Below are 144,179 nucleotides of genomic sequence, written 5' to 3' on the forward strand. Positions count from 1 at the left end.
ATGTACTCTGCATAGAAGTTAAAAAAACAGGGTGACAGTAGACAGCATTGACACACCTCTTTCACAATTTTGAACCAGTTTGTTGTTCCATGTCCGGTTATAACTATTGCTTCTTGACCTGCATACGGTTTTTTCAGGAGGCAGGTAAGGTGTTCTGGTAATCACATAACAGGCTTACTTGATCATTAACTGAGTTGGTTAGATTGGGTTAGGATATGCTGCTTAACAAACAGCCCACAAATCCCTGTGTCTTAAAGGAGCAAAAGCTTATTTCTCTGGGGAATATGCTTTCAGTTCAGTTCAGTTCAGTCACTCAGTCGTGTCCGACTCTTTGTGACCCCATGAATTGCAACACGCCAGGCCTCCCTGTCCATCACCAACTCCCGAAGTTTACTCAAACTCATGTCCATCCAGTTGGTAATGCCATCCAGCTATCTCATCCTTTGTCGTCCCCTTCTCCTCCTGCCCCTAATCCCTCCCATCATCAGAGTCTTTTCCAATGAGTCAACTCTTCGCATGAGGTGGCCAAAGTATTGGAGTTTCAGCTTCAGCATCAGTCCTTCCAGTGAACACCCAGGACTGATCTCCTTTAGGATGGACTGGTTGGAGTATGCTTTAGACCTGGGTAATTATCCAAAATAGCTGACCTGTATATGATAGCTCAGCTTTGTAACTTCATATCAAAATATGCTTTCACACCACTGTGACAGGGAAAAAGAGGGGTGGAGAATTGTGTCCCAGCTTATAATAACTTGGAAGTAATAACTTCTGTTCTGTTCATGTATCTTGGCCAAAACAAATTACATGGCCACTTCTAAACTGGAAAGGTAAGTACCATACTAATGCATGCCCAGAAAGAGAAAAACTAAAAATAATGGGGAACAATACTAGTGTCTGGAGTGCTAGTCTTCAGCTCTCTAGCTATCAGTAAAATCTTCAGACTAAATCAGAGCTCAATAAAGCAAGGGAAATAAACAGGACTGAGCATTATGTAGCAACTCACATTCCATTTTGAAGACCAAAATGCTACCTAGGAATTAAAAGTCCTCCTAGGAAGACTTGGTTCTCTGTGTCTATAGCATATTGCTAAAATAATACTTAACCATATTTCCCTAATCTATTACTTCCCTCTGTATGACTATTGCGAGAGAAAATATCTTTTGAAGCTTAGTGCATAAGACAATAGCTGATGTATAGAAGCTAATAAAATAATGAAAGGCAGGTGGAGATGGGTTGGAGGAAAAGAGGAAGAAAGACAGGAAGAAAGATAATAAGAAAGAAAGAATTTGCCCTATTCTGCAATGATAAAATTTTCATTGGCATGCTACCATGTCTTTGGATATCCACCACATTGCAATATTTTTCCTGGCCCTGGAAACACAGCATATGGGATCTTAGTTACCTAGGGATTGAACCTGTGCCCCCTGCAGTGAAAGCACAGAGTCTTAACCACTGGACCATAAGAGAAGTCCCCACATTACAATGTTCAAAGCCCTCCAAAATACTGTTAGAGTATATGACAGAGGCTGTTGATTGGATACTAATATCTTTTCTCTTCTTCTTCATATAGTAACAGACATTTTAATGTTAAAAGAGCTTATGCTAAAGGCTTTGTTTCTTAGTCTCTCTTGCAGTTCAGTGTGGTTCAGTAATTAAAGTCTTGTTAATGAGAGGGGTGAGGAAATTATATAAGCACCTTCTTGGTCATACTTTTTTAAATGAAATTTGGTACCCCCCACTGTCCCTCTCTCCTTTCTGCTGATATTGCTAGAAGAGCCATTTAAACTACAAAGTGGAAGTTGCATGTTAAAGATGGTGGACAAGAGACAAAGAACCTAGATCCCCAAAACTTCAGCAACAAAATCAGCCACACATTACTTAAGCAAGGAGAGTTACTCAGTGAGAAATTCACTTCTATGTTATACACAGCTGCTATTTAGCCTTTACCTCAGCAGTCAGCTAATCCTGCATCTGTACCAATATAATTTAACATGTTTAAAACACACACACACACATGCACACACACAATCATTTTTTATTCTGTTGCTAAGGCATTAACAATGCAATAGTGATATACCACGCACAGGCAAGTTTAAGTGAGGCTGCTAAAATATAGATAAATATTTCACAGGGTTCAGTTGAATAGAGAAATCAGCATTTATTTCATCTTTAAACCCACAGAAACTATGCAGAAGGGTTTGTTAATTAAACCAGAGCCTCAGAGATAAGCATTTTAAAACTTTTGTGAAACACATTTAAAATTGGAGTTATCTGATTGTAAGTATTCAAAATTAATTCCAAATGCAAATTAATATAATGCTGTGATTTTCTTTCTTTCTTTTTTTTTTTTCTAAATCAACCTCTCCTCTGTGAAACTAAATCAGTCCTATGGGAGCATTTCAATCACTGATGTGGCCACATAGACCTTTAAGAGGTATTGTATTGTTCAAAATTTTGCCCTTTCAGTAGCAGCTGTAAGGTTTCATTGAGAGCATTGCCACATTAATAGTCCCACGTGTGTCAAAATTTGCATGAAATAAGCAGTCATCAGTGATTATGATTTGCTAGGAAAAGATTTTTAAACCCTTCTCAAAGCCATTGACAGATGTAAGCTTCCTGATTTTAGAATGTAATTTACTCAAGTGCTGGGCAGCAACATACAGAAAACACTGTGTAACTTAAAAACCAGCTCACCCAGGCCTACTAAAGAGAAGGCTTCCTAAGAGAACAAAAGCAAAAAAAGAAAAAGATCCAGCATTCTTATTCAACAAGTGAAAAGGATAAACTTCTGTGTATACATAAATATATCTCACCTACAGGTTTGAGTACTTTATTCAATAAATAAGAAGTCCCAGAGGGCAGCCTATAAAACCTAAATCATAAAATATACCTGCCTTGTAACATCACCTACAAAATATTCCATATTTATCAGAAGCAACCTGTCCAAACAGTATTCATTTTCTGATAAACATGAGTTCATGGAGAGAAATGACTTTGAAAGGCTAAGACCTAAATCTGTTACTTTTCTTCAGCAGGATTGCGGATGTCTTTGGGGACTGCTAAGCAGTGTTTGCTTTCATGGTTAAAAACATCCAAGTAATACTTTCAGATTATGTGTCAGGAGTTAAAGCAGGATAATCAGATAGTATATAAAACTTTTTTTTAACAGGGGGAGATGGTTAAATGAAAAGGAAAAATAGACCCAGAAGTTTCAGAGTGGAATATTGAGAGGGCTAGTTAACACAGTATATTTTTGGTGCTGATTTATCATGCTTTGAGATTGACAAAATCTTAATTTTTTTATTCCTCTACCACATCACCTGGAAAGTAAAAATAATATATAGAGAATGAATACTCCTAATTGCATTATTGAGAGGATTAGAAAATAATAATAATTTTTAGGTTTTCTATAAATGTAAAAATGTTTTAAAAGGTGAGAAAAGAGGAATAACGTTTCTGGTACCTATTATAACTTATTTGCATGATTTTTACCTGGAAGCAAACTTCATAGCAAATTTAAATTAGGGGATATTTTTAATAAAGCCTGTTCAGTAACCAACATGCTTTGACCCCAATCTTTCACTTGTCTAATATCCATCACTGAAAACTGCTCGTATAAAACATATTCTGACACAGAAACCCGTGTTTACCTTGTAGACGGTCAAAGGCAACTGAAAGGTTTTATAGTAGCAAAATAGCTTCTTTCTTCTGTTTATATTAAACTGAAGTGTGAGAGAGCATATCATGCATAGAGCTAAAGAAAGGTAGAACAAAACTTTAGCAGGATCTCAATCTGGTCTGTACCAACAAAGGCACTGAATTTTTTGGTCTTATTTCATAGTTATGGTGAAGGTTGCAATGATTCACAGATATCAGTGTGGTAGTCAGAATAATAGCCTTCCAAAGATTTCTAAATCTTAAACCTTGAAACTTATGACTATGTTACCTTACATGGAAACAGAGACTTTGAGGTAATTTGTTATAGAAGCAAAATGAAACTGATACAGTCTACAAGAGAAAAGAGGGGAATTTTCATTTGCTTTTTTCTTAAGGAAAAAAGATGATTTACTCTACCAAGGGCCAATAATCATACAAAATGTGCATGTTTTATAGACAATGCCTGGTCCTCTCCTACTGCCCTAATATTCGTAGGCTTTACTCTGACATGATGGACCATGCAGGAGGTTCAGAGTTTGCCTGATGCATTCCATATCATCTCCAAACCAGCCTCCATGGCTGTGTTCAGAGAGCAAGTAAGATCCTACTACTTCTCTCTTTATAATTACTTGGTATCACCTCTATAGCATTCAGGGTGGAATGCACATGGCTTAGCTTATTACATAAGATCCCTCCTGAAAATCCTCCCTAGCTTCTTCTACTCCCCCCGCTCCAGCTCTTAACACACACACAGACACACACATTCTTCTTTGCCCTCACTTTGTGTGAGTATGTGTGTGTTATCTCTGACACAGAATATAGAATTAATTACTTGTGGAGTTATTTTCCTTTCTTGGATTTATTTTGTTATCTAGTTTACTTCTGATTCTTCAAACTTAAGGTAAGGATCATTTTCTTAAAGAAGCTTCCTTTCCTGATATTACTATTATAATGTGAATCCCCATTTTTCTCTCCCTACTGAACATTATCATTATTTATAAGATTTATCAATTGAGGCTGTGACAATGCATAATGCTTTTCTTTCCCACTAGACAATCAACCCTTTAATAACCATGATGGAGTCTTTTTTCAATTTTGTATTGGGCATCCCACATAGAGTTAATATTCTAGGTGGTCAACAAATATTGAAAACAACAAATAAATATGCTTGTGATGATGGGGAGGGCATTTCTCTTTGAGAGCAGTAATTATTCCTGCATTTTTTTTTTTAGAACAATAATGGTCACAACAACCACCCTTAAACCTCTCCTTCAAGCCTCCCTGTGATAAAAAGCCCACTTTCCAAGACAGTTTTCCAGGGAAAAACGTACATTATGGCAACCCTTCAAATATTTTGTGTCTGTACATCAACAACAGCACCTTTTCAGTACTAGTATCATTCATTCACTTATTTACAGGAAAGTAACACAAAACTCTTAGAAAGAGCCCATCAAAAATACAAATGATCACATTTATTGCTGCAAATGCTAATGACTGAAAAATACAGAGCAATGACAAATGATTAGAATAGATTGATGCTAATTGGGAAACAATGCTGAGAGAGATTAGGTGTCAGGGAATCATTATAAATATGCTGAACTAGTTTCACGAAAAAAGTGGAAAAATTTTAGGAGTTGTATAATCATATGTTCTCGAGTTGCAAGGATCCTGCAAACATATTAGCCACATTTATAAAGAAGTAGAAATTTTTTTGGAGAAAGTTACGATGCATAAATTTACAGTGAATGATTGGATCTGGCTAGAGTGGACAACATGAATAGAGAACCTGAAATAAATGGGTCAATTTCTTGCTTATTATTATACATTAAAAACTGACCTTGAACATTGGGGTGCACGTGTCTCTTTCAGATCTGGTTTCCTCAGTGTGTATGCCCAGAAGTGGGATTGCTGGGTCATATGGCAGTTCTATTTCCAGTCTTTTAAGAAATCTCCACACTGTTTTCCATAGTGGCTGTACTAGTTTGCATTCCCACCAACAGTGTAAGAGGGTTCCCTTTTCTCCACACCCTCTCCAGAACAGACTTTTGGACTCTGTGGGAGAAGGCGAGGGTGGGATGTTTCGAGAGAACAGCATGTATATTATCTATGGTGAAACAGATCACCAGCCCAGGTGGGATGCATGAGATAAGTGCTCGGGCCTGGTGCACTGGGAAGACCCAGAGGAATCGGGTGGAGAGGGAGGTGGGAGGGGGGAATTGGGATGGGGAATACGTGTAACTCTATGGCTGATTCATGTCAATGTATGACAAAACCCACTGAAATGTTGTGAAGTAATTAGCCTCCAACTAATAAAAATAAATGAAAAAAAAAGTATAAAAAAAAACCTGACCTTTACTTTGTGACTTTATTTTGTCCTATATAATAATAAAATAATTTTTTCATTTACTAGTAAAAGATCAATTTGTCTTTTTCTCAAAAGGCTGCAAACCAGTTCAGTAATACCATACAATACTTCCATAGGGTATCAATCCCACATTCTTTATGTTAAAAATAAATGTCCTCTTTCTTGTTTACATAAATAGACTATGGAAAGTAGTATAATTAAAATCCTAGTTTTACTCTTATGGGTAATTGCAACTTCTCTTTTTGGAGGCTGCAATTCTCTTTATCCAAATGTATATTCATTCCATTTCAAATTTGTTTCCATACAAAGGAGACCAGGAAAATTCCCTTAATGTCTACAATGGGATAATTCCCATCAACCTGAAAACATGGTGAACTATCTCCCCTCTGAATAAAAATTCACCCCCAATCCCCATCCTCCTCCAGTTCCCTACCATACTTACCTATTCTACAGAAAGCAAAAGTTCTCAGAAAAGTATTCTGATTGGTTCTACTTTCTTTTTATACTCACTCCCCCATTCAGTTCCATTCAGTTGCTCAGTCATGTCCAACTCTTTGCTATCCCATGGACTACAGCACACCAGGCCTCCCTGTCCATCACCAACCCCTGGAGCCTACTCAAACTCACGTCCATTGAGTTGGTGATGCCATGCAACCATCTCATCTCCTGTAATCCCCTTCTCCTCCCATTCTCCCATTAAGTCAGCTCATTTGGATTTCCATTTCAATGACTCTACTGAAGCTTGAATCTTATCATTCAGCTGGAAACAACTTCCATCTTGCTTAATCCAATGTTCATGTATTAAGTTCTATCCAGTAAAATTGCCTTCCTTTTAACAACACTTTCCTTGGCATCTAGAAGATCACAGACTTCTGGTTTTCTTCCAACTGCATTCATTGGCAGCTCTTTCTGAGTCTTAGTTGCTAACTTGTTTTCATCTTCCCAACCTCAAAATCTTGGAATAATATAACAGGCTGTCTTTGGCTCTTTTCTTTCATTATGAGCACTCACATTTTATATGGTCTTCTCTGTTCCCACGGCTTTAAATCCTGTCTCTACCTCTAATTCTGACTTCCTTTTGAGTTCCAAAGTCATAACCACTGTCTGCATTTCTATTTGGATGGCAATACTAATAAATCCCTACAATACGCTAGAAACTATTCCTAGATTTTTATATGGATAACTAATTTAATTCTCACAATAACCTTAGGCACAAGTCTTCTTATTATAATTACATTTGGTAGAATATATAAATAAGACACAAACATGTTAAGGCACTTATCTAGCTAGTAAGTAGTAGAGCAGTAAAATTCTAGAGTCTCAGTATTAAACATCACTCATAGGAGTCTCACATTTAATATGTTCAAAATTGAACAATTGAATTTTTTCTTGACTGCTCCCCTCTTGTCCTGTCCATCTTTTTAAAAAGATTCTAGTTGCTCGTCTTTGATTCAACTTTTTCTCTCACATCAACATTCAATCCAACAATCAAGACTAGTTCATTCAATTTTATAAAAATTCCCATATTGACAATTTAAAATCACCTACTCAGAAACCACTCTGTTTTAAGCCATCAGAATCACTTTCTCAGACAATGTTTTCCCCCATCTTAACTTATCTCATTTTTTGTTTGTTTTTAGTGTTGTTTTTATTTATTTGCATCTTCTGCAAGTTCCTTTTTCAAAATACTCTACTTCGGAAAATATAGTTATTTTAATGTGTGTTGACTCAAAATTCATATACAGGGAACTTCCCTGGTGGTCTAGTGGTTAGGATTCTATGTTTCAATTGCAAGGGGTACGGGTTTGATCCCTGTCCAGGGAACTCAGATCCTGCATGCCACAGAGTACAGCCAAAAAAAGAAAAAAGAAATTCACCTACAGTGAAATGCATAGGTTTTATATGCACAGTTGATAAATTTCACTTATTTCATACACAATACACAAATGAGTACATCTAGGTAATAAACATTGGAGTCAAATTAATACATTATCTGTCACCCTAGAAGTTCCCTTTTTTCCCCTTCCTGATAATCTCCACCACTCAGAGGTAACAATTGTTCTGATTTCCATCATCTAATTTATTCATCCTTTAATTTCATATAAAAGAAGTCATACAGTATGTACTTTCTTTTTAACTGAATTAACATATCACAATTTGTTCCTCTTATGCTGATGGATATTAGAGCTGTTTCTAATTTGGGGCTATTGTGATTACAACTGCTATAAATATTCTTGCATAAGTCTTTTTGTGGCTTATATGCTTTCATTAGTCTTGCATAAATATTTAAACTGGAATTTCTAGGTCATGGGGCATGTGTATATTTAACTATGTAAAGAACTGCCAAACTCATCTCTTTATTCTATTCCTCCTTCCTTTTATTTTCTACCTACAGTCAGACTATCATAGAATCACATGGAACAGATCATAGGATTCCTTTGATCAGAAACTCCAATAGCTTAGTAGACAATTTCATAGCCTACAAAGGACTATTAGTCTAGATGCTGTTTAACTGGCTGAGTTTCTTTTTTTTTTTTTCCAGCTGTATTAGCTTTCTTGATGTTCCTCAAACTTACTTTTCACATTGGTATTGACTGTCTTTCTACTTGTTGTTCCTTCAACTGGAAAGCTAATATGATTAGTCCATGGTAGAGGAGGCATTCTGTTATAGACTTATGTTCCCTAAGAAAATACAGTTGGTAAAACTTAATTAATTCATTTGTTGGCTCATTTATTTATTCAACAAAGAATTAAAACCTACTATCTGCCAGGAATTATGAGATTTATGTAAGAGCAACAAAGAAAAAGTAGAGACTTGCTTTCAAAGACTATACTTCTATGAGCAACAATTATTTGCAATTCATCTTTACATAACACAATTCTTCAACCATAGGTGGTGATTTTTTCTGAATAACCAATAGACATTGATCTTGTACTTCTTGTTCAATGTGGGGAAAATATTAGAACCAGATTCAAGTTAATACTAGATAACAACTTTAAATTTCAGAGATCCGGTGGCAACCATGAAAATGGAAAGGATGTGAATGTATTCCTGTAGACTAGTGAGGAGAAGTCCACTTACAGCTAACAATCAAAACTACAGGTTGAACATGTTCAGGCTTTCCTTTTTTAATAAAGGAAATCCACATTTTATTTGCATCTGACTTTAACATGTGCATAAACACTCAGCACCTTGTCCCCAATCTGGTGGATAGATGGCAGGTTCAGGGAAGGAGGAAGTAATCAGAATAAGGACACCAATTTCAACGGACGGTCCTGTTACTCTGAGCAAGGAGCATCCCTGTGGACTGGGACAGGCATTGCCCTCCCTTCCCTCCAGGCCATCTGTCAACCTACAAGCTTCCCCTTTTTGACAGTAGCCCCACTTCCCCATGGACTGGCCACAGGTACAAGATCCATCCTCTGTTTTTCAGTGTTTTAGATGCTTTTCATGCTTTTCCTAGTCCTAAAATTCTATTCTGAGGGAAAGAGAACACCAACTGTCATTACTTGACTTTCTCAAGCCTATTCCTAACTCACGTGGTAAATACAGACTCCCAAGAACTGGGAACTCCAGCCCCCCAGATTCCTCGCAGCAGGCTGGATCTTAAGGCAGGACGGTAAGCTTGAGTGCTGATCTGCATAAGGCAGGGCTGCTGGTGCCACTCTGGCAGGATGTGGTGAGACTCAGAACTCCTGGGCACGCCTGAAAGAAGGAGAGAAAGCCTCAAGAACCAAGGACATAGGAAAAGCACCGGTACGTAGAGGATAGTAGGTTATTTATTATAGTATCTTCTTTATATTCAATGACTTCACTCCATCTCTCAATATACACACATAAAAGTTTGTGGCTATAATTTTCATGTCATAGAGGCATTTTTATTATTGTTCTTTTTTGCAGAAAAAGATGACTGTGGTAAAGAATAACTGCATAGTAGAATATTTTGATTTCAGCAAATGCTATGTTATCTATATGATAGCTTATAATCTTCCACATTTAGCCTATGAATTTATTAAACAGCATCCTTCTTGCTGGAAGAAACAATCAACCCAGGATTCACTTTCCCCAGAATTTCTTCAAAGCCCTTGAATTCAGCACTTCTTTCTCATCTCACTCACATATATCTATATCTACATTTCTGTCTGTATTTACATCTATGTTGGGTGAAAAGAAATAGCATATGGGAGACATGGTAAAATGTGAGATCAGATGATAACAAAGAATGGTTCATAATGGGAAATATAAAGAGATAATTTTTTTATTTGCAAAAAAGACATTTAGACTTCTAAAACATTGATCCCCTGCAGCTGCTGCTGCTAAGTCGCTTCAGTCGTGTCCGACTCTGTGCAACCCCATAGATGGCAGCCCACCAGGCTCCCCCGTCCCTGGGATTCTCCAGGCAAGAACACTGACATGGGTTGCCATTTCCTTCTCCAATGCATGAAAGTGAAAAGTGAAAGTGAAGTCGCTCAGTCGTGTCCGACTCTTAGCGACCCTACGAACTGAAGCCTGTCAGGTTCCTCCCTCCATGGGATTTTCCAGGCAAAAGGGGACTGGGTGGGGTGCCATTGCCTTCTCCAATTGATCCCCTGGGCATATAAGGAATTCATATAATCTTTAAAACTAACCTGCAAGTTAGTTGTTATTACATTAATTTCAAAGATGAGGAAGATATAGACATGAAGCCCAGCTATCTATTAATAAATAAATTAAATAACTTACTTTTCTGTATAAAGTCTAATTGAGAGGGAAAAATGTTGGAATTTAGGAAACAATATTTTAAATAAAAGTCTTATTTATCCTTTAAGGAATATACAGAGAACATATTACGAAGTTAAAGTATCACAGTAACATTTCAAATATAATCAACACTTTTGATGTCTCAGGACTAAGAAATAAAAGCATCATATACCCAAAATCAGCTGAATTAACTAAAGTTATGAGATCCCAGATTATGAGCTAGCAATTTCCCAGGTGAAAATATGGATGAGATTCACGCACACACATGATGTTACATTCTAGTCAATAAAACATGTTTTTGCTGAATTGGTAGCTATCTACGTGTAAGTGCTCTGATCTTATCACTGTTGAAAGTGGTTAAGATGCTTTGATAATTAGAAAATCTAAGATGATGATTATCTATTTTTGTCTGTAACACCGTTAGATCTTTATTGACCAGCTATGGTTTACTACAGAACATTCATCTGACATATACTCAAGAGTACAACATTTGTACTATAAGCATTTTTTAACTTGTATACCATTTAGAAGTAGTGGGTTCAAAAGCTTAGTAAAACTTTGCAGAATATTGCACTAAATCAACTATGATATAAACACATGTATAGCTGAGACTTAATTATCAAGAAAAGGATAAATTTTTTGAATCCTTGGAAGATTAAAGCATGGCATAATTTTTATTTTATGACAGTTAAGGCAATTTCCTAAGAATTCCTTTTTTCCTAAATCAGTGTCCTCGTCTTACACAAAAGAATTAAAAAACCTCAAAGCATGTCATCTTTTTAGTTAACTATTCTTTTCAAAGAACGTACTTTGGGAACTTGAAAGGAGGAGGACTTGTATGGAATTGGAGGAGGTTGTGAATCAAAAAAGTATAGCCCTGTATGATAAAATTATCAATAATAACCAGGTGAGCCAAGATCAATAATATATGTATCACTTAAAATCTCTTCCCCAGATGCATCTCAAGCATTCTCCAAAGAAGAAGATTGTGCTTTGTTTTATTTTATTATTATGTTGTTTATTTTAATCAATGATGGATCATTTTCTGGTCTTAAGGTTGCAGTTATTTGTTGCAAAATTCCTTTTGGAGAATCAACATTTCACAGACTTTTGATTTGTAAATGTGTATTTCTATCATCACAGCAAAATATTCCCAGGTACCTTCTCTGGGTGTGCAGAAACTCTTGTGAGCCTGGTTTAGTTGTGATGAACAAGCAGAAGGCAGCCCCTTCACAAATTTTGCAATAGGAGCCACCAGCCTAATGCTGCTGGCTTTAAGTTAATGTTTTCAAGAAATAAACTCTCATATTTACAGAGTAAAGTGTTCTATATTACTTTGCCTAAGGAAGGGTGCAATCTTCAATTTGTTGGATATACTAACATTGCTTAAAAAGACACTTGCTCCTTGCAAGAAAAACTATGATCAATCTAGACAGCACATTAAAAAGCAGAGACTAAAACTCCTAGAGGAGAACATAGGCAAAACACTCCGACATAAATCACAGCAAGATCCTCTATGACCCACCTCCCAGAATATTGGAAATAAAAGCAAAACTAAACAAATGGGACCTAATGAAACTTAAAAGCTTTGCACTACAAAAGAAACTATAAGTAAGGTGAAAAGACAGCCGTCAGATTGGGAGAAAAAATAATAGCAAATGAAGAAACAGACAAAGGATTTAATCTCAAAAATATACAAGCAACTCCTGAAGCTCAATTCCAAAAAATAAACGCCCAATCAAAAAAATTGGGCCAAAGCAAAACTAAAACAGACATTTCTCCAAAGAAGACATACAGATGGCTAACAAACACATGAAAAGGATGCTCAACATCACTCATTATTAGAGAAATGGCAAATCAAAACCACAATGAGGGTACCATTACACACCAGTTTCAGGATGGCTGCTATCCAAAAGTCTACAAGCAATAAATGCTGGAGAGGGTTGTGGAGAAAGGGAACCCTCTTACACTGTTGGTGGAATGCCAAACTAGTAAGCCACTATGGAAAAACAGTCGCGTTGGAGATTGCTTAAAAAAACTGGAAATAGAACTGCCATTATGACCCAGGCAATCCCACTTCTGGGCATACACACTGGAGAAACCAGACTGACAGAAGAACGTGCACCCCAATGTCATCGCCAGCACTGTTTATAATAGCCAGGACATTTGGAAAGGCCCATCAAGCAGCTGAATGGATAAGGAAGCTGCGGTACATATACACCATGGAATATTACTCAGCCATTAAAAAGAATTCATTTGAACCAGTCCTAATGAGATGGATGAAGCTGGAGCCCCTTATACAGAGTGAAGTAAGCCAGAAAGATAAAGAACATTACAGCATACTAACACATATATATGGAAGTTAGAAAGGTGGTAACGATAACCCTATATGCAAAACAGAAAAAGAGACACAGAAATACAGAACAGACTTTAACTTCTGTGGGAGAATGTGAGGTGGGGATATTCAAAAGAAACAGCGTGTATACTATCTATGGTGAAACAGCATCACCAGACCAGGTGATGCATGAGACAAGTGCTCGGGCCTGGTGCACTGGGAAGACTCAGAGGAATCGGGTGGAGAGGGAGGTGGGAGGGGGGATCGGGATGGGGAATACGTATAAATCTATGGCTGATTCATATCAATGTATGACAAAACCCACTGAAATGTTGTGAAGTAATTAGCCTCCAACTAATAAAACAAAAAAAAAAAAAGCAGAGACATTACTTTGCCAAAAAAAGGTCAATTGAGTCCAAGCTATGGTCTGTCCAGTAGTCATGTATGGATGTGAGAGTTGGACCATAAAGAAAGCTGAGTGCCAAAGAATTAATGCTCTTGAACCATGGTGTTGGAGAAGACTCTTGAGAATCCCTTAGACTGCAAGGAGATCAACCAGTCCATCCTAAAGGAAATCAGTCCTGAATATTCACTGGAAGGACTGAGGCTAAAGCTGAAACTCCAATAGTTTGGCCACCTGATGCCAAGAACTGACTCATTGGAAAAGACCCTGATTCTGGGAATGATTGAAGGTGGGAGGAGAAGGGGAGGGCAGAGGATGAGATGGCTGGATGGCATCACCAACTGTATGGACATGAGTTTAAGCAAACTCCAGGAGTTGGTGATGGACAGGGAGGCCAGGCGTGCTGTCCATGGTGTTGCAAAGAGTCAGACATGGCTGAGCAACTGAACTACTACTACAAACATGTAGTACTATTACTACTCCCATTGCAATATATGACAGTTAAAAGAAACCAAGTCACAAACTTGTTTTCTGTAACAGGAATATTCTTTTTGTCATGAACAGCCAACTGAAATGTGATTTATAATCAGGAGACTTCCATGTAAAAAATATTGACAGTTTTTAAGCCTTTTGCTCAATATGTATAGATTATTCACAGGAACTTATACACCAGGGAATTTAAATCTCCAACCCCCAGCCCCCACCTCAAAAGATAATTGAAAAATAAAGTATATTAGAATAACATGGAAACTTAAACTCATTTAGTAGAATAGCTTCCACAAACTGAATCCCTCAATTTATTGATACAAGCAGGATAAGTTCATGTTGAAAGTAACCAAGGATAATCAAAAAAGGATCAAGAATAAGTGAGGCAAAAAGAATACTCTTTTTGCTTCCCAGCTGGCGGGATTCAAAGGGAAGAAAGGCGCAATATTGTAATGATAGAGAAAGAAGAAGGAGAAGCCAAATCATTCAGGAAGAATTGCCATATGGCTGGAGCTGAGAACAAATGTGGGCGTGACTTACACATGATAGTCATGCAGGAGGGGGTGCTATCAATAACTGCAATCACTACAACCGAGATCTGTGGATTCCATGCTAATTTTTTCCACTTTTGAGCATATTATTTCAAGAAGTATTTATTACTGTCTTAGAATAGAGTTTAATGATAGTCAAAAGAAGTTATTTATATATAAACAATCAAAGTTGGCATCGTAGACTTTTATATTCTATACAGCCAAGTACACATTTTTAACAGCTGTATTTTACCATTTTTGAATCAATCCATACTTTTAAAATAACAGAAATATTCTAAAAATATTGATACAAAAGTTGATTCACTTTGACAATACATGCAAATTCAAATATAAACAATGACTCTATAATGAACTATATCAATTAACTTTAAAATGAGTTGATCTTATTTGAATCAGTTACCTGGAATTTGAAATCCAAACCTTGGTAACTCATAGAGATATTTTGATTGCAGTTTCTCTGATGAAATATCTTATTTTATACATGGTTATACACGTATATTGGAGGAGGAAATGGCAACCCACTCCAGTATTTCTGCCTGGAGAATCCCACGGACTGAGAAGCCTGGCGGGCTACAGTCTATGGGGTCGCAAAGAATCAGATATGACTGAAGCAACTTAGCATACATGTATATGTTTAAAACTGTTTTTTCCCCCCAAAGTGAAAGAGCAGTGATACAAGGAAATGAGTTTCTAACTTAATAAAACTTATAAAATTTCTCATTTTTCTTTTTAAAATAATTGTAGAACTTTTTAAAGAGTATTTTTGTTTGCAAAGGGTACTATTACATATATATATATGTGTGTGTGTATATATAAATAGATATAGTAAAACATTGTTTTTGTTGCTTTTAAGGGTGATTATTATTTTTTTTTAAATCATGATGAAAATGTTAGTTTTAATTTTTTGGGAAAGATCCCAAACAGAATGAATACTTTCTTTGTCAGTTTATTTGTGGAGGCTGAGGTTAGATAAACTTTCGAGTTTCCAGTCTTCTCTAATAGAATTTTTTTTCCTTTATTTTTATTAGTTGAAGGCTAATTACTTTACAATATTGTAGTGGTTTTTGCCATACATTGACATGAATCAGCCATGGATTTACATGTGTTCCCCATCCTGATCCCCCCTCGCACCTCCCTCCCCACCCCATCCCTCTGGGTCATCCCAGTGCACCAGCCCCGAGCACTTGTCTCATGCATCCAACCTGGACTGGTGATCTGTTTCACCATAGATAATATACATGTTTCGATGATGTTCTCTCAGATCATCCCACCCTTGCCTTCTCCCATAGAGTCCAAAAGTCTGTTCTATACATCTGTGTCTCTTTTTCTGTCTTGCATATAGGGTTATTGCTACCGTTTTGATTCATTTTCCCTAAAAAAAGTGTTGCCAAGGAAGAAAGAATACATCTTTTATAGTGTAATGCATCAAAAGGAAATGACTGCTTGATAACAATAACAATGCTTGCAGTATTGGCTAACATTTGATGAGTACTTATTATGTGCCAGGTACTTTTCTAAACATGCTTTATGAAAAACTCATTTAGCCCTCACAAAAATCCTATGAGATGGGTGCTATTATGATGATGATATTACCTATGAGGAAACTGAGGCATAAAGATGTTAAGTGAATTTGACAAAGTGAAATGGCTAGTAACCTTCAAAACCTGGAATCCAACACCCATGCTCTTAAGTACCGACAACCTGCTTTCTCCATGGTAGTATCAGAAATTTGGTGAGTAAATAACACTAGCATAGTCTTTACAGTGTGAACATAGCTATAGTCTATATTAAAATAAACATACTTAGTACTTATCATGCATTCAGTTTTTAAAATAACTTTTCCTTCAACACAATTGTGACTCAGTTTTAGAAAATAAAAAGAAATATAAAAGGGGGTAAATTTACAGCTCCAGCTACCAATTTCCAATGTTCTTAAAGACAGCAAGTAGGCAAGAGGGCTGCATCCCTCTACATGAATGCGTGGGTTTGGAAAATCTTTGTGTTATTTGGGGAAATAATGTAAACCAAGAAAAACATAGCCAAGTCGACTGGGCAAAGTATGTCTTCTTTATTGGTGTTGCACACAGAAGCTGATTTTCACCCCAAAATTGTGTCTCTTTGGAAAATCCTCCAAAAAGCCACTGAACTTCTGCCAATAAATATCCCTTAACACTCTGGAATAAACAAGAGCAGCTGGCACGACTCTGCGTGAGCTGTCACCTTTACTCTGCCTGTTCATAGACTTTCTGGAAAAGAAGGTGATGCTTCCATCTGGTCACAGCAGCAAAGAAAGCAGAAAGCGCTGAAGCACTTCCACTGAAAATTTGAGATTACATCCTGCAAGAATTTGTAAACTGAGGGGGAAAAATAGAGGATTGGCTTCTTCTTGTAATGAATAGCTCCCAGTGTAATACCTAGATACGGTGCTGGAGGAATAAAGAAGGTCACTACAAATTTGCTCATTTTTATATAGGTTTAACTTAGACAAGTTCACAAGATTTTAACCATTTGTGATTTTCTTGTTCACAGTAACACGGAGAATTTTGAAATATTCCAAGGTCTGTCAGGTAAACAGAAGTTTTATTGGTTTTTGTTTGGGTGACTGAAACTTCAGGAGTTCTTTCTAAAGCAAAATGCATTGAGATAAGTTATAAATAAATAAAATGAATAAATTGCATATACGTAGATCATTAACTACACAAGGAGAAAAAGGGAAGGTTGGTAGAGAATAAGATTGAGGTTATTAGAGAATAAAAAGATTTAATCTTAATATTGAACTATACTTTGGGAGGAGGGTGTTTAAGAGGTATATCTGAGATTTGAGATCACTAGTGAGAGTTTCTGAGAATGGCATAATGAAAGAGTTTACTTCATTTGAGCGAGTATAACTCCCATCTGTAGCTAGGGTGCTTGCTGACACGGAAAACTAACCACATTTTCTAGAATAGTCATATGTTACAGGCTGCTTTTTCTCTTATTTCCATCCACTACCTTTAGAACAAAAATCCTTCTTTAGGCCTTAAGGCTTCCTGAAATCTTCTGAAAATTTTGCATGAGTGTGTGTGTGTGTGTGTGTGTGTGTGTGTTGTGTGCATGTGTGTGTGTGTGTTCATGTATGTATGTGTATGTTAATTTTCTTTGGCAAGGATCCAAAACATTATGAGACTCCAAAAGGTTTTAAAAAAATTCTATTTTGGATTCTTTCCAATCACTTGGCTACTTGACTTGAAAGAAAATTCCTTTCTTTGCATCACACTAGAAAAAACCTCTATGGCCTCTGAGAAAGGCTTAATTCTTTTCTTTTTTTAAGGTAATGATAGTTAAAAGAATGGTGATGTTACCATAACTGCCTTGACAAACTCATCAAATATCTTTAATTAAGGTAATTTTAAAGAGGTGCACATGTGTATGTATGTGTTTGAATGTGCTAGATTTCAGCTAATTTTTTTATGACAGTAAGTTGAATTTTATAAAGGTTTAATAAGCCTAAAAGAAACAAGTTGTGATGGCTTGGTAAGACCTTTGCAATATATTTTCAACATGTCCATAATAGTCTCTTCACAAAGGCATGGAAACAGTTTGGAAAAGTAGATAAATGGAACTGTTTTCTTTCTACTCAGTACCCAAGAGTCATTTCTGCTAGTGTTTTAAATACCTCAATGTCAAAAATATTAAGAAAATAATATACTGAACTAGGAGTCAGGGGACCTACTTAATTTTAGAATAAGCATTGTTACTAACTGGATATATAATCTAGGACACATCATGTATCCTTTCTCTAGTTCTCTTGGAAAAGGATAGTGATTATTAAAAGTTTTTCCTAGATATCTCATTTTATGATTTAACAATAACAAACATGCTATCTTAATCCTTGTATTTTACAGCTTTTGAAATCCTCTATATTTATGAATGCTTCTGATACTTATAATTACTTTTGTAAAAAGGGCAGGAGAGTTAATAAATGTTTTTATTTTAAATATATAGATATGATGTTTAAAGGAATATTGCCAAGAGCACCAAGTTAAGGAGTGAAAAGCAGGACTAAAAACTAATTCTTGATTTTTTTTGCTTCAGGTCTCACTTCTTTACACCCTCTTGACTCTGACTTTCTGACCCTTTGATTTAGACTTTATTATGATAATTAGTAGTTGCACATCTACTGCTTGCCTGCGTCTATATGTATGTCTACAATTATTTTGTTCACTGTTCCTTCTTGCATATCAAATATTCCTTTGCAGGTCATTCCCCTCATTCATAAAGTATGTCCTTTAGAATTCATTAAGTGAGAGTCTAGTGCTTGTAAACTCTCAGTTTTGTTTTTCTGAAATGTCTTTCTTTCACCTTTGCTCTTTTAGAAATTTCTCTTGCAATCTCAATGAATTTTTAAAAACATTTTTACACAATCTGGATCAAGATATAGAAGATTTCTGCCATCCCTGAAAACTCATCCATGCACTTTCTGAGTCTACCAGGGCTAAGTAGTCTCTGTTCCATCTTCTGGCAAGATAATTTTGATCATTTTTTAAATTTGTAAAATTGTGATTATGCAGTATACATAACTTTCCTCTTTGACTTTTTTCACTGCCCTTCATATCTGTGGAGTTAAACTGTACATTTCAGTAAAATAGTAATTTATTCCCATTGTTTACCACCAATGTTCCTATTGAGGTTGTTCTCTCAGCAATCTCTAATATTCTATTTAAATTTAAATTTTTAGTTGAAACTTCTTGGTACAATTACGTGTATTTTTTCATTCTAAATTTTTTCAACTATATCTTATGTCTTAGTCTGTTTAGATGGCCATAACAAAATACCATACACTGTGTAGCTAAAGCTACAGAAATCAATTTTCTCACAGTTCTAGAGGCTGGAAGTCCAACATCAGTGTTATGGCAGAGGTTATGGTTTCTGATTAGGTTTCTTTTACTTGATGGCATACTGCATCTTCTTTTTGTGTCTTGACAAGGCCTTTTCTTGGTATGTAAAATAGAGAGAGTGAGACCTTCCTTCTCTACTCAAAAGAGTCCCATCCTTATGATCTCAGAGAAGGAAATGGCAACCCACTCCAGTATTCTTGCCTGGAGAATTTCATGGACAGAGAAGCCCGGCAGGCTACAGTCATGGGGTCATAAATAGTCGGATATGACTTAGCTACTAAACCACCACTTATGATCTCACTTAACCTTAATTATCTCCCAAGAGACCAATCTCCAAATATTGTCACATGGAAGAAATAATTTTTTTTTCTAGGATTTTCAGTCTCCAGACCTGTTTTCTGGCTCATTGGGTTATTTTTGACTGTAAATTTATATTTGAATATTTCTATGGTAACTCTCTGGGGTCTAACGTCAGAACATTTTTCCTCTGAGAGGGTCTGTCTGTGTTTTCACCAACATCCAAGAGCCTCCCTTATCTAAGACAATTCTAGCCCACTTTTAGTTTCCTAACTTTATTGATGAGTGCCAGGATCAGTACCACAACTTTCTACTGATACTGGTATTTGTCTCCATTTAAGAGTGCATTTGAAATATGCTTTTAATTTGCTAAATTTTTTGCTGTTGTTGATAGTGGGATAAGAGGGTCTGAGATTTCCTTTTCTTTACTGTCTTTGAGCCTGGAAATGCCTTAGGCTTAAAGGATAGAGTTCTAAAATTGACTTGATTTCTAGCAAGAGATACCTTAGACTATATATCATTCTGTAATACCAGAATGTAAAAATCTAGACTCCTGGTGTCTCCCTCCTAGATATCTTACAGGTCCTGGATTGTTGCTTATCTTGTCTCATATACGTAGAACTCTGTCAGTGTAATCAAACTCCAGCAGGCCTTTTACACAGTCTTGTCATGAGAGGATAGTCAGTTTTCAAGTCAGATGGTTAGGTTCAGAAATGTCATTAACTTACATAAAATGAAGTATGGTGGTGGTTTAGTCGCTAAGTAATGTTCAACTCTTTGTGACTGTAGCCTACAAGTTTCCTCTGTCCATGGGATTCTCCAGGCAAAAATACTGGAGTGGGTTGCCATTTCCTTCTCCAAAGGATCTTCCTGACCCAGGGATTGAACCCAGGGCTCCTGCACTGCAAGCAGATTCCTTACCGACTGAGCTAGGAGGGAAGCCAAAATGAGGTATAGCCTTGAAGGATTTCAGGAAGATCACGTTATTATCTTTCAAAAAATAAAGCAATAATTTTCTAAGTAATGATGTAATAATCCGAAGTGGTTATGCATATTACAAAAATATTATCTCACCTCTAGGAGGGAGGTTTGGCACTAGGGTAACTGACCTAACTTATGACTACTCTAGTGTAGTAGGCTCTTTTTTGTAAGGTATATTAGATATTTACAACATAATCAGTGTTGAATTGTTGCTGCATATTAAATTCTGTTTTTAACACAGAAAGGACAATTCAATATGTTAAGCAAAAATCACATTGATTTTTAAGAAAATATCTTGAAGAATGGATTTTCCCATGAAACTTAGAGAAAATCAATATGACTTAGGTACCTTGACTGAATAATAACACATTACAGAAAAATCTGTTAGGACCAAACTGTTCAAACTAACATTTTTAAAAAATTAACTTTCTATTTTGAGATAATTTCTAATTTACAGAAAATTTGCAATAATGTTATCTAGAAAGACCATATTCAGTTCAGTTCAGTTCAGTTCAGTCACTCAGTCGTGTCTGACTCTTTGTGACACCATGAACCGCAGCATGCCAGGCCTCCCTGTCCATCACCAACTCCTGGAGTCTACCCAAAATCATGTCCATTGAGTCGGTGATGCCATCAAACCATCTCATCCTCTGTTGTCCCCTTCTCCTCCTGCCCTCAATCTTTCCCAGCATCAGGGTCTTTTCAAATGAGTCAGCTCTTCATATCAGGTGGCCAAAGTATTGGAGTTTCAGCCTCAACATCAGTCCTTCCAATGAACACCCAGGACTGATCTCCTTTAGGATGGACTGGTTGGATCTCCTTGCAGTCCAAGGGACTCTCAAGAGTCTTCTCCAACACCACAGTTCAAAAGCATCATACCTTCAGTGCTCAGCTTTCTTTATAGTCCAACTCTCACATCCATACATGACCACTGGAAAAACCATAGCCTTGACTAGATGGATCTTTGTTGACAAAGTAATGCCTCTGCTTTTTAATATGCGGCCTAGGTTGGTCATAACCATATACTCTTTATATAGAGTCACCAGTTTTGAACGTTTGCCACATTTGCTTTGGTTTCTGTGTATATACATACAATATATATTTTCCCATTACTTTTTGAGAGTTTTTTCTATACATTGTAACTTTTTACTCCTTAACAATTTAGTGTGTATTTCCTAAGAAAATTGTATTTTCTTACAAACAGTACCATTATCAAATTAAAAAAACTTTTACAGTGACACAACGTTTTTATCTAAACTATCTTTTCCCAATTGTCTATTGAAGCACATATGTCATTTGTAGCATACAGAGATTCAGCTTCTTGTGTTGCATTTCTTTGCAGTTTCCTTTAATATAGAATAGATCCTCAGTCTTTGTCTTTTAGGATTGGCATTTTTTGTAAATATTAGCAATTTTTTTGTTGAATATCTCTCAGTTTGGGATGGTGTAATATTCCCTCATGATTAGATTCAGGTATGCATCCTGAATTGGAACATTATATCATTATTAATATGTTATTTTAGAGTATCATTTCCAAAAAGTCCTTAGTATATGCACCTCATTGTTGATATTATTGCTTTGTCTTATTATTTTATTAAGGTATAATTTGCATATAATAGCATGAACACTTCTGTTAGAGTACTGATTAGTTTTAACAATTGTATATGTAAAAAGAAATACATACATAAATAAATATAAATGTATACTTTTAAATAAATATAAATGCATGTATATATATATTTATAAATAAATATAAATATATATTTGTAAGTAAATGTAAATACATATTTATAAATAAATATAAATACATGTATGATATGTAACTGAAATTGAGCAGTGTCTTCTGGGGACAGACCTGCCTCTCTCTACCTCCTTTCATCCCCCGCCTCTTCTTTGTATAAAAGCTTTAGCTTCAGGCCTTCTCCCAGTTCCAAAGACCAACTTTAATCAGAAAAGTGAGAAAATGGCAAGAAAAAATGAGAACAGTCGAGCAAGACAAACTAATAATAGTTTAGCTATAAAAACAAAGTTAAAGACCTTTAGCTCTTTCTCAAGGACTATAGAGGGCTTCCCTCATAGCTCAGTTGATAAAGAATCTGCCTGCAATGCAGGAGATCCTGGTTTGATTCTTGGGTCGGGAAGATCCTCTGGCAAAGGGAAAGGCTACCCACTCCAGTATTCTGGCCTGGAGAATTCCATGGACTGTATAGTCCAAGGGGTTGCAAAGAGTCGGACATGACTGAGCAACTTTCACAAGGACTATAAATAATATACCAAGCCATATCCTTCAGCTGTTTTATAGATACTAAAACCTTCACCAGGTGAAAGTCATTAATTGCTGACAACCAGCGTACAGACCCGGGACTTGTTGGAATCAGCTTGATAATGTTGGTTTCCCAAATACCACACAGTTACCTCACCACCAACCAGTCAAAAGAATATCCATTAACAGATCACACAGCCTGCAACCCTCTCCCTTATCCTGTCTTCAAAAACTTTATTCTGTATTCCATTTTTAAATTTAAGGAGACACTCACGTCTCATTTTCAGATTTCACTTTAACTGTCACATGAAGTGTTAAAATAAGTTACCTATGTCTATAGTCTTTCATCACTGTCATTAGACACTTTGAAAGAAGTAAACCTGTTATTTTTAAGCTCAGTTTTTTTTGGTTGCACCCCATGGCATATGGGATCTTAGTTCCCCAATCAGAGATTAAACCCATGCCCCTTGCACTGGAAGTGCAGAGTCTTAATCCCTAGACAGCCAGGCAAGTCCCTCAGGTTCAATTTTAATAAAAGATCCTGAATATTTACTATGACAAATATATTTAAGAATTTGATCAGTTGTTTTTCAAGTCAATTAAAACATACATAACTATTTTGGGGGTTTGGGATTTAAATATCAGCAAAAAAGTAATAACATTGAAACTGTCTTCCTTTGGAGATTACTCAGATTTAATAAACATAGATTTTATTAATATTCAACTTAATTTCTAACATTATGTTACATATAGCATTGCTGACACTGTGGTAGAATAAAAGTGGCCACAATTTATTGAAATCTTCTCTGCTGAGCCATGGAATGTATTTCTATACCTCTTGAATTTGGACTGACTTGAATGAACAACACAGTGAGACAAAAGTGAAGTTATGTGATTTATCAGCAAGACCTCAAGAAGCCCTGTAGTTCTTAGTTTTTCCCTCTAGGATGCTACCATCCTTATGTGAAGAGTCATTCAAGCTATTTCCAACCATCTCTCTCTCTCTTTTTTTTAATTGAAGGATAATTGCTTTACAATGTTGTTGTGGTCTCTACTGTACATTGATGAAAATCAGTCATTTTATATATATATATATATATACACACACAAAAGTTCATATATATAGATTATATAGCATTTTATGTTTTATATATAAGTTATATAAAACATTTAATATAATTTATGTATAAATCTATAAAATGTTATGCATATAAATATATGTATAGTCAGTCACTTTATAGATCTATATATATGTAATGTATACATCCCCTCTCTCTCGTGCGTCCGCCTCCCTGCCATCCCACAGCCTAAGCCATCACAGAGCACTGGGCTGAGCTCCCTGCGTTACACAGCCGTTTTCTGCTTGTTGGCTTTTACACACGGTAGTGTATACATGTCAATGGTACTCTCCCAATTTGTCTTACCCTTTCCTTCTCCTGCTGTGTCCACCGTCCATTCCAGCCATCTCTGCTGATGGGCTAAGGCATGTGGATGATGACATCCAGGACCCTCCAGCCCTCAGGGGTCTTGTCTCCCAACTTCAACTGTATCAGTGATCCATGAGAGCTCTGCCTGAAAACCACCCAGCTAAGCCTAGCCTGATTTTTTCCTTCGTGCCAATAATAGGCTTTTAACTACTAAGTTTTGGGGTGGTAGTTTATGCAGCAATAGAAAACTCATCATTTGTATATCTTTGACAAGAATCATTATTCTGTCAGTTTCATTTAGAAGTGGGTTTTTAGTAACTCTCTAGAAAATATCTGAAAAAGGCCAGTGAGAAGTTTCTGTATGTATCAAAAAAGAATGTTGGGATTAAAGGTGATTTTTTTTTTATTAACATGGAATTTTGAAATTGTCTGTGAGTGTTATTTGCAAAGCAAATAAAAATAACAAATTTAAGATTAGAAAAAGTAAATATTTTTAATTAAAAAATAAAGTTATATAAATGCCTCATATTCCTTTGATGTATTCAGTCCCCCTAAACCTTGGGATAGGTGAAGTTATTTTAATTTGGGTATCACATTTTGATATGCTTGTATGAATTGGAAATAGGCTTGACAAACACTTCTAGAAACTGAATCATCATCAAAAAGTGAAAAATCTATATTATTTATTCCAAACAAAAATGATAAGCATCAAAGATAAGAGGGATAAGATAATTCTATAAGAAAAAATTTCATATTGATTCATGCTGTTGATCTAGAGACAGTTGCTAGACTATTGGTAGCCCACTTACCAAATTGTGTGGTTTCATTTTCTTAATCCACAAAATAGCAAATTGATAACACAATCAGACAGTATAGCATCAAGTAATAGTGGGGAAACTTGTCCATGTGCATTTTTAAATTAAAACAAAGAATGACATAAAGGAAGTAAAAAAGACAATGTACTCATTTTACCTCTAAATACACTGTTAAGAGGGGGACCCACTGAAGCTTCATTTCATGTTACCTGGCATTCAATCTGCCATTGCTCTGTTTTCTCATCAAGGAAGCCCAGAACTTATACTTGATAAAAAGAAGAACTTCAAATGCACTTTTGTTTTGGAGACAAATGAAGTTCACTAGGTTTAAAAAAATGCTGTAATGCTGAGTGTATGTGGTGTTGGTTACTGAGGTGGCAGGAGTCCAAGGACAGGAAGACCACCTCTGAAGAGTTATAGCTTGGTGTTCAAGGGCAACTTCAACAGAGGGACAAGGGTGATAGCTTTCTTTTCTAATTGAATAGGACAGCTAATTGATCTTCAGAGTTGTTAGAGATGCAGCTACAATGAAAATGCATATCTATATCTGGAAGGGAAGTTTACGCTCAATAGCATTTCCTAAGGAGACAATGTCTTATATCCACCCTGACCTTTATATCCATCAAAATAACCAAGGTAGCACTTGCTTGTTTTCAGCTTCATGATAGCGAACATTGGTGAGCCTCCTTGAGGTTATATCCATTCAAGATCATTCTCAATGAAGCCTTATCTGTCAAGCAAATATTCTAGCTGCAGACTGTGACATTTGCATGTATGTAGAAGCTATTTCTTATATCTGTTTTTTCTGTTATTTCTTTTCCACATAGCTTTGATAAAAGAAGACACTGGGCACAACATAACTTTGCCTCTTATGCCTCAACTCTCTACTTGCCTGGCTTCCAAGATGTTGCATATTCCAACTCAGGTAATATGACATATCGCTGCTGAACTTCACATAATTTTATCTGAAGTATTTCTTTTACTTTTACTAGACAAATTTCATTCATCATGTTTTGATTATACAACTTGAGTATATTGTTATATTTCTCACTGAGAGAAGTAGGATTCATATAGAATCAATAAATAGTAGTTAACACTAATGTTTAAATTTTCCCCTGTACAGCCATATCTTGGTTGCTTCTCTCAACTATGCATTTCCTCAAAAGATCACCAAAGCAACTTGAAGATAAAATGACTAACTTGTAGAGAAGATTACTGTTTGCTAAACTAAGGGATATCTGGTAGAGTCTTTATAGTGTTTGAAGGTGGGAGGGAACAAAGATGAAATATTTATGAAGTTTCTCAGTTTGATTTAAAGTAGGTCTTTTACAATATATACACACTACTATATATAAAATAGATAAACAACAAGGGCCTACTATATAGCACAGGAAACTATCCATTATATCTTGTAATAATCTATAAGGGAAAAGAATTAGAAAAAGAATATATGTGTATATATGTATGCATATATAAAACTGAATCACTTTGATGTATACTGGAAACCAACACAATATTATAAATCAACTATAATTTTTAAAAAAGAGGCAAAAAAAATTAAAAAGAGGCAGAGAGATAATGTAGATCTTTTACTGTAAAGATCTATTTGAGACTGGGCAAAATTCATGATGTAATAATATAAGATGGTGGACACGGTAAGCCCAAGTGTCTGAATTAAGTCTTGAGAAGTCAACAGTCATTTGATGAAATTGGTTGAACTATTTATCATCCCAAGTCTTTTCATGAGGGCTGGATGAGTCTTCTAATGTTCTGATAATTGGATTTTCCAAAAGGTCTTGAAGAATCAAATAAAGTTATTTGCATTTGCATTTTCCTGTACATGAGAAGTCTGGGATAGTCAAGTCCTGTTATTGTCGACAGTTGGCTGAAAGAATCCAGACAATTTCCGGTCTCTCTTGCAGAGATCAGAAGAAATCAGTTTCCAGACGTTAGAACTTGAAAGTGTGTCTGAGAGTTACCATGTTTATTCCCTCTGAAACTTTCGGACAAACTCAGGAGAGGGCTTGAATTTAACCTGGTACAAAGCAAGACAAAACAAACATAATATCAAGAGGGAAGGAAAAGGAACCGCTAAGCTACGAAGGCTCTTCAAAGGCCTGCATCATTTGTCCACAGAGCACTCGAGGCTATATGGCACTATTCGTTCCTGACTCCGCAGACAAGGAAAACATAACAAGATGTGTTCTGAGGAAGCAGCTTGTTCCAAGGTAGGACTGAGTTTAATAACCAACATTGTTCTTGGCCCAAATGTCAAAAGCTTTGTGTTCCTCTTCACTGTAGTTGAACCAGTACTGAGACACATAAAGAGGGATAAAAAGAGACTTTGGAAACAAACACCCATTTTTGCTTAAAAGAAAAAAAAAAAAAAGAAAACCCTTGAAAATCACAGTTCATTGCTGGGAAGACTCACTATAAATACAACCAATGATAACACAGAATTCATTTGAACACAGCTTCTCTTTGCTAAAAGATTTCATTATTGAGGCTATTACAAGTACTTTATAATAATAAAGTTTTAATTGCAATAGTCATATGAGATAATTAATCTTAAGTATAATGTTATAGTAAGTTTTGCATCGTTCCATTTACACTACTAAGACTTCTCAAGGGACCTGTTTAAGAAACAATAGTATCCATATTCTACCAAATAAATGTGTTTTTCTTTTGTTAAATGGGTGTTTTAACTGAGGAGAAATGTTGCAATGAAAAACAGAGAATTTTAGACTATCTAGAGAGAAAAGAATGCAAAAGATGCTCTGGCTAACAATATGAACTTTGCGTGGTGAGGATGGCAGGGGTAGAGAAGATGAGTGTGAAATGGGTTGTTGAAGGCAGCCTGAAATGTGGCCCCCAAAGACCTCAGTCTCCTAATATTCACATCTTTTATAATCTCCTCCTCTTGATGTTGTTTTAGAAACATTCTAATAGACAGTCTACAGTAGAACAATAGGATGTCACTTTTAAGATTAGATTATGAAAAGATGGTGGCTTCATTTTGAGGGATCTCTGTCTCCTGTCTTTCTCTCTGGTCTCTCGGTCTTAAGGAAGTCAGCTGCCATGGTGTGAATAACCCAAATGAGAGACCTATATGGAGCAGAACTAATGACTCTGGACGTGGTCAGTGAGAACCTGCCAACAATCATGTCAGTGACTTGGAATTAGATCCTTCCCCAGTTAAGTGTTGAGATGGCTATAATCCTAGCCAACAGCTTGACTTTAGCCTTGTGAGAGACCTTGGAACAGACACACTTAAGTATGCCATGTTCAGATTCCTGGCCCACAGAAAATATAAGAAAACAAAGTTAATCTCTTAAGCTAATAGGATTTTGGAGTAATTTGTTATATTTCAATAGATAGCTAATTCACAGGTATTTGATTATACATTTCTAATTGGTTGTTATAAATCCCAAAGAGATCTTTTAAAGACACAAAGAAGGACAAGGTAAGTAGCGTGCCATTTTTGAATAAGTTGGCAGTAAGACGTAGTCTTATCTTGCATAAATCTACATCTGACCTTTTACATCCTAAAGTTTAATCAATGCTCTGTAGAGGACCAATTATACTCACTAAATAAAATAAGTCACTGGAACAGCAATGACTTTTTTTTTCTTTCTTTAAAGCTTGTAATCATTGATTCTAGAACGTCACAAGCCAAAGGGGAAAGATGACCAACATCTTGTGCTTTCAAAAACAGTAATTGAATTGTTATATTAATAAAAGAAATTAAAAATGCATATGTGAAGAGAAATAGAATAAGTTTTGCTCTCATTCTGAAAATGATTTACAAACTAAAAAATAAAATGTATAGGTTAGAAAAAAATTCCATAGTATAAAATTATGTGGAAGAAAAAAGTAAAAAGTCAGCCACCCACTTCTCAGAGATAATTGAGTAGTGGTGGGGAATGAAGAATGGATCTTTCTAGACACATCCTAAGGCCAGTGAGTGACACAAAGAAGTCATTCTGTAAATACTCATTAAATGAGCATAAAGTTCATTTTCTGGATTTTCTACTATTTACTTTTATTTTTATTTACATATCTTTTTATTTTTTTTTCTTGTTTTTTTTTAATTTTATTTTTTTTATTAGTTGGAGGCTAATTACTTTACAATATTGTAGTGGGTTTTGTCATACATTGACATGAATCAGCCATGGGGTTACATGTATTCCCCATCCCGATCCCCCCTCCCACCTCCCTCTCCACCCGGTTCCTCTGGGTCTTCCCAGTGCACCAGGCCGGAGCACTTGTCTCATGCATCCCACCTGGGCTGGTGATCTGTTTCCCTATAGATGATATACATGCTGTTCTCTCGAAACATCCCACCCTCGACTTCTCCCACAGAGTCCAAAAGTCTGTTCTGTACTTCTGTGTCTCTTTTTCTGTTTTGCATATAGGTTTAAATACTTTTAGTTTTAAATTCTGTATTTATTTATTTTTGGCTGCACAGGGTCTTTGTTGCTGGGCAAGGACTTTCTCTAGTGTGACAGCGTGGCTAGTGTGGCTTTCTGTGGAGCGGGGGTCACTCTGCTGCAGTCTGAGGGCTTCTCATCATGGTGGTTTCTCTTGTTGTGAAGCACAGGCTCTACATCCAGCGGATTCAGTAGTTGCAGCTTGGGAGCTCAATATTTGTGGCACACAGACTTAGTTGCTCCTTTACATGTGGAATCTTCCCAGAAAAGAGATTGAACCCCTGTTCCCTGCATTGGCAGGCAGATTCTTATCCACTGTACCACCAGGGAAATCCCATTTGCTGGATTTTAATCGACAGTTTGTATTTGATTGTGAATATTATCTGTATCTCCAAACCCATAGCATAAGTAATTCACATTCTTAAGAGAGGTTCTGCATGGCATTTGAACCATGAGATACAGGGATGCTGCATGATTATGTCTAGAGGGTTTGCAATAGCCAGGAAAAAGAGAACCCTTTGTCTTTTTTAGGAAGGACTATACCATTGCCCCTCCCCATCCTCTTGGAAGAGGATGGAGCAGCTTTCCCCCACCCACCACTTCACCTTCTACAGTCCTAAACCTTAACCTTATCTCAAGCCCAGAGAGGGCTTCAAGAAAACCACTAATAGAGACTGGAGTTTTCTGACCAAGGAGAAACATACTTGCTGAACCTTGTCAATCAGTTCAGATCAGTTCAGTCCATCAGTGATGTCCAACTCTTTGCGATCCTGTGGACTGCACCATGCCAGGCTTCCCTGTCCATCACCAACTCCCGGAGCTTACTCAAATTCATGTCCATTGAGTCAGTGATGTCATCCAATTATCTCATCCTCTGTCATCCCCTTCTCCTCCCACCTTCAATCTTTCCCAAAATCAGGGTCTTTTCAAATGAGTCAGTTCTTTACATCAGGTGGCCAAAGTATTGGAGTTTCAGCTTCAACATCAGTCCTTCCAATGAATATTCAGGACTGATTTCTGATCTCCTTGCAGTCCAAGGGACTCTCCAGAGTCTCCTCCAACACCACAGTTCAAAAGCATCAATTCTGCACTCAGCTTTCTTTATAGTCCAACTCTCACATCCATACATGACGACAGGAAAAACCACAGCTTTGACTAGATGGACCTTTGTCACCAAGGTAATGTCTCTGCTTTTTAATATGCTGTCTAGGTTGGTCATAACTTTTCTTGCAAGGAGCAAGTGTCTTTTAATTTCATGGCTGAAGTCACCATCTGCAGTGATCTTGGAGGCCCCCAAAATAAAGTCTCTCACTGTTTCCACTGTTGCCCCAACTATTTGCCATGAAGTGACGGAACCAGATGCCATGATCTTAGTTTTCTGAATGTAGAGTTTTAAGCCAACTTTTTCACTCTCCTCTTTCACTTTCATCAAGAGGCTCTTCAGTTCTTCTTCACTTATTGCTATAAAGATGGTGTCATCTGCATATCTGAGGTTATTGATATTTCTCCCAGCAAACTCAATTCCAGCTTGTGCTTCATCCAGCCCGGCATTTCGCATGATGTATTCTGCATATAAGTTAAATAAACAGGGTGACAATATACAGCCTTAACCTACTCCTTTTCCTATTTGGAACCAGTCTGTTCCATGTCCTGTTCTAACTGCTGCTTCTTGACCTGAAAACAAATTTCTCAGGAGGCAGGTCAGGTGGTCTGGTATTCCCATCTCTTTAAGATGCATTGTGGATTGATGTCTGTTAAGTGTCAGGCCATAAGCACAGAGCTGGAGGCACCTGCCAAGTTCTTGGTCAAGTCTGAACTGTTTTCCCTGCAATTTGGGGGACTCCAAAAGGGTACCTCCCATGATCCTCACCTCACATGACTCCCTAAAGGAAATCACCTGATTGTAGTTGCTTTAAGAGCAAGAAGAAACCAAGAAATTTGTTTCTGTAGAGGCCCAGGTGTCTGGATCAGGGTCAACAACGTGGGACAGAGCTGACTTGAGTCATCTTAAAGCACTTAAAGTCGTTCTTAAAGCGTCTTTAAGCTTTTCCCTGGGGAAAGCTCTGTGTGACATGCGCACATTCATTATTTTAAACTTTCAGCTTAGGGTCATTTTTTCCTGTCTGGGATTTGTGGGAGGAGGGGCCACTTCTTGCAGGCTGTTCAGAACTGGTGGGTCCAGAGGGACCTAATGCTGCCGGCAGAAGGTCGTTGAGCCAGCAGCCAGGGCAGGCCTTGACGAGGTTGGAAAAGGGCATGAAGCTCTGAGAAGCAGGTAGGCTTGTAGAAGGTGTCAGGAGATGTTCTCAAACTGAACATTGAGCATGGCCTTGCCGAGAGGCCTCAGTTCCTGCCGCTCCTCCATCCAGGCACCCTGTACCTGCGGGGCTCAGGTGAGCTCCTGCTGCCACCTTTGCAGGTGTTTCTCAGGTTGTTGCTAAAGATATCAGCTCTGGAATGAGCTCCTTATGCCAACCATACTGCAGCAGGACATCTGAGCCACTGGTCCCAGCACATGGGTCTCCCCAGGAGAGCTTGCAGACCCTCGTCATTCCATCAGGAGCAAGAAGTTAAAAAGGTTTCATTGCATAGCATTCATGCCCTTTTTAAAATCGGTGGTGTTCCACCAGTACTAGCTCTTCTCATTGATTTTTCTGAAAGGCTTGTGCCACCTGGTGAGAAAACAGGGCTTGTGGATCTGAATGATGACTGCATGGAAGAATTGTGCCAGTGGGGGGCCGCTAAGTGCCGTAACCCTTGTCCATGAAGCAGAAAAGATGTTGATGTTGAGTGACAGCTGTTTCCTATAGGCCACTGGCTTAGGAAGGTGAAGGTTACGTGTCCTTTCAGAATGTACTTCATGTGCTATCCTATCCATTTCAGGGCAACAATTCACACTCCAGAGGTGGCTAGTAGATTCCTTGGGCTGTTCCCATCTCAACACCAGACAGTTTGATAATTAGCACAAGGAAGAGCAGAAATTTGTTGTTGTTGTTGTTGTTAAAATTAACAGCATCGGGCTTCCCTGGTGGTTCAGAGGTTAAAGCGTCTGTCTGCGATGCAGGAGACCTGGGTTGGATTCCTGGGTTGGGAAGATCCCCTGGAGAAGGAAATGGCAACCCACTCCAGTATTCAAAAAAAAAAAAAAAAAGGAAAAGAAAAATAAAATTAACAGCATCTTAGGTAGCATGGTGGTGGTGGTTTAGTCACTAAATCGTGTCCAACTCTTGTGACCCCATGGACTACAGCCCGCTAGGCTTTTCTGTCCATCAGATTTCCCAGGCAAAAATACTGGATTTTGGTGCCATTTCCTTTAGGGGATCTTCCCGACCCAAGGATCGAACCCAGGTGTCCTACGTTGCAGGCAGATTCTTTACTGAGAGAGCCACCAGGGGGGCCCCTTAGGGAACATGAGAATGTTTAAGTAGAATTTCTTTTTTTTTTTTTTTCATTTATTTTTATTAGTTGGAGGCTAATTACTTTACAATATTGTAGTGGGTTTTGTCATACATTGACATGAATCAGCCATGGATTTACATGTATTCCCATCCCGATCCCCCCTCCCACCTCCCTCTCTACCCAATCCCTCTGGGTCTTCCCAGTGCACCAGGCCTGAGCACTTGTCTCATGCATCCAGCCTGGGCTGATGATCTGTTTCACCATAGATAATATACATGTTTCGATGCTATTCTCTCAAAATATCCCACCCTCACCTTCTCCCACAGAGTCCAAAATTCTGTTATGTACATCTGTGTCTCTTTTTCTGTTTTGCATATAGGGTTATCATTACCATCTTTCTAAATTCCATATATATGTGTTAGTATGCTGTAATGTTCTTTTATCTTTCTGGCTTACTTCACTCTGTATAATGGGCTCCAGTTTCATCCATCTCATTAGAACTGATTCAAATGAATTCTTTTTAATGGCTGAGTAATATTCCATGGTGTATATGTACCACAGCTTCCTTATCCATTCATCTGCTGATGGGCATCTAGGTTGCTTCCATGTCCTGGCTATTATAAACAGTGCTGCAATGAACATTGGGGTGCACGTGTCTCTTTCAGATCTGGTTTCCTTGGTGTGTATGCCCAGGGGTGGGATTGCTGGGTCATATGGCAGAATTTCATAGATGAAATCAGCACTAATCAAGTTATGTTGATCAGCTAAATTATTTTAGAAACATTCTTACAAGTCAGATAACTAATGAGATAGCTATTTTCATTTGTTCTATGAATAGCTCTTAAGGCTTTATTCCTAACTAGTGCTTTATCCAGCCATTAATTTAGGTAGGTTTTTTCTTGTCTTATGTCCACGACAGGGTAAAGAAAAAAAAACGTACTTCTCGAATCCTGTCTTCTCTACCTTGAATAAACCTTTCAAGCAAGGTGCTTTAGGTAAAACTTAAAAGTTCAGAGAGCTGGGCCATCATCCAGCTTTCAGAGAACCTTGTAAGGACTGTTTTGTGTTGCTTCTGAATAGCTCTATAATAAATAGATGCATATAGCAGAGGTTTTTAGTAAAATTGGATGGAAAGCTATAGTAAACTAACTAATTCTCAGATTTCTTCAAGAAGCTTCTTACCAAAAGCCTCTTATTGTTTACCAAAACCAAGTTAAATATTGTATATGAGTCCATTGGCTTGAGTCCAGTCTCAATGTTCCCTAATATGACTTCCTGTCAGGGAGGGGTAACGTATAAGAGAAAAGCTGTATGAGGTATTCTGTCAGAGGAGGGGCCAAAGAGGAGGTTGAAACTGAAAAAGAGAAAGTGTTAGTTGCTCAGTTGTGTCCAACCCTTTGCAGTTCTGTGGACTGTAGGTCACCAGGTTCCTCTGTCCATGGAATTCTCAGGCAAGAATACTAGAATAGGTTACCATTTTCTTTTCCAGGGGATCTTCCTGACTCAGGGATCAAACTTGTGTCTCCGGCATGGCAGATCCTTTACTGTTTGAGCCACCAGGAATGAGGTTACAGAGGCCAATTTATTATGAGTGTGCCCTCCTTCCAGAGGACAGTGCTATTTAACGTCCACAATGGGGAAGTCTTCAAAGAAGCCACAGAAGCATTTGCTGAGAAAAAGAGCCAGCATTTGGATATAAGCCAGCCTATGTTACACTTGTATCAAATTACAACAGAATTAGCCAGGGGGATGATGTTAACTTTTTTCCATCTGGTGCCCACCTTGGAGGAACAGAAGCAGCAACTAGCTGTGGGGAAGAGACGGGAAAAAAAATAGAAAAGGCAAACCATGTCTCCTTAAGCAGCTTAGCACTCCTTAGGAAAAGGAGATACTTTCAATGAGATGGGAGATGAAAATTCTGACTTGAATCACACTGAATATTTTAACCCTCAAAACTAAGACTAATCTAATAACACAGTAGCTTAATGGTAATGTCCAAAATAATTTTTCACAATTAGTTGAACCCTGTCAAGTTCATCTAATCAAACCGTTGACACACAGTAAAGAAACTGCATTATAGATGCTATACTGCCATAAGTTTTGTTCACCAGAAATACCTTGGAGATCTTTCAATAACAAAACGTATAGGATTTACCTCTTCTCTCCAACAGCTCTGTAATTTTCCATAATATAGATGCCCCATACTTTGCAAATTATATGCTATTTTTTCCTTTGCTTTTTAAATAATCTTTAACTGATAGTCAGTTTTTCCGAAGCTTTCAGTTCAGTTCGGTTGCTCAGTTGTGTCCGACTCTTTGCGACCCCATGAACTGCAGCACGCCAGGCCTCCCTGTCCATTGCCAACTCTCAGAGTTCACCCAAACCCGTGTCCATCGAGTCGGTGATGACATCCAACCATCTCACTTTCTGTTATCCCCTTCTCCTCCTGCCCTCAATCTTTCCCAGCATCAGGGTCTTTTCCAATGAGTCAGCTCTTCGCATCAAGTGGCCAAAGTATTGCAAAGTATTACTTTTGCAAATAACGCTGCAATTAAATTTGTGCAATTAATGCAACAAAGTATTGAATTCAATCTTAGGAAATATAAGGAAAGTTCTATTTCTCAAAAACTTGACTTTGTCACCTGATATTCATATCATCAGTATACACATACTCATTTCATTATCTTGGACTGATTTATAGAAGCTTGTTCTCTCCAATTTCTTTCTCTCAGTCTTTTTGAAACCGCTCCAATTGGGGTTTTTTCTAAACTACTCCCACTAAAATGTTCATATACTGAATATCTTTCATATTGCTAAATCTAACAGCCAGTTCCTCATCTTTCTTGGCTTATCAGATGCATTTGACACAGTGAATCATTTTCTCTTCCTTGAAACATTTTCCTCTGGGATGCCGTACTTAACCTGGATTTCTTCATACTCTTCTGATCTTTCCTAATCAATCTCTCTTTCTGTCTCTCTTTCTGTCTCGCAGTGTTTTATTCTCCTGGGCTTAGTACTAGGACTTTCTCACTTTCTACCTATACTTATTCACTGAGTAATGTCACCCTGTCTCATTGCTCCAGATACTTTCCACAAGGCCATCACTGCTAAATATGTGACACCAGCATAGATCTTTCCCCTTGAAACTTGAACTATGGTCTTGCACACTGGTCCTTCTCTTCCCAATAACATTATCCATGCTACTTCTAACTTATGTTTAAGTTAGTCTCCTTCAGCTTGTGTGTGTGCATGCCTAGTTGCTTAGTCATACCCTACTCCTTGAAACTCCAAGGGCTGCAGCCTACAAGACTCCTCTGTCTATAGGATTTTTCAGGCAAGAATACTGGAGTGGGTTGCCATTTCCTTCTCCAGGGGATCTTCCTGACCGAGGGTTCAAACTTGCTTCTCCTTTGTCTCCTGTAATTGGCAGGTGGATACTTTATCACTAAAGTCACCTGGGGAGCTCCTCTTTAGGCTTATTATAATCCAAATTGAACATCTGACCTTCATCTACAAATATCACTCCTCCTCCAGTTGGGCCCCCAGACACTATGCCTGAGCATATTAAATTCTATATAAATGCTAACTGTTAATTGCTATACTTATTTTTGTTTCTCTAGCTTTATAAAAGAATAATTTTTTGTCTGTCTTGGTTACTGTTGTATTTCAATGTTTAATGTAATATCCAGCATGTTAACTCAAATATTTTTTGAACAAATGAAAAACATCTATTTGCTTCTTTCATGTGCAAGATGCAAGGTTAATTTGTGATAAATTATCACAAGTGATTACACCTTAGGGTAATGTTAATGTCTTTTTTACTTTTGAGAATAATTTTAAGGATGAGTATAAATTGCATACTGGTACATGTGTGAGATACTTTGGGCTGAAAAAAATGTTTATTCCACCTTGGTACCTTGGTTGTATTTAAGAGGTAGACATTACAAACAACTGTAAGAAGAAGAAAAATAAACATGACAATCTGAGGTCTGAAGCAAAAAGAAATTTAACTTTGGGGAAGAAACAAATGGAAGAAAACCTTGGAAAAAATATTTGTAGGATGAAATACAGGGGGTGACCTGCAACTACATTTATGGCATTTCTTTTATACCAAATGTCAAACACACGTATTCAAAGTTCATTACATCTTGCATCTCATAAAAGTGACAATAGGTGTGTCCAGTTATTTTCACCATAAACATCTTTGCCATAGTGTCTGGGGGCCAACAGTTCTAACTGTTGCGTTATGACCTGCATACAGGTTTCTCAAGAGGCAGGCCAGGTGGTCTGGTATTCCCATCTCTTTCATAATTTTCCACATAAGATCACTTAAATAATTTAAAATTTTACAATATTAAAAATTCAGATATTCAGCTTTCCTTGCAATATTTCAAGTGCACAGTTGTCACAGGTGGCTAATGGCTACTGTATTAAGCAATATAGATAAATAACATTTTCATTGTCACAGAAACTTCTATTGGGCAATGCTGGCCTATAGCATAATTACACAATTCCAAGTTTGTGAAGAGTGTAAGAGTATAATGTAGAAAAAAACAGACTTGGGAGTTATAGCTTAAATTTTTCAGTTCGAATTCAAAATCCACTACTTTATCACCTTTGTGACCACAAGCAAGTATCAATTTTTCTATGTGTTATCTTCTCTGTCTTTAAAATGGGCTGGGTAGTAATAACCTATTTCATAAGATAGTTTTCAAGATTTAGTATGCTTTGTATATAAAGAAGTTAGGCACTTGTAAAAATATTGAGGTAAATTCACACAAAATAAACTCAATTATTTTAAAGTCTACAATTTGGTGGCATTTACATTTTTGTGCAAATACCACCTCTATCTTGTTCCAAAACAGTCTCCTCACCCCATAATAAAACCCTATACCCATTAAGCAACCATTCTCTATTCTTCCTTTGCCCCAGCCTCTGAAAACCATCAATCTTTCTGTCTCCAAGAATTTATCTATTCTATATATTTCATATAAATTGAGTCATATGACTATTGTGTCTCATGAGTAATGTGGCCTATTGTGTCTAACTTCTTTCACTTAGCCTAATGTTTTTAAGGTATTCACATTATAGGATGTATCAGTACTTAATTCTTTTTTATGCCTGAATAATATTCCATTCTATATATACATCACTTGTACATCTGTTCACCTGTTGATTGACATTTGAGTTGTTTCCACCTTTTGACTATTGGGAATAGTACTTCTATGAACATGCATGTACAAAAATCTGTTTTTGTCTCTGTTTTCAATTCTTCAGTTCAGTTCAATTCAGTCGTTCAGTCGTGTCTGACTCTTTGCAACCCCATGAATCACAGCACACCAGGCCTCCCTGTCCATCACAAAATCCCGGAGATTAGTCAAACTCATGTCCATCGAGTCGGTGATACCATCCAGCCATCTCATCCTCTGTCATCCCCTTCTCCTCCTGCCCCCAATCCCTCCCAGCATCAGGGTCTTTTCCAATGAGTCAACCCTTTGCATGAGGTGGCCAAAGTATTGGAGTTTTCAGCTTCAACATCAGTCCTTCCAATGAACACCCAGGACTGATCTCCTTTAGGATGGACTGGTTGGACCTCCTTGCAGTCCAAGGGACTTTCAAGAGTCTTCTCAACACCACAGTTCAAAAGCATCAATTCTTCGGTGCTCAAGTTTCTTCACAGTCCATACATGACCACTGGAAAAACCATAGCCAATTCTTAGGGGTGTATATCTAAGACCCATATGATGGGAAAGATTAAAGGCAGGAGAAGGGGATGACAGAGGATTAAATAGCGAGATGGCATTGTCTACTCAATGGACAAGAGTTTGAGCAAGCTCTGGGAGATGGTAAAGGACATGGAAGCCTGGCATGCTGCAGCCGATGGGGTTGCAGAGTTGGACACGACTAAATAGTAAAACAAAGTATTAGAAAATATTCTGTGTTTACCTTTTTGAAGAACCACCAAATTGTTTTCCCAAACTGCACTTTTAAATTGTAATCATTTTCCTTCTCCCAACCATAAGAAGAATTTGATCATGGGGCCTTCTTGATCTATTCATATTAAAGCTTTTCTCAAAAAAAAATAAATAAATAAATAAAGCTTTTCTCTTGCTTCGAGAATCTCACTTATTTGTTTAGGTGAGTCACCAATAAAATTCTTTACAGTATGAAGGACCAGGACCAATGCTTGCAGTGTCTCAGATTTCTAAAAACTGTTCTGAAACACTCCACTTTGAATAAAATTAAATTTACTTTTTGCATCTATTACAAAGCCATTTGGGCTCCAATATCACTTCAGATAATGACTGCAGCCATGAAATTAAAAGACGCTTGCTCCTTGGAAGAAAAGCTATGACAAACCTAGACAGAATATTAAAAAGCAGAGACATTACTTTAGTGACAAAGGTCCATATAGTCAAAGCCATGGTTTTTCCAGTAGTCATGTATGGATGTGAGAGTTGGACTATAAAGAAGGTTGAGTGCCGAAGAATTGATGCTTTTGAACTGTAGTGTTGGAGAAGACTTTTGAAAGTCCCTTGGACTGCAAGGAGTTCAAACCATTCAATACTAAAGGAAATCAACCTTGAATATTCATTGGAAAGACTGATGTTGAAGCTGAATCTCCAGTACTTTGGCCACCTGAAACAAAGGGCCAACTCATTAGAAAAGACCCTGATGTTGGGAAAGATTGAATACAGGAGGTGAAGGGGATGACAGAGGATGAGATGGTTGGATGGTGTCACCAACTCAATGGACATGAGTTTGGTCAAGCTCCAGGAGATGGTGAAGGACAAGGAAACCTGGCGTGTTGCCGTCCTTGGCAGTCTCAGAGTCAGACATGACCGAGTGACTGAACACCAACATAGCCATTTCACCTAGAGCTCTGGCCTCATGAAACCAGAGATACCTGGATTGAAATCCTAGCTGTGATTTGATAGTCTTCCATAGTGGCTCAGATGGTGAAGACTCCACCTGCAATGCAGGAGACCTGGGCTCGATCTCTGAGTCAGGAAGATCCCCTGGAGAAGGGAATGACAACCCACTCCAGTATTCTTGCCTGGAAAATCCCATGGACAGAGCAGCCTGGTGGGCTACAGTCCATGAGGTCTCAAAGGGTTGGACACGACTGAGTGACTATCACTTTCACTTCACTTTCTGATTTGAGTTTGACACTCAAATCAATTGACTTAACCACATTAAGCATCAATTTTCTCATAGATAAAACTTATCTTTTATAAAATGTTGCAAACAACAGTAATTGATTCTATGAAATTTTAAGCAGAAAATAATTTTAGGGTGTAGATATTGAGTGGCTTAGAGAATCAAAGGAAAGGCTGGTGTTTGAATCTCACAATAGGAATTAATATTTGTTTACTAGCCTAGTAAATATGAGAATCTTGTCAGAGTATTGTTGCTAATGAATCACTCCAAGATTCAAATATCTGAAAGAAGGAATTCAGTTGACTTAGTTTCAGTAATGTGCCCATCTTATAGTTCTCTGAGGACAGACTCCCTTAATTAATAGCTCCTTCAAGCTTGAATTCTCCTACAGAAAGAGAAATAAAAAAGCAAATCAAGACACTGCCTTTAATCAAAGTAAGAATGGCTTCTTGTCTTTCTGGAAATATAAAGAGATTGCACACTTAAAGCATTTAGAATTGTAAGTACAAAATAAGGACGCATGTACATCTATCATTACCACTATTATTATCACTCCCCTAGTGGCTCAGATGGCAAATAATCTGCCTTCAATGCAGGAGACCTGGGTTCAATCCCTGGGTTAGGAAGATCCCAGATCCCATGGAGAAGGAAATGGCTACCCACTTCAGTATTCTTACCTGGAGAATCCCATGGACAGAGAAGCCTGGCATGCGGCAGTCCATGGGGTCACAAAGAGTAAGACACGACTGAATGACTAACACTTATTACAACTACTATTCACATTAAGTGGATAGTTTATTGATTGGTAGATGTCCCAGAGTGGGCTTCTTCAATGACTAAGATTGCAGTCCTAGAACATGATGAAGGATTTTAATAATCAGATTCTGATGTGATTTGAGGATAAATTTTAATATTTACCTCCTATAAAATATATGAAATTTAGAACACACTTCTCCAATATGCCTGATTTTGTCTCTTGTTTATTGGTGGCCAGGAAAAGGAATTTGGGCAGGAACATTCTCTTAGGGCAATTCATTTCTTTCTGCTTTCTTCTCCAGTAAATCTGAACATGCTTATTGTAACCTTTACCTTCTCCTGGCAAAATACATTCTTTCTACTTGGACACTTGATATATTGATATTAACTTTAGCTTGTTCATTACAAAGCCAACCACCTCTGGGGACCTGAATACGGGGATTGGTTACAGGTATGGCAGAATGCCCTTTGCTGCTGTTGTATAATGATCATTTAAGTTGCTATTGGCCCTGAGGACAATTGTAATAACCTAAAAGGAAAATTTTGCTACCAAAATTACCTATAAAGAGAAACTAGTGGTGAGAAGTTCAAGCAAGTATGAAAAACTCTGGGTCCACATTGACATTTTCATCCTGGATAATAACATCACAGATTAGTAGTCCATCAACCTGGTGTTTATTGCTACTACTAAGAAAGATATTTTGGATATTGTAGAAGGCAATCACTTTTGCTTACTTTTATTCCTGCATTAACTGCCCTGGAATTCATTAGCACTCATTACCAGACTGGGAAGGTTAGTTGCTGAGAAGGGTAAGGTGGCCTGAGGGTTTTAAAAATTCAATTAGATAATTTATACTCAAAAAGAATATCTTAAACTTTCATGCAGTTGCCTCAAGAGAGACATTTCTAGTGAGTTATGGGCTCTATATCATTCAAGGTCCAGCCATGAAAGCAGAAAACATCAGGCATTTGTAAAATGATGATCTGATACAAGAAACTGGTTATACAAGATGTTTGAAAATTGGAAGAATAAAATGGATGCTGAGGGAACCTCACTATTATTAATGGCAGGAAGCAGCTCCAACTCCTGAGGTTGGAAGAACAAGAGGGAAGAGATGGAGTTACCAAAATGCTGAAGCTTGAAGGAGGAGCCCATACAGAGCTAGGGTTGGAAATTCTAAGGAGGGCAACAGAGAAGAATCTGGCACAGCCCTTCAATGTCAGAGGGAAGCTGACAGAACTTGGAAACAGAAGTAGATCCCTTTTTCCTTTACCTAACTCTTCAGTATGCTGTGAATGCCTCTTATTGGCAGAACCTAAAAGAAAGTCAGCCTGCAAGAAGGACTAGGGGATATGAATTTGGAGACTCTAAATCCTAATATCTCAGAAAAGAGTATAGAAACATCAACTTGGACTAAGAAACAATAGCTATAAAACTAGCACTGATTCTTAGCAATTGATTTACAAATGTGGTCATATTCGATTGAATTGAGGGGGTAGGCTATACCTTCTTTAAAGACAGCAAAATTGTTGCTATTCTCAAAGTATGTTCTTGCCTTATTACAATTTTAATGTATTTATTTTCCTATTAACTTGTGTTGGTGTTTTTTGTTGTAAATCAAGATGTTGTATATATGTGGGTCCTCTGTGAACTCTCTGCTATTTATGTCAAGTGTTTGCCTGTGCTTTTCAAATATGACCCTCTATTTGTTCCTATAGCTTTAGGATTGGTCTTGACCTTTCTGTGTCTTTAAATTTTCATATAAATCTCATACTTCTACAAAATTCTGGTGGGACTTTGATTGAGATAACAACTTTATTTAGAAAGAACTTATATCTGGCAGTTTAGAGACTTTCAATCCTAAACATGGAATATCTTTCTATTTATTTAGATCTTTGAATATTTAAAGAATTCCCCATTTATAATTTTCAGAAAAGTTTTGCATGTAGTTTGTTAATATTATTCTTAGATATTTTATTTTTGATAAAATTATAAATGCTATTTAAAAAATTTATTATCCAGTTATTTGTTGCTAGTTTATAAAAAATAATTGACAGTGTACTCCATGAACTTGCTAAATTCATTTATTAGTTCTTGTAGTTTGTAGATTTATTTGCTTTTTCTAAATTTTCATTCATGTTGTCTGTGTATAATGACAGTTATGCTTCTTACTTTTCACTTCAGATTTTTTTTTCTCTGTCTCTCAAACTCTGTCTCTGTGTCTCTGTCTCTTTTTTTCTTTTACATTATTCCATGAGCTAGGACTTCTAATACAATGTCAAATAAAAATGGTGATCATGTACATCTTTGTTTTTTTCCTTTACCTTAGGGGAAAAATGTTCAATATTTCAGAGTTAAGTCTGATGTTACCCGTAGGCTTTTTGTAAGTACTCTCTATCAAACTGAAGAAGTTCCTGTCTATTTCTAGTTTGCTGAGGTATTTTTTATAAAAGTTGTTGTTGTTTTATTAATACTTTCTACACAACTAAGAAAATCAATGGTTTTCTTCCTTTGTTATGTCACTGAGGTTAATTACATTATTTTTCTAATGTCAAACCAAATGTGATTCTGAAATAAACTCATTTGGTCTTAAAAATGTATGCATTTGATACACCAGTAAATTCAAATTGCTAGTACTTTGATAATATTTTGCACATGTTGAAATGGAGTGTGGACCTGTAATTTTCTTTTCATGTAGTATCTTTGCAGGTACAGGTATTAATAATCTACTTGACATATAAAAACAGTTGGGAAATATTTGTCCTTTCTTTTATCCTCAGTTTGTGATAGAGTGATTTTTTTTTACTAAATATTTTGTAGAATTCACCAGTGAATTCATCTGGGAATAAAGGTTTGTTTGTTTGAGAGGGGAATTTTTGGAACTAATGTTGGTATATATAAATAAATATAGCATATGTAAAATATTCTGTTTTTTCTTGCATGAGCTTTATTTAGTGTATTGCATTTTTCAAGGAATTTTCACATTTCAAATTTATTGTCAAATTTATTGACATAATTTATTAGTTGTATCATCTTATTATCCTCTTATGCCTGTAGGATCTATTGTGAGATTTTGCTTATCATTTCTGATATTGCTGTTTTTCACTCTTTTATCTTGATGCCTTCCAATAAGTTTTTATTATTTTTCATAAATCTTTACAAAGGAGCATTTTGGACTTTGTTGACATTCTCTATTAAATGTCTTCTTTTCATTTATTTCTGTTCTTACATTTATTATTTCTGCCTTTGGTTTACTTGGATATCCCTGCTGTTGTTTTTTAGTTTCTTGATATTAAAGCCTACTTAATTAATTTTGAAAACTATATTTTTCTTGTAATATATGTATTTAAAGCTAAAAAAGAATTCCCGCCAAATACTACTGCATTAGTTATATTCTACAAACTCCGGTATATGTGTTTTTCTTAATGTTTCATTCAAAACACTCTCTTTCTGTTGTGATTTCATCTTTGTAAAGTAAATTATCTAGACATTTATTGCCTAATTTTCAAACATGCCAGTATTTTTCTAATCATCTCCTGTAATTCTTGGCATTTGGAGAACACACTCCATATAATGTCAGTCCTTTAACATTTATTGAGATTTGTTTTGTAACCCAGCATACTGTCTACTTTGTGAATGATTTATAGGTACTCAAAAACAATTCACATAGTATTCAGTTTAGTTCAGTTCAGTCGCTCAGTCGTGTCCGACTCTTCGCGACCCCATGAATCGCAGCACGTCAGGCCTCCCTGTCCATCACCAACTCCCGGAGAGTACCCAAACCCATGCCCATCGAGTCGGTGATGCCGTCGAGCCAGAGTAGTATTATTGCTTTATATATTATAAATGTGAATTTGATCAAACTGGTTAGTAGGTTTTTTTCAAATATTCTATAGTTTCCTGATATTTTTGTCTGTTTATTCATTTAATTTCTAAGAGAGATGTGTTTAAATTCCCAACTATAATTGTAGATGAGTCTATTTATTCTTCCAGTTTTATCATGTCGCCAAAGATAGCAATACTTAAAGCTATGTTATCGCCTATATACACATTTAAGATTATGTTTTTTTAAAAAAAAACTGACCTTCTTTTGCTATACAATGCTATGTTCCATAATTGGTAATTAAAGTAAATTATCTTGAATTAAAGTAAACTTTGGTATTAATATAGCCACACCAACTTCCTTTATTGCATGGTGCATCTCTTTTTTTATTTTCATTTGTCAGTGTTCTTATATTTATATGAGTCTTTATTCTAACAACACATTGTTTTTAATGCAGACTAAACATTTCTTCCTTGTACTTGGAGTATCTATGTGTTTTCTATTGCTACTGTAACAAACTGCCACCAGGTTAGAGGCTTAAGCAACTCAAATTTACTATTTTACTATTCTGTGGGTTGTTAGAAGTCCTATACAGGTCTCCCACTGAGCTAAAATAAAAATGTCAGGAGTCCTGTGTTTGTTTCATGAGAATCCAAGGAAGAAGCTATTTCCTTGTCTTTTCCAGGTTCTAGAATTCACCTACATTCCTTGCATAATAGTGTTATTTTTCCATTCTTAAACTTAACAATATCCAATTCCAGCTGAAAAAGTTTCTCCACTTTTAGAGGCTCATGTAATTATATTGGCCTCATTCACATAATCCAAAGTAATTTTCACAACTCAAGGTCCATAATCAATCACATCTACCAAATCCCTTTTGCTAGGAAAAGTAACATACACACACGTTTCAGAGATTAGACATGAACATTTCTGGGATTCAATCTACCACATAGTATCGATTTACATTTTAGGTGGTTATTGATACAGCTGAGTTTAAGTCAATTATTTTGATATTTCTCTATTCAATTTCTATCTTAGTTTGGACTGCTGTATCAAATAAACCATCAACTGGGTGAGTTAAACAACAAAACATTGATTTTGATCTACAGAGTGGGAAATTCAAGAACAGAGTGACCACTTGGTTGTGATCTGGTGAGAACCCATTTCCTGGTGAGAGGATGGCTGTTGTCTTATAATTTCATGGCAGAGAGCAGAGAAAGCGAGATCATCTTTCTAGCACCTATTTTTATAAAGGTCACTAATCCTAGTCATGAGGGGTCCATTCTTATGACCTAATTCCCCTCTAAAGGCCCTACCTGAAAATACCATCACCTTGACGATTTAGACTTCAACATATTAACTCCCAGGGGAAACAATATTTAGTCCATAGCAACTTCTTAGTATCTGTTCTGTTTCTATTTCCCTATGGTCAAATTTGAAAAATTATATTATTAGAAAATTATGATTTTAATCAAAATTTTTATTGTTCAAACGTTACATAGACGAGTTATATACATTCTTATATGTCCTTTAATTTTCTTTGTATCTTAAAAGTGTATTTGTCCATTTAAAAAATGAACTAATTAGTTTGTTTGAGATTTCTCATAACTTTGTTTTGTTTAGATAATGGGTCATATAAGTAAGTGGGTATTCAATCCAAAGAGGAAGTCGTTTAATTAACTTCTTACTGTTACCACCATTTTCCCCTTAAGGGATTATTTGTAATGCTGTCTTTATTCCTTCATTTAAAATCATCTGATACTTTCTTAAGCATAATTTTGTCTCTTCCCAGTATGTGCCTCTTCTTTATTCCAAGCAGAAAAGCAGTTTTTTTCTATTTATGCTTCTGTCTTCAATTCCTCCAATTTAACAACGGCCAAATTAACCATCTGCTCCACAGTCAACATAGAATAGCTGCCCAGCAGTTAATTGCTAGAGAATGTAACCTTAAGCTCATTTCTCAGCAATGATTTAGCAAAACAATAGTTTTGGAGGAATTCTGGAATGCCAGTTGCCTACCCATGCGTCTAAACACTGTAAGATCTCTCTGTAGATGAAACAACGGATCTACAGAGAGTTACACACCTGGGTCATTTCATTTTTGTCCCCCACAGAACTCTTTTCAGTGAATATCAGTTTGGCGTGATGCTATTAACTTATACTGAGCAACAGTTTTGAAAACAGTATGTGAACTACCTACTGTTTCCTCTAAGGTGTGTTTGTTGACACTATTTACTGTACTTTGTACAGTTCTCACATAAGATCACATATACCAAAAACAAATAAAAAATAAAAACAAAAACATTTCCCACCCCCTCTGGTCTCAGTGTGAGGTGTAATTTTTCTTCTGAGAAAGTGATCAAGTTTTACTGGAGGAATTTTCAGACATATGCAACTGACAATGTTTTCTTCTTGCTTAGGCTTCTGGAAAACTCTCACTGTCCAGGCACAATTTTAGTGAATTTATAAAAGCATTAATGTTGGGTAGTAACTGTTCCCATCTCCATCTTATCTTTTTTAATCTCATTTCTTCTTTCATTTTCCTCCAAGTTTTTCAAATACAATGGAATTTCTTTTTTCTACTTGCAACTGAAAGCAACTCTGATTATTATACACACTATACACTAAATACATGACAATATCCTAATACAAAGTGGTTTGCTTTCCAGTTTTCTCATTAATTTTTATTGTAATACTTACGGTTTCCATGTTTAATGAGTTGAGATAGGTGAATTTATTAATAGATTATTATCAATGTATTAATTTGGAGTCTTTTATTCCATGGAAATTGAATCTAATTTCAATAATAAAAAGTAAGTACAGTACCAGTTTACACTCACACAAAGTAAGAAAAGTTTGTTCCTTGAAAACTGACAGAAACTAAAGCTGTGGTGAAAGAGGGACTACAGAAATAAGTGTTATAACAGAAACTGTCTTTGAATTACATCATCTCCAAATTGTCCCTGTGACTGCATCCGTTGCTTCAAATTCAAAACTCTAGAGGAAAGCATTTGATTAGTCAATCATGAATTACATGTCCTCAGAAGTACTAGGCTGGGGAGTAGAAGTATTCTGCCACTTCAGCCTCCATAGTAGGAGGCTGGTTTCAACATCCCACTAAGACTACACACAGAAAGAAAGAAATTTTGAAAAGAAATTGTGCTGGTAGAATAAAGAATGGATGCTAGAGGACTGAAATTAAAAAAAAAAATGTCATTCACAACAAAGGTATAATATGATTTACAACTTTGGTTTATAACCATTGGTGACCCCCCCCCCCCAAAAAAAAAAATAAAAGAGAAGAGATGCCCCAGAGAGGAAAGGTAGAGGCTTTGTTTATGAAGCATTTCTTCCTTCCCAATTTGAGAATCACCCATGGAGGCTGAAAGAACATATGTGAGGCAGAGAACAGTGCTATATACTCCTTTTCACAAAACAGAGAGGACTTTATTTGCTGGAAACTTCTATGAGAGAGGCAGAGAGACAAAGTAGAAAAAAGTTCACAGTTTGGAGATAGAAGCTGTAGATTTAAATTCTGGCTCTTTTACAAACTGTGTGACTTTGTGTCAACTTTTTACCCTCTCTGTTGTTCAACCACAACATATACAGGATGGGAATAATACTCGCAGACTTGTTGTGAGCACTTAATAAAATTATGCAATCAAAATTCTTGACACATGTAAGCTGTTGTCATTCTCCAAAACACATCTGACCTTTGCTTGAGATGGAAATTCATATATACATAGAGATTGTCCTTTGCTCATGAACTTTGAACTGGCCAAGTCTCACAAGAAAATAGGAGTTTAAAGACCTGTGCAATCTACCCAACTCCACCAGATGTTATTAGCAATTACATGTGTCAATATTGTTGTTTCCTGTCTTTAGTGTATTGTTGCCTTTAGCCTTATTTTGGGAAGACTCTACAAAAAGTATCAATTCCAACATGTTCCATGAGTATACAAACAGTGTTACTGCCAGAAGTGCTATAGAAGAAGGCCATAATTGTGGAAATAAAATTAGAAATATCTTCCATGAAATCGGTAAGAGGAGGTCAAATGCTGCTGCATGTTGTCCAGTGAAACTTAGGAAGAAAGAATCTAACAAAGTGCCAATCAGAAAACAAAATCTAAAGCTTACCAAACTTTTAGGAGAAAATTTTAAACATATAATGGAAGAAAGAAACTGCTGAAGCCACTTGTGAAAGCTGAATTGTTGATATCTGCATCATGAGAGCAACATCAGCTCTATCTTTACCTGGTTTAATTATCAAAACTTAAATGTAAATAATATTTATATAATACTGATACTCCAGCCTTCTACCAAAAGGTGAAGTGTTTTTCCATTAAAATTTTAAACCTCAGATTTAGTGTCATTACCTCAGAGATTGGATATGTACTGGGTTCTCTCAGGTCAACTTAACCCCATCACCAGCCTCATCTATGATATGTCTGCATCACAGAGGAGAAGCTGGGAAATATCAATACATTTCACAAAATCCCCTTCTCCATCTGGTTTCAATTTAATCAGCTAAGGAGAGACATTTGCAAGAAACCTGGAGAGTGAAAGACAAGGATAGACCACTCATCTCCAGAGAAAGTTCTGGACAGATATGTGGGCTGGTGTCAGAGGTAACAGCTGAAACAAACTTCATGTTAACTTTTTAATAATTAATTGCTTAGATGTTAGCAAGAGTTTCTTTGAATTTCGTTTCCTTAGCACATAGTATTTGGGCAATTTTTAATGTTTTTCTAATTTTATATCCAAACATAAACTTGTGTGACTGGAATACATAGAGTGGCTTATTTTTCTTGATGGATCTCTGACTGCAAACCAAACTTCTTTTTCAGTGAAATGAAGGAGCTGACTGCTGATCTACTTTATAATTTCAACAGTGGAAAACAACACTAAACAACAAACAAACAGATAAAAATATTAGCACAATGTAATTGTATTTACTTCTGCTCAAGTTCTGTTCCTGACACAATAAGTCTGGGTAAGACCTAAGGATATGTATTCTAGAGGTTTCTCCTGCATGATTTTCATACAAGTGACCAAAGATTACAATTTAAGAGAAAAAAATTAAGGCTATGAGTGTAAACTGCTACTATATTAAAATTCAGCTTCTTCCCTAATGTCTTATGCTTTTTCATTCATTTATTTATTCATGTGAATGAAGTGAGTCAAGGATCTTAGAGCAAGTTGACAGATGACTATAATGAGAGGTCATGTGTGAGAGGTCATGAGAGGTCATGTCCCAAGATCATGGGACCTTGCTTGGTAAGAAAATAAATGTAAAAGAAGCTTAGAATTCTAAACACAGACTTGATTTTTTTTTTTTTTTAACATTTTTTTCTTTCGGTAAAGTAAAGAAAAAGAAGTTGGACAACTAGTAGCAGGAGAAGTAGGGAAAAAAATGTAAGTAACAGCATATTTCCCTTGGGAACTTCTAGAAATTCTGAACTAGTTTCAAGGAAGGAAGTAGATGCCTCAACCTACTCTCAAAAAACCTTTGTCGTTTTATTTATAATAATAAAACCTCTTTATTGATATAAACTCTTATTTTAGCTCACAGATCTATGGATCAGCTGAGAGGTCTCACCTACTTAGATCAGACTCAACAGATCTTGACCAGCCAGGTTTATTATATGTCCAGGTCAGCTGGTGAGTTTCTCAGGGTCTGAGAGTCTCGGTTAGTTTCAGCTTTCTGAGTTGTAGTCCTTCAGTCATGTCTAACTCTTCGCAACCCCGTGGACTACAGCCTGTCAGGTTCCTCTGTCCATGGAATTTTCCAGGCAAGAATACTGGAGTGGGTTGCCAGCTCTCTGGGTTCAACTTTAACAAGATGTCTCATCTCCCACTAGGCAAGCTGGAGTTTAACTTCTGTTTGAGGTGGCTGTCTGAGACACTGAGGGTTCACAAGTACTTTTTAGGTCTTTGCTTAGAAGTGGAACACCTCCTCTTCCATCATGTGTTTTGGTCAAATCCAGCCAAAGGACCATTTCAAAGTCGGGGCAAAGAATAGTTCTTTAGATGAGAGAGGTTGTAAAGATGTCATGAAAGACACAGATGTGGGAGAAAAGAATTGGGATCAGATGACATTACATTCTAGCAGGAGAAAGAATGTTCTGTCAATGCTGCAGTCTTTCTTGGCTCTTTATGTTATATTTCACTCCCAGTAATGTAGAAAAATTATTTTTCCATCTGTGTGGCCATAATTTAGTAAAATTATTTTCTTGTTCAGTTAGTAAAGAGAAAGAACTGAGTAACAGTACTCCAAACCCTCTAAATATCTAGGGAAAGGAAATGCATCACACTTCACACAGGCTTCATTGTCAAGTTGACAATAGTTATGAATACCATTCTTTGCCAACAATTCATTTTAGGGTCTTGACATCTACAGAGTTCCTTATCAGTATCTAAGAGAGAAGAGAATGAGTTTTGCTTTGTTTTCTTCCTCCTACATTTCAAGCTAAAACAAGGGACAAACCTTATTGTCCTACACAAAATACAAAGGCTAAAAAACATAAAAAGAAGAGAAGAGAAAAGGTAAAAAGAGAGTAAGAGTGAACACTTTTCCAGAGTAATGGAAAGGAAACCTGTGATTCTGCCCAAGATCGTGATTTTCATTTACATGGCAGATTGGCCTTTAATATCATTTGCAGGCTCTTGAGCAAATAAGCCAGGTCAACAAAAGGAAAGCTAAGTGATTTGGTGAAGATAGTTGAAAATGCTATTTTAATTCACTAAATTAAACATATTAAAGAAGCATGTAATGGGACAGGCAATGCAAATATATTTCCAGTTCTTCTGCTTGCACCACTTCATTCTATCTCCAGACTCTTCCAGCCCACTCCAAAGTTCTCAGTCCATCCTTCATCCTGCCATCATTGACTTACAGAAAATCTAAATGGGAGAAAACCAAAAAGTCTTCACACAAAATGGCAAGCAATGGATAAGATTTAATAAATGACATCTACACTTGATGTTTATGTGTCAGAAGCTCAGAAAATCTTACTGCAAAATATTGTCATCCCAAGGGGCTTCACTAGGCTGTTGCATGCTTGGTTGCTCTGTCATGTCCAACTCTTTGTGACCTCATGGACTGTAACCCACCAGGATCCTCTGTCCATTAGATTTTTCAGGCAAGAATACTAGAGTGTGTTGCCATTTCCTCCTTCAGGGGATCTCCTCTGCCCAGGGATCAAACCCACATCTTTTGCATTGACAGGTGGGTTCTTTACCACTAGTACCACCTGGGAAGCCACTCACAAGGCTGTTCGCCACCTTCAAATGATGCTACTTAAATATATATATATATATGAAACATATTTATGTTTCCTCTCACCCCACATTTCCAATCATTCTCAATACTTGCTTTGAGTATTTGGCATAAGCTGGAATCAAGATTGACGGGAGAAACATCAATAATCTCAGATATGCAGATGACACCACTCTTAGAAAGCGAAGTGGAACTAAAGAGCCTCTTGATGAGGGTAAAAGAAGAAAGTGAAAAAGCTGGCTTAAAATTCAATTCAAAAAATGAAGATCATGGTATTTGGTCCCATCATTTCATGGCAAATAGATGGGAAAACAATGGAAACAGTGATAGACTTTATTTTCTTGGGCTCCAAAATCACTGCAGATGGTGATTGCAGCCATGAAATGAAAAGACACTTACTCCTGGGAAGAAAAGCTATGAGCAACTTAGACAGCATATTAAAAAGCAGAGACATTACGGACAAAGGTCTGTCTAATCAAAGCTATGGTTTTTCCAGTAGCTATGTATGCACGTAAGAGTTGAACCATAAAGAAAGCTGAGCACCGAAAAAGTGACGCTTTTGAACTGTGGTGTTGGAGAAGACTCTTGAGAATCCTTTGGACAGCAAGGAGATCAAACCAGTCCATCCTAGAGGAAATCAATCCTGAATATTCACTGGAGGGACTGATGCTGAAGCCAAAGCTCCAATATTTTGGTCACCTGATGCAAAGAGCCAACTCATTTGAAAAGACTCTGATGCTGGGAAAGACTGAGGGCAGGAGAAAAAGGGGATGACAGAGGATGAGATGGTTGGATGGCATCACTGACTCGATGGACATGAGCTTGAGGAAGTTCCAGGAGTTGGTGATGGACAGGGAAGCCTGGCGTGCTATAATCCATGGGGTTGCAAAGAACTGGACATGACTGAATAACTGAATGAACTGAACTGAACATGAGTATGGGCTTCTCTGGTGACTCAGACGGTAAAGAATCCACCTGCAGTGTGGGAGACCTGGGTTCAGTCCCTGGGTTGGGAAGATCCCCTGGAGGAGGGCATGGTGGCCCTCTCCAGTATTCTTGCCTGGAGAATCCCCATGGACAGAGGAGCCTGTACAGTCCTTGGGGTCACAAAGAGTTGGACACAACTGATCCACTAGGCACACATCATGAATATAGAGAGGAACAGTCACCTTGTGTTCCCGCTCCTGTCCTCAGTCATGCCTAGCCTCAGAACAGAACAGGGAGAGAGGAAATGATCTGCTTCAGCATCCATTTAGTCTCCTAATATCTCAAACTAATAAATACCATAATTCACCTAGCCATCGTGGTCCATAAAATAAAGGTGTATCTTGTAACTAATAGGATGTTAAATCCAATAAAATATAGCACTAAATATATCATTTTTTCTTTCTCCCTCCACCAGTATTCTTCCAGTGACATTAACTGTGAAGCAAGATTGCCTCACGTTGGACTGCAGAGCTGTGTAAGGAAGCTGTGAGCTAATTTAAGGAAAATGCATGATGAAAAAAAAATTTAGTGCTATTTAAATTATATGCTTTAAATAAATGTCAGCTTTTATTTAAATAGTAAATATGATTGAAACCCAACATGTGCTTCTTTATAAAGACTGAATTGGTTGAGACACAGTTTTGGAGTGTTTCTCTAAGTTATCTATTTTGAAAGGTTTCTGGAATATTCTTTCCACCTCTTCTTCCTATACAGTTGCACTACCCTTATATCTGGAGGTCTTGAGAGTAAAAGTGGAGTTATTCTAGGTAGTTCCATAAACACAACTGGGAAAGATGCACATCACTTCTGAGTAACCAGATTTGGGATGAATATAAGATGAAACTTTATAGCTGTCTAGACTCCTCAGTATACAGTGATCTTGTGAAACTGTGAGGTCATTATCTCTGTGGGCTTTTAAAGCAGAGGCTGTCCGTGCTTCTGTCAGGGGTGATGATGAGTGGATTCCTGCTTGGATGATAAATGTAGGATGAGAGGAACCATTCTTTCCAACCTCAGATTCAAAGATTCTGAGGCATGATAATATATAAAACACTATCCATTCTATATTAAGAAAGCAAGGCCTTACTATGAAAGCTATATATTTGCCATTTCATGAAGGAAAATAAGACACGGTCAATGTCTCCTTTTCTACTATCAATGATGCCACTCTGTTTTATATTCAAATATGACCTCATTTTTTTTTTCCTCCTTTAACCCATGCTTAGTGCTAAAGTGTTAAAAAATACACAATTGAAGATGGATCTTTAAAAATAGCTTCAGGTTACTCTACAGAAACTGCTGACTTCACTAAAATAAAAATAAAAGTAAAAGCGATAACTCCTGATATAGTGGCAACTATTGTTCAGAATACTGCCTTGATGTGGTTGGGGAAAAATTTAAAGCGTGTATTACTCTGCAAAGGACCTAGTAATATCAAAATATAGAAGAGTCTAACTCTAGTGGGTAATAAAAATTCTTCCAAATCCTGACATGCACTTATAGCCTCATTCACAGTTTGCCTATTTCATTTCATACAATATAGCACATGAATTGAGCTCTTATAAATCTTACCTTTCTGTCTTCCTTCCTGTTTTATATTTTTTATATGCTCTTTCCCCATCTCCATGCCTTTAGTTCCTACTTCCTTGTGTTTACCCATCACACAACACAAATGTCTTCATCAGATTTGCTCTTAGAAGCTGCCTCATTGAACACAGATTGTTACACATTCAGATCTTAACCTTCCATATTCAAGTGGAAACCTGATCCTGTTCAGTGTGGGGAAAAACCATCAAGCTGAAGACAGCTGACTGTGCCCACAGGTGGACATGCCTTCCCCAGAAAACTGTGTTGTCAGGATACACCTATCTGAATAGTGAACCTAAGTCATACTGATTGCCCTTGGACAAGAAGTACACATACACTAACATGACTGTATGTATAGTGTCATACATGGTTGCAACCTAAATCCTTATTAATAGCTTAGACCCTTCTATTCTGTTCCCTGTAGATTCCCTAAAGGGAAAGAATACCTACCCCCAGGAGTTTTTGCTTATCTGTTGATTTTTCTTGATAGAATCTACCAAAAAATCTATAACATACCTATCACAAATTTCTAATGAATACAATCATCCCATTTTATGGATCACTACATCTGGTGTTCTTTTCCCTTTTTCTCCAGACATTTTACTGTTTCTCCAACATTCTGTATTGAATTTAATTGATTACAGGGCTCTTTCCAGAGCATCTAAGTCTAAATGTCTTTGGTTTTGCTGAAAGGACCAGCACAGCCCACACAGAAACAGATGAAAATAACTGAATACCTCCACCTTACCCCAACAATTTGTTTATGCAGAACCTGACTTCTCCAACTCCAGAACAAGTCCTCTAGAACCAGAATGATCTGCTTTCAAACTAGAATTACAGATGTCTGTGTGTGTGTATGTGCGTGCGTGCTTAGTTGTGTCCAATTCTTTACGACTTCATGGACTGTGGCCCACCAGGTTCCTCTGTCCATGGAATTCTAAAGGCAAGAATACTGGAGTGGGTTGCCATTTCCTCCTCCTGGGGATCTTCCTGACTCAGGAACTGAACCTGCATCTCCTGCATTGGCAGGCGCATTCTTTATCACTGTGCTACCTGGGAAGCCCTACAAATATGGACATGCTATACTCAGCCATTTAGTCGTGTCCAGCTCTTTGCAACATCATGTACTGTAGCCAGGCTCCTCTGTCCACAGGACTTTCCAGGCAAGAATACTGGAACAGCTTGCCATTTCCTACTCCAGGGGATCTTCCTGACCCAAGGATTGAACCTGAATCTCCTACAAATCTCCTGCATTGGCAGGCAGGTTCTTTACCACTACACCACTAGGATGATTTTAAAACTTTTCTTGAAAACAAAGTATAGGATACCAGTTACTTCTAGTCTCTTTGGGGAGGTTGCCAGAGGGTTATAAAACCAAATAAAGTATAACAGCAAGCATCCCAGTTGGGCTTAAACTATGACTTAGTTGGATATATGGAATGAAGAGCTGATCCCTTCTCTCAGGTCAATTTATGTTCACTGATTCACATGTGGATTGAAACAAAACAAAAAGCTAAGACCTTTCCCAACAAAAGAGTAACCTGGGCTTCCTACCAGCTTGGGGCTCTGGCAATAGAATTCTGTTTGGTATACTAATCAGGAAAGTCCTCAAGAAAGAGTTTGCTCCAGGGAGAAAGGATCACATAAGAAGGAATCACTCTCAGCAGCAAGGCATGCTGGCTGGAGTGCTGTGTTTTGTGGAATCAGGAGCAGTCACCACCTGGCCCTCCTTTGTCTTTTGTGGAGTTATTGGCCTTTGATGGTGCCTGTTGCTAGAACAATGAGGGTATTTTGGTGACCATGATGGTCTAAAGATTAGAGGCATTTATCTCCTTTTCTCCATATACTATATACATTTATATTTTGGAGCAAATCGGTGGTCCCTAAAATAGGGCCTCATTGAGGCTCTTCCCAACCTGTTGACATGATCCAAGTCTGACATAATTTAATTTACAGAACAGACTTTTGGACTCTGTGGGAGAAGGCGAGGGTGGGATGTTTTGAGAGAACAGCATCGAAATATGTATATTATCAAGGGTGAAACAGACCACCAGCCCAGGTTGGATGCATGAGATAAGTGTTCGGGGCTGGTGCACTGGGAAGACCCAGAGGGATGGGGTGGGGAGGGAGGTGGGAGGGGGGATCGGGATGGGGAATACATGTAAATCCATGGCTGATTCATGTCAATGTATGGCAAAAACCATTACAATATTGTAAAGTAATTAGCCTCCAACAAATAAAAATAATTGGAAAAAAAAAACACTCCATCTAAAAATAAAAAATAAATAATTTGAAAACAAAAAATAAATAAAATAAATGGGACATTTATTGAAACTGAAGGTTGAAAAATAAGATTATGCCTATTATGTTTCTAATATAGTAAGCCGCCTACACACAAATGAGTTCATTTCCAAGAGTGTGTTTCTAAGTCCTATTTGTTCATAAGTCCAACAAAGTTAGCCTAGGTAACCATCTAACACAATCAGCTATATAGAACTATACTGTAAGAGATTTATAATACTTTTTACACAAATAATACATAAAAGGTAAACACAAAAAATAGCAAAATTTTTTACATGTTATAATACATTACCATAAAAAATAGAGTAGTAGCAGTTACATCACTGCTGCTTCTATACTTGCTTCCAGACATCCTGGGCTTGAAATAAAGACGTTGTTCTACTGTACTCTATACAGTCATGCATGCAGTACTATAAAGTGCACAAAAGTAGAGGATGTTGTAGAGGATGTATTGTAGAGGATGTATTCACATGACAATATACACCAACATATACACCAACATACACCAACAATATACACCAACATACACCAACATACACCAACATACAATATACACCAACACATGAAATAGCACACACGATTGGACATGCATACGTATATTCACATCTTTGGAAGTTCTCAATTTGAAGGTTTATTATGTCAGGGACTTACTATAGTTTGAAATCAAGAAATCTTCATGAAAAAAATTCTTATCCTTGTACCACCGTGGAAGGAAGTATTATATTCTTGAATGTGCCTTGAAATATCCTGAGCCCTCAGCAAGTAGTGCTGAAAATAATTTTAGAAAACAGGTGGGCAGACAATGGCCTTCAGGCCAAATCCAGCCCACCCTCTTGTTATGACTTTGTTAAATTAGCACTCATTAAGTAGAGTACAGGGTTCCAGATGGTGAGGCTCCATTCAACAGACGATGGCAAGAGAAAGTGAAATAAGGAAGCTTATTACCCACAGGTCCTAAAAGAAGTATAGACATGCCTTAAGGGATCACATAGGAAAGTCAAGGCAGAGTGTACAGTGAGAGAGCCAGGACATGAGGCACATGCCCTTACAAGGGTCTGTGAGTGTAGTGCTTTAGGATTCCTGAACTAAGACTAAACTGGTCAATTCAAGCCAAAAATGGCAGAGTGTTGTAAGCCTCAGTTCAGTTCAGTAGCTCAGTTGTGTCTGACTCTTTGAAACCCCATGGACTGCAGCACGCCAGGCTTCTCTGTCCATCACCAATTCCTGGGCTTTACTCAAACTCATGTCTATCAAGTCAGTGATGCCATCCAACCATCTCATCTTCTGTCGTCCCTTTCTCCTCCAACCTTCAATCTTTCCCAGCATCAGAGTCTTTTCAAATGAGGCAGTTCTTCGCATCAGGTACCCAAAATATTGGAGTTTCAGTTTCAACATCAGTCCTTCCAATGAACACCCAGGACTGATCTCCTTTAGGATGGACTGGTTGGATCTCCTTGCAGTCCAAGGGACTCTCAAGTCTTCTCCAACACCACAGTTCAAAAGCATCAATTCTTCAGTGCTCAACTTTCTTTATAGTCCAACTCTCACATTCATACATGACTACTGGAAAAACCATAGCTTTGACTAGATGGACCTTTGTTGGCAAAGTAATGTCTCTGCTTTTTAATATGCTGTCTAGGTTGGTCATAACTTTTCTTCCAAGGAGCCAGAGTCTTTTAATTTCATGGCTACAGTCACCATCTGCAGTGATTTTGGAGCTCAAAAAATTAAAGTCTTTCACTGTTTCCACTTTTTCCCCATCTATTTCCCATGAAGTGATGGAACTAGATGCTATGATCTTAATTTTCTGAATGTTGTGTTTTAAGCCAACTTTTTCACTCTCCTCTTTCACTTTCATCAAGAGGCTCTTCAGTTCTTCTTCACTTTCTGCCATAAGTGGTGTCATATGCATATCTGAGGTTTGATATTTCTCCCTGCAATCTTGATTCCAGCTTGTTCCTCATCCAGTCCAGCATTTTTCATGATGTACTTTGTATATAAGTTAAATAAGCAGGGTGATGATATATAGCCTTGATGTATTACTTTCCTGATTTGGAACCAGTCTTTTGTTCCATGTCCAGTTCTAACTGTTGCTTCCTGACCTGCATACAGGTTTCTCAAGAGGCAGGTCAGGTGGTCTGGTATTCCCATCTCTTTAAGAATTTTCCACAGTTTGTTGTCATCCACACAATCAAAGGCTTTTGCGTAGTCAATAAAGCAGAAGTAGATATTTTTCTGGAACTCTCTTTCTTTATTGATGATCCAGCAGATGTTGGCAATTGATCTCTGGTTCCTCTGCCTTTTCTAAAACCAGCTTGAACATCTGGAAGTTCATGGTTCAGGTATTGCTGAAGCCTGGCTTGGAGAATTTTGAGCATTACTTTACTAGCATGTGAGATGAGTGCAGTTGGGCGGTAGTTTGAGCATTCTTTGGGACTGCCTTTCTTTGGAATTGGAATGAAAACTGACCTTTTCCAGTCCTGTGGCCACTGCTGAGTTTTCCAAATTTGTTGGCATATTGAGTGCAGCACTTTAACAGCATCATCTTTTAGGATTTGAAATAATTCAACTGGAATTCCATCACCTCCACTAGCTTTGTTCGAAGTGATGCTTGCTAAGGCCCAGCTTGAGTGAGGGCTTTGTTTGATATGTGTGGGGAAGAACCAAAGAAATGGGGAGACTGTTGATCACAAGCGCTTTAGGAGGAGTCATATCAGGAACTCACATTTGCTTGTGACTCTCTGGGCTTTCATCTGGAGCATGTGCTTACCTCAGGTGACTTGTGTCAGTTTGCTACTGTGCTGGTCAGCTGCTTTGATCGTGTCCTGCTCTTTGTGACCCCATGGACCGTGGCCTGCCAGACTCCTCTGTCCATGGGATTTTCCCAGCAAGAATACTGGAGTTGGTTACCATGCCCGCCCCGGCCAAGATCTTCCCCACTCAGGGACCGAACTGGCATCTCCTGTATCACCTGCATTGCATTAGAATTAGTCAGTTTAAGGCCCTGAAGACTGTTTGGTCAAACAAACAGATGCTGAAGCAACAATACCATGGAAATAGCTTAAATTCATGAAATGCTTTTTTTTTTTTGTAAATGAAGTTTTATTGTAACACAACCTTGCTCAGTTGTTTACATATTACCTATGGATACTTTTGTGCTACAAAGCAGTATCATTCGAGTGGTTGTAACAGTATGGTATGGCCTACTGAGTCCAAAATTATTTACTACAAGGGTTTTTCAAAAAAAATAAGTTTACCAGCTCTTGTTCTAGTGGTAGGGCATATCACTCAACACAGTTAGTATCAAAATGCAGCCACAAGATGAGTCTGTTTCCAGGGCAGGAATTGAGAGACAGACCTAGAGAATGGACATGTGGATGCAGAGCGGGGAGGCTGAGATGAACTGGGAGACCAGGATTGGCATACACACAGTTCCAAGCGTAAAACAGATGCAAGTGTCAGTCACTCAATTGTGTCCAACTCTTTGGCCCCATGGACCGTAGCCCCCTGGGCTTTTCTGTCCATGGAATTCTCCAGGCAAGAATGCTGGAGTAGGTTGCCATTCCCTTCTCCAGGGGATTTTCTCAACCCAGGGACTGAGCCTGGGTCCCCTGCGTTTCAGGCAGATTCTTTACCGTCTGAGCCACCAGGAAAGCCCAGTTAGTGGGAACCTGAGCTCAGCTTGGTGCTATCTGATGACCTACAGGGCTTGGGTTAGGGGGGTGGGAGTGAGGTTCAAGACGGAGGAGATATATGCAGACATAGAGCTGATTCACTTTATTATACACAAGAAACTAACCCAACATTTTAAAGCAAATTACATCCCAATAAACTTAAATCCAGCCCATCTTGTGCTGACCCAGTACCTCGTGGCCTTCCTGCCCTTGATCTGCTGTGCACTGTATTTCAGCCTCGTGTGTTTCCTTCTGCTGTCTTCTATGTCAGCTGCCTTCTGCCTGAGTTAGGACAATAAAAGGTACTATGGAGAGACTGGGAAGAAGGGGAGAAGCCTGGGTATTGGTCTATTGCCACTTGGCTTCTGGCAGTGTCTTAAATGAGCAGTGTACCTCTTCTATGGATCCTGTTCGTGACAGATTCTCCTCCTGTGGTTGTAACTTCCACCTCTTGTCTTCTTGGCACAACACTTCTTTCTTGTCCCTTCAGTGTAGGGATAACCTGACTTCCTGTTGATAATCGTAAGGTGGCTTTTGATCCTTTGTTTGGATTCTCAGCTCTAATGTCAGTTGAGAAACTACCCTTCTGCCTTCAGTCCCCTCTGTTTTAAGTAATTGAAGTGATTTACTCTTTTCTAGTAGACAAGGGTCATACAAGAGGAAGAAAAGCTGTTCTGATTAGGGGCCCCTTTGAGGTGTTACGTGGGATGCTAGCAGCTCCAAAGATCCAACTCAGTTGTCAGGGATAATGACCAATAACCTGGTTTAGTATGGGATGCGTTTATGTCACATCACAAGGATTCTCAGAAGCATTTGTAGAGTAATTACGTTCTTGTGAGTAGATGGGAGCTTGCACACAGGCACAAATACGAATCTGACTTCAGCGGTACAGGGCGTGGTGGAAGCCGGGACATTCAGGTTACAAAAAGTGTTCCATTCTGAGCTGTAACACCATTGATCTTTCATTATCTGTCATTACACTAACGACATTCAACATTTTCCCTTTAAAGCCAATTAACAGAGTTACCATTTCTTCTATGGGTAACAAAAGAGGAAACTGAAGAGATTTCAATCTGTTCATGTTTCCATCACTGTCATTAAAATACATATAAACTTTCAGACTTCAGTGCCCGCTGCTGGTTCTGGTCTGCTGAAGTCTGGGAGAGTTACAGAAGCCACTATAATTTAAACTCATAGCTTGATAGGAACAGTCAGTCCTAGTTAAATGCCATCAATAGCTAATGCAGTTTGGACAGTTTAATTATGTACTTGTCTGGACACTTGTCACACTTCTGGTGACTTCAAAGCAGTGTAGTTGTCTTTGGCACTAAAATTTGCAAAGTGTTTTATAATCATTTTTATTAGTGCTTCTTCACATTAGATCACCAGACAAAAAAAAAAATGAGACATGAAGAGGTTAAGTAACTTGACCAAGACTAGACTGAACTGACAAGAAAATATTGAGGCTGATACAATTAGCTAAATGGTTCAAGTAAAATTAAAAGCACATCTTTGGAAGGGAAGGATGGGAGGAGTTTAAATTACTAAGCAAATTATCTGATAATCACTTTAACTCTCTGTTCTAAGATTAAAACCCATGCTCCTCAAGTCAGTGTTAAAATATGCAGTGTAGTGCTTAATGCTATAGCTTTATTGAAATTATGAGCCCTACGTATTTAAAGATTTTGACTCCTTCCTTTTGAAGTTACATATTGATATCGCCACCTAGTGGACAGATCTGTAATGAAGTCCCGCATAGGGTTTAGGGAGGAAAAGGTGATAGCAGATGCTTCTAGAGCCATTATCCCTCATGCGCACCTTCTCTCCCAGTAGTTTCACCTCTAATATTGAACCTGAAATTTTTGTTCTGAATTTCAACTCCCAGAGGAAAAAAAAATTCAGCATCACGATATTAACAGACGGGTCTTGCCTCCTCAAGGAGAACCAGATGAATGAAGTTCCCAGTGGCCAGGAAAACATGAACATATGTTAAAGTCATTAATGGCTGTGTTGCTTCCGTTTAGCAGCAAGGTATAATGACACAACTGATTTGCCTTTTCCTCATTATGGAGCGTTAACAAGGAGAGTAATTATGACAGAAAAGATGAGGATGGCAGTATTCTTTAGATAAGAAATAAAGGATACATCTAATATACAATGCATTTCTTCTGCTAAAAACAATACATTTAATAGAAAAACCTATTCAGGATCTATATTGTAAGCTGTATCTGTTATGTCATGGGGATTAATGAGAACTTTGTTTTTGTTCATTCTTTCTCATTTGTCCACTTTTGGACGGAACTGTCTTTACTGAAACAAGTGGCTTGCATTGGTCAGTTTCCATGTTAGACATTTTTTCAGGGTCAGTTTTGTAGGGTTTTCTGAAATGCAATATTCTTCATCGGTACAGTTACTAAAAGTTTGTGCCTTTGTCTTTAGAGACAATGGTATACTTGTAACTGAGGAGCATCTTTAAAAGAAACAAACTTCTTTCTGTTTAATCCCCTCCTATCTGTGCCACTTCTTAAGCTTTGTGACAAGAAAGTCTATCAGAAATAATACCTGCAGACATTCTCTATAATATCTAAACTTTTCTACCAATTATAAAATCCAACAAAGGAGCTAAATCCTCAACATCCACTTTATAATTGTTGTAACCTTCTGATTATTTCATAATTTTGTCTTAAAAATGAAAGATATTTTGCTCCATTAAATTACTATCTTGCATAAAAGTTCCTCATACACTTTCCACTCCCATTCTAATTATTATTATTTGGTTAAGCATGTTAAAAAATCCAACCAAGAAGCACCTGGTGATTATAAGCTATATACAATATTGAAAATTTAAATAAGTTTAGACATCAGGCAAACATTTCACGCCCAGCATATTACTTCAGCATGTTAGCATGAAGTAAACACGAAAAGTGTGTATTTGCATTTGGAACTACTGGATAAGTGAATGACTTTTTGAAACTCTTGAGATCTAAAAATGCATCTACTTATAAACACCAAATGAGATTCATATATTATTAATTTTGGTTATCCATAAAGACATATCTTTAAATGTAATCTCACTTTGCTATTCAGAAAGCAATTATTTGGGCAATATATTTAAATAGGAATATATAGTTTATAAGGAATTTCACAAGATGTGGGACATTTCAAAGAAACTTAGAGAACACAAAAATTCATTAATTGCTTTCAGTTTTCCAATAGGTTTTAGAATACGTATGTGTGTATGTGTGGGCTTCCGAGGTGGCTCAGATGGTAAAGAATCCTCCTGGATGTGGGAGATCTGGTTTCAGTCTCTGGGTTGGAAAGATCCCCTGAAGAAAGAAATGGCAACCCAGTCCAGTACTCTTGCCTGGAGAATCCCAATGGACAGAGGAGCCTGGCAGGCTACAGTCCAGAGGGTCACAAAGAATCAGACACAACTGAGCAACTAAACATGGCATGGCCTGTGTTTATTTGTATGTGGATATATATAAATAAATATATTCAATGCTTAAAGAGTTAAGAGATATAATAATCCCATGGGCAGAGGAGCCTGGCAGGCTATGGTCCCTAAGATTGCGAAGAATGAGACATGACTAAAGTGACTTAACTCAAGACAGTGCATAATTTAAGATGTAGAAGTTTTTATTTTTTTAACACCTTGAAAAGGTTTTTTGCTTATTTGTTTGTTTTAAACCAAAAATAACATGCCTAACTTCTCACTATTATGACCCATTCCTCAGCAAACAATCATTTTGATTTCTTATAGATGGTAATTTTGGTAATTACATCAATGTTTTCAAATAGTGTGGAATTGATACCCATTATGGAAGTGAGAAATCTATTCTTTCTTCCCTTTATTTAACCCCAGGGCCTGAACTTCCTTTCCATATCCCCCCCTTTATATAATATCCTAACATTCTCACTTGGTGTGGATCATTTTCTGAGCTTATGTTATCCTCTGGTACTTATAATCACAACTGGGTAAGGTGGTAAGATATGATTACTTTTTCTTCCCTGAACAATTTTTTTTTGCTCTCTCTGCAGAGAGAGAGACTAGTGATTATCTTATTTTTTCATTAGTTCAGCTATATATTTACTTTTAATTCTACTTTCAAGCCTTCAGTCACTCGACAAATTCTTTCAAAACATCCAAATGTGTCAGGTATTCATCTTTCTGAAAGCCTCTCTCCCAGAACCTTCTGACTTGCCTCAATCTGAATGGGTTGTCCCCTGTTCCTATTATACAGTTAGAAATTCCCCTTCACCAAATTCCTGGGTTTAGGTCTCATGCTTTCTCTAACTCTTGACTTCTTTTTTCTTGAATCACTCCACTATTAGGGCTCCCCTTGTGGTTCAGATGTTAAAGAATCTGCCTGCAATTTAGGAGACCTGGGTTCGATCCCTGGGTTGGGAAGACACCCTGGAAGAGGGCATGGCAATCCATTCCAGTATTCTTAGGTGGAGAATCCCATGGACAGAGGAGCCTGGTGGGCTACAGGCCATGGGGTCACAAAGGGTCAAACACGACTGAGCGACTAAACACAGCACAGCACAGCATACAGCCGCTCTCCACTATTAATCGGAGCGTATCTTGAGAAAGAATACAAGAAAGCTAAAATTGTGAGACTGAAACCCAGTAGGACCCTGCAGAGCCTTCCCAGGGACTGACCCTTGTGTCCCCCACATCTTGTTTGTAGGAAAACTTTAGCATGCTAGGCCTTTCTGATATCCAAAGAGAAAATTTAATTAGAGAAGTGAGACAATACAGAAACAAAGGAAAACAAGACAAATTAAAACTGGTTTAGCCGTAAGACAAAGTCAAGGACCTTTAGCTCATCCTCAAAGGCCATAGATAAATCCCCTACGGTACATGCTTGAGTTGTTTTACAGGTACTAAAACTTCCACTAGGCTTCCCAGGTGATGCTAATGGTAAAGAATCCATCTGCCAGTGCAGGAGATGCAAGAGACGTGAGTTCAATCCCTGTGGCAGGAAGATCCTCTGGAGAGGGAAATGGCCCCCGACTCCAGTATTCTTGCCCAGAAAATTCCACGGACTGAGGAGCCTGGTGGGCTGCACTCATGGGACCACAAAGAGCTGGACATAACTGAGCAACTGAGCATGCACACACACACACACAAACACACAACAAACTTCTACCAGATGAAAGACATTAAGTGTGACCACCAGCACCTAGATCCTAGATCCACTGCAACCAGGTTAGTAATGGTGATTCTCCATAGACTGTAGTCCCCTTATCACCAGACAATCAAAAGAATGCTCACGAGCAGATCACACACCCTGTGACACTTTCCCGCATCCCTCTCTAAAAAACATTCTCTTAAAGCCTTCAGGTAATTCTAGTCTTTCGAGCATGATCTGTTCATTTTCTTTGCTTGGCCCCTGTTGGGCAACTTGCAATAAACAATGCACGTTTTCACCACAACCAGTTATCAGTAGATTGGCTTTGTTCGTTGGTTTCCTGATGTTATCACACCAGTCACTGAATTGACATTTTTAGCCAATGTGTTTATTTCATGTCTATAACATTGAATGTGAAGAACACCAACCACACACCCACCCTGTTACACAGTTTAGATATAAGCTTTTCCCAGAAAAAATCCTTTTACAAGATTCATATCTAGTTAATGGATGGTATAAATATTTTTTTATCAATACTTAACAGAGAAGATTTCGACTTAGCATTCTATTCCCCCATAATTAACACCCACATCGATACTGTAGACGAAAGGATGTTGTGTTCATTTTGTTGACAGAATGATTTGAGGCCAAGGAGGAAATGCCGTTTGACAGCCTCTGCATATTCTTCATTCTGGGGAGAAATGCATTCTGCTAGCTGTCCAATCAATTAGGTAGACAAAATGAATTTCATCATAATTCTGTCAACTAAATGCTAACTTGGTTAAATTATTCTCTCCACAAAATGAATTAACTTAAAAATCCTTTTGTCCACAAAATAGATTTAAGCATTTAGTGAAGCCTTGTAAATACTATCGTCTGTTAGTTTAGTATGTGTAATGCAAATATGTGGATTGGCTATGTCAGCATTTCTAGTTCTTCAGAGGTTATAGACCTGTCTGTTATAGTTTCCCTTTGCACTTCAGGTCAAGTGGAGAGCAAAGTCAATTATCCAGAGAATAGCATATGGTAGATAAATGTAGCACTGTCCCAAACTGCTGTAAGTTAGTTCCATTTGAGCATATGCACTTTCACAAAGTCTAATTTAACAAGCTTGCCAACTAATTAAGTCTTTAATTAGGTCTTCAAATGCAACAAGTTGTTTCAGGGATAATTCTTCATAAGGAAAAACAGACTGGTGGCTCAACTTCCCGACAAGGTGCTGCTAAAGGAAGTAAGCCTTTTAAACATGTTACAGTATATCATTAAAAAAGTGTCCGGATTCACATTCTAAGGGATTTTCTCTTCATTGAGCACATGCATATTTTAAAATGAAGGCTCTAGGAAATGCATGAGATATCTGACCATACTAAAATAACATGTATGGATTTTTACACTCTGAAATGGAAGAGAATTCTTTGACTACAGGGGCTGTGTTTTATGTGTTTTCTGAAAAAGCTTTTTGGAATATAACTGATTTATAATGTTGTGTTAGTTTCATTCTTACAGCAAAGAGAATGTATTTGACTTAGTGACCAGACCACTGATTGTCGCAAAATAGGCAATAGATATTTGTTACTGAAGGTTGGAATGGCAACCCCTACATTATCTCATTCCTGGATAAAGAATAGATGGTGGGAGGGGGGGTGAATTGATTAATATTTAGTTTCCATTAGTAGAAATCCTACTACTGTGCGCTGGGTTGGGAAATAGTGTCATGTTACTGCTTCACATCCATGGATAAACTGAGATTTAAAGAGGTTAATAAAAACACAAATATCTTGAAAGTATGCTGCTAATGAAGGGCTGATAACAGAGACAAATCATCTGACAGATTCTTTTCATTAAATGAGGCAAGACCACAAATGAGCGTCCACCTACCGTAGGTTGGTGAAATGCAGCGTTGATTTTTTAGCCAATCTGGGAGTCAAATGAAGAACTGTATGTAAAACTGATCAGCAAATGAAAATTTGTATTTTAGTATTCTAAAACTCCTAGCTGTTGTAATTATTTCTGTTGTTACTATTCTGCTAAGCTTTGCATAGTAGTCTCTTATGATTAAAATAGCTTACATAACTAATGTTCTGTTCTGTAGGGAAAGTAAATCTTGATTAGAAAACCTATTGCTATTATAGTTTTTGTCTTCACCAGAAGAAGAAACAAAATAGTGCTTCTATACTAATGTTTTCCATTTTGTATTACAATTACATCCATTCCAGCAATTGTATCTTTGAAAGAAATAATAGGGAAAAAAGCATGCTATGGTAAACAAAGAGGCTTTTTGGGATCACTTCATGTGCATGTGTCAGTTCTTTGCTTTATAGGATAAACAGTGTTTTGGAACTAAAGTGATAACTTGAGATTGGCTACTTTGTATCACCAAACACTATTTCTCATCTACATCTGTTCTTGAATAAGCTGAGAAGTTAATGTTTAGCAGAAGTGAAGGTGAACAATAACAGGAGCAAAATGTAGCATTAATACTTAATGTAATGCTTTTTGAGAGTATAAAGGGAATAAAATCATTCAAATGCAAATTAATCTGCCAGGATGCTTTCAATTTAAATTTTTTGCTAGGAATACCTCTATTTTGCTGGAACTTTACTTGTGAGAAATAAGAACACTATAAATAACTGTAAGCTTGCTTTCTAATGGATGATGGTTTGCTCATTTTGCCTATAATTCTCTAAAATAGTAGTTTTTAGATTTTCAGATGTCATGTATCAGTTTTAACAAATAAAAACATTTATTCATAAGCTACTGTGTGAATGCCAACATAATTTTATTAAATGAAAGAAGGTTTAGCCCAGTAACCACAAACTTAGTCCTACATGAAATAATTTTTATTTATGTAACATTACTGAAATGATTCTTTCCTCCCTTCTTATTAAAGAAAGATATAATATCTGGGTTTGGCATATAGAAAACTTCTCATTTTTATCTCAATTGAGAAAAAAAGATGTACAGACTGATCTTGGATTTGAAATGGTGTGTTTCTATTATGCAATCATGTCCAGTAACACTTACTATTAGATTTTAATTTAAAAGTTAAATAACTGAAGAACTTCACTTTGCTTGTGTTTCCCAGGATTTATTAAATTAGAATATATTCTATGCTCCAACTTTCTTGATTGCATATTTCAAAAAGTGCACTCTTATTGAAATGCTAAATTTCAGTAAGAAACCAATGCGCTGTAGAAGAAATCAATTGAACACTTTATAACTCAAGAAAATGAACTATTCTTTTAAGTGTTTTGGGCCAGAGGGTGCTTTTTAATGATAAAATCATTTTATCTTTTTCTTGTTATTTACAGGACTGAGTAAAAAACCTAATTCCCCAAGTTATTATATCACAACATCTGAATTTATGCATATGATCAAAATGGCTTCACAAGCTTTCAGAGAAAGACATTAATGCCAGCGGGGGGTATGATTCACTACTTTAATATGTTCTCTTTATGGATTTCAAGACAAATAAAACATATGATTTCCAGTAAGCAACTGGGTAAATAACAGTTGAAATAAATTGGTTAAGAGAGAATTTTGCCCTACTTTCTAAGACTCTGATAAACTCATTGCTGGAAATGACGTTCATACTGAGGAAAATAAGGAATAAGTGAGAAAAAGAAAATGAAAGATAAGCACAAATAATAATCAAGGATTTCTATGGGAAAAATAAATAGATGTAGTAAAACTAAAACATTAAGCCAAACAGTAACCAAGCAAAGGTGTATACTAACCACTATGATTTCTTGACAGGCACAAATACCAAAGAGGCAAACGAATCATAAATATATGGGATCATAAACTGAAACAGCTTAATACAGAATGGTTTTCTAAAGAAATTTTGGAAGATGAATTCTCTCTGAGACTTTAGAACATGATTTTGAACACTGAATCTAGCATTTCTAAGTTCCAGGAGAATATGATTTATTATTATTGTTCATGTAATTTCAATCAAAAGAGGTCAAAGAATAAGAGCTTGAGCTTTTCCTATGTGGAGTTCCGAGCTTCGGTGTTAAAACATTCACTTTAAGTTGCAGGCATGGCAACTCTGGTGAGGAGCTAGGTGTCTTAAAACCCCTCAGGGAACACCGAACTTTGCTGTCTTTTGGAAACAACTTCAGGACCAGGTCATCCTCATTAAGTGTGGTCAATAGCAGAGCTAACCTTTCTGGAAATGGCTGACACCCAGAGGGCAGACAACTGAAGGAATAGAGCAGAAGTAATATATTTAGGAGGACATGAGAGTGTCAAGCTATGAGGAAAGAAAACGGGTATAGAAAAGGTGGGGGTCATCCATATTTGAGATGAGCAGAAAATAATGGCAGAAAAAGTGTGAATTGAGCAGAGTATAGGATTATGAGTTTTTAGTCCAAGTAGAAGATTTATATCAGTACAAATGAGATTCCTGTAAGAACACATGACCTTGTAAGAGCAGAAGAAACACCCAAGAACCAGAGGAGCTGAGGCAGGTATTAGCGAATCAAACCACTGAACTGAGCACATGAGAATAGATTAGAACTCATCCCTGGGGAAATAGAAAGGAAAACTGTGGCTTTAAGCACCAGAGAATAAGCAAAACCAAGTGGCAATTGTAGTAAAGAGCCAGCTTGCCAGTGCAGGAGACATCTAAGAGATGCAGGTTTGGTCCCTAGATTGGGAAGGTCCCCTGGAGAAGGAAATGGCAACCAACTCCAGTATCCTTGCCTGGAGAATCCCTTGGACAGAGGAGCCTGGTGGGCTACAGTTCATAGGGTCTCAAAAAGTCAGACATAACAACAGTGACTTAGCATGCACACTCACAAGAGAACTAAAGTCACAGCAGTTGTAAAAGCAGCTGCAAGAGACAAGGCTGATTCATGAAATATTAAGATATTATTCTGAGTTTTCTTTCTTGATACCCTTCTGCTAATCTGAGCTGAACACAGATCTGTCGCAAAGATGAACCACAAAATGAAATTTAACTAGTGCAGTCTCTGAAGATTCTAATCTTTACATCAGGAGCCTGTACCATCTGTGGTATTCCCCCCAAATCCAGAGTTCTTTCTCTCAGATGTCAACTTATCTCAAAACAGTTCTTCAATGTTACATTATTGTTCCCAAAGATCTATTGGAGAAGGAGAAGCTGGACATAAATAGCATTGTAGTATTAATAAAGAATGTACAAGAGTATGGTAGTATTAATTTCTAAAGCACTATGATGAATTGATAAACTGCCACAATTTACCTGACAAATATGTTATTTGCATCAGAAGTTTTCATACCTCAGAGGAAAGTGTTAAAGAGAGCTGAAATAAACTCATTTTATTCAATTCACAATTATTTATTTGGTTATTGGTATGTGGCAGGTATTGTACTAGGGCTTGGAAATATAAAGATGAATAAAACAAAATCATAATTCTCAGAAAGCTCGAGTCTAGTAAAGAAAGACACATTAATATATATTTCAAAGCAAATGTTTATGATTCAATTATAAATACAGCAGTAGGACTATGCAGAACAGCAACAAAGAAACACAAAATTGCATAATGGAAGAGATTAACTCTGTTTGACTGTTGAAGGGTCAGAAATGAACTTCGTCATTTGACATTAAAATTTCTCTAATTTCTTCAAATGGCAGCATTGAGCAGAGTCAAACTATCATGAGTTGTGTTACTAATTTTTTAAGGGGAGGTGGTGAGAAAAGCAGGTTGATTACTTTGTTAAATTTTAAAAGTTAATTATAATTCACTGGCATTTCCAGACAATTGCTTTCTCTTTCCCCTTTCCATCCATAAGTCATAATACACTTCATTCAGAGCAAATGCACGAAAGTCTCATAGCTCATTTGTGGTGTCTGTTCACTGTCCTCAGCTGTGCAATAGGAAGTTTCAGGCACTAAGAGAGATATGTCACAGACAGAGAAGGCAGAGCAGGAGGGGGAATCCTAAGTCCCCCAATTCTTGAGCCAAAAAGAGATTACATAAAAACTGTTAACCAAAATTCTATTTTTCCTTCTTACAAGAAGTGCAAATAAGAACTATACAAATAAATTTGAATTTGTAAGAATTTTGAAATAAAGATATATAAGTCTGACTAGAGTCATGTACAGTGTTTGGAGTATAATATCTTTTAATAAATGTTCACTGAATAAATTAATAAATGAATGAGTTGCAGAAAAAATTGTTATGGATAACAGGAAAATTTGACATCAAAAATTCTTTTAATATTCCTAACCCATTCTAATGGGATTATTTTTGACCTTCAGAGGTACGTGACTACTGCGAAAGATGTAACCTTATTTAATTCAGGGAGGTAATAGAACTGATTATGGTGATCAAACTGTACAAATGAAGAGTGCTGAATTACATGCTTTGACCTGCTGATACACTGTTCTGGGACCTGCTGAAAATCACTTACTCCTGGCTAACCCTCTAGGAAAAGTGCACGGAATTCATAGGCATGTCATGTACTTTTGGGCTTCCTCAGTGGCTCAGATGGTAAAGAATGCACATGTAATGTAGGAGACTCAATTTGATCCCTGGGTCGAGAAGATCTGGAGAAGAGAATGGCTACCCACTCCAGTATTCTGGCCTGGAGAATCCCAAGGACAGAAGAACCTGGTGGGCTACAGTTCACGGGGTTGCAAAGAGTTGGACACGACCAAACAACTAACACTTTACTTTTTCACCTATGTAATTTTATACTTTAGTAAATTGTGCCAAAAATCTAGTTCTTAGGGTTTAAGGAAACTCTGATGGAAATATGTTAACTATGGTTAGCTATTTTTAAATCATTATCATTTATTAGTTATAAATGTGAACTTTATTTGTAAATTTGGTACGAATGTGAAATACTCCCAAACAACAGAACTGGCATTATCATTATGAAATGTTCCTCCACAAAAAGAGGTCTGTCATTTTAAGATTTTGCAAAAAGTGTCTATTTCATCTCAAAAATACTGCCTTTTGCCGGGTTCTGATTAAGCTCTAGAGTGAAAAAGAAGCAAAATGAAGTTACTGATTGCACCCTGGCATTAAAAGGTTATTTGTAGTTTCTGCAAATGGACGGTCATAAGGCAAAGCACATGCTCCACTGAAGCTGCAGTGTTTGGTGATCAAGGCAGAGCAATTCTAATCTCTTCTTGCTCTCTGCTGTTGATTGCTGTCCTCTGTGTTATGGCTACAAAATCCCAGAATAGCAGCTACAGGATGAAGTTGCCATCAGAGATTATAAAAATGAATTTGACTTTATATAGCTTCCTTCATGTGCCTTATGTTTTAAAAATGGAAAAGGGAACTCATGAAAGAGATTTTGAATGACAGAAACAGAAATGAACAACACTATTTGCAGAATGAATACAGTCCAGGCCAGTGGCAATGGAAATTTTTCCCACCAGGATAAATGAAATACAGTCTACTCTAGAGGCACTTACAGGCATTGAAGGATGACCTCTGTCTCTATAAAGAGTCTTTGGCTACATCCTAAAACTATGAACAAGAATGCTGAGACCACGTCTGTTTTATGTCTATGTGGGCAGAGTTCCACAGAACTGTTTGTAAAACACTGTTAACTTCTTTATCTTCAATTAGTACATGAAAATAATATCAAAGTTGGTTTTCCTAGGACTCACAACATGAGAAAAGGGAAAATAAGACAGTGTTCAGTCTAATTCCAATGAAGTCTCTAGGAGTTAAAGTTTAACTGCTCCTCATTGAGGCAATTATTATAATATTTTGTAATGTCCAATCATAATATTTAATTCTTTAGCAAGCTAAAGAGAAGATTGGAGAGTTCCAGTGTAAAGTGGTTTCCCTTGTCTTTGTCTTGCAACTAAGCATGTATTACTTAACCTATCTTAGAAGGTATTTTTGAGAACAAAGAAAAACATAATTAGATGGCAAAATGCTGTATGCTAAAATCAGTGAGATAATATTGACTTAAATGTATATTGTTCAGGGAAGCCTTCCCTAACCACCACCACTCTTCCAGTGAAATCAGATGCCTGCTACATACTCTCACAAAACTGCACTTTTCCTTCTTGAAGTGCTTCTAATACTATATTTTATTTGCGTCTGCCTTCTCTACTAGACCATAACCTACAGGTTTTGCTCACTATCGTGTTGTCAGTAATTACTACAGAGTACACTCAGTTAATATTTATTAAAATGATGAATAAATTATTTCAGAAACAAGCAGCCTTATCTCCTAAAAACCACAATTGTCATCTGGCTCCTTTTCTTATATCTATTTCAACAAGAAATTATTTTCATCTTTAGATTATCAAATTTAACCATGTTAATTGGAGCAAACTCAGTGGACAAATGTATCTAAGGCCTTCAAAACGGGATTCTTTAAGATCTTCATTGTCAGTTTCTTCACACCCAACTCAGGAAAGGTCAAGTGCCCCTAATCCAGCTTCTTCCCAAAGGGAGACACTCTGCTTCACTGAGAGACCATATTCGGCTCATTTAAAACACTTCTAGACAGAAGGAGAAGCAGCAGTGCAGCCCGGGGGATTCACCTACAGAAAGATTTCCCTGTAAGGAACAAAAGTTTTAGGACAGAACTGCGGTAATAATATTTTAAAGATGTAATTATATGGTGTTTTTCTGCCTAGGGGTTCAAGACATTATTACATTTGTCCTCCCAGGTAGCTTTTTTTTAAATTGCAAATGGCTCATCACACAAAAGCCAAAGACAAAAAAGAACAATATTAGCACTCAGAGGCCATTTTCTTGATTCATGCAGATTATTTATCCTCCCATTAAAGCTTCATCATCTAAAAGATACCAATTGAAAAACCACAATTATCCCCACTGTTTCTTAAATAAAAATAATCGAAATCCATAGCTCATTTATCCCAATAGTGATTTTCCATCACTTTCTTTATTCTTAGCCTCAGATTCTTACAAAAAAATTACACTGACAAAAATTATCTAGGGATTTAAATATATATATATTTATGTATACATAAATATGTACATGTATATACATATGTATATGTTTATGTATACATAAATATATATAAGTATGTATGTATGTATGTATATTCATTAATATATATGGAGAGATTGAAAGAGAGAAAGAGACTGATGATAGACAGAGAGATAGACATAGAGAGATCTTTGGAGAAAGCTCCATCATAATAGAGCTCAGTAAGAGCAGTGCAAAAAGGATCTCATTTTTAATATGGTCCTCCATGGCATGGACATTGAGGAAAGATTATAGAAAGATTAGAATGTTTTCATCTGCAAATAAAAACAATTAAGAACTTAAACTTCTCTTAGATTATTCACAAGCAGGTCTATTACCTAGATAAGACCTCTCGGTCTAGTCTGCTACTTAGGTCCTGAATCTCCTTAACTGTCCTAAAGTCATCTGGGTGCTCTGCATCATAATAGTTCCTAGGGGACCTTCTATTTCTGCATCTTGTCCTACTGTTCCACTTTTTATCTCTGCAGCCTTTACAAACTATTCAAAAAGTCAAAATGTTTCAGAAAATTCTACTGGTATGCTCGTTTGGAATAGAACTTGAAGGGGCACTGGCTGGCCATACTTAGGAGCATTTTGACTTATTACTCTCCAGTCGAAAATATTCAGTTCATTGCTGCCATCATAATGAGAGTCCTTTGCCAAGCTTTGAAAATTAATATATTTGCTTCTGATGTCATTTTTTTCTCCATGAACTTTATACTCATTTAGCTTTTCTGTTGCCATATCATCAATACACAAAACATCCTGCTCTTCCACAAATGAAGGAGCAAAATGTAGCCAAAAGTAGGAAGTAGACAATGTTATTTTGTTTCTGAAGTGAAAGTATTATATGCTTATTCAGCTGCCTTTTTGTATTTTTGGGGACCCCTCACCAAATATCCCTAATTATGTGCTGCTTGTGATTCTACCATTTTCTCTACCATCAGAATAGAGTATACAAAACCCATCTCCTCCCTGTGATTAAAATACTGTCAAACATATTTGATAGATTAATATTTGACTGTGTGATGAAACCAAGAAGATAATCAAGAATGAGATAAAACAATCTGATTTGGCATCGATGAAAAAGAGTAATACTGTTTTAAGTGACAGCCGCTGTGTTATGAAGTTGACATTCATGATTATATTGCGTTCTTATGATAACCATGATTGTATGTATTTTGTAGATGAGAAACTGAAGTCCAGTGAGGTTGTGAGTGAATTTCCTCAGATTACAAAGCTAGAGAATGGTGGTAAATGATAGAGTTTGACAGAAACCACTAGTGTTGTGATTTCAAAGCTTGTACTTTCAGTCACTGCTTTATAATAGAGGGCTAGCAAAAGCAGGGCCCTTTGTTAACTATTCAGCTGTTACATGTTCAGTTGAAAAGAAAACTCTTAGGGGTATAAAGCTCAAAGCTACATTGAAACAGGAGACCTGAAGTCTGGGAGCAAACAGTGGATCCTAACAGTGGGCTGCCTGAAAAGGGCTTGTCTCCTAGGTCCAGACTGTTTACACTGTTGTTGTTATTGTTTATTTACTAAGTCATGTCTGACTCTTCTGTGACCCCTTCAACTATAGCCCACCAGGTTCCTCTGTCCATAGGATTTCTCAGGCAAGAATACTGGAGTGGGTTGCCACTTCCTTCCCCAGGAGGTCTTCCCAACCCAGGGATTGAACCCACATCTTCTGCATTGGTAGGAAGATTTTTTTTTTTTTTTTTAACCACTGAACCACCAGGAAATCCCATTAGGATACCACTAAACTCCAATCAAAATCACTGAATTTGTTTTCATAATAGTGGATAATTTAAGATATCAAGAAAGGCTATAAAAGGTTGGAGATAGTACAACAGCTTTTCAGAAAAGTTTTCACAAACCACAGCTTACTGAGCTTGACTTTGATACTCAGCAAGATTATCTAACCTAGTGAAAGGATTATTTGTAAACAGCAATGTAAATAATCAGTAATTAGATGAACTCAGAGGTTAAATTAGTGTCTACTCTTTTTTGAAAACACTTAAATTATTAGATCTAGAAAAATGTGGTGGGAAAATTGGAACCCTACTGAATACTTGATAAAATATATCTTAGCAGCCAAGATGGAGTAATATGAATCTTTTAAGGGAAATTTCATTACAGAAATACTTGGATGGAATAGTGATTGTCAATTGAAACAGTCCTATGGCTAGTCATGTGGCTCTGACTGGACAGTACCATATTAAACATTATCTGGATTTTCATTGAAGAGACTGAAGGCTTATACATCAAATTCAATGATGAAATGATGTTGAGATAGCTTGAAAACTAATTGAATGAGAGAAAAATTTAGGACTGGTGAAAGATATCCCACAACATGAGAATTACAAGAGTAAAACTAGGTTCATAAATCAAACTTTACAAATAGAGTATTATGGAGATATGGCTTAACAATAGGACAACTATGAAAAAAGAGAAATTCAGGGATCTTTGTTTATACTCAGTGTGATATGAGTAAAGAATAAAGAGGGCTGCAAAAACTGGTAAATTGATTACAAGATACACTAAAAGAATTCAAATGCCCTCTAAATTCAGGTGATCTAGAAATATCTATGTAATTTCACATTTGCCTGGAATATTTGGATTAATTCAGGGCCCTACACTTAAAAGTGCAATTTAGATAACTAGAAAGTCTTAAGAAACAAAAGCAGAATGATGAGAAGAGAATTATATAAAATTGAAAGAATAGATTTCTTAGTTAATAGTAAAGAAGATTTAGATAGACATATACAGCTATCTTTGAGTGCCTTGGGATATAAATGGTTAATAATATAGATGGGAAAGGAAAATGCTGGACCTTTTTAACCTCATGTCCATTTGACTCTACACTTTCCACTCTGTTCATGTACCTCCCTCTAACAATAAGAACTCTCAAAAGAAGTAACAAGCTCAGAGTTACTGTGTTCTCCAAAGAAGAAGTGTTTAGGCCTAGGTGTGAAATATAGACTACTTAACAGTGTTGCTATAGAAAGGATTTAAGTATTGTAACCAGATTACCTACTGAGATAGTAATTAAATTTGTACATTGTCATAAATACTTAAGAATACCTCCCTTTGTGTTTCTGAGTTATGCCCATACTTCTTTCTTCTTTCAATCTTTCCTCCTTCCTTCCTTCTTTCATTTGGATGTTGATCAAGAGCTTGAGATGGAAAGTCACTGTCCTTGGTGCTGGAGACTCAATACTGAAAAAAATGTAGGGAAAATATAAGTTGCCTAATGGATTATGCATTCTAGTTGACTGTGGGATAAAATTCTCCCCTACCTCCTCACCACCAGTGCTGAAACTTCTGCCTTGAAAGGTGAAACCTTTTGAATTATTAATCTGGTTACCCTGGAGAAGAAAATTTGAAGGCTGTGCAAGTTGGCCTGGAAAGTATGATTGTATCCAGAGACTGAGGGTCAGTGGCAAGGATTGGAGTGTGATTCAGCTCTGAATCGCTGAAGAAGATATGAGCATCTAAATACGTGTTTTGAGACAACATATTAACTGCAAAGCTCCCTTGGACTTAGCATGGAGTTGGCTGGCGCTGTCAGGGAGATAGCTGGTTTTGAATGGAACTTGCAAGTTGAACCAAATGAAAGAGTCTAAAGAAGTTGCTTAATAGCTGAAGGACAGAAGACCTGCTCAAATCCTTGAACTACATAAGTCCTGAGTTTCTTCATTTTCCAAAGGAAGTGAGGAGAACCCTGCCAAATGAGTAATATTGAATTTCTCAATAATTATCATGGATGGAAATCAAGCCACATTTTATTTTACTTACAAAATATAATGCTCTTGCATTTGATTATCTTGAAGAAATTGACTATCATTTTAAAATATGATTTTAAGCATGGCTTTTATCCCCTTGAATAAATATCATGTATCAGGCAAAACAAGCTGAAGAGGTATAGATGGAATAAAATAATATTTTCCTTGCCTTTAAATCTTATAAGGCTTTAAACTATGTCTGAAAGCCAACTTTCCTCAACCAATTTGGAGTCCTGAGATGGAGTTCATGACAGCGTGAGTGAACAACATAAAATGTCCCTATTTTCTCACAGAACATGTGTGAGGGAGGGGGTTAAAGATTCACTCTATAATTTTATTATTCTCCTTAAAGATTTTAAATAAAAACATAAATATCTATATATTCAAGATAGTTCTCATATAAGTAGTATGTGTTAAGTCATTTCAGTTGTGTCTGACTCTTTGTGACCCTGTAGACTGTAGCCCACTAGGCTCTTCTGTCGATGGGATTCTCCAGGCTAGAATACTGGAGTGGGTTCTTACTCCAGGGGATCTTCTTGACCCAGGTATGGAATCCAAGTCTCTTATATCTCCTGCACTGGCAGGCAGTTTCGGTACCACTAGCGCCACTTGGGAAATAGAGATCAAACCCATATAAATATGCAGAGACAATCATATCAGAAATTCTAAATTAAGTGATCACCACGGTTTCTATATTTGGAAACCTGGTTGGTAGACATTTGTCATCATAACACTGTTGCTTAGGTACTTTTCCCTTGCACTTGGCAGGGGAAAAGGCATATTTAGTAGATAAAGTTAAAACCATTTCCTCACATATTATAATTCTGTCATTTTCCTTAGCACCATATAATCTTTGATTATCGTCAAACAAGTTGGAGGCTGTTTGTAAATATGCATGAGGAAAAGGGCAATGGGGATGAAGCTTGTGATAATCAATATTAAAGGACTGAAGAAAAATGTTCTTGTAGCATATTCATTCTGGTATATCATCCATGTGCCTCAATGCTGATATGATTAAATAAACCTTTAGGCCAGCAATAGATAGTCCTTTCCTCATGATGCCTCTTCTGCCACCAGCTGTCCACGTCTGCTGTTTGCTTCAGGGTACAGAAGGAAAGAGCACATATGGAAAAGAAATACACATCTTCTTTCTGCTCTTCAGAGCACTTGGTCATGAAAACTGAGGTAGTCATTACTGCACTTCACTCACTATTTCTGGCTCCTTGCCATTCCATTTCATGTTATAATTGCATTTCCCTATTTCTATGTGATTAGGAGCAAGCAAGGCATCCCCTATGTGACAAGTTCTGGCCAATGAATTATGAAAAGAAATGGCACGTTTTGCTTCCATGTTACCACACATAATTGTTAATATGGTACTCTCCAGAGATTTCTGTTCTGACAGTTTTCAAGATGGTATATGCTCTATTACCCTGATTTCCTGAAGGCTTAGGGTGAATGCAGTTCCTCTGCTGACTTGAGTGAAAATAAAACTTTGTTATGTTACTGATATTTCATGATAGTTTATTACTACCCCATAATCTAGCTTATTCTCATCTGTGCTCTTGGCTGAAGATCTAATAAACACAAAGATATCAGGTTCAAACACTGCCCTTATGAATCTCTCTCAATCATTCATGAAATTTTAAAATTATCTATTGTAAGAACTTGGTATTCTATTATAAAAGTCTCTCTTCCTAGTATGTAAAAAGTTACAGAAAAGTCCTATAATTTTACAGATAATGTGCAATATATTATTTGACTTCAGAAAATTAAATATATGGAAATAGTTTTGATATAAATAAGTTAAACAAGCAGTATCCCCCACCTCCCAAATAAAACTGTAAAGTGAAATTTTGAAGTTCAATTTCACTTCCAGTAACTTGACCAAATATTTCATCTCATAAGGATGAGTTTGAAATAACGTAAAATAAGTGGAAATGTATGAGGAAATTGACAACTCCATTCATAATAAAAAAAGAGTGGGAGGAAATATTTATTCAATTTAGTTGATGAAACATCATTATATACTTATTTATTTTATGGCAATGTATATTTTCTCTGCTGATTTGGTAATAGATAAGCTCTAAATTAGGAAATATTTTGATAAAACACTGAATTTTTTAAAAAAATTATAACCTTAGTAGTAAATGACAATTTAAATTATGTTTAAAAGTATCTAGACCTGTCAAATTTTCCAAAAGTCTAAATATTTGGTCTTCTGTAGCTCTGTTGGAAACACAAATGAACAAGACTCTTCTGATTGCATTTAATGGAAATGAGGGCTTAAAGATTTCAGCAAGCGTAGTACATTTTTTTAAAAGAGAATTATTTTCCAAGTGCTTTATAAAAACTCAAATAGTTTCAGTTGACTTAAATTATGCAATTTATAACTGATTTTGAGACACCACAGAAGCTTTTATTCTCAAAAAATCTTATTGTCAGCCTCTAAAAACATAGCTTAAAAGAATCACAAGTTAATAGTTAACGGCTCCCTAGAGTAAAAAAGGAATGCAAAGTATATACAAGGTAAAATAGTTTAAGGACCCTTGGCTATAACTCTCAGATGTGAGAAAAACTTAATTAAGAAAATGACAAAAGCATTAAATAATAATAGTTCCTGCTTCTTCTAGGCCTCTGGCTTCAGAGAGTTTCCAAAATTTGACAGATTATTTTTTAGTTAACTACTGTGAATAATATCAAGGGCAACAATTATTTTGTTTAGTTTAAAACAACCAATACTTGATAGATCTGTGTGTGTGAGTGTGTGTGTGTGTGTGTGTGTATGTGTGTGCATGCATGCACATACGTTTATGTGTCTATATATAAATCTATTTTGTAATTACAAAAGTAGGTAAATGATGGGTAGATAGATATGCTCATAAAGACTTGACTATCTATACAGAGCAGATTTTTTTAAGGCACTTTTATTCTCATTTAATATGAAAGAAAAGAGACAAAGAAATAAAATAAAATTCACCTAAGATTAAGCAATAAAGTAAATACCAGTACTTGGTTGGTTGCATTGGTGTCACATTCCTAGAGCCTGAGCAGCACTGGGTCCGAAGGTTAGAGTGTCGTGGTCATGATGGAGCTGGGGAACTGTGACTGACAGTGTTGCCCCCACAATGGACCAAGCGTGTCCCTTGCCCTCTGCATGAGCCCCCAGTCAGAAGATAGGAGTGGGAAAAATTAAGAATTTTGAATTAACATATACACATTTATAACAAATGTGTGTGCTCAGTTGTTCTGACTCTTTGTGACTCCATGGACTGTAGCCCACCAGGCTCATCCCCCCATGAGATTTTCCAGGCAAAAATACTGGAGTGAGTTGTCATGCCCTCCTCCAGGGGATCTTCCAAACCCAAGGATCAAACCCACGTCTCTTATTTCTCCTACAGTGGTAGGTGAGTTCTTTACCACAAGCACCACCTGAGAAGCCCATGGGAAGACCAAGAGTTGAATTTCAATGTTCTGTCTCCAAAGTAGAATGGTCAGAAGCTAAGCTGGCATGGGTGTAGGTAATTAGGAGTCATTGGTTAATAGGTACCAAGTTATGGTTCTGCATGTTGGAAAGAAATTTGGAGAAGGATATTGGTGATGGTTGCACCACAATGTGGATGCACTTTATGCCACTGAACATACTTAAAAATGATTAAAATAGTAAATTTTGTGCTCTGTGTATTTCAACAAAATTCCAATAAATACAAAAATAGACAAACAAGCCACAGATCTTCTCTCTCCAGTTCCAGTGATGCACTATATTCTACAGAGAGACCCACTAGAAGTTTTACCTTGCACACGATTCTGAGGCATCTCAATAGAAAAGTAAGTCATTGCCTTGTTCATGTACACTCATGCATTGGGATAGCACTTTGCTCTTGTATTTCGTGGTCATAACCAGATCTGGGTACACACACATCTTGACAGGCTAGGCAGTCTTAGGGAGCACTGAGTTCTTCTCTGCGTGTCATCCCTACATTTCCCTTTTTCCTGAGATACAGAGTGGAGATACATGTACTTTTTATTGAAACTGTCAAATTAATAAAGATGGCAAGTGAGGGGGTAGAAGGAGAAAGGCACGCACCCCAATTTTACATGATGACATACCACTCTCCTCCTTGATGAGTAGACCATGACATCATTCAAGGGGAATGTTGATATCATTGAGTCCATTACTAAGGAAAATTCTCAGCTTTATAGTCAAATGTATTTGGAGAAATACCACCTTATTTACCTAACTCTCATCTCTTGGAGGTTCTTATTAAAAGAGATTATCAAATATTCAGGAAAATTCTCCAAATGAAAACAAAAGCACAAAACAGTTTAAACAGCCATTTTCCAAACAATTTTATCTTTTTATTTTTTAATAAATCCATGCTAAGTCTTATATAACCCAATTGTAAAATGTTTTTCTTTATTTTCTAAATGAGGCTAATTTACAGATTGTCAATTATTCAGGGCAAAATATTAAGTTATATTAGAATTTGAATTCCTAAGTTACCATCCACATTATTTTAACTGGAAAATACACAACATTACAGTTTAAACTTGATGTCAAGAAAATCTATTTTGGCACAGTTTAGGTACATTCAGGGAATTTGTTTCCACTTTCAAAAGAGTATATAGTATAGTATGAGTGTTTTATAAGATATACATTATATAGTAATTCGATAATTTTTTCATTGATTAAAAAATGTCTCTACATATTTGGTTTTATTTTCATTACAATCATTCATAGAACAATCATTAACTATTCAAGACCAAGATCATAAAGTCATTAGTCATTTTATGGAGAGGTCCCTTTCATTACCTTATAACAGAAAATGACATTTTATTATTATTAAAATAATTATGAACATTAATTATAAAATTATTGGTTTCCATTTTGATTTATATTTCATATATGATACACTAGAAAGTCATAAAAATAGACAACAAGCAAAAAGGCTTTGTTTTAGCAAAGACTGCAAAACTGTTTGGGTCAACTCTACCCTCTGTGGATACATTCTTATGGTAAAAAATAACAATTATATATAGTGTAAAAAGCACAAGCCTCCCTTGGATTATATAGTCCAACTGCCATTAAACTGGCAGTTTTTCTTAGCAGTTTGGTGTGAAACTTGTTATTCTATTTTCTTGCTTGTAAAAATAGACATTAAGTTGTTGTTTAGTTGCTCAGTCTATCTGACTCTTTTACCACCTCATGGACTGTGTAACCCACCAGGCTCCTCTGTTCATGGGATTTCCAAGCAAGAACACTGGAGTGGGCTGTCATTTTCTATATGTTTTATTTTTATACATGTTTTAATGTATTTTATATATATTTTACATATTTTATGTATTTTCTGAAACCTGTTTCTTAACTTGTTTTGGAGTAATTGCAGATTGCTCCAAAGTTGCAAACAATTTATTTTTTAAACTTAATGATATGATCAGAGATTTTTCCATAAAATATATACAATTCTATTATATCCTTATGAGGAATGAATAGCAGTTAATAGTACGCATTGGCTACCGTGTACTTAATTGTTTTGATGTCATTTAGATTGTTTTCGATCCTTTGTATGAAGAAAGGCCTGAGGAATAGCCCTCCAGCTAGAATGAACCTGGAGGGACAGCCTAGCAGCTAACTGGAGGTCAGTGAGACTGGAGAATGAGATGTTGCCAGGGGTTGAGCGCGAGAGGAGAAGGGAGGTTTAGGCAGGGAACAGATCACTCAGAGCCTTGGAGACCATGGCCACCAAGTTAGATCTTTTCCTGAGGGCAATGGGGAACCATTGAAAAGTTTTAAGCAGTAGCATAACAAAACATCCTGTAAATTTAGAGAAAAAAAAACAAAACATAGGTATAGTTTGAGTGTGGAAAATGGGGAAAAGGAGGAAATAGTAGAGGAGGAAATACTAGTTAAGAACTACCCTTGTGGTCTGGCACTTCCCTGGAGGTCCAGGGGATAAGACTCCACATTCTTAATGCAGGGTGCCCAGGTTCAATTCATGTCCAGGGAGCAAGATCCCATAGGACACAACTAAGAGTTCACATGACACAATGAAGACCTGGTCCATTCAAATAAATAAAGAAATATTTTTTTAAAAAAAGAAACTATTCTTGTGGCCCAAGCAATAGATAATAGTTTGAACGCAAGTGGTGGCAGCAGAGACATGGACAAATAGACCATATGTTTTGAAGGCACAGCTGGTACAGATAAATGAAATATGAAGGACCAGGTAAGGGAAAGGTCAAGAATTATTTCCAGATTTCTAGCCTTAGTAATGGTGGCAATGATGACATTTATTTGAAATATGGAAACAGTGGGAATAATTAGATTGGTAGAGTGTGAATGAAATGGATGTGTCTTGTTTTCAGTGCAAATTTGGAATTTCCTCTGACACATTCAAATAGGCAAGTTAGAGATATAAATTTAGAACTCAGAAAAAAAAATCTGGATAAGAAATATAAATCTGTGAGTCAGCTGCCCATAAATGACTTTGAAAGTCATAGAAATGAATGAGATCACCTAGCCAGAAGTGCAGTAGGAAAAGAAAAAGCAGCCAGGACTAACTTTAGAACTTTACCCCAAGTAGTCAAGTAGAGAAGCTTAGCAAAGGAAACTGATACAAAGCAAAGTGACAGGAAAGGAAAATTAAAAGAGTAGGCTGTTCCTAAAGCAGAGATAGGGAAGTGTATCAAGAAGGAAATGGTCGTCTCTGTGGATCATTGCTGAAAATCTACAATAGCAAGGTGATGTCAGAAAAGCATCCATTAGAATTGTATGCCATTAGTGATCTTAACAAGAATGTTAGCTGAGATATGCATTTGGAAGCAAAAGTGGCTCAGATGGTAAAGAATCTGCCTGCAATGCAGGAAACCCAGGTTCAATCCCTGGGTCAAGAAGATCCCCTGGAGAAGGAAATGGATGCTCACTCCAGTATTCTTGCCTAGAGCATTCCATGGACAGAGGAGCCTGATGTGCTATGGTACTTGGGGTTGTAAAGAGTTGGACACAACTGAGTGACTAACATTTTCACTTCATTAATATAGGTTAAGAGAAAATTAGAACTAAGTGGAAATTGTATGTGTGAGAGAGAGAGAGAGAGGGAGAAAGAGATTTTTAAAAAGTCTAGAAATGACAGTGTACTTGAAGGGGCTGGAGGGGTATGTGTGCATGCGTGTGCATGCATGCTAAATCGTTTCAGTCATGTCTGACTCTTTGCAACTCTATGGATCATAGCCTGCCGGGCTTCTCTGGCCATGGGATTCTCCAGGCAAGAATACTTGAGTGGGTTGCCATGCCCTTCTGCAAGGGATCTTCCCAAGCCAGGGATAAAACTGCTGTGTCAGTTTCCTGCATTGGTTCAGTTCAGTTCAGTTCAGTCACTCAGTCGTGTCCAACTCTTTGTGACCCCATGGACTGCAGCATGCCAGGACTCCCTGTCCATCATCAACTCCCAGAGCTTGCTCAAACTCATGTCCATCAAGTCAGTGATGCCATCCAACCATTTCATCCTCTGTTGTCCCCTTCTCCTCCTGCCTTCAATCTTTCCCAGCATCAGGGTCTTTTCAAATGAGTCAGTTCTTCAAATCAGGTGGCCAAAATATTGGAGCTTCAGATTCAGCATCAGTCCTCCCAATGAATATTCAGGACTAATTGCCTTTAGGATTGCCTGGTTTGATCTCCTTGCAGTCCAAGGGACTCTCAAGAGTCTTCTTCGACACTGCAGTTGAAAAGCATCAATTCTTTGGTGCTCAGTTTTCTTTATAGAAACTGAACTGAACTGAACTGAGCACCACCTGGGAAGAAGGCCATGGGATTTTTTTTTAAAAACCATGAAATGTATCAGAGCATGTGTTGATGATGGTAGAAATGACAGCTGCAGGAAAGTGGAAGGATATTTGCAGAAGTCAAGTCATCAAAGTAGGAGGCTTATATATCTTGGTTTCCCAGGAATTGTTCTAGCTTCCATTTGCTGAACTGGAATTATTATTAACAACCCCTACCCTACTCCCACAATACAACTGGAGTAATGAAGCTCCTCTGTTATACAGGAGAAATTGGGTGCAGAAACTGGTAAGAACATAGATGAGGGAAGATGGGAAAATGAGAATACTCTGATCATAAGACATAAAAAAGCTGAATTTGAAGTCTGATGACTAAGGATCTGCCCTTTACAACTTCCCACCCTAGGGAAACCCATGGACTCTGTAGATTCACAGTCTGAAAACCAGTGGAAGCAAGTAAAGCACCATCCACTAAATTCCCTGAGAAAATGTACTATCTATACTGTCTGGTCCTGGTGATGTTTCTGAACTCTGTGGCAGAAAAAATTAAATACTTCTAGAGAAATGAGTACTCCAATGATTCTCTTGCCTTGGAGTCTTCCAGGAGTAGTCTCTAGTGCTGATCAAATCTGTATTCTGGAGTTTGAATAGTTTTCCCACATACTATATCACAGGAGTTCTTCTGAATGATTCATTATATGTCCTTGAATCTATAGTCGAGCAAACATGTGACCCATATGAGCTCCTGTCAGTATGTTGCTGGTACTGTACAGTGTAGAGGGTACTCTTTTTATATTTGCTTGTCCCCCTTGGCAAGGTTTCCTTTCATATAGTATGGAGATACAAGTTTTATTTGTTATTTTGCTTTTTATTTACTTTATTAACTTTACTGATAGCTGCTCCTTTAAATTTTATAATTTGTAGTGATATTGATGCATTAAGTAGAGTTTTCCACAATCCATCATAAATAATAAAAGTTCTTCATGAGTTATATTATTGGGTCACTTCATGAAGAAGTCTATCCACAAAGCATACTCTCAATATGTCATCCAAAAGATCCTCAAACTACAATGTTGAGACATTGTGGTTCAGTTCTATAGTGCAAGCAGCTTTATCTTTTTCAGGCTGTTGTTCCCATGTACGAAAGGTAAATCTATAAATCACAATTGAGGACTTCAAAAGCAGAATTTTAACATTTCTAAAATTCTGTATGTTGTCTTAAGGTAGAAAGGAAAGGAAAGCTAAAATAAGTTATCAGGACACCTTGATAATATATGTTCCAGTAATCTGTTGGTGTGTTAATAAAACCATGCCAAATATAAAGAGTTATACTGACAATTGATTATTATCTCTTGTAGTCAAGCAAATCCCTGAGAGTTTCATCACATTACCATAATTTCAAAAGTACAGAAGTAGCAAAGAATATGTAGTTACCTTATTTGTATCTACTATTCCATATGAAATTACATATGTAGATGTTTTTACTTGGAGACATCAAGTTAACAAAATAGTTCCTTTCCTATTTTTTTCATTCATTTTTCTTATGATTCATTCATTCATTCAATAATTTTTATCAAGTGTCTTCTCCATGTCCCTATCTGGGGAGATCTTTCCTGAGGTATAAAAGCATAGTAGACCTGATCTAGCCGCAGTGAGCTTTCAAGATTGTTGGCCAGGTAAAATAAATATTTTATTTAATAAGATTTAAAGATTTAAAAGTAATAAAGTATACCAGAAAGTGTTAAACTGAATGCAATAAAGTGCCAGATGCATAAAACTGTCCTGAGACTAAGAACAGATCCCAGGAGTTCTGACTTGTAGTCCAGCACTTGATTTACTGAAAACAAAACAAAACAATAATATGGTGTTTAATAGAAAAGAAAAGGTCTGATCACTGAAATATTTCAGAATGGACCTTTATCATTTTTGTATGTCACAACCATATCAAGAAGTCCCAAGAGAAATTATTTCTGTGGAAACACTGAGTTTTCTTTCCTTTGTTAAAAATTGTGTTACCATCTCAATCAACATATAAAAGAACAGTTGTGATTAGAAGATTCTCTTGTATACAGCTGGCATCCAAACCTTGTCCATGTTTGTGTCAGCCATATTTTATTGACTTTATCATTGTCAAGTCAAAAGCCTTAAGGGAGTAGGAATCACAGCCATATGGGAGCTTGGGAATTTTAGTGATGTAGGAAATGATAGCTGCAAAGGATACCCAAAGACAAACTTCAAGAATCAACAGGCATTTTTTTGTAACAAAACTGGAACTAAAACTGACAAAGTTTAGCTTTGCAAACGCCGTTATTTTCTTTACATATATTCTAGAGAGCAATTAAATTCTAAGCAGCATTAGTGCTCTTTCTCACATCAATGATAAAAAAGCTGGAAAAAAAATCCTATCATCTGATTTGCTTCTAAGTGAGGAGATAAAAGTAAACTGCAAAATGAGAGCCTCACTTGAGACTCCTGATAGAAATAAGACTTTTCTGAATGAAGATCAGGAAATCATCTTTTACTAAGAAAGCAACCTGAATTCCACTTAGGGAATTTACTCCAGGAACTGGTTGTAAGGAAGATGCATTAGCATTTAAAGAAGCCCTTTTGAGTCAGAATGCAGAATGTCACCAAAGAATGCTATATGCTCCTGTGAGCTTTGGGGATGAAAAGAATTTACCAATAAACTAGGGTAACACAGTGAGCTCCTCAAATACACCCTGAAACATTGGCCAACCTCACATTCACAATGCTACAAAGACTGGCTATTCTTTCCATCTCTCTTCTTTTGTCACTACCCACTCCCTACCTCCTGAATATCTGAAAATACCAAATTCATTCTGAAACCTCACAACAGTCATTTACTATGTATTTTCCTTCGTCATTAAGGATGGCATTACTTTCAGAAATAAAGCCTGAATGTTGGCTTCAAATAAGCATTCATTCAAATTCTAATTAAATTACTTTGCTGAAACCTATTTGAAACAATTAGTTATTGGCGCCAGTAGTAATCAGAGATTACAGACACGGAATTTTCAGTGCAACCCTGAATTTTGAATAGGTTGTACAATATAATAATGAGGACTACTTAGCAGGCACTATAAAAAGAGATGTGTTTCTCCTTTAAACTGGTATTAATAGTGACTGTACCTTCAAATGTGTCCAAATCTGATGTATGTGGGGAGGAAAGTGTGTAAGTGGAAGAGGTTTAGGTGGGCAGAAAATGAATAGAACCAATAGATTAGTTACATGATATGCTTAAGAGAGATTAGAAGCATCATATTAGATTGAACATAAGAATATGATTGTGATGTAATGAGATTTGTCAAGAGGGAGTGCCTGGAGCAGAGAAATGTCTCCATGCTCCCATCACAATTCGTTTTAGGGGGTATAGTTGCTTTACAATATTGTGTTAGTTTCTGATGTACAACATCACAGATCAGCCATATGTATACATATATCCCTCCCTCTTGGACCTGCCTCCAACGCCCTTCCAATCCCACCCATCTAAATCTCTACAGAGCTCTGAGCTGAGTTTCCCGTGTCACACGCAACTTCCCACTAGCTATCTGTTTTACACATGGCAGTGTACACCCATCAATCCCAGTTTCCCAGTTCCTCTTCCCCACCCCTCCCATGTCACATGCCAGTTCTCTACATTTGTATCTGTATTCCTGCCCTGCAAATAGATTTATCTATACTATTTTTCTAGATGCCACATATATGCATTAAAATATGGTATCTGTTTTTCTCTTTCTGACACACTTCACCCTGTATGACATACTCTAGGCCCATCCACATCTCTACAAATGACCCAATTTCTTTCCTTTTTATGGCTGAGTAATATTCCATTGTATATATGTACCATATCCTCTCCATCCATTTATCTGTGATGGATATCCAGGTTGCCTCATTTCCTGGCCACTGGAAACAATGCTGCAATGAACATGTGTCTTTTCAAATTATGGTTTTCTCAGAGTATATGTCCAGTAGTGGGAATGCTAGGTCATATGGCAGTTTAAACAGGAGGCTTAATCAGTATTTTGGGGTCTTCCACATTCTCAATCATAATGGTTGTGGAACTGAATTAATGATTCGACTTTATTTTGATGATGATGAGGAGGAAGTTCATCTGTTCTTTCCTCTCTTAATTCTTTGGTCTCTCCATACTGGTCCAACCCATTGTTTTTAGCCACATCAGTTAATCCAGGACAAATGGCTGGTTAATATTGAGGGAATGAGAAGGCATTCTCTTATTAAGAATTTAAATATGCAGCTCCTTCTAGATAGAATGATTTTTGAATTAGGTAATTGAAAGAGTTGAGAAGCATAAATAAAAATTTGCCAGGAAAAACAATTAAGAGGAAATTTTCAGGAAGAACATTAAAAATGAGTGAAGATGTAAAACACAGGTCTTTTGCCAAACTATTAGGATATAATTAGCACTTTCATTTTATTTTCAAATGTCTCCTCTTCTAAATCTAAACTCTTTGTTAGTAGAATACCCATAGAGAATCGGCTTACACCTCTAATGGCAGGAATGCTTAATAACTACATTTGGAAATAGTCCATTTTCTTGCCTTTGCTTTTAGCCTCTGCACTTGTCTCCCATTGGATCATGACCTACAGCACTGTAATCCTCTGAGGTTATCCAGAAGGATGTAAATTTAACTGGGGGAAAAAAAAAACAGGGTTACTTATTATGGTCCTAATGATATCCTATAATGATCAGGTGCCATAACATGAAATTTTATTATGGAATTTTACTCTCTTTGTCTCATCTTTATAAAAATCCTATATGTTAGTTAGCTACTTCTCTATGTTACTTATCTCTTTCTCTCAAGATAGATTGATGGAGAAAGAGAAGGAGGGGGGGAGGAAAAAAGAGATAGAGAACTGCTTACGTACATATACATTTATTCTTAAGATACTTCTTATGCATTTCTGTACATCGACCATCATGCTTGTTGTTACCTGTGTAATATTCTGTGTGTCTGAGCAAATGGTCAAGTGTTTCTTTGTTCTAATAAGTTATTTCCTTTAAGTAAACTCTACTAACATTTTGATTATAAATACAGCACCCTGAAATGCATTTTGAAATTTTTTTCTACTCATTTCTCTGAATTATTCTTTGATTGCAGATGACCTTGGCCTTTTATGAGAAATACGCTTCTTGAAGGAGGCAACTGTAAACTTAAATGTCCAATCAGAGCTTCTGCCAATAATGTGAATTGAATAGAAACTAAATACCATGAGAAGCTCAGAAGTAGTCAAACAAAATCCCCCAAGATTGTGCCATTACAGAATTTCTCCCATATGCAAATGGTTGAAGTCCATAAAATGTTGGAGTCAGTGGTGGGGGGATACTGAGACCCCAGCAAAACACACATTTTTCACACATAACCATATGGACAGGGTTCACCATTTTGTCTCCTCCTTTACAGATTGTGTCTTTTCCTTTATTTAAGCGCCCAAGCTGGAAGGAAAATCCAACTCGAAAGGTAGACTCGTTGAGGCTCAGTATCCCAAAAACGCACTGTCAGCAATTAGTAAACAGATCATGTAAATAAAACTCCTGAACAGAGTGCTGACATTTAAGTCCTAAGGCTTACCCTAGCCTTGGGCTTTTTACTTAATTGCAGCCAGCTGAAAGGTAGACCACTAAAGCCCACAGTTTCAGAATGCATTATGGATTCATTGAGAGAATATATTAATTTGTCCATGAAAATATTTGTGCCACTGTCATGTAGCCAGGCAGGAAAAAAGAAAAAGGTTTCATTCAAACACTAAAATCAGAGGCTCCCCGTAGACAGAGCGTAAAAGTAGTATGCTTTCGAAAGGCAATTTAAAGGTGACCTGTTCTTAAAACACTTCACACATTTCACATAGTTTTCAACTTCTGCCACCTCAGGGGTTACTTTTTCTGGGGTTATAGTTTTCAGCTGTGACTCTGCATCATCTGGAGCATGCAAATCTCTTTCCTTAAAACTATTTTGGGCCATGAATTATTATAAATCATCCACCTGGAGCCTGCATCACAGAGAAAAAAAGACACTGTTTTACACCATGAAGAGTCCCTCTTTTTTTCTTTTCTGAAACCCTAAAACAGTCTGTATTAAGGATGGAAAACATATTCCTTAGCTACAGAGGGAAGACCTATTTCTTAACAAATGATGATTTATCATTTTAGAACAGAAAGCTGCATTAGCAAACCAATGAAAATGGCTAAAAGTGTAAACACTTTGCTTAGCAATTATATATATGACAGGTTCATTTATCTACCTGTATACAGCCTTAATTTACACCAGCACTTAACGGTTAATTGTTGAAGTGCACTTTTCTGCAATAGGAGTGGGTTTTTTTTTAGAGCATCCTGAAACAGAAAACACTTTTAAATAAACACCAATGCCATTAATTTTCCGATCAAAACAACACTGAAAAATGCCAGAAAAAAAGAGATAACGAAAAAAAGGTAAAACACCATTTGCGTAAAGAAATTAATACATCAATTATCAAATGATTAAATATTACCATGTTTCTTCTGGACCAATGGATGATGAAGTTACAAACAGTCCTTATTAGAAACTTCTTAAAAATATCTTCATAACAATGGTATTATTTTCACTTTTTTATACTAATTTAGAATTAAAACATTATTAAAAATCTTTATATACAACAAAAACCTTGTCAGTATTTGCAATATTCTATAGTCTTCTCTGCTCCAGTTTTCTGTCATTTGTACATTTATTGTCATCCCCTTCTATATATTTTATGCTTTCTTTAAGCTGTTACTTAATGAATCTCTTTTATACAAATGGGTTAGTGACAAGAAAAGTATTCCATCAATACTAGCAATTTCCATGCTGCTTGCCTAGTGAACATAAAATTTCACAAATTTTTTATGTTCTAAAATTGTTTATATACTGTCATAAGCATCATAATCAGAAAATTTGAATAAGATGAATATTTAGAATTCCCTCATCATATTTAGAAGTTTCATTATACAGTTTTAATGGCAAATTTGCTGGGTGTTTAGTGAGTAACTTGGAGGAAGAGAATGAACTCTCAAGGTAATAAAAGGATGGTCTGATAAATCTGGAGCTAGTCAACCTTGAACATGAATGCTTCTTTCAACATACTTTTTGAGTAGTCATAGGTAGATAATTTGCAGACTTCCCTGAAGGCTCAGCAGTAAAGAACCTGCCTGCAACACAGGAGACACAGGAGAAGAGTGTTCAACTCCTGGGTTGGGAAGATCCCCTGGAAGGGGAAATGCCAATGCACTCCACTGTTCTTGCTTGAAAAATCCCAAGGACAGAGGAGCCTGGCAGGCTATAGTTCAAAGGGTCACAAAGAGTCCAACCTTACTGAGCATACAGAAAGAGAGAGGTAGATAATGTAAACTCTCCAAGCTTCAATTTCCTTATTTTAGAAAGAAGATAATACTCTTTTCTTCCAGGTTGTGTGTGTCCATGTGTGCATGTGTGTGGCAGAGAAAAGAGAGAGAGAGTGAATGAGTTGTGATATTACAAACCATCCATTACAGTCTCTGCTCTCTAGCTACCCCTTGGTACAGGTGACTATCATGGCTTCCCTCTACCCTATTGCACACCCCTCAGATTTCCTTCCTTATAGAGTATCACGAATTCAACCAACAGACAAGAGTGGCTCTCATGAGCCAGCAGTCTGTTATGACCTGCAAAGGTTAGTCAACCTTCATCTCTGTACACAAAAGATCTCAAGTTGTCTTCCGCCTGTCCACTTTCTTTTCCTTCTTCTTTCCTATCACTTCAGAATGTGTTTTCCTAGACCTTTCCAAGAATCTCCAGTTGTCACCTGCGGTTTTGCCTGTCAGTGAGTGAGAAGCAGTGGTTTCTCAAATGCTTCAGGTCCTCTTTTCTTGATCCAGCACTTTACAAGCACAGTCTCAACTTTCCCATTCAGTTGTTGCCCTTTGTGAGTCCCGCTTAACTCTGATCCCTCCTCCTCCAGGGGCAGGTGGATGTACCAGGTGCCCCGAGGATCAGAGATGCACTTTTCTTGCCCAGAGCCATTATATCAAAAGGCAGAATCCAAAGTTATATCTAAGGAAGAGAAAGAGGGAGCCTCTGAGTGGGCCAGTTGGGAATTTAAAACAGCACTAAATATTCCTGCAATTGAATGTAACTCTTCGCCTAAAGTAAGCTTTTAATATGGGTCTTAAAAAAGCAATAGATTTGTATATACATACAGATCAAGCTCTCTTATTAATTTTATTATACTATGTTTTGATCTGTAATATTTATAGTTATTAAATTGTGCTTTCTTTTTTAAGTCAGGATATACAAACTGGCCATCTGTAATAAATGCTCACTTTACAGTTTTAATTGTATTATGAAGAAATTGAACTAAAACAGACAAGTGAGAAATTAATATATCTTAAATATCTAATTTGTACAAGGCATTAAAAATCTGGCCTATAGAAATCATCACTTTACAGATAAGGAAACAGGATCACAGTGCTTCAGAGACATTTTTAAGATCATACAACTTTACAAACCAGTAGGTGAAGGAATTGGAGTTGAACAATGCTTTACTAATGTATTTTTTATATCACCTCTTGACATAGGAAAAATCTTCTACATAAAGAAGTCATATAACTTAACCTTATGCATTTTAACTAGTTAGGATAAGGGGTAAAGTTTTTAAGTATAGTCGGTGTTTTCATTCTAGTCCTTATTCCATCATGCCAAAATACCTGAAACTTTTAATTCTGAGATAATTCAAAAGCCACAATCACCATATAATAAACTTTAATAAATCTCTTGATTTTTTTTCTTTGAAGGATTTTCTTTAATTCTTTGATACAAGCTGTAGAGGGCATAATTTTTCAATGTTAATTTGTTGTTAGGATTTGTGAAGCAGATTGCTTTAAAACTAGTTATAATTATTTTTTGTTAAAGCTTAAATTTTTTGACCTGGAGAAAGCTACTCAGCATTCAGATATTAGGAATAAATGGCTATTATGTATTCTTTGTTGAGGCAAGAGACATCTTACAATTGTATAGTCAGAAAAGACTATTAGTAAGATATTCACATGTATTCTATTAATTTACATGTTTTAATTTAGATAGCTATAAGTAATAAAAGTCTTTTAAAAATCATTCTGCAAAGAAAATTTTGAGGATTTTTGTCTCTGGCTTTCTACTCTTATGTGAAGTCTCATAGATTTATTTCAGGAATAAATGAAAATGTATAAAGCTTTTAGCACAGTAGCATGTGTGTTGCCCAAATAAATTTTAGCTTCATTTCTTGGCATACATGATATATTTCCAGGATATTTAAATTGCTAATTGTAATAGCAACATTTATTGAAACTGCAACAAATGTCAAAAATCAAATCGTATACAAAAGAAAGAAGCTATACCACCACCACACATCATATACAAAAAATTTTAAAATCGATTAAATACTTAAATATAAGAGCTAATTGTATAAAACTCTTAGAACAAAAGTTTTAGTATCTTCATGATGTTGGATTTGACAATGTCACCATTAAGCAAGAGCAACAAATAAATAAGTGGGTATTCATCAAACTTGAAAACTGTGTACATCAGAAGAGGTTAAAAGAGTGGGGGCGGTCCTAAGATGGTGAAGGAATAGGACGGGGAGACCACTTTCTCCCCCACAAATTCATCGAAAGATCATTTGAACGCTGAGCAAATACCACAAAACAACTTTTGAACGCTGGCGGAGGACACCAGGCACCCAGAAAGGCAGCCCATTGTCATCGAAAGGAGTTAGGACAAAACATAAAAGATAAAAAGAGAGACAAAAGTGTTAGGGATGGAGACCCATCCCAGGGAGGGAGTCATAAAAGAGTAGTTTCCGAACACCAGGAAACCCTCTCACTGGCGGGTCTGTGGGGAATTTTGGAATCTCAGAGGGCAACATAACTGGGAGGAAAGAATAAATAAATAAAACCCACAGATTACACACCTAACAGCAACTCCCAGCGGAGAAGTAGCTGGGAGTAGAAGATACTTGTGTCTGCCACCAGCAAATAGGGGCTGAAAAGGGAGGAGCCGGCTGCATTGCTTAGGGTAAGGACCTGGCCTGAATGCCCGGCAATCTGAGGGAGCTAACATGAGATAGCAACTCAAACTGTGGGATAGCCAGAGAGGAAAAAAAAAAAGAAGAAGAAGAGAGAGAGAACTTTCCGGCAAAAAGCTCTAACCTAAGGTACTGCCTGGGTGAGTGAATACCAGAGGAGAATTAGCCAGCTGCGAACCAGCCCCTTGCCCTGCCAGAGGCAGGGAGGCAGGTGGGCAACAGCCAGAGCCAGAAGGCAAGGGGCAAACTTGGCCCCAGAGATGGCATCCTCTACCAAACTGTGAGCAGGCTCCCAGTTGCTAACCAAGTCTTCCTGGAATCCTGGACGGTTGACATCTGCCAGGAGGGTCGCAGCCAGAGATCAGCTCCCCAGAGGAGATACATGGCACACCTGGGATGGCGCTCTCACCGCGCACCCAGGAAAGTGAGCGGCTGGGACAGGGGAGGTGATAAGACGCACCGCCCACATGGGGAGAGTGCGCTCACCAAGTATGTGGTCACCTGAGCTGCTCGGACCTGGGAAGGGCACAAAACGCATGCCCAACCTAGTCTGTGCCTTAGTGGAGTACCTGAGAACCTGAACCTGAGTGGCTAAGACCTGGGAAGTGCACACAACCCAGGGCCCACCTTAGACAGTTCCCTGCAGAGCAACCTGGACCCTGAGCAGTGTAGACAGGGAAATTACACACGCCGTGAGCGGGGGTAAACCCAGTGTGGCCCAGAAACTGTGAGCACTCCCCACACACTCCAGTGATGTTTGTCTGCAGTGTTCCTCTCTTCCTGCAGCACAACTGAACAAGTGAGCCTAAATAAATGACCATCTTCACCCCTTCTGTCTGGGTGGAAGTTAGACACTGAAGAGACTTGCAAACAGAGGAAGCCAAAATAAACAAAGAAAAGGGAACCGCTTTGGAAGTGACAGTTGCAACAGATTAAAACCCTAAGGGACCTATAGACCTTGAGAAGAAGTATAAGCTGGAACAAAGAACTATCTGAAACTTAACTGACCCCACACTGCCCTCAACAGCTCCAGAGAAATTCCTAGATATATTTTACTATTATCTTTTTAATTTTTATTATCTTTAAGGTCTTTATTACTCCTTTAATTTTCATTTTTAAAACCTACTATTACTTTGCAAAAAAAAAAGACCCCATTTTTAAAGCAAATTTCATATATATATATATATATATATATATATATATAAAATAACTTTTGTGATTTTGTTTTGTTCTTTTTAATATTGTATTTTTGAGAGCCCAACCTCTACTCTAGATTTTTAATTTTTGCTTTTTGGTATTTGTTATCAATTCTGTACCTTTAAGAATCCAATCTTCAGTACCCATTTTTACTTAGGAGTGTGGTTACTGGCTTGATTGCTCTCTCCCCTTTTGACTCTCCCTTTTCTTCCCCAGGTCACCTCTATCTCCTCCTTCCCCCTTCTCTTCTCTACTTAATTCTGTGAATCTCTTTGGATGTCCTGGGCTGTGGAGAACACTTAGGGAACTGATCACTGGCTAGATTGGTCTCTCTCCTTTTGACTTCCCCTCCTTTCCTCCTGGTCACCTCTATCTCCTTCCTCCCTCTTCTCTTCTCTATGTAACTCCATGAACCTCTCTGAGTGTTCCAGACTGTGGAGAGCAAATAGGGAGTTGATTACTGGCTAGATTGCTCTCTCCCCTTTTGATTCCTCCTCTTCTCCTCCTGGTCACCTCTATCTCCTTCCTCCCTCTTCTCTCCATGTAACTCTGTGAACTTCTCTGGGTGACCCTCACTGTGGAGAATATTTTCACCATTAACCTAGATGTTTTATCATCAGTGCTGTATGGATGGAGAAGTCTTGAGGCTACTGTGAGAATAAGACTGAAAGCCAGAGGCAGGAGGCTTAAATCCAAAACTTGAAAACACCAGAAAACTCCCAACTCCAGGAAACATTAAGCAACAAGAGCTCATCCAAAAGTCTCCATACCTACATGGAAACCAAGCTCCACCCAAGAGCCAACAAATTTCAGAGCAAGACATGCCAGACTAATTCTCCAACAATGCAGGAATATAACCCTGAGCACAAAAATACAGGCGGCCAAAAGTCACACCAAACCCATAGATACCTTAAAACTCACTACTGGACACTTAATTGCACTCCAGAGAGAAGAGATCCAGCTCCACCCACCAGAACACTGATGCAAGCTTCCCTAACCATGAAATCTTGACAAGCCACTCATCCAACCCCACCCACAGGGAGGAACCTCCACAATAAAGAGGAACAACAAACTTCCAGCATACAGAAAGGCCACCCCAAACACAGCAACCTAAACAAGATGAAAAGGCAGAGAAATATTCAGCAGGTAAAGAAACATGATAAAAGCCCACCAAACCAAACAAAAAAGGAGAAGATATGGAGTATACCTGAAAAAGATTTCAGAATAATGATAGTAAAAATGATCCAAAATCTTGAAAACAAAATGGAGTTCCAGATAAATAGTCTGGAGACAAGGATTGAGAAGATGCAAGAAAAGTTTAACAAGGACCTAGAAGAAATAAAAAAGAGTCAATCAATAATGAATAATGCAATAACTGAGATCAAAAGCACTCTGGAGGGAACCAACAGTAGAATAACAGAGACAGAAGATAGGATAACTGAGGTGGAAGATAGAATGGTGGAAATAAATGAAGCAGAATGGGAAAAAAGAAAAAAAGAAATAAAAGAAATGAGAACAACCTCAGAGACCTCTGGGACAATGTTAAATGCCCCAACATTCAAATCAAAAGAGTCCCAGAAGAGGACAAAAAGAAAGGCCATGAGAAAATATGTGAGGAGTTAATAGTTGAAAACTTCCCTAAAATGGGGAAGGAAATAGCCACCCAAGTCCAAGAAACCCAGAGAGTCCCAAACAGGATAAACCCAAGGTGAAACACCCCCAAGACACACATTAATCAAATTAATGAAGATCAAACACAAAGAACAAATATTAAAAACAGCAAGGGAAAAAGGGCAAATAACTCACAAGGGGATCCCCATTAGGATACCAGCTGACCTTTCAATAGAAACTCTTCAGGCCAGAAGGGAATGACAGGACATACTTAAAGTGATGAGAGAATAACCTACAACCCAGATTACTGTACCCATCAAGGATCTCATTCAAATATGAAGGAAAAATCAAAAGCTTTACAGACAAGCAAAAGCTCGGGGAATTCAGCAGCACCAAACCAGCTCTTCAACAAATGCTAAAGGATCTTCTCTAGACAGGAAATACAGAAAGATTGTATCAACGTGAACCCAAAACAACAAAGTAAATGGCAATGGGATCATACTTATTAATAATGACTTTAAATGTAAATGGGTTGAATGCCCCAACCAAAAAAGACTGGCTGAATGGATACAAAAACAAGACCCCTATATATGCTGTCTACAAGAGACCCACCTCAAACCTAGTGACACACACAGACTGAAAGTAAAGGGTTGAAAAAAGATATTTCACGCAAATGGAGACCAAAAGAAAGCAGGAGTAGCAACACTTATATTAGATAAAATAGACTTTGAAATAAAGGCCATGAAAAGAGAGAAAGAAGGACACTACATAATGATCAAAGGATCAATCCAAGAAGAAGATATAACAATTATAAATATATATGCACCCAACATGTAAGGCAAATTCTAACAAGTATGAAAGGGGAAATTAACAGTAACACAATAATAGTGGGAGACTTTAATACCCCACTCACACCTATGGACAGATCAACTAAACAGAAAATTAGCAAGGAAACACAAACTTTAAATGATACAATAGACCAGTTAGACTTAATTGATATCTATAGCTCATTTCACCCTAAAACAATGAATTTCACCTTTTTCTCAAGTGCACACGGAACCTTCTCAAGTATACATCACATCCTGGGCCATAAATCTAGCCTTGGTAAATTCAAAAAAAATTGAATCATCTCAAGCATCTTTTCTGATCACAATGCGGTAATATTAGATGTCAACTACAGGAAAAAGAATACTATTAAAAACACAAACATATGGAGGCTAAACAAGACACTTCTGAATAACCAAGAAATCACAGAAGGAATTAGAAAAAAATCAAAATATGCATAGAAACGAATGAAAATGAAAACACAACAACCCAAAACCTATGGGACTCAGTAAAAGCAGTGCTAAGGGGAAGGTTCATAGAAATACAAGCCTACCTCAAGAAACAGGAGAGAAATCAAATAAATAACCTAACTCTACACCTAAAGCAACTAGAAAAAGAAGAAATGAAGCCTAGTAGAAGGAAAGAAATCATAAAAAATTAGGGCAGAAATAAATGTAAAAGAAACAAAGGAGACCATAACCAAAATCAACAAAGCTAAAAGTTGGTTCTTTGAGAAGATAAATAAAATAGACAAGCCATTAGCCAGACTCATCAAGAAAAAAAAAGGGAGAAGAATCAAATCAACAAAATTAGAAATGAACATGGAGAACTCACAACAGACAACACAGAAATACAAAGGATCATAAGAGACTACTATCAGCAACTATGTGCCAATAAAATGGACAACTTGGAAGAAATAGACAAATTCTTAGAAAAGTATAACTTTCCAAAACTGAACCAGGAAGAAACAGAAGATCTTAGCAGACCCAAAACAAGCACCGAAGTCGAAACTGTAATCAGAAATCTTCCAACAAACAAAAGCCCAGGACTTCACAACTGAATTCTACCAAAAATTTAGAGAAGAGCTAACACCTATCCTATTCAAACTCTTTCAGAAAATTGCAGAGGAAGGTAAACTTCCAAGCTCATTCTATGAGGCCACCATCACCCTAATACAAAAACCAAAGATGCCACACACACATACAAAAAAAAGAAAAACAAAAACAGAAAACCAACTACAGTCCAATATCACTGATGAACATAGATGCAAAAATCCTTACCAAAATTCTAGCAAACAGAATCCAACAACATATTAAAAAGATCATACATCATGACCAAGTGGGTTTTATCCCAGAGATGCAAGGATTCTTCAATATTCACAAATCAATCAATGTGATACACCACATTAATAAATTGAAAGATGAAAACCATATGATTATCTCAATAAATGCAGAGAAAGACTGTGACAAAACTCAATATCCATTTATGAGAAAAACCCTCCAGAAAGCAGGCACAGAAGGAACATACCCCAACATAATAAAAACCATTTATGATAAACCCACAGCAAACTTTTTATCCTCAATGGTGAAAAATTGAAAGCATTTCTCCTAAAGTCAGGAAGAAGACAAGGATGCCCACTCTCACCACTACTATTCAACATAGTCTTGGAGGTTTTAGCCACAGAAATCAGAGAAGAAAAAGAAATAAAAGGAATCCAGATTGTAAAAGAAGAAGTAAAACTCTAGAAGAGTTTTAACTTAGAAGTTATCCTCTAAGAAGAGGATAATGTGATCCTCTACATAGAAACCCCTAGAGACTCCACCAGAAAATTACTAGAGCTAAACAATGAATACAGTAAAGTTGCAGGATATAAAATTAACATGCAGAAATCCCTTGCATTCCTATACACTAACAATGAGAAAACAGAAAGTGAAATTAAGGAAACAATTCCACTCACCATTGCAACAAAAAGAATAAATACTTAGGACTCAATCTACCTAAAGAAACAAAAGACCTATATATAGAAAACTATAAAACACTGATGAAAGAAATCAAAGAGGACACAAATAGATGGAGAAATATACCATGTTCATGGATCAGAAGAATCAATATAGTGAAGATGAGTATATGATCCAAAGTAATTTATAGATTCAATGCAATCCTTATCAAGCTACCAACGGTATTTTTCAGAGAAGCAGAACAAATAGTTTCACAATTTGTACGGAAATACAAAAAAACCTTGAATAGTCAAAGTAATCTTGAGAAAGAAGAATGAAACTGGAGGAATCAACCTACCTGACTTCAGACTCTACTACAAAGCTACAGTATTCAACAGTATGGCACAAAGACAGAAGCAGAGATCAATGGAACAAAATATAAAGTCCAGAGATAAACCCATGCACCAATGGACAACTTATCTTTGATAAAGGAGGCAAAAATATACAATGGAGAAAAGACAATCTGTCTAAGAAGTGGTGCTGGGAAAACTGGTCAACCACTTGTAAAAGAATGAAACTAGAACACTTTCTATCACCACACACAAAAATAAATGCAAAATGGATTAAAGATCTAAATGTAAGACCAGAAACTATAAAACTCCTAGAGGAAAATATAGGCAAAACACTCTCATGTAAATCACAGCAAGATCCTCTATGACCCACCTCCCAGAGTAATGGAAATAAAAGCAAAAATAAACAAATGGGATCTAATTAAAATTAAAAGTTTGCACAATGAAGGAAACTATAAGCAAGGTGAAAAGACAACCTTCAAAATGGGAGAAAGTAATAGCAAAGGAAGCAATTGACAAAGAATTAATCTCAAAAATATACATGCAGCTCCTGCAGCTCAATTCCAGAAAAATAAACGACCCAATCAAAAAATGGGCCAAAGAACTAAACAGACAGTTCTCCAAAGAAGACATACAGATGGCTAACAAACACATGAAAAGATGCTCAACATCACTCATTATCAGAGAAATGCAAATCAAAACCACAATTAGGTACCATCTCACGCCAGTGAGAATGATTGCTATCAAAAAGCCTACAAACAATAAATGCTGGAGAGGGTGCAGAGAAATGGAGCCCTCTTATATTGTTGGTAAAAATGCAAAGTAGTACAAAAATGCAAAGTAGTACAGCCACTATGGAGAACAGTGTGAAGTTTCCATAAAAAACTGGAAATAGAATTGCCATACAACCCAGCAATCCCACTGCTGGGCATACACACTGAGGAAACCAGAATTGAAAGAGACACGTGTACCCCAATGTTCATCGCAGCACTATTTACAATAGCCAGGATATGGAAGCAACCGAGATGTCCATCGGCAGAAGAATGGTTAAGAAAATTGTGGTACATATACACATTGGAATATTACTTGGTTATTAAAAAGAATGCATTTGAATCAGTTCTAATGAGGTGGATGAAACTGGAGTCTATTATACAAAGTGAAGAAAGTCAGAAAGAAAAACACCAATACAGTATGTTAACGAATATATATAGAATTTAGAAAGATGGTATCAATGACCCTATATGCGAGATAGCAAAAGAGACACAGATGTCAAGAACAGACTTTTGGACTCTGTGGGAGAAGGCGAGGGTGGGATGATTTGAGAGAATAGCATTGAAACATGTATATTATCATATGTGAAAGAGATCACCAGTCCAGGTTTGATGCATGGGACATGGTGCTCAGGGCTGGTGCACTGGGATGATCCTGAGGGATGGGATGGGGAGGGAGGCCGGAGGGAGGTTCAGGATGGGGAACACATGTACTCCCATGGCTGATTCATGTGCATCTATGGCAAAAACCACCATTATATTGTAAAGTAATTAACGTACAAATAAATAAATAAAAATATAAAATAATACATAACAATAGGTTAAAAGAAAACACACAGAATGAGAGAAAATCATTTGCAAATCATATACATGAGTAAACGATTTAAAAGTCATATATCTGATAAAACTAGAGTATCCAGAATAAAAAATAACTGTTATAAATCAATGACAAAAAAATACAAGGAAGCCAGTTTTAAAATGGACATAGAATTTGAACATACATTTCTCCAGAAAAGATATGCAAATATCCAAAAAGCACATGAAAATATAGTCACTAGACATTAGGGAAATGCAAGTCAAAATCATAATAAAGTCACACACACTAAGATGACTGTACAAAATTCAGTTCAGTTCAGTTCAGTTGCTCAGTCATGTCAGACTCCTTACGACCCCATGAACTGCAGCATGCCAGGCCTCCCTGTTCATCACCAACTCCAGGAGTTTACCCAAACTCATGTCCGTCGAATTGGTGATGCCATCCAGCCATCTCATCCTCTGTCATCCCCTTCTCCTCCTGCCCTCAATCCCTCCCAGCATCAGGGTCTTTTCCAATGAGTCAACTCTTCACATGAGGTGGCCAAAGTACTGGAGTTTCAGCTTCAGCATCAGTCCTTGCAACGAAAACCCAGGACTGATCTCCTTTAGGATAGACTGCTTGGAACTCCTTGCAATCCAAGACACTCTCAAGAGTCTTCTCCAACACCACACTTCAAAAGCATCAATTCTTTGGTGCTCAGCTTTCTTCACAGTCCAACTCTCACATCCATACATGACCACTAGAAAAACTATAGCCTTGACTAGATGGACATTTGTTGGCAAATTAATGTCTCTGCTTTTTCATATGCTGTCTAGGTTGGTCATAACTTTCCTTCCAAATAGTAAGTGTCTTTTAATCTCATGGCTGCAGTCACCATCTGCAGTGATTTTGGAGCCCAGAAAAATAGTCAGGCATTTTTTCAACAGTTTCCCCTTCTATTTGCCATGAAGTGATGGGACAGGATGCCATGATCTTAGTTTTCTGAATGTTGATCCTTAAGCCAACTTTTTCACTCTCCTCTTTCACTTTCATCAAGAGGCTCTTTAGTTCCTCTTCACTGTCTGCCATAGGAGTGGTGTCATCTGCATATCTGAGGTTACTGATAATTCTCCCAGAAATCTTGATTCCAGCTTGTGCTTCATCCAGCCCAGCATTTCTCATGCTGTACTCCGCATATAAGTTAAATAAACAGGGTAACAATATGCAGCCTTGACGTACTCCTTTTCCTATTTGGAACCAATCTGTTGTTCCATGTCCAGTGCTAACTGTTGCTTCCTGACCTGCATACAGATTTCTCAAGAGGCAGGTCAGGTGGTCTGGTATTGCCAACTCCTTCAGAATTTTCCACAGTTTATTGTGATCCACACTGTCAAAGACTTTGGCATAGTCAATAAAGCAGAAATAGATGTTTTCCTGGAACTCTCTTGCTTTTTCAATGAACCAGTGGAAGTTGGTAATTTGATCTCTGTTCCTCTCCCTTTTCTAAAACCAGCTTGAACATCTGGAAGTTCACACTTCATGTATTGCTGAAGCCTGGCTTGGAGAATTTTGAACATTACTTAACTAGCATGGGAGATGAATGCAATTGTGCAGTAGTTTGAGCATTCTTTGGCATTGCCTTTCTTTGGGATTGGAATGAAAACTGACCTTTTCCCATCCTGTGGCCACTGCTGAGTTTTCCAAATTTGCTGGCATATTGAGTGCAGCACTTTCACAGCATCATCTTTCAGGATTTGAAATAGCTCAACTGGAATTCCACCACCTCCACTAGCTTTGTTCATAGTGATGCTTCCTAAGGTAATCTTGACTTCACATTCTAGGATGTCTGGTTCTAGGGGAGTGATCACACCATCAAGATTATCTGGATCATGAAGATCTTTTTTGTACAGTTCTTCTGTGTATTCTTGCCACTTCTTAATATCTTCTGCCTCTGTTAGGTCCCTACCATTCCTGTCCTTTATTGAGTCCATCTTTGCATAAAATGTTCCCTTAGTATCTCTAATTTTCTTAAAGAGATCTCTGGTCTTTCCCATTCTACTGTTTTCCTCTGCTTTTTTGCACTGATCACTGAGGAAGGTTTTCTTATCTCTCCTTGTAATTCTTGGAACTCTGCATTCAAATGGGCATATCTTTCATTTTCTCCTTCGCTTTTCACTTCCCTTATTTTCACAGCTATTTGTTAGGCCTCCTCAGACAGCCATTTGCTTTTTGGCGTTTCCTTTTCTTGGGGATAGTCTTGATTTCTGTCTCCTGTACAATGTCACGAACCTCCGTCCATAGTTCATCAGGCACTCTGTCTATCAGATCGAGTCCCTTAAATCTATTTCTCATTTCCAGTGTATAGTTATAAGGGATTGGATTTAGGTCACACCTGAATGGTCTAGTGGTTTTCCCCACTTTCTTCAATTTCTGTCTGAATTTGGCAATAAGGAGTTCATGATGTGTGCCACAGTCTGTTCCTGGTCTTGTTTTTGCTGACTGTATAGAGCTTCTCCATCTTTGGCTGGAAAGAATATAATCAATCTGATTTAGGTGTTGACCATCTGGTGATGCCCATGTGTAGAGTCTTAAATGATAGAATACTGAAAGAGGAACTCCCCAGGTTGGTAGGTCCCCAATATGCTACTGGAGATCAGTGGAGAAATAACTCCAGAAAGAATGATGGGATGGAGCCAAAGCAAAAACAATACCCAGTTGTGGATGTGATTGGTGGTATAAGCAAGGTCTGATGCTGTAAAGAGCAATATTGCATAGGAACGTGGAATATTAGGCCCATGAATCAAAGCAAATTGGAAGTGGTCAAACAGGAGACGGCAAAAGTGAACATCGATATTCTAGGAATCAGTGAACTAAAATGGACTGGAATGGGTGAATAACTCAGATGACCATTATATCTACTACTGAGGGCTGGAATCCCTTAGAAGAAATGGAGTAGCCACATGGTCAACAAAAGAGTCTGAAATGCAGTTCTTGGATGCAATCTAAAAAACGACCGAATGATCTCTGTTCGTTTCCAAGGCAAACCATTCAATATCATGGTAATCCAAGCCTATGCCTCGATCAGTAACCCTGAAGAAGCTGAAGTTGAACGGTTCTATGAAGGCCTACAGGACCTTTTAGAACTAACACCCACAAAAAATGTCCTTTTCATTATAGTGGACTGGAATGCAAAAAGTAGGAAGTCAATAAATACCTGGAGTAACAGGCGAATTTGGCCTTGGAGTATGGAAGGAGGCAGGACAAAGGTTAATAGAGTTTTTCCAAGAGAATGCACTGGTCATAGCAAACACCCTCTTCCAACAACAGAAGAGAAGACTGTACACAAGCTAACAAAAAAGCAGAAAATAACAAGTGAATTCAATGTTGTGGACAAAGTAGACTCTTCTACAGTGCTGGTGGGTATGTGAAATGGTGTAGCCACTGTGGAAAATGATTTGAGAGTTCCTCAATAAGTAAAGCATAGAATTGCCAGGTAAATGTAACATTGTTAGTTGCTCAGTTATGTCTGACTCTTTGGACTGTAGCCTGCTGGTCTCCTCTGTCCACGGAATTCTCCAGGCAAAAATACTGCAGTGGGTAGCCACTTCCTTTACCAGGGGATCTTCCTGATCCAAGAATTGAACCCTGATCTCCCGCATTGCAGGCAGATTCTTTACTGTCTGAGCCACAAGGGAAGAATTACCATATGATTCAGCAATTCCACTCCTAATACTCCTATACTCCCCTGAGAATTGAAAAATAGTCTTGAAGCAAAAAATTTTGCATCAACATTTATAGCAGAACTGTTCACAATAACTAAAAGGTGGAAACAACCAAATGTACAAAATTTGCTAATTTCATACAATAAAACAATACAATATGCTACTGGAGATCTAGTGAAGAAATAACTCCAGAAAGAATGAAGAGATGGAGCCAAAGCAAAGACAACACCCAGTTTTGGATGGGACTGGTGATAGAAGCAAGGTTCGATGCTGTAAAGAGCAATATTGCATAGGAACCTGGAATGTTAGGTCCATGAATCAAGGCAAAATGGAAGTGGTCAAACAGGAGATGACAAGAGTGAACCTCGACATTCTAGGAATCAGTGAACTAAGATGGACTGGAATGGGTGAATTTAACTCAAACAACCATTTTATCTACTACTCTGGGCAGGAATCCCTTAGAAGATATGGAGTAACAATCAGAGTCAACAAAAGTCTGAAATGCAGTACTTGGATGCAATCTCAAAAACGACAGAATGATCTCTGTTGGTTTCCAAGGCAAACCATTCAATATCACGGTAATCCAAGTTTATGCCCCAACCAGTAGTGCTGAAGAGGCTGAAGTTGAACAGTTCTATGAAGATCTACAAGACCTTCTAGAACTAACACCCCAAAAAGATGTCCTTTTCATTATAGTGGACTGGAATGCAAAAGTAGGAAGTCAAGAAACACATGGAGTAATGGGCAAATTTGGCCTTGGAGTACAGAATGAAGCAGGACAAAGGCTAATAGAGTTTTGCCAAGAGAACACACTGGTCATAGCAAACACCTTCTTCCAACAACACAAGAGAAGACTCTACCCATGGACATCACCAGATGGTCAACACTGAAATCAGATTGATTATATTCTTTCCAGCCAAAGATGAAGCTCTATACAGTCAGCAAAAACAAGACCAGGAACAGACTGTGGCACACATCATGAACTCCTTATTGCCAAATTCAGACAGAAATTGAAGAAAGTGGGGAAAACCACTAGACCATTCAGGTGTGACCTAAATCCAATCCCTTATAACTATACACTGGAAATGAGAAATAGATTTAAGGGACTCGATCTGATAGACAGAGTGCCTGATGAACTATGGACGGAGGTTCGTGACATTGTACAGGAGACAGAAATCAAGACCATCCCCAAGAAAATGAAATGCCAAAAAGCAAATGGCTGTCTGAGGAGGCCTAACAAATAGCTGTGAAAATAAGGGAAGCGAAAAGCGAAGGAGAAAAGGATAGATATGCCCATTTGAATGCAGAGTTCCAAAGAATAGCAAGGAGAGATAAGAATGCCTTCCTCAGCCATCAGTGCAAAAAAATAGAGGAAAACAGTAGAATGGGAAAGACCAGAGATCTCTTTAAGAAAATTAGAGATAACAAGGGAATATTACATGCCAAGATGGACTCAATAAAGGACAGAAATGGTAGGGACCTAACAGAGGCAGAAGATATTAAGAAGAAGTGGCAGGAATACACAGAAGAACTGTACAAAAAAAGATCTTGAAGACCCAGATAATCTTGATGGTGTGATCACTCCCCTAGAGCCAGACATCCTGGAATGTGAAGTCAAGATTACCTTAGGAAGCATCACGAAGAACAATGCTAGTGGAGGTGGTGGAATTCCAGTTGAGCTATTTCAAATCCTGAAAGATGATGCTGTGAAAGTGCTGCACTCAATATGCCAGCAAATTTGGAAAACTCAGCAGTGGCCACAGGACGGGAAAAGGTCAGTTTTCATTCCAATCCCAAAGAAAGGCAATGCCAAAGAATGCTCAAACTACTGCACAATTGCATTCATCTCCCATGCTAGTTAAGTAATGTTCAAAATTCTCCAAGCCAGGCTTCAGCAATACATGAAGTGTGAACTTCCAGATGTTCAAGCTGGTTTTAGAAAAGGCAGAGGAACCAGAGATCAAATTGCCAACATCTGTTGGATCATCGAAAAAGCCAAAGAGTTCCAGAACAACACCTATTCTCCTTTATTGATTATGAGAAAGCCTTTGACTGTGTAGATCACAATAAACTGTGGAAAATTCTGAAGGAGTTGGCAATACCAGACCACCTGACCTGCCTCTTGAGAAATCTGTATGCAGGTCAGGAAGGAACAGTTAGAACTGGACATGGAACAATGGACTGGTTCCAAATAGGAAAAGGAGTACGTCAAGGTTGTATATTGTTACCCTGTTTATTTAACTTATATGCAGAGTACAGCATGAGAAATGCTGGGCTAGATGAAGCACAAGCTGGAATCAAGATTGCTGGGAGAAATATCAATAACCTCAGATATGCAGATGACACCAGTCCTATGGCAGACAGTGAAGAGGAACTAAAGAGCCTCTTGATGAAAGTGAAAGAGGAGAGTGAAAAAGTTGGCTTAAGGATCAACATTCAGAAAACTGAGATCATGGCATCCTGTCCCATCACTTCATGGCCAAAATGGGGAAATAGTGGCTGACTTTATTTTTCTGGGCTCCAAAATCACTGCAGATGGTGATTGCAGCCATGAGATTAAAAGATGCTTACTCCTTGGAAGGAAAGTTATGACCAACCTAGACAGCATATGAAAAAGCAGAGACATTACTTTGCCAACAAAGGTCCGTCTAGTCTAGTCTATGATTTTTCCAGTAGTCATGAATGGATGTGAGAGTTGGACTGTGAAGAAAACTGAGCACTGAAGAATTGATGCTTTTGAAGTGTGGTGTTGGAGAAGACTCTTGAGAGTCCCTTGGACTGCAAGGAGATCCAACCAGTCCATCCTAGAGGAGATCAGTACTATTTGTTCATTGGAAGGACTGATGCTGAAGCTGAAACTCCAATACTCTGGCCACCTGATGGGAAGTGCTGACTCATTGGGAAAGACCCTGAACCTGGGAAAGATTGAGGGCTAGAGGACAAGGGGATGACAGAGGTTGAGATGGTTGTTTGGCATCACTGATTCAATGGACTTGGGTTTGTGTGGAGTCCGGGAGTTGGTGATGGACAGGAAGGCCTGGCGTGCTGTGATTCATGGGGTCACAAAGAGTCAGACACGACTCAGCGACCGAACAGAACTGAAATGAAAACATTACTCAGACACCAAATACATGCGCAATGGGAACGAAGCTTGGAAATATTCCAATAAAAGTGAAATAAATCAGGCATAAAAGGTCACATGTGTATAATTCCATTTATGTAAAATATCAGACCCAATGTTGGAAGACAGAAAACAGATTAGTGTTTGGTAGGGGCTGGGAAAACAGAGGAATGAGGAGTGCCTGCTTAATGGGTACAGGGTTTCCTTTTGGGGTTAATGAAAATATTCTGGAATATACACAACACGTGGGTATACTACTAGACAGGCCAAAAAGTTTTTTTGAGTGTCTGTATGATGTTATGGAAAAATCTGAAGAAACTTTTTTGACAACCCAATGAATGCCACTGAATTGTACACTTTAAAATAGTTAAATTTATAAAATTATGAATTTTATTTTTTTATATTTTACCAAAGTAAAAAATACAAACATTTACATACACACATACCTCTTAATGGATACAATATAATGATGTATATATTACATATACCATCTATGTGTGTATGGGGTTTCCTGGAAGGCTCAGTGATAAAGAATCTGCCTGCCAATGCAGGACATATGGGTTCAATCCCTGGGTCACGAAGATCCCCTGGAGAAGGAAATGGAAAGCCACTCCAGTATTCCTGCTTGGGAAGTTCCATGGACAGAGGAGCCTGGCAGGCTCCATGGGGTCACAAAGAGTCGGACACAACTTAGGAACTAAACAATAACATGCAAGTATAAAGTAAATGCAATCTCTATGATAGCTACTGATAATTTGATAAGAATGTTTTATCATAATACATTTAATCATTTCTCCATTTAGTTGATGACATGATATGATTACTGATCTTTCCGGTATAGTTGATCTCAGGATTCAGTAACGAGTCATAAAATGTCATGTTAATATGCTTACTTACATTTAATACACTGTTGTCAATGATCACCAAAGATAACAGCAGAGTTCTGAGAATTTTCCATAAGAATATTGATAAATTGAATACTCACAAAGAAAACTTCTTTTCTCTGATGTTTTTATTTAATATGTAGCATCTGCTAACAGTCTATTAGGAATCTAATAATGCAACTATATTGCTGATCCTGATCATGATGCCAATTGTCTCCCCGTATCTCACTGTGCCCACAGTTTGCTGAATCTAGAGTAGGCAAGGCTCCACCTAAGAAGCTGGAAGAAGACTTCAGGAGCCTTAGGAACTGCAGGCATGATTATTCTTTGCATGATTATTCTTTCCTGGCAACATTTATAGCATAACTTCACACAAGACAATCTCTCTCCTGGCTGGCACAGGGACCATAGTAGACGACATGCTATAGTCTCTCCTCTTGGGCTGACACAGCCATAACACAGCAATAATGCCAGGGATTTTTAAGTGGAGCTCACATAACAAAAGTAGCCTGGGTCCAGCTGAGTACCTTGTGATGCACATGTGCAATGCTATAAATGAGCTCAACTGTTACATAGTCATTTTTAAACGTGGGTCAAGAGAGCCTGAACACACCATCTTGGCTAATTTGCTCTCTCCCCACAGCAACATAGTATCTTGTTTATTTTATACCATAAAAGCACAGTTCACTACAGTTCTGTTAATTTAATCTTAAAAATTTGTATATGGAGAATCTGTAAGCACATTGCCTCTGACATTCATACAGCTAGATATTTTCATTTCCAGATTAAGAAAAAAACTATAGCAATATATACTTTAAAAATATTTTAAATACAAAAGCATATGTACTAAAAAGTGAAATGTACTTTCTCAAATAAATACTCATCTACATATAATATTTTTAAACAATCATCATAATAATAATAAATCCATACTAGTAATTTACCATGTACTAAACATTATTGCCAACATCCACTGGATCATCAAAAAAGCAAGAGAGTTCCAGAAAAACATCTATTTCTGCTTTATTGACTATGCCAAAGCCTTTGACTGTGTGGATCACAATAAACAGTTGGAAATTCTGAAAGAGATGGGAATACTAGACCACCTGACCTGCCTCTTGAGAAAACTATATGCAGGTCAGGAAACAACAGTTAGAACTGGACATGGAACAACAGACTGGTTCCAAATAGGAAAAGGAGTACGTCAAGGGTGTATATTGTCACCCTGCTTATTTAACTTATATGCAGAGTACATCATGAGAAATGCTAGGCTGGAAGAAGCACAAGCTGGAATCAAGACTGCCGGGAGAAATATCAACAACCTCAGATATGCAGATGACAACACCTTTATGGCAGAGAGTGAAGAGGAACTGAAAAGCCTCTTGATGAAAGTGAAAAAGGAGAGTGAAAAAGTTGGCTTAAAGCTCAACATTCAGAAAACTAAGATCATGGCATCTGGTCCCATCACTTCATGGCAAATGGATGCGGAAACAGCAGAAGCAGTGTCAGACTTTATTTTGGGGGGCTCAAAATCACTGCAGATGGTGATTGCATCCATGAGATTAAAAGACGCTTACTCCTTGGAAGGAAAGTTATGACCAACCCAGACAGCATATTAAAAAGCAGAGACATTACTTTGCCCACAAAGGTCCCTCTAGTCAAGGCTATGATTTTTCCGGTGGTCATGTATGGATGTGAGAGTTGGACGGTGAAGAAAGCTGAGTGCTGAAGAACTGATGCTATTTTTTTTCCATTTATTTTTATTAGTTGGAGGCTAATTACAATATTGTACAGAGAAGGCGAGGGTGGGATGTTTCGAGAGAAGTGATGCTTTTGAAGTGTGGTGTTGGAGAAAACTCTTGAGAGTCCCTTGGACTGCAAGGAGATCCAACCAGTCCATCCTAAAGGAGATCAGTCCTGGGTGTTCATTGGAAGGACTGATGCTGAAGCTGAAACTCCAATAGTTTGGCTACCTGATGTGAAGAACTGACTCATTGGAAAAGACCCTGATTCTGGGAATGATTGAAAGTGGGAGGAGAAGAGGAGGACAGAGGATGAGATGGCTGGATGGCATCACTGACTCAATGGACATGGGTTTGGGTGGACTCCGGGAGTTGGTAATGGACAGGGAGGCCTGGCGTGCTGCAATTCATGGGTTCTCAAAGAGTCGGACATGACTGAGCGACTGAACTGAACTGAACTGAACTGAAACATTATTCTAAGAACTTAATGAAACTATATCTGGTTTAACTTCTATGACAACTCTCTGAAATATTTACTATTACTATCATCTTATTTATAGGCAAACAGAGACAAAGTCATAACGTTATATAAATATTTCTGAAAATTGCTTTCCCAAACCCAATTATATTTTAAAATCATTCTTCCAAGTAGTATACAGATCACTACTTTATTTTAGACATTTTAAGAGAGACAAGGTTTTGGTTTTTTTTTTTCATCATCATCAAGTATTCCTGTTGCTTAAAGTAATATAATTTTTAGTTGGCCAAATGACCATCAAGAATATGCACTATGGCTGATTCATGTTGAGGTTTGATAGAACACAACAAAGTTCTCTAAAGCAATTATCCTTCAATTAAAAAAAATAAAAAGAAAAAAAAAATATACACTACAGCCTTGCTTATTCCTCTAAGTTCTGATTAATGAGATGTAAGCTGACATATTTTCCTGCATCTTTTACATGTTACATCTTTACACATCACTCCATTTTGCACCTTAAATGTGGTTATTTTCAAGCTGGACTGTGAGGATGAAGGGTCAACAGCTCAGGGATGATGGTGCAGTGAAATGCATTGTTTGGGTCCTCAAGGGCTTCATGAAGTAGAGATACCATACATTAATATGAAGGAGAAAGCAATTTCTAGCTTGGGCCATCTATTTTATTTATATTTTTGTTTTGTGTTTTTTTTTTTCTATTGCTTGCATTTGAACTCAATTTTAATTAAACTGTACAGATATAACAAACTTTGCCCAAACATTTTCCTATTCCCATATCCCTGGATATATTATCTTCAGTCTTTTTCTTTCTGCTAGAAAATATGCTGCAGTGAATTTTCTCACTTTTTTACTAGTATAATAGAATTCTAGTAGTCTACTATTACTACTAGTTTAGTAATCTTCTATTATTATTAGTCTTATAAAATAGGTCCTTACAAGTGGAACTGCTATGGTAAACAGTACGAAACTTTTAAAAATTTGGTAGTTCTATTCTTCTAAAGGTGGAACCAATTCCAACAGAGTATGAGTTAAACCTTTTTCCCACAGACTAATACTGCATGTACCTTTTAAAATTTGTTTTTATTTCTGTCACTGTGACAGATAAAAATCCATCTTGGTTATTATTTTTAAATACTAATAACAAATTAGAAATACTCCAATTTCTTATAAAATTTAGTATAGTTCCTATGGCTATACAAATTTTTATTTATTAGTCTATTAATTATCTTTTCATCTCTAGCTATATGTATATGGCGTTGATAGTAAGAGCTTTCATGAAATAAATCTAATAACCCTTTATTTTTTATCTATTTTTAAACTTTGTTTATATATCTCTTAGCATGTTAATAACTTGAAGTAATGTTTTTTCATTCGTCAGCTTCTCTTGTGGCTCAGCTGGTAAAGAACCTGCCTGCAATGAGGGAGACCTGGGTTCAATCCCTGGGTTGGGACGATCCCCTGGAGAAGGGAAAAGCCACCCACTCCAGTATTCTTGCCTGGAGAATTCCATGGACTGTGTAGTCCATGGGGTCTCAAAGAGTCCGACACTCCTGAGCCACTTTCACTTTTTTCATTCATAGCCTTCTGTTAAGCTTAGGAGGAACAGAATTATAAATAATATTCTCCTATATTATTTCTCAGTTGCTGCTGCTGCTAAGTCACTTCAGTCGTGTCTGACTCTGTGCGACCCCATAAAGGGCAGCCCACCAGGCTCCCCTGTCCCTGGGATTCTCCAGGCAAGAATACTGGAGTGGGTTGCCATTTCCTTCTCTAACACATGCATGCTGTGCTGTCGCTTCAGTCATGTCCGACTCTGTGTGACCCCACGGGCAGCAGCGTACCAGGCTCCTCTGTCCACAGGATTCTCCAGGCAAGATTACTGGAGTGGGTTGCCAGTTCCTTCTCGGATTGTTTCTCAGTAAATTGAATTTATTTTCAAATGTAGACTTCCTAAACTTTAATCTTTGTATATGTATGTGTGTAAATAGTAAGACAATGGTCTAATTTCTTTCCTTTATGAGATAGACACTTGTGCCAGCACAATTTATTGTGTTTATCTTTCCTTACACATTTAAAAAAAATCTCACCTTTATCACACACATTATACTACAGTGATCTATTACTCTGAACAATGCCATATTTATAAGTTTGCAATACATTTATGTATCTAATTTAAAAGTTTCTTTTGTATGAATTTTCAAGTTTTTCTTGGCTATTCTTGAATAACAATACAATTCAAATATATTAATTATACTTTGTAATCATCTAAATGTCTTACTTTTATTTTAAAAAGCACATGCAAAAATATCTAATTACAAATCTGTAACTTTTACATATGGGCTTTCCTGGTAGCTCAGCTGGTAAAGAATCTGCCTGCAATGTAGGAGACCCCAGTTTGATTCCTTGGTTGGGAAGATCCCCTGGAGAAGGGATAAATTACTAACTCCAGTATTCCTGGACTCAGGAATACTAGTGGCTCAGTTGGTAAAGAATCTGCCTGCAATGTGGGAGACTTGGGTTCAGTCACTGGGTTGGGAAGATCCCCTGGAGGAGGACATGGCAACCACTCCATTATTCTTGCCTGGAGAATCCCCATGGACAGAGGAGCCTGGTGGGCTACAGTCCATGGGGTTGCAAAGAGTCGGAAGCAACTGAGCACAGAATAGCACAACTTTTACATATAGGGCAATGAAAAATGAAGCAGATGCTTACACAATCATTCATGCATGTTAGTTGTTTTATAAAAACAAAGTGAAATTAGGCATCCTTGGGTCAACCAGGAAGTCTCCTAAAAAGAGATCTAATTCATAATATATCCAGAGTTCAGAGCTTACTCCTTAGTCTCAAACTGTTGGTCTTATTGGGTCCCATCACATGTGAATACATTCCCTTAGATATGTCAATATATGTATAAAGGAAGTCTTGCAATCTTATCTGACCATTTGATCAGGGATTCTCCTCTGCCGTGGCCTCTTTTTTCAGTTTCCAGCTCCATTACCCTTATAGGGAGACTACATCAGGGACAAGGTTACTGGACAACCTTGAGAAAACCTTCAGCTTTACACAAACCCTCCATTTCAGCAGTGTGTATCAGCACAACATACTAATGCTTCCTATCACCCAATAAGAGAATAGATAAGTTTTCCATATTGTAGAGAATAATATGCATCTGGGTTTGAGTCCCAGGAGAATGGACTTGAAAATATCAACTTCTTAGAACTTTAGTTTACTAATCTATAAATGAGGATGATAATGTTACTTTGCCAGGCTGATGAGTGTATTAAATGAAGCAATAGCATAAGTGCCCACTATTGCTCTGGAAATGTATATCGCACTCTTAATATATAGTACACACTGATATTATTGTCATTTGCTCACCTTCTCTATCATAGGTATCATATAACTTTGGATATAGAATCCCAAACTAATCTCCATAAAATATCTTGAACCATTTTATTACTACAATAAAAATATGTACATGTAATGTAGAGATGGTATAAGCAAAAATTTGAACCTTAAGTGAGTATGATTTTGGGTGAAAATTTTGTTAATTTCTAAATAAGATTCTGAAATCTTAAGTTTTACAAAGATGTAAACATTCAATATTTGGTATCAAAGAATAAAATTTACTTGTGTAACTGATAATACTGGTATTGTACCAAACTTCACAGAAAAGAAGCAAAATATATATTCATGTTTTATTTTGATGGCAAAGTGTAGATTTGTTGGAAAATAGTATTGATTTGGGAACAGCTTGAAATCCTAAATCAAAAATTTAGCTTCAAATAAAAATAGGTTAGAAAATTTGGAGGAACTGAACCTTTCAGAGATTCAAAAATGTGCACTTAAATGATTTATTTTTCATCATATAAAATCACTCTCAAGATTTAAAAAGAGGAAACTTGGGACTTCTTATATAATATGTGTATATAAATGACTAGTTATTCCAGTTCTATTGTGACATTTAAAAGAGAACATACACTGAACAGATTATAATATTAAAAGCAAGTTCACAGAAACAAAATCAAGTACCTCTTGAAGGTACCAATTTCTTAAGAAGAAGGTACAATGAAGGTACATTGAAGGTACATTGAAGGTACAATGAAGGTACAATGAAGGTACATTGAAGGTACAATGTTGCTCAAGAAGAAAAGCACATTGGTGGTACATAAACACAATGGAATCCTATTCAGTACTAAAAAAATAATGAGCTATCAAACCACAAAAGGGCATGGAGGAAAAAAATGCATTTTGCTAAGTGAAAGAAGCCAATCTGAAAAGGATACATAACGCATGATTCTAAAGATAAGATGTTCTGGAAAAGGCAAAACTATGGGGATAGTTAAAAGATCAGTGGTTACCAGGGGTCAGAGGGATGGGAGATGAATAAGCAGAGGACAGAAGATTTCTAGGGCAGTGAAAACACTGTATGATATTATAATAATGGGCATACGCCATAATACATTTGATGAAACCCATAGAATGCATGGTACCAAGAGTGAACCCTAAGGTAAATTATGGAATTTGGGTGATTATGATATATCAAAATAGATTCACATTTGGTTTAAGGAAAAAAAAACCATTCTAGTGAGTGATATTGATAAGCATATATGGGGGCAGAGGTTATAGGGAAAGCTCTGAATCTTCTTTTAATCTCATTATAAACCTTAAACTGCCCTTAGAAAATAAAATATTAAAAAAGGCCTTTGGAAAAATGCTAACGGAGTAGGAGGGAAAGGGAAAAAAATGCATTTATTTTTTAAGTATATCAGTGAAAGCTCTTTTGTATGTGGGAGGTACAAACAACTTGGGTTTTCACATTTTCACAGGAAAAGAAAAATATGTACTAACAAAACAACCTTGAGAGACAAGCATCGAAGCTTTTTTATTCTCTTTTAGATATTGCATAATATAAATAATTAGTGTATTTCAGAGGAAATGGGATTTGTTTCTTCTTGTTTGTTTTGTCTTGTTCAATTTCCTTAGTTGAACAAAAAGCCTTCAAAAATCTTTTCACTTTAACTACCTACAACAATAATAATCACCTATAATTTGCCCCTGTTCTTCTCCATAATAAAGTTAGGTTCAGTTCAAGCTACTTATATAAGCAAAGCTATTATTTCATTGTCCAGTTTCTGCCCATAAAATTGACCTATTTAAGGTCCTTTTGTAATGCTTGTCAGAAGAAAATAACATTCCACTGAAACCGTGACTAAGTTTGTACTTTCAATGAGCAAAATTTTCAGCAAACATCTTCATTTTGCTTTGCAAAATCTTATATTTAGAGTATTTCTATCTCAAAGAAGAATAAGGTCATTAACATTTTCTTGTTTGATCCCCAAAACCCTTGAATATTTTCCATCTCTCCCACTTTCAGGCCACTGTTTTGTTTCAGGTTTGCATTAGTCGTTTTTCTGACAGTCTGGTGTGCCCTTCCCTATCTTTTATAACTACATTTGCTCACTGTTGCTGTATTTATCATATACCTTTAATGGTTTTATATCAAAAATCACCTCTCCATTATGAGATGTTTCCTGAGGGACTCTCTATTTTAGCATTGACAGACTTGGCCATGAGATCTGCTTCATCCAGTGGAATGAGAGGGGAATAGCACTTACCGCTTCTAAAGCCGAGCTTTGACAGAATGCAGTAACTTTTCTCTAGTTCTCAATTTCCCCATCAGTAATATGGGACAAATAATGAAAGATAATACAGCTAAACTACTTAACTTATTTCTAGCCCAGTAGTTGCTTTAAAAGCTTTTAAAATATATCAATAATTATATAATATTCATTGTTTTCCAATTATTCTAGAAGAAAAAAGCACAAAACAGCATATTCAGCCAATAATAGAATAATAGTTATCTGTAACCACTCATCATTTTGAGTACAAATACTATGCTTCTAATTGTCTTTATTAGGATAGCTCATCAACCTTTATAGGCATGATGGCAGCCCTAGTCCTCAAATTCATTGTTCAAAATAATTTTCACCTCTAAGATGTGGTAGAACATTCACAACATGACAGATTATTCACCATTTCCCATAGAATATGCATTGTCTACTCTTCTTTGAACCAAAGAATGAAGAGGAGGGAAAAACAGACTTGTTCTGGTTCTATAATAGAATCCATCTTCTGAATCAAGGTTATTCTTGGCAAGAACAATCATTGTCCAGAAAACAATAAAGCCAACTTGTGATTAATGTTCTTGAGTTCCAGCATACACAGAACTGTAAATCACTATTTATGAAATATCCAATTTTCATTGGTATTTTATATGATCATCATAGTCAATAACAAGTAAAATAGCTTAAGAAACTAATTTAAGTTTTCAGCACTAAGAGATGTGATTCCTAGTTTTTAATGGAAGAGTCACTGTCAAAGTTTATATATGTAATTAATCTACAAGACGAATATACATATTTTTGTTTTGTCACAGGGTAAATTGAAATTTATTTCATGCCTTCAAACAGGTGTTCAAAACTGATTGGAATATGGAATGAAAGAGTAGCTTTGGTTAAACTAGATTTGTTTGCCTCCAAATTGAATGGAAGTGCTCACTGGTTATAATAATAAATTTACTGAAAAATGTATTAATCTATATTCCACTTTAGGTAGGGCATATTGAAGAAAAAAATTGCTCTTTTTAAAAATTCTTTCATAGAGAATCAATAAAAAGCACTTTATTTGTGTACATTTTTTATCTTAGCACTATCATATTGTTTGTATTTACTGGATCTTAATCTTCTGAAGGCATGGTTAGTCAAGAGAATATAGAAAAGCTGACTTTCTATTTTTTCCTTTCTCTCGCTCTCTCCTACTCTCATTCTAAAGGCTTTAGTGGGAAAATTAGGCTATCTGAGCAGAATAATTTAAGAACACATGAGACTGTGGTAGTTGTGACTGTGGTAAGAGAACTCAGTTAATGATATTATTCTGAATTGGGGTCTGAGGCTACCACAAGAATAAGATTATCCTGGACAAGATAACTCTCATTAAATCATTAGCATTCACTCTCTGCCCTCTTGTGGTAGCTATTGCCGCTTGACTAATATGGGATGAAGGTTATGAATCAATGAGCAATAATAGATAATATCTAATGTTCCTAAAACAGTGCTTATTAAAATGAATGTGCATTTGTATTAAAATCATTTCTTTCCTTTTCTTTCAGTGATACTTTAATACAATTTTAAATATAACTACTTTAATTTTGCAATTGTACTTTTCAAACCACTTGCATAAAAGTGCCTGATTGGAAATAAACCAGGAGAGCTAATTACAAGCCCCAGATGCTGAAACAGTCTTCCACTCTTCTGTTCGCCGTAATCAGATGGCTTTGTTGTGCTTATCCAGCAATACAAAGAATTTGAGAAAATCAGTGTGTTACATAATTGCTGCATTTATCTACATTTATTGGTTGTATTTTGGACTACTTTAAAGCTGGACAATTCTGCTTTGAGGGGTAGATTTATTTTTTCAGACGTTGCATTTGTTCAAACATTAATTAAATGTCTACACTTTTTTTTTGTGAAACACATATAATTAGCAGCACTTCGCCACCCTCCCTTAAGGAAGGCCTCCTATGAGAGCTTTGTGATACTAGTTATGTGATATGATTATAGGATGGATAAGAACTATATTTTATCAGCTTCTGCATAAAACATCTTTCCTACTTGCTTGTTGATAAGTGGAATGCCACCACTGTAGATTAATTTTCTTGATGTACCTCCAGCGTGTAAGTGGCTGTATTTGGGGTTGGGGGGTGACCAGGCAGAATGCTGGTGAGTCACACACACTCTCTTGCTTTTCTCTCCCTGAACAACGTGTGATTTGATTTGTACATGCAATCTGTGGATGAAGTGACTCCTCTTTTCAACAGGCAGGAGAGGCCGAGGGCTGTAAATACTGTTGCCTGTGGCCCTTCCAGAGGGAGTAAAGACGGTTTCCTCCTTCAAACAGCAAAGAATGGATAACGCTGCTTGCAGTTCAACAAATAAGGATAGATTAAAATCAGAATTCAGTAGTTTATGACAAAGCTTGCTAACTTAAATCAAGCCTGAAACTTAGTTCATTTCTTCTTTTTTTGGACTTTTTATTGGCTATCCCCTGTCATTTCTATCACTTGGTTCCATTCAGGAGAAACCAGGGTAGAATGGGTTATGCTGTGCTAACAAACATTTCCAAAGTCTCAGCTGAAAATAGCAGTGATTGATCTCTTTCTCCCAATACATGCCCACTGGGTGTCTGCTAATCATAGTTACTGGGGTGATGGGTAATTTTCCCTCTCATTGCCAATGTCAGAATTAGAGAGCAGTAGAGTCTTGCATTCCTGAAATTAAGGTCACATCCATAACTTCTGTTCACAACTCAGTGGCCAGAAACCCAAGGACTCGAGGAAATACAGTCTTATCACATGTCTGGGAGGGGAGTAACCTGGAAACACTTAGTGAATAATAGTAATAACTACCACATATGCTTTCTCCAAAAGTATCTCCCGGTTTGAGAAGACAACAGCTGAGTTTGCTGCAGTTACTAGAGACTCATAGCACATGATATTTGTCTGCATCCTATTGTTCTGTTCATTCTTCTAATTTGCCTAGTGTGTCACTGAATTCATGTTCTTTCTTCTATTTCGTAGCACTTCCATTTCTCTCTGTATTCCTGAAGCTAACATTCTGGAGGAGTATGTGGGCATGTAAGTGAGAAATAGTAGACAGAGATTTAAGTGCGGTGAAAGGACGCAAGGAGGGTTTCCATGTCACATGGGTAGAGTTAAGAAAGCTTCCAAAAGGGTGATATTAGAGTTGAAGGGCAGGGATGAGAGATTATTACACTAAGAGTCAAAACATATTCAAGTGCAAGGAGACATGATGAATGCAGGGATATGCTGTTTAGCCTAGTCATCTGAAATTCAAATTTTCAGAAAGAGTCTGTTTGGGTCTATCATGGGTCATACAGCCACTACTTGGCTAAAGGAGAGCATAACATCATGATTGAAAATAACATCAATACTATTTGATGAAAAGAGCAGGCTGTTATCAAAGAAATGAGAGAGAGAATTAATGTTGGTCAAGGAAAAAAATACGTAAAAATGTATATACATACATAAAAAATATATATGCATAGATAATTGCCCACTGCTGCTGCTGCTGCTAAGTCTCTTCAGTCTTGCCTGACTCTGTGTGACCTCATGGACAGCAGTCCACCAGGCTCCTCTGTCCACGGGATTCTCCAGGCAAGAATACTGGGGTGGGTTGCCATTTCCTTTTCCTAATTGTCTACTATGGTAAAACAATAACAAAAATGACTAGGGATTATATATATATGTTCCCTGGTGGGTCAGTCATAAAAATTCAGTCTGCCAATGCAGGAGACACAGGATATGAAGGTTCGATCCCTGGGTCAGGAAGATCCCCTGTAAGAGGAAATGGCAATCTACTCCAGTATTCTTGTCTGAAAAATCCCATGGATGAGGAGCCTGGGCTAAAGTTCATGGAGTCTCAAAGAGTCAGACATGATCGAGCACTGTGCTGCACATACATGCATATACTTATACACATACACACACATACATTTTTTTTTCATATTCTTTTCCATTATGGTTTATCAAAGGACATTGGATATAGTTCCCTAGTAGGACCTTATTTATCTCTTCTTTATATAGTAGTTTGCATCTGCTAGTCCCCAAATCCCAATCCATCCCTCCCCTACCCACCTCTCCATTGACAACCGCAAAACTATTCTCTGTGAAAAATGACTAAGGTTTTGTATATCATATCAAAATGTCTGGGTTCATTCTCAAGGTAAGTAACTTAAGTAACACAAGAATTGAGTGACAGATTCAGATTGTAGTTTAGAAAGATCTTTCTTCCTCTCACAGTATTGTAGAGAATGAATTCAGTGGGACATGAAGCAGAAAGTCCTGCTGGGGGCTGTTGCTACAATTTAGTTGAGATACTTAGAAACAATAGAAGTAAAGGCAAGGAGAGCAAAGATCCAAGATGGGTAGAGAATGTATAATTAGCTGCATTTAGGGATCAGCAGTACAATGGGAGTCTGTAAGGAGACATGCAAGATGACTTATTTTCTGTCTTTGGCCCTTGGGTGATGCCAGTTACTACAGTGAGCAAAGGTTAGCAGGTTTCCATGAGATGGTGGGGGTGGCACTGCGCTCAGTCCCTCACAAGACAGCTCTCCCTCCAGTATCTTGGCATCCTAAAGGGAAATATCTCAAACAGCAAACTTATTATATTAGCAGTAATAGCTGACAAATCTTCCCAGGTGGCTCAGCAGTAAAGAGTCTGCTTGCAAATACAGGAGACACAGTTCCATCCCTGGTTCAGGAAGATCCCTTAGAGAATGAAATGGCAACCTGTTCCAGTGTTCTTGCCTGGGAAATCCCATGGACAGAGGAGCCAGGTGGGTTATAGTCCATAGGGTTGCCAGTGAGTCAGACACAACAGCGATTAAACAATAGCAACAATAGCTGACAAAGTGGACCACAACTAGGCTCACACCTTTCTTAGGGATGAGTTCATCATGGCACGTTCAATTTGTGTTGATTCATATTTTAAGAATATACAGTGGGGGAATTCCCTTGTGAACCAGTGGTTAAGACTCCATGCTTCCAATTGGGGGGGCACAGGTTTGATCCCTGTTTGGGAAACTAAGGTCCTGCATGCAGTGCAGTGCCTTCAAATAATAAAAAAAGAATATACAGTTTGCATGTCCTGTAAAATTTAGAGAAATATTTTCAAAGAACTATTCTTTGGAAATGGCTTAAAATCACCAAGTTATTGAGTGCTGATGTATACAATGGTAATTGATAAGGAAAGAAATATAATTTTCAAAATGAAAACAAAAAAATCCTTTCATCTGCACCCTTGCCTTAAAAGGTAGAGCAATGTTTCAGTCATCACAGTGCTCATGAAGAGTATCTGCAGACACCTCCATTTTCAAATATCTTTACTCTTTTCCTTCACTCATCTCATAAATTAACGTAAATACCAAGTTAAGTGGGTTCCTGGATTTCAAAATTAATTTTCACCTTCCTCTTTTACACTTATGCTTGGCCACAACACTATAAAACTAGATCTAATTCCCTGCCTGTCCTGGGAAACACTGAATGATCTTCCTGTATTTTTCTAAATGTCATGGCCATATACCTAAACCTCACAGTCACTTTAAATCCGTTGTAAAGCACCATAGGATACTAAGAAATAACCACTTTAACAAATTTAAACATAACATAATTACACTTCAACTTGGATGTGCCTTTCAATTGTGATGATTTGAGCTGAAGTTAGAAAAATATTCCTCACTTATTCATTTATTTATGCAAGCACTTGTTCAGAAAATATTAAGACCCTTTAATGTGCAAAACCCTGGAAAATGAAACTGTGAATCAGAAAGTGCAAGACAAAGTATATACTTGAATAATAAAAATATGACATAAAATGTATACTGAGTCACAACAACTTGAGGTAAAAATCCATAATAAATTCCATTACACCCCACAAAGAGAAAGTTACTTTTTCAACTTCCTTTTTAAGAAGCATGATATAAAATTTGGTTTTGTTTTTAGAGAAAAATTAAAAGTGAGGGAGGAAACAAGAAACTAGCATAATTGTGGTGAGGCTGTAGAGAAAAATAAATGTAAAAAACACATGGTTTACATAAAAATGGGTATTGCTAAGTTTTTCTTTTTAAAATCATTAAGCTTGAATTTTTAATGACAATTTTGCATGTAGAGGAGTGCTTTAAATTGAATTTTAAGACTAAAACTTTGAGAAAGTATCAGATGATTCCAATCACTAGAAGCAGCTCTCCATTATTTCACTCTAACAATATTCTTTTTCTGTGATTCTACTTACTAGACCACAAGCATACTTTCACCAGTGTCTTAATAGTTAGAAAGAATCAGCTTAGTTAGCTCAGTGCTATAACAAATTATCACAGTCTGGGTGGCAAACAACAGACAATTTCCCTGGCAGCTGGGAAGTCAAAGATCAGGGTGCCAGCAGATTTGTTTTTTGCTGAGGATCCTCTCCCTACAATGCGGACAGCTGCCTTCTCACTGTGTGCTCACATGGCCTTTCCTGGGTGTGTGCATACGGAGACAGAAGGGGCTCTGGCCTCCTCTCTTATAGGAGCACTGATTCCATCCTGGAGGCTCAGTCCTCATGACCTCATCTGAACTTAATTACTTCCCAAAAGCCTCACTTCCAAATACCATCTCATTGGAGATAGGACTTCAACATGTGAATATAGGGGAGAAACAAACATTAAGTCCTAGTACAAGTCAACAGAAATCATAAATCTCAAGAGAAAAGAATAAAAATACAAACAACGATTTAAGTGTTTCCATCAGGTCACAAGATAGAATATGCAAAACTCTACTATAGGAGGCAAAGGAACTTTGGTCAAATGAAGTATAATTTATCTTGTAACTCCATTTGTACATAATAAAACATTTAAAGTAGGCTTCTCTGGTGGCTCAGATGGTAAAGAATCTGCTGGCAATGCAAGAGACTCAGCTTCAATCCCTGGTCAGGAAGATTCCTTGGAGAAGGGAATAGCAACCCACTCCTGTATTCTTGCCTGGAGAATCCCATGGACAGAGGAACCTGGAGGACTACAGTCCATGGAATCGCAAAGAGTTGGACAGTACTGAGTGAAAAAAACACTTTCAGTTCACTTTCAGAACAAACATTTCTTTTTTCCATTTATTTTTATTAGTTGGAGGCTAATTACTTTACAATATTGTAGTGGTTTTTGCCATACATTGACATGAATCAGCCATGGATTTACATGTATTCCCCATCCCGATCCCCCCTCCCACCTCCCTCCCCACCCCATCCCTCTGGGTCTCCCCAGTGCACCAGGCCCGAGCACTTGTCTCATGCATCCAACCTAGGCTGGTGATCTGTTTCACCCTTGATAATATACATGTTTTGATGCTGTTCTCTCGAAACATCCCACCCTCGCCTTCTCCCACAGAGTCCAAAATTCTGTTCTGTACATCTGTGTCTCTTTTTCTGTTTTGCATGTAGGGTTATTGTTACCATCTTTCTAAATCCCATATATATGCATTAGTATACTGTATTGATCTTTATCTTTCTGGCTTACTTCACTCTGTATGATGGGCTCCAGTTTCATCCATCTCATTAGAACTGATTCAAATGAATTCTTTTTAATGGCTGAGTAATATTCCATGGTGTATATGTACCACAGCTTCCTTATCCATTCGTCTGCTGATGGGCATCTAGGTTGCTTCCATGTCCTGGCTATTGTAAACAGTGCTGCGATTAACATTGGGGTGCATGTGTCTCTTTCAGATCTGGTTTCCTCGGTGTGTATGCCCAGAAGTGGGATTGCTGGGTCATATGGCAGTTCTATTTCCAGTTTTTTAAGAAATCTCCACACTGTTTTCCATAGTGGCTGTACTAGTTTGCATTCCCACCAACAGTGTAAGAGGGTTCCCTTTTCTCCACACCCTCTCCAGCATTTATTGCTTGTAGACTTTTGGGTAGCAGCCATCCTGACTGGTGTGTAATGGTACCTCGTTGTGGTTTTGATTTGCATTTCTCTGATAATGAGTGATGTTGAGCAACTTCTCATGTGTTTGTTAGCCATCTGTATGTCTTCTTTGGAGAAATGTCTGTTTAGTTCTTTGACCCATTTTTTGATTGGGTCATTTATTTTTCTGGAATTGAGCTGTAGGATTTGCTTATAGATTTTTGAGATTAAACAATACCATTCACCATTGCAACAAAAAGAATAAAATACTTAGGAGTAGATCTACCTAAAGAAACAAAAGACCTATATATAGAAAACTATAAAACACTGATGAAAGAAATCAAAGAGGACACAAACAGATGGAGAAACATACGTGTTCATGGATTGGAAGAATCAATATTGTCAAAATGACTATACTACCCAAAGCAGTCTATAGATTCAATGCAATCCCTATCAAGCTACCAACGGTATTTTTCACAGAACTAGAACAAATAATTTCACAATTTGTATGGAAATACAAAAAACCTCGAATAGTCAAAGTAATCTTGAGAAAGAAGAATGGAACTGGAGGAATCAACCTGCCTGACTTCAGACTCTACTACAAAGCCACAGTCATCAAGACAGTATGGTACTGGCACAAAGACAGAAATATAGATCAATGGAACAGAATAGAAAGCCCAGAGATAAATCCACGAACCTTTGGACACCTTATCTTTGACAAAGGAGGCAAGAATATACAATGGAAAAAAGACAACCTCTTTAACAAGTGGTGCTGGGAAAACTGGTCAACCACTTGGAAAAGAATGAAACTAGAACACTCTCTAACACCATACACAAAAATAAACTCAGAATGGATTAAAGATCTAAATGTAAGACCGAAACTATAAATCTCCTAGAGGAGAACATAGGCAAAACACTCCGACATAAATCACAGCAAGATCCTCTATGACCCACCTCCCAGAATATTGGAAATAAAAGCAAAAATAAACAAATGGGACCTAATGAAACTGAAAAGCTTTTGCACAACAAAGGAAACTATAAGCAAGGTGAAAAGACAGCCCTCAGATTGGGAGAAAATAATAGCAAATGAAGCAACAGACAAAGGATTAATCTCAAAAATATACAAGCAACTCCTGCAGAACAAACATTTTAAATAAATTCTTATTCTGATACAATTTTGAACTTATAGAAAAATTTGTAAGAATAATACAAGGACTCCCACATACATTCCACCCAGATTTACCTCTTGTTTTGTTGTTATCCAATTTGCTATGTCTCTCTTTCCCTCACTTCTTCTCCTCCACCTTTTCTCTCTCCCCCTCTCTCATCTTTGAATCTCTCTTTATGTCTATATAGAAATACATATTCACTTATATATGTATATATTCCTTTTTTCTAATCCACTTAGAAAAGTTGGAAATAATGTACCCATTCATTTCTAAGTACATTGGAATATATTTCTTAAAACTAGATATTTTTGACCTAATCAAAATGTAATTATAAAAATCAGAATATTTGAGTGATACAATAATATCTAACCTACAATTTATATTTCTTTTAAAATTATTCTAGTAATGTTTTATACTATTTTATTTGTACAAATAAAATAGCTGGCCAATACTCCAGATTAAAGCACTGCATTTATTTGTCAAGTTTCTTTAGTTTTCTTTAATCTGAAACATAGCCTCGGTCTTCTTTTGTCTTGACATTTTTAAAGTGTACAGTGTACTCATTTTAGAGATTAACAAGCCTGATACAGAAATGATGTTGTATCCTTCTCAATTCAACCTATCATAAGTACATAATATTAATTTGAATATTGATAATAATTCTGATCACTTGGTTAAAGAGTTACCTGCTAGATTTCCTCCCAATATATTTTATACATTATTTTTAATATCCTCTGAAGTGATTTCCAGTGATGTTATAGAAGTTTGTTTCTTATTTTCAATTATTTAAGAATACATTTGCACAGAAAACTAAATACATTCTACTGTGTGACCTTAAACCACATCCTAACAATTAGACAGAGCAGTCAAAAATAGACCCCTTTGTGGTGGTTCAATTAATTAGACAAATATTTACTGTCACTCTGAGAGAGATACTACAGTACTTAAAAGATACCTTAGGCAGGTTCTAATTTTAATGGAGCAGAACAGTTTCACGAATATCTATTTTGCCCTATTTAAGTACAAAATGCCTCAGAAAGTACACAAGTAAACATTACAATAGCAAAAGACAGACATTTAACCAGATTAGGACAAAGTCAGGTCTTTAAAGATATGGGGTGTAGGAGGAAATCTTTTCCAATGGAGTAAAATCCAAAAGCAAGAATAAATAGATATAGATACACAGATGGATACATATGAAAATAAAAAATAAATAGATAAAACAAAGTGTTGAAAAAAATTTAAGAAAGATGAAATGCTGTTTGACAAGTATATGTATGATATGTTTCATAGTAAATTTGAAAAGGTAGATTGAGTGCAGTAGGTAGAGAACTTTGGCTAATAAAAACAAGAATCGGCAGCTTTTCATTCAGTAATGGAGAATCACTGAAAGCTTTTGACCAGAACACAGCTTTTATTGGTATTGTATTCAGATATAGAAACAGAAATGGATTTAAAAGAAATCAATTAGTGGCGTATGACACAAGCTCAGGTGACATATGACAGTGATCGTTAGTATGGTGATAAGGTAGAATGGGAATGATAAATATCATACCCATAGTAGAGCTAGAAAACTGAAAGAATGTGTGCACAGATGTAGCAGATTTTGTGATTTTAAAAAACGGTACTTGGAAAATGGTAACCTAAATCTTGCATAGGTTTGATACAGAGAGATGGTAAAAATAGATAAATTGATAAACTAGTAAATAAAAGAAGAAAAGACCTTCAGAGAGAGACTACTGAGAAAACAAAGGGAAGTAGTCCATGGGCAGAATCTCAGGGAGAAACTACAATTTGGAGATGTCAAATTGAAAAGAAGCCTGTGGAAATAATTCTGAAGAATCAGTCTCTAGAGGAAATGGGATGTCCAGAAAAGAACAGAATATCTTAAAGAGAAGCCAAAGGAGATTAAACATGAGAAAAGGTTGATCCTTTGGGCAATGAGGACATTGTAGTAATTGCAGAGTTGCTTTTGTATGTTGGCAGAGAAAGAAACCAATGCTGCAAGGGATTACATTCATTTGAAAGATGCAAGACAACCTTGGTGATTGTTTTTGCCAAGAATTTACTGGGTTGCACAGTTCGGAAAACTCTGCTATGTCTTTCTAGCACACTCAGCATAAGATAACTTGAAGTTAAGCAGCAAATGGACTGTTGATAGAAGCATTCAAAAGCTTGTCCTGATTTATTCTCTGGGACCTCAGAGAGAACATTTTAAAATCTTATAGTCCTGAGGTTTTGCCTCTCTGATTTGTGCCGTCTTGACTCCTATTATCTACTCTGGATTTCCCTTTTCTTTGAACAGAATCAACAGGAGAAAACATGGAAACTTACCCTGAGTCATTTCTTATATTCTTCATATATAAGAAGTTCAAATAATACAATTTTAAATTCAAACTCCCTATAATACTCTTTGTGACTGGAATTCTCCAGGCCAGAATATTGGAGTGGTTATCTATTCCTTTCTCCAGAGGATCTACCCAACCCTAGGATCAAAGCCAGGTCTCCCACACTGCAGACAGATTCTTTACCAGCTGAGCCACCAGAAGTCCAAGAATACCGGAGTGGGTAACCTATCCCGTCTCCAGCTGATCTTCCCCTCCCAAGAATCCAACTGGATTGAACCCAGGTCTCCCACATTGAAGGTGGATTCTTTACCAGCTAAGTTACCAGGCAAACTCTTATAATGCACTGTAGTTTAAGAATGAGCCAAAAAAGATTCATTTTAAAGTAATCTATACTATGAACTTGAAACATTAAAACATAATCTTTTTAAGGCATTAGTTCACCTTTTTACCAGAATAATTTGGAAAAGGTTAAAGGAGAGAAAGTCAGCTGTTAAAATTTACCAGCAACCCAAGCTTTTTCAGACGAACACTTATTAAAGATATCCAAAACATCTGCATATGGTACAGAACTAAATTAATCTACCAATTTTTTTTTCAATTCACACTCTCCTTGGCCTCTTCTCTAATATTAATAGCGTTAACATTTCTGTCACCCAGAATTACCGCAGCAGTAGTATTGTCTTTTGATTACTGCTAAACATTTCAAACTACCCAAACCTTCAGCAAGAGCAGTTTTTTTTTTTTTTTAACTTTTGCTTTTAAGAATTATAATAGCAATATGAGTAATATCCCACTCTTATTTTTTGAGAACAAATGTTGAAAGAGTGAAGTTCTCTGGAGTGACAGGTCTCATCACAGAACCTTACCTAGACCAATGTTTCACTCAATATTTCCACCAAGAAGGCCTGACAGGGAAAATGTACAATGTGAGTCTGACGCCACAGATTTGTTCACCTTTAAAAACTGATAGTTGAAAATAAAAATAAAAATTTCTCTTTCACTCTGCAAATAAGAGCACTGTTAGTTTTGCTCCCCCAGGATCAATACTAATCATGCTATATAACCAACCTAGAGCACTTGGTAACAAGCAGGAGATAGTGAATTCAATTCCATTTTTGTGAGAGGGTTGCCAAGTCAATATGTTTTGAAGACAAATAAAAGATCTAATTTTTAAGCAAAGCTATCATGGGAACACATTTATAATACATCACTTTCAATATACAAAGATCCTGCATGGGTCCAGTTAATATTAAAATATTATTCTCATTACTGTCAAGTGCAATTTGTTTCTCACTCCTGAGAGTTATCACTCTGTCTAGCATTTCAAAACATGTTTCCATTGCCTTTGTATGTGTGGGAGAATATTTGAGTTTAGAGGTTAAAGGTTGCAAGATCCCTGAGTAGAAACAGCAAGGTCACCTGCAGTTTGGAAAGTGCAGTAGAGAGAACAATAGCAGAGGGAGAAAGAAATAAAATGTAACTTAGTAAGACAAACCCAGTGGAGGGGAGCAGAGGCTGAATGCCAAATTGATTTTACAAAGAAGCATAGGTCTGCCCCCAACACACACTCCTGCTATCAATGGATTCAGTGTTTATTGCTTTCCTTTCCATGTGGAATGTAGGAAGGCATGCTCATTAAACTGGAGGAGCTTTTAGGAGAATTTCAGTCACACAACCCCAACCAGCAAAAAACACTGTATAACTTGATGCAGAATTCATTTCCATTCTGTTTGATGTTCAAACGGCATGTTTAAAATTGTTTGTCACTCTTCTTAAGTACAAACTGTACTTAAACTTATCATGTTGACCAAATGAGTCTCTCCTCTCCAAGATCATAAATAAAAACTAAGAGTAAATCATCTCCTGGCTCCATTGAGCTCAGAGGAAGCAATAAATCACAAATCTGTTCAGTTTGTCTTCTAGACCTTAATGGTCTACATCCTATCTTAGTTCTAAGCTTCTCTGGTACCACCACTTTTTCATTTAAAAGTTCTGATTTTTTTACTTTGTTTCACTAGGTTTAACTGGGTTGGACTCTCTTTTATATAAATCCTTGAAAAATCATTGAAACTGACTTTTAGTTTGTTGTGCACTCAAAGACACTAGTAGATGGTTGAAAAAAAGAAAATATCATCCATTTTACTATTTCATTGTGTGTTTCAGACACTGATTCTGGATTTTCTTTAGAAAATGATCATTTGATCCATAGATGAAAACAGCCTCTCTGTCTTGAGACATTGATTGATGAGTTGGAAGTAATCATGCAAAAGGTTAAAGCTTTATGGCATTCAGATTAGGTGAACAGTCATTACCAACCACACCACCTTTAAGGAGAACCCCTGTAACTTGTCTGGAAATAGCAGTATCATAAAATTTAGAACCAGAGTGAACATAGAGACAATCTATAAGCAGAAACTTTCCTTAGATTCATAAAATATAAGAGAACAGAAGAGAAATTGCTTATGAAAAGATATTTCTTAGTCTTCTTTAAAGGCTGACATCATTTGTGAATATTATAAAACTATATGCCAATCTGATTTGCTTTAGAAAATAATGTCATATTGTTTTGTGTGTGCTAAAAACTGTTTTCTTCTGTAATTCAGAGCTTTAAAGAAATAGAAAATTATCTTTAATGTACATTGCATAAAACAAGTAATAACCACAGCCCAATTCAGCAGATCCATTTTCTAAAACTTTAACCTTACTCTGTTTTATTGAATGACCTCCAAAAATTAAGGTTATCAGATCTATTCAATCCAAATGATGATCTAAGTGGAATTCTCATCCCACTCAAATTTCTACCCCACATGTGTACCTTATCATATCAAATGGAAAGTGAAGATGAATTATGTTCATTCTCCTCCATTCAAAAGAAATAAATATATGCAGTTTATGAAGACTGCCAACAATAAGGAATGAAATAAAAAAGTCTTCTAATTTACCAGAAAGTAAACTTAATCAGAGCACCTGTTTCATATGCGGTCTATTTAACTGGTGTTTTATTACGTTACCTGAGATTTAGGGAGCTACTTAGTAGGTGTCAGAACTACTGATGACAAGCACTACTAAAGTCAAAGTTTACAGATTATGTACCTATTTTCAGAAAGAAATATAAAAATAAATTATTTCATCTTTGAATTTTTCAATATTGTGATTTTGTTAGACAATAAAGCTTCTTGTAAATCTGTACAAAGTTCACAAAAGTAGACTGAAACTCCCTTGCAAAGATCACCAATGACCAACAATTACACCTGGCTGGTGTCCTCTCATATCTTACTGTTTTCTGAGTGACACTGCTGAGTACACTCTTCTTAAAATTGCATTCTCTGAAAATACGTTAACCTAACACTTTCTGAATAAGTGTAGATGGCTCAGTATTTTGGTTCATCCATACAGGGCCTAATTTTTTCATTGTCCCACTTACCATCTTAGTTCAAGACAATTGTTTATTTCTGTATTACCAAAAGTCTTCTATTTATTCTTAATTTTTTTCTCGAATCCAGTTCATCTTGAAGAGGGTTTGCACTGTGAGTTTCTCCCAGTCAGTTCAGTTGAGTCACTCACTCATGTCTGGATCTGCGACCCCATTGACTGCAGCACGCCAGGCTTCCCTCTCCATCACCATCCCCTGGAGCTTGCTCAAACTCATGTCCATCCAGTCTGTGATGCATGCAACCGTCTTATCCTCTGTCATCCCCTTCTCTTCCTGCCCTCAATCTTTCCCAGCATCAGGGTCTTTTCCAATGAGTCAGCTCTTCGCATCAGGTGGCCAAAGTACTGGAGTTTCAGTTTCAGCACCAGTCCTTCCAATGAATATTCAGGACTGATTTCCTTTAGGATTGATTGGTTGAGTCTCCTTGCAGTCCAAGTGACTCTCAAGAGTCTTCTCCAACACCACAGTTCAAAAGCATCAATTCTTCAGTGCTCAGCTTTCTTTATGGTCCAACTCTCACATCCATACATGATGTGAGGGGAGAGAACAGGAAATACAATCACAGAGATGATAAAGGGCTGGATTACCTAAGGTTTTATAGACCACTGAACAGAATTTCAGTGGGTTTCTCTAGTCAAATGAATATTGGCAGAAATGACGGTGTACTAGTTCTTAGATCTTAGACATCACGTATTTCTGCTGGATCACCGAGAAGCTTCTGTCTACTATATGAAGAAAACACCTCAAGTAATTGATGTCTTTCAAGCCTGCATCCCAGAACAAGACACACGGAGCAGACCTGAGAATAACCCACACCTGGAAAAGAACTGCCAGGTACCCTGCAGATTTCTGAGTGAGAAATGTATGCCTATTGCTGTAAACTGCTGAGACGTTTGGATTATTTCTTAAATGACATTATTGCAATAGAGGCCTAGCTAATACAATATTATTCCCATTGTGCAAATGAAGAAAGCCAGACTCACAGAAAGTTACTTTGGTGAGGTTAAGCCCAGAGACTCAGACTCAGGTCTCTCTGATTCAAAATTCTGTGGTCATTTCACAGTCTCGCATGACCCTCAAATATTTGTTGAAATTTTAAGCTAAAATGTGTAACTGTGTGCTTTTCCTGCTTTTATTCATTAAATATTTGATTGTTTACCATGTTCTATGTATACAATTCCATTGTATATAAATTATCTTCCAGGTTCCTAAATTGTTTCTCTGGATAGAGTCACAACAGAAGCAGCACTGTCATAGCAGAATTTACAAACATCCCAGTGTCTCCCATTTTCACAGAATAAATTCTGTTCAGTGGCCTATAAACTCTTATTTAACGCAGCCCTTTGTCATCTCTGGGATGACATTTAATACTCTTTCCCCTCTCTCTGCTCCAGCCACTCTAGTCTTCAGGTCTTTGCACAAACCAGAGATTTTCCTGTCTTAGAGCCTTCGTCTTTGTTGTTGGAGTTTTGTCAACATTATTGGTATTTTTAAGGAAAAAAATTAATTTTGATAATTCCCTTTATTATTTTTGTATGTTAATATATCTACTTGTGTCTTATTATGTTTGATTCTGCACAATTATTACATCAACTTCTTGTACTGGGTGCTTAGCTTACTTCCTTTTTTCCTAATTTATGAATTTAAGGTTACAAATTCCTCCTAAAACCTACAGTCACTACTCAATGAATTGATATGATTTTTTCAACTTCGAAAGTGAAAGTGTTAGTCGCTCAATCCTGTCCACTCTTTGCCACCCCATGGACTGTATAGCCTGCCAGGCTCCTCTGCCCATGGAGTTCTCCAGGCAAGAATACTCCAGGCAAGAATAGTCATTCCCTTCCCACGGGATCTTCCACAATGGTGCAAAAACAATACACATTCAGTAGACATCATACTTTGATTTTTAGTTATGATCTTTTCCCCGTCCAACTATGTGTGGCATGATACTGTCTCCTAATACTGTGCAGAGGCAGCGATCATGAAGGTAAACTATCGACACACTTATGCCATTCTGTATTCATACAACCACTCTATTTTTCATGTTCAATACAGTATTCAATAAATCACATGAAATAGACAACACTTTATTGTAAAACAAACTTTGTGTTAGATGATTTTGCTAGGCTAACATAAGTGTTCTGAGCATGTTTGGGCTTCCAGGTGACTCGGTGGTAAAGAATCCTCACATTAAATGCATTTCTGACTTAAACTGCTTGGCATTTAGGATGGGTTTATCGGGGCATAATTCCATCATGAGTAGAGGGAAATCTATACTTTTTGCATTTTATAAGTTAGATAAGAAGTCCCTTCGTTTCATGCAATTCTAAATATGATTTCCACTGAGAATTTTTCCTCTTTGATCCATTATATATTTAGAAGTATTTTTAATATAAAATATTGTCTTTAAAACATTTGTTTGGTTTCTAACTTAATGTTGCTCTGCTCAGAGAATGTGGCTTGCATTATCTGCACCTTGGATTTTTGTAAAAAATTTTGTTTATGCCAAGAATGTGGTCAAATCTTATAAATGTTCCATAAGTGTTTGAAAAGTTTTGGGTTGCAGTGTTCTTTACATGTCCTATTTGATGAAGCTTGTTAATTGCATTGTTCAAATCTATGTTCTCATTGACTTTTTCTTGTCTGCTTGATCTATCAATAAGTAAGACAGGCATGTTAAAATCAATTTTTTTTTAGTTTCTCCTTTAAATTCCCTCAATTTCACTTGATACATTTCAAAGCTATGTTATTTAGGTCCTTAGTACATTAGGATCGAAACATCATCCTGAAAAACTGAGTATTTATCAAAACAGAGTGGATCTCTTTATCTAAATTAATTCTATTTTATCCAAAAAGTCTATTTAATCTGGGATTAAAATAGAAGTGTTGGACTTATTTTAGTTTTTATTTACCTATCATATAGGTCGCCCAGGTACATTTGCCTATCCTATATGCTATTTTGGTTTATTTCAAACATTCTATGTTCTTGTACTTCCTGCCTCTTCTAAGACACACATGATTAAAAAAAAAAAAAAACCTATTTTTTTTTTTCAGTAGGACGTTTTTGTCTTTCAAGTGCAGTGTTTATTTCATTTGCTTTATTGCATTAGAGCATAAGTTCCATGGAATCATTAAATTTTATTGCTTTATTTATTGGGGGTCCCCCCCCCCCCAGTGCCTAGAATAATAGCACCTTGTACAGAGTAAGAGCTCAATACACATTTGTTGAGTGAATGAATGAACGAATGATTATGCTTCACTTGAGTTTATGTCTACTCTGTTACATATTTATAGACAGGCAATGTTGTGATGGTTAAGAACATGCCCTGAAGTCAGACTGCATGGATTCAAACTCAAGTTTTGGTACCTACCAGTTCCACAACTTGGAGTCTTTCTGTGCCTCAATTACTCCATTTGATTGTGGGAATAACAACAGCATCCAGTGGCTCAGATGGTAAAGTGTCTGCCTACAATGCAGGAGACCCGGGTTTGATTCCTGGGTAGGGAGGATCCTCTGGAGAAGGAAACGGCAACCCACTCCAGTATTCTTGCCTGGAAAATCCCACAAACGGAGAAGCCTGGTGGGCTACAGTCCATGGGATCACTAATAGTCGGACACAACTGAGCTACTTCACTTCACTTCCTTCTCCTAAAGTTGTGTTTAGGATTAAATAATTTAAACTATGTAAATCATTTAGAACAGCATTTTGCACATAGTAAGTGTCTTAAGTACTAGCTATTATCCCCTTTCCCTTCACTAACTTGGAAGTTATATAATTTGTACACTTTAAACAATTTTATCTTGCCTATTTAACTAGAAATGGTCTAAAGTTAATTGACATAAAAGGATTGTGAAACACTTGAACTCTGCTGCTGCTGCTAAGTCACTTCAGTTGTGTCCGACTCTGTGCGACCCCATAGACAGCAGCCCACCAAGCCCCTCTGTCCCTGGGATTCTCCAGGTGAGAACACTGGAGTGGGTTGCCATTTCCCTCTCCAATGCATGCATGCATGCTAAGTCGCTTCAGTCGTGTCTGATTCTGTGCGACCTGATGGACAGCAGCCCACCAGGCTCCCCTGTCCACGGGATTCTCCAGGCAAGATTACTGGAGAGGGTTGCCATTTCCTTCTCCAGAACTCTGTTTATCATCTTTCAATATATCTGCAGTTTTAGTTCAAGAGTATAATTTTGCCTTAATTTTTAACCCTTTCATTGGACAGAATTGCTATTGATTTATATTGCTGTTGTTCAGTCTTGTCTGACTTTTTGCAACCCCATGGACTGCAGCATGCCAGGCTTCCCTGTCCTTCTCTATCTCCTGGAGTTTGCTTAAGTTCATGTCCATTGAGTCATTGATGACATCCCACCATCTCATCCTTTGTTGTCCCCTTCTCCTCTTGCCCTCAGTCTTTCTCAGCATCAGAGTCTTTTCCAGTAAGTTGGCTTTTGACATTAGGTAACCAAATATTGGAGTTTCAGCTTCAGCACCAGTCTTTCCAATGAATATTCACATTGATTTCCTTTAGCATTGACTAGTTTGATCTCCTTGCTGTCCAAGGGATTTTCAAGAGTTTTCTCCAGCACCACAATTTGAAAGCATCAATTCTTTGGTACTTGACCTTCGTTTTGGTCCAATTCTTACAAGCATACATGGCTACTGGACTACTTTACTATTGATTTATAGTGACACTCCTTATTTATATATGAATGTATTTTATTCATTTTTAAAGCAATCATCCTCTCTTTCTTCTCTCTCTCCTTGATTTCTTTGAAAATCTCAATCAGTTCTTTGAATTTATTTCATTATCTATGTGTGAATTTGGCTTTAACTTTTTATTTTTGGCTTTCATTGTGCTTCTTAAAAGTGAAGATTCATGTATTTGTTTTGTTCTGGAAAATTCTAAGTCATTTTCTCTTTGAATATTGCCCCTCTTTATTTTTCTTCTAGGACTCTAATTAAATGTGAGTTTTATGTTCTTAATTTTCCAACTTCCTTTACCACATTGTTAATATGTACTTCGTCTATGTCTATACAACATCCTTAGAATTTTTTCTCATGTTCACTAGCTATGTTCAACATGTTCATAAATTTAACTTCAATTTATACATTTTTAACTCCTAGGGATTCTGTTTTGCTTTTAAATCAATGTACTTGTTTAGTTTTATACTTGGATTCAGATTGCTTAACACTGTTTGTATTAGTTTTACTTCTGTGATAAACAAAATGCCCTCAACATATCTCATTGCTGGGTAAAGTTTACTCCCTCCCCTAGTTTAATCAATATTCATATTACCTTCTAGTATTTGAGGGTGCTTCTGATTCAGCTCCCCTGTAGCTCCCAAGGTTTCTTTCCTATCTCCTTTGCATATATCCATTCAAATCTACTCTATGGATTGACAAATACCCTCAAAGAAATACCAGTTTCACAGCTTGCTTACAGCTCTGAATCTGGCTTGGTTTACAAAAATAATTTTGGCATATGTTTGCTTTTAGTTTTGGGTGCTATATAATGGAAATAGTCTCCCTAGACATGTGTTCACTTGCTTTCAGACACAGACATTGTGTTCAGCGTGTCCTCTATGGCTCTTGATTTCACAGTCTATGCCCTGGTCTCTCTTGTCTTTCACAGGGCTTGTGACCCTAGAAACCCATCACCCTCTGTCCTTGGGTCTGCCAGCCTCCAGCTCTGAATCCATGGTTCAAGCCTTGCCTCCAGGCCCATAGTCCTGGTCTCTATAGCCAAGGCTCTGCCTCAGAGTCGTTTCTTTTTTTCCTTGAAGGGTAACATATGCTTACAGCTGAGGAGCCCTATCGGTCTGTTTCCTGCCTACAGAATACTGGGAGTCTGACAACCTTCTCAGGTTTCATCTAAACTTTGTCCCTTTTAGTTCAAGCTGGCAATGTTCTGCTGGTATGACATTCTTAAAACATTGTAAAACTCCCAGGTATATCATGGGAATCTCCATGGTTAAACAAAAGTATCTCCACAGAACTTTCCTGGATAATCCTATCTCTATTTCTGACATCTGCTCAGATGTATTCTAATGAGGATCTGTTAGTCACATACCTCATCTCTTCTGCAAAAGCTTATGCAGCCACAACCTTGGTTCTCTCCCTAGGGTACACTTTTCCAACAGTGAATTTCCTAATTTTAGCATCCTTGGCAATCTGGACAGACTGTGAATCTTTCAAATGATCAAATTCTGGTTCACCTTTGCTTAATAATTTCTTTTTCAATTTTTCTCTTTCCTCTATGATTTTACTATAAGTAGCAAACTTTTGCTGCATCTTCAATACTTTGCTTGGAAAACTGCTCATCTGAATATCCAGATTTATAATTTACAAGATCTGCTTTCCCTCCAATAGTAGAATACAGTTCAACAAAATTATAACAAGCCACTATATAACAAGGGTTTCCTTTCCTTTAATTTCCAACAGCATGTTCTTCATTTTGTTCTGAGACCTCACCATGAACAGCTTTAATGTACATATTTCTATCAACATTCTTTTTTTTTTTTCTGTCATGTTCTTCACATCCTTCTGAGGCCATACCAGAATAATCTTTAATGTTCACATTTCTACCAACAGTCACTTCAAGACAGCCAAGACTTTTTCTGTCACAGGCCTCCAATTTATCTATTATCCAGTTCCAAGTCATCTTTACATTTTTAGGTATTGTTACGTTATCATCCTACTTCCAGTAATAAAATTTGTACAGGTCTCATAGGGATGACACAATAAGTAACTGCAATGTGATGGCTGAAAACAAATTTATTCTTTCAAAATTTGGAGCCAGAAGTCTGATATCAAGGTGTTAGCAGCTCCCTCTCACGTCCAAAAACTCTAGAGAAGAAACTTTCCGTGCCTTTTCCAGCTTCTAGTGTCTCAGATGTTGTCTAATTTGTGACAGCGTAGCTCAGCTTCCTGTTTCTGTCTTCACAAAGCCTTCTCTTGGTGCCTCTGCATCTCTCTCTCTCTCTTTTTTTTTTTTTTGGTCTTTTATAAAAAGCACTTATTGGATTTAGAATCCTCCCCTAATCTAAGGTGATCTCCTCTTGAGATCTTTACCTTAATTATATCAGCAAAGGTCCTTATTCCAAATATGATGATCATGTTCAGAGTTTCCTGAATAGGTATATCTTTGGCAGGACTATTATTTAATCTTCTACAGATATTTTCAAATAATCATTTATAAAAAATGTTTTAGGTAGATTTAAGCTTGCTATTACTGAAAATATCTAAGCCAAATCTATAATATTTATTTCTACTTTTTCCTTCTACTATCACAACAGAAAGATCAAGAATTAAAATTTAATGACAATTAATAGATAATTATTTGAGTCTAAAAATTGAAGATAAATAAAAGGCAAGAAGACTTTATGATTTTTGTTTTCCTTCTTCCACTACAATAACACTTATAATTACACTCCTAGAATCACAGGCAGAAAAATCTTCTACTATGACAAGGCATGGTAAACACAATGATTAAGGTCTAACAGTGTGACTGCTTGGGGACAAACAAACCCCATGTCACTTATTCACACTGAGTACAGCCTTCTTGAAAATAACTTAAAAAAAAAACCCAAAACAACAACACGCTGCTACTGCTTCAAGGTACACAGAAGGATTTCACAGCCAGAATAAAAAGGATGTTTTGATTGTCTTTTCCTTGAGATGATGAAAAGTTATCTGGACCTCTTTTTTTACTCTCATTTCTGTGCCTATTATGTGAATATAAAATGATTCTCAATATGGTCTTCAATATTATGAACTCTTAAAGCTTTACCTAGCATGTGTCTATTAAATTCTTGCATTGTTGATAGACAAGGAACCACTCAAGGGAATTAACAGTATTGTGGTTGAGTCAAACAGAGTACAAAATGTCAGAGAGCAAAAGAACTTGTCCATAAATTGACTGTTTACTTCCTCATTAGTAGCTCTAAAACACGGTCAGTGAACCACATGGAAAATAAATTATAACACATATTTCTCAATGGTAATAACTGCCAGTTATAATAAGAAAAAACACACACCTGATTTTGACCACAACAAAGCAGAGAATGCTCCTGTCAGAGCCAGTCCTAGTGAAATGAGGGGTGTATCTTTAATACCATATATTTGGAAATGGTCTTTCCCCAACTCACTTCTTTTTTAGAGAAAATATCACCCTAACCAAGAGTTTTCATATTATTCTTCAACAATCCATGGGTACTAGTAAAATATGTTTTCAAGTAAGTATTCTTTATATTTCATTCCTATTATTGTTTTTGCCTCCCATTATAGATTTCTCTGATTTCTCTTTGAACTAAAGAAACCTTATGTCAACCGTCAGCACCAGTAACTAGTTGACCTTTAAATCAGTAAATCCTTGCTAATTTGATAATTTTATAGTCAAAGCAGTGATTTTTCTATCCTGGAGAGGAACAAGAGAAAAGGGTTACGTTGGGCACAAGGAGACTTTTGAGAGATGCTACATTTGTTCATTCTTTGTGCATTTATGTAGATATACATTCAAGCTTAACAAATCACACATTAAGTAGGCAAAGTTTATGCTGTATCAATTATACCCCTCCAAAAAGGACAAATAAAAGTATACTAGCTAAAATTATCAAAATGCAGTCAAATTAAAAATTTTATTTCTCAGTCACATGAGCCATATTTCAAGTGTTCAGATGTATGACTAGGATCTACTATGTTGCACAACACAGAGGACATTACTGTCTTTACAGAAAGTGCCATTGGACCACAATGATTTAAGCAGGACAACAGCCACCAGATAATACGTAGGCTTAGAAGGTGACTGTAGGCAAAAAATATGAAAAAAAGCCTATTAATTTAGCATAAAGAGGTGAATGAGGATGAAGGATTGAAATAGAAGATTGAGGTAGAACAGAAGTCTAAAAGGAGACAGATTAGAAAGGAGACGATGACATTATATTAAATAAACAAAACTCAAACCATAGTTAAGTTTCATTTTCTTTCCTTTGAATGCTCTGGTATGAGTATATTTAGCTGTAGTAAATACTGAAAAATATTTTCTAAAGTTGGTTCTCATTTTTCTCAATTACATTACTGTGAAGTTTCTAGATGCCATCAACAGTTACTTGTTTTGTCAGTTTACTTTCTTTGGTAGATGTATTATGTAGTAAATGTGGCATTTCATTTTGTGTTTCCAGGATGAAAAATCACATTAAGCCTATTTTAATATGATTTTAGTCCATTTGTACATACACTTTTGTGAAGATAACATATTTCACTCATTTTTAAAATGGGTTTTCTGTCATTTTGTTACTGATTTACAAATTATTTATTTTGGTAATGAGTCTTTTATTGGTGTTATGTACTGCTAAAATATTCTCCCGGTAACTTTGTTGCTTCAGTTAATTTTATTTTTTACATTTAGATTCATTTGGCATTAATCATTGGAAGCTTTGGAAAGAGGGATCAGAATTTGTTCATTTTCCCATATAATGTACCCAGAACCATTTGTTGAGAGGTGTTTGATACTGCTCATCAGTATAACATCTTCCTAAATGAGGTATTTGTATAAGTGTGGGTTTATTTGTAAATCGTCAATTTATTTCATGAGGTCTCTTGTCTATACCTACAACAATAGAATTCTAATTAAAAAAAAAACAGCCTCTATGTTTTGACATATGATGCTGTGCTTCATTTTCTTTTCTCCAAGTTTACCTTAGTTATTCTTGTATATTTTCATTTCCATAAACATTTATAATAATCTTGAATTTTTGCAAAATTTCTGACATTTTCATTGAGATTGTTTAAAACTATAAATCAATTTGGAAAGAATTATTTTTTCAATGTTGAAATTTTCTGTCCATGGATATGTTATATCCATCCACTCAAGTACTCTGTAATTTTGGTCAGTAATGCTTTATAGTTTTTAATC

Source organism: Cervus canadensis, chromosome 24, assembly GCF_019320065.1.
Source record: "Cervus canadensis isolate Bull #8, Minnesota chromosome 24, ASM1932006v1, whole genome shotgun sequence".
Lineage (NCBI taxonomy): Eukaryota > Metazoa > Chordata > Mammalia > Artiodactyla > Cervidae > Cervus > Cervus canadensis.